We start from the raw sequence: 101532 nt of genomic DNA, 5'->3' as shown, positions 1-101532 counted from the left end.
ATAAATGAAATAAAAGAAGGTAACAAACAAATATTACAAGCAAAAGAACTTGCTCAGCTAGCCAGTAGCCGAAGAGCTCTGAGCTGAACGGTCAATGTTTATTGACGCTTTGCTCACGATCGGCAATTCGATAAACGCGCCGAGAGCCCGGCCATAAGAGAATGGCAAAGAGTGGGCAAAGACCGCTCAAAAGATCAACAAAAATGTGAAAAATTGAAGATCAATTACATGAAGGAAAAAAGATTTACGTGCTTAAAATAGAAAAAAAAATTTTTTAATCAAATGAAATATGTGAATAAATTCATAAAAATCTATAAAATTACTATACTTTAAAAAGGAATAAATTGGCAAAAAATTATAAAATATGAATTAAAAAATATATAGAAGTTTAAATGTAATATATACACTTTAAAAATTGTACTGTAAACAAATAGAAAATATATATGAATTCGTAGTAATATTAAAAAAAAAAAGTACCAAAATTATTATCGAAATTTCATTATGTAAAAAGTCAATAAATGGTAAAGAACTGGCTAAGAGGTCTATAAGAAATAGTTAATTGTTGAAAATTATTGGCAAACTAAAAAAAATCCATAAACAAATTTTAAAAAATATATAAAAATATTAAAATGACATAAAATATTTTATATTAATAAACTTTATTTACAAATAATAATAAACAAATAAATAATAATAAACAAAAAAAATTCTCACTTAAATAGGCTTAAAGGAAAAAAAAATCATATGAAATATGCGACGAATATGTGATGTGCGTAGTAAAAAGTGTTGCTGTGTAGCTTCAATGTGCACTTCAAAATGTTTGCTGTTGCATGGCCTCGGCAAACCAGCTCAACAACAACAGCAGCAACAGCAACAGCAACAACTAATCAACTAACTCGTGTGTGCAACAACAACAACAATAAATGCAATCAAAATGTGCTGCTAGTCAAATTTGGGCTACAATTGTATGAAAATTTATGCAAATCAAAGCCGAGCGATGACTGCGTGGCGAGCAACAACAGCAACTGCCAACAGCAACAGCAGCAACACCAACAGCAACAACTTGACTGCCGCACAGTCGCCGTCGCGCCATTGCCATTTGCATTTAATTGTTGTGATTATCTTGGCCTGCTGCACACGGTGGTAAGTGCGAGTATCTTGTGGATACATAGTGTTAACAGCGAGTATCTTGCGGATGCACACAACCATTCTCAACCCATTCTCCATTCGCATCTATGTAAGTGGCTGTCCGGCCGCATCCATCAACACTGTGGCGCGTATGTAAAGCAAAACTCAAATGTGTAAATGGCCTGTCAACAAATTAACCCAAGCATTACACAAGCGCGGCCTTTTGTAGTAGCTGTTGTTGTTGTTGCTGTTGTCGTTGTCGGAGGCAAGTTAATTAATTAAGCGACAACCACAAAAACAACAACAACAACATCAGCAGCAACAACAGCAATAACATCAGCAGCAGCACTTTATGTTGCTGAGTCAACAGATTAATCAATGCGAGTCTTACACGTCCGTTCGACCCGCCGTCCCCTCCCAAAAACTGTCAGCCATAGGTGTTGGCATAATTAATATTGATCTAGCCATAAAGCCGGCCAGCCAAGCTACCTGCTTAATTGCCTGCAGTTGTTCAGGCTGGAACAATTATGCGAATTTAAAGTTGAACTCAACTCATTGAATTAAGGGAAACTCTCAGGGAACGACCAAAGCTCGGCATATAGAGAAACATTATTTAGTTTTCTGATTGATGATCTTTTATCCGAGCTAGTTGCAAACTAATTTAATGAGATAATATTTTAATTCAATGTTTTACATTTTCATTGTAAATATACTTCATATAATCACACATCGACTTTTAGTATTGGGTATATATACGAATATATTAAATGTATATTTTGGTCTTTTAAGTAGAGCTAATGCACAATTAAAACGTTTTTACTGTAGTCCCTCAAAAATATTTGATTATTTATTTATATTTATTTGTAATCAGCAGCCAAACTTCAGGAACTAATTAGCTGATCGCAATGTTGAGCAGCTAAGTTTCATGATCCAAATCTCAGAATAAATGAATCAAACCATAAAAAAAAAAAAAACAATTTTATTTCGCACTAAATGATTTGTTAATAGGAAATGTTAAATTAACTAATTAAAACACATAGAGTCATACAATATATTTGTGTTAATATTGGTTGGCTAGAATTTATATAAGCTAACAACAACATTATGAGTCGCGCCAAAAAAAAAGTATATTAAGCTTTTATATGTATAATCAATCAAATGGCTTGCATTTATTAAGAAGTAATGAAAGTCAGCTCTATAAGTTGAAGAAGAATAACACAATAATATAAGTTCAATACATTTTAATATAAAGCGTATTAATCATGCTTTATGCGGTACTCTTATAATTTTAGTATTATATTATAATACATCATGAATTGCAGTCAAAGAAAATTTATTAAATTTCTTTAATTATTTTTTTATTTCTCTATATGTATTTTTAAATGATGGCTCTGTGATTCATTAAAATAATTTCAATTATTTTAAACACATTTATTTCATCTATATAAGTCGGAAATTCCTCAGCTTCGGCCGAGTCAGCTCATTGCAGCCATTTAGCTATTTAGCTGGCGCAAAAAAACCAAACAGCAACGAATTCTTAGCCAAAGAGTCTACGCCATTTTGAATGGTTCATGGCCGCTGGACTGGACTGGACATGGTATCCACCCAGAGAACACACAGCCGAATGGCAATTGCCCAGTTGTTTCCAGTTGCTGTTGCTGTTTCTGTTGCAGTTGCAGTTGCAGTTGCAGTTGCTCTGGCTGCTGGGTTTGTTGGCTCAGAGTGTGTGTGTGTGCGCCTCGTCTTCGTCGCAACTGTGGCCAACCTACACAATTGAGTTGATTTCAATTGCAGGGTGGTCCGTGGCACTCAGGGCTTTATAATGCGCCAAGCACTGTCAATCGGTCTCCGACTCCGACGCGTATGCTTATGTGTGTGTGTATGTGTGTGCCAGTGTCTGCTGTGCGCAATCAGGCGAACGAGATGCAATGTCTGTCCAGGTTCCAGGTGCGGCGGACTGGCTGACTGGCTGACTGACTGGTTGCCTCGCCTAGCAGTTGCAGCTTGTTAATCTCGTTGCTGTTGTTGTTGTTGTTGTTGTTATTGTTGCATGGGGTTGTCAACATACTTTTTTGCTTGTTGACAACACAGCAACAACAACAACACCAACAACAACGACAACGAGCAGTTGCAGTCATCTCGAGACTGCAGCAATGCAGCCTGAAGAGCAGCCTGCAATTCGTTCGTCTTCCTCGTAGTTGCAACGTCATAATTGCAGCGCATAATGAGGCACACACACACACACACACACACACTGGCAAGTGGGAAGTGCAACTGCATTTGCAGTCAGAATTGCTGCAATTTTCGTTTGAAATGCAAATGAAGCACACACACACACCCACGCACGACCACGCCCCCAATGATGACAGTGCGCCCCCAAACGTAGTTAAGCAAGTGCAGTGTATAATGTGCAGCAACCGAGTCCTAATTGGATGCACCAAGTACACACACACATACACACACAGGTACTCCTGTATATGTATGTATGTCTATATGCAGGCTGAAGTGTTCTCCGCTGCACCACATGGCGTATGCGCAACACAACAACTTGAGCTGGATTTATTTATGAGTCGCTGCTACTTTGGCAGCCTCAGGTCTGAAATCTCATGTGCACGATATGCAGCTCATTTAATTGCTCGTTAAATTTGTGGCATTTTCTTATCGCTGGGCAGCGCGCGATAACGTCTCGCCTCGATTGGCAGTCAAATGATCTTCGGTTCGACACTTGCCGATCTGCGAGAAAGTTGCCCCCAGCAAACATTTCGATTCTTTGCTGAAATTTACGGCTCATTTACAGCTGCGATACGTTAGATAAAGCAGATGCAGTGTAGCCGATATATGTGTAGCATTGTGGAAGCTAACATATACATACATATATAAAGGCCACACCTAAAGTATAGTAAATGTCATATGGACTTAAACAGGGCAGGAACAATTTTAAATGGAATTGGAAAGAAACTGAGAGACAGAGAGAGAGAAAGATTAAGAGAACGCTTGAAAGCAAGAGAGTGAAAGAGCGAAAAAAAAGAACAAATGATAGAGAAATAAAAGAGATAATAAACTGAAAATAGAACGAAAAATTAAAAGAAATAAATATTTAGTAATTGTAAGTAAATTTTTGTAAATTCTATTATTACTAATTAGACACATTACTTACATATATTATATAACACCTTTCAACATTATCTTTACTTTGACTTCTCATATTAAATAAATATTAATTCTTCTTTTACCAAACACTCTTCGTTGAAGTTTCTCTATCACACATACAAAAAAAGAGATCCACAGCTGATGTAGAGATACTCAGTACTGATATGCTTTAACTAGTTTATCAAGTGTTATAACAATTTTTTGTCGTTTGAAATATTTATAAAAAATACTCTCCAAGACTTTTTATTCAAGATTATAAACATACATAATTACTTTACATTTTATGTGAACAGAAAAGTAATTTAAAAATATTATGTCATACACTTAATAAATTTTATTTATATATCCAAAACTACATAACAAATTTTGTAGTTTTATTCATCTTCATGAATCCAAAAAATAGTCAGAAATGCTAATTGTGAAAAACTGAAAATAAAAATCAATAATCAAATATTATATTTCATGCAGTCATTACATAGTTAAATCAACTCTCTCTCTCTCTCTCTCGTTCTCTCTCCCTCTCTCTCCGTTCCATATATTGATATAAAATCAAAATGCCCCTGCTACAGGAATTTCTCAATGGCTGCAGGGTATAATAAAGTTTCTTGGCAAAATGCATTTTAATTGGTTCCCAGATATGCAATGCAGGGCATCACACAGAGCCATCTGCCAGACGTCTTTCAGATAAAGAATTTAAACTGATGCACATTTTGTTAACAGCTTTATAAAGCGTATGGCTTTTAGTCGTCGTCATCGAGCTGTTGGTGTTGCTTTTGTTGTTGTTGTTGTTGGCATTGCCATTGCTGAGTTTGCCAGTGAATTCAATAAAACTGATAAGGCAACAAAGTCAAGGAACCGACGCTGACTCATGCAGCAGCGTGCAGCCTGGGCAGCAGATCTGCGATCCAATCCAATCCAATCCAATCCGATCCCATCCGATGGGGCGATCCGATGGGGCTGTCTGTCTGGCTTAGCGCGTATTTCACGCGATGCGATAGCAGCGCAATTGATTCGCTTATAAAATTTATCGATCTGTTAGCCGCGGCTTAAAATGTTGCCAGGTTGGTTAATTTGAGTTTAAGGACGATGATGTTGCTTATCAGGCGTGTAAAGTGTTGCCACGATAACCAACAAATAAAGTGAAGCAAACTAAAAGTCTGCCAATAAATGGTGTATATATGTATATGTATATGTATGGATATACTCGACCGCTGGACACAAATTTGTATTTCATTTTCATAATTTAAGTTTCTCACGCTCATGAGCTGAGGCTCCGGACTTCGAAGTTCTATTGAAATGCCATAAAAAGATTGAAATGTGCGGCAAGGCTTTAATAGGCGCCGCCAACCGTCTTGAGCCGAGCCGGGCCGAGCGTTTCGGCCGCAACGTCTGTCAAACGGTAGCCCGTGCATAAATCAAGGATTTTTCGCTGCCTTATGCCCCTCCACAAACTATATCAAATCAGCTAGCTATCTAAGCCAGTTAGGCATAAACATTGTTTCCCACACACAGATACACTAACTCACACATATATATTGGCAGCCAGACTCAAGTCAAGGCAGATAACTTTGCCCCGGTCGAGACGAGACATTCCAGGCAGCCTGGCAGCCTGGCAGCGTGGCTGCCGGAGCCACGGCAACAGCTAGGAATGCTTTTGATCTCGGGCGACTATTCAAATACAGGGTGCCGGTGCTCCACTCTCAGTCAGCCGAGGCATTTCATTTCCATAGCTCAACGATAGCTCCTTCTGTAATTAAACGAATTTTATCAAATTTTTTGAAACGTTTAGGCCAGAAATGCACAAAACAAATTTTTTTTTTTCGCTAGCCAAAAGTGAAAGCTGCCACAACTGGGAAATACTTGGAAATTAGTCAGACGCATAGATTTAAAATGTACCTCTTATAACTGTCTTAATGATGATAAGAATAGAGGAGAATTTTACTACGCCGAGCAGAAATATATAACAATATTAAGTAAGATAAATAAGACCGGTATTTTTATAGCTTGGATAATCTAGAATAATATAGGTGACAGAAAATATAGACATAAAAACAAAAAGCGAATTTTTCTGTGGAAAAGATGTGCTATCAAAAGATAATATTTTATTGATGTGAGGTAGTATATGAGAGCTGTTGAGATTGCAGCGTCAATTACCGTATCTAATTGGTATATCAGCTTAGGGTTATTTGGAGAATAGTGGAACTCTTTAAGAATATGTTTAGCTACATAATATGTGAGTTATTATTCTAACATAAAAAATAAACAAAAATCAACAAGTCAAGAACAAGAGGAAAATAATTTAATATAAAGTGCTACGTTTCTTTTCTTTAAATGACAAATCTTACTACATATGAATGCTATCAATAATACTATGATAACAATGAAAACATAGTTATATGACATAGTATTTCTTTTGTTTAATCCCCATTTATTATTAGAATCTATGAAAACATATTTTAAAGACAAGAATATTTTGCAAAAATATTTTGCATAATTTAAAAATCTTTTCTGCTATAGCAAATAGTGCCAAATAGTACTAAATGAAATCTATGAAATAAATATTACTAAATTATGTATGTAAATAAATTATAAAAAATATATAAAATGATTATTTAATTTATATTTTATATAAATTTTATTATTAAATATTTACTGTCGTCAATTTTTCATATCATAACGCGTTCTTTATGTACTCTAGACAAAAATAGTTTGCAGCAAAAGTAATAATAATAATAATACAAAGAGCAGAGGATTAAATGATGGTATTTTATTCATATGTGCCCACGCAAGGCTTGCACCTCATTAACATGGCTAAACTGTGTTGCAAGAGCGCGTTCTCCATCTGCATTTGCAGCTGCAGCGAGACAACGGCAAATGCATTAAACGGGAAGCAAGTGGAGCACAGGCTCTGCTGTGCTCAGCTGCGTGAATGGCATACCAAATGATGGCAGATCCTCAGATCGCTTGCAGCGTTGCGCTGGGCTACGTGTGTGAAAATGGCACGTTTCAACATTTGAGTATTTTTTACATGCGCTACGTGCTACAATTAATCCACAGCCGCACCGACCCACCCCACCCCCTACAGCTGAGCTGAGTGGCGTGCGCAAGAGGCTACACTCAAGACGCCATCATTGAGCGCATCACGTATACGCCTGGTATGCCTACAGCGACAGCAACAGCAACTGCGCTCTGCGTGTCGCAGATCAACGCGATGCGATGGCGATGCCGATGGATCTTTCGATGAAGTTGTTCAACGTCAACTGGCACTCGCATTCAGTCTTTCTATCTATGTATCTGTGTCTGTATCTATGTCTGTGTGCCTCTGTCGCTGACTGCGTCTCTGTCTCTGTCTTTGTATCTGTGTCAGTATCTGTGGCGCAAGATCAGAACACCTCTCCGCCTGACCTTGAGTGCCATGGCGCGCTTTAAATGAGTTCAATGCGAGCCTCGGCCAGTTGATTCTTGGCCAGGCTTCTGTTGCGTGAGTCATAGACCAAAGTTTTGACTGAAGATTTATGACAACTCTGGAATTTAATTTAGCTACTGTCCGTCAGTCCATCTATTCGCGCTACCAGCTGAGAGCTGAGAGCTTTGCCTTTGCGCGCTCGTTGATTAAATCTGCCACAAAGCCAAATTAAATTTCACATAAACAAATAAAATGAAATTAAATTAAATTTGTTGCCAAGCATTTTTATATTTTATTCACTTAAATTTCGCTTATTTTGATTCATTTTTGTTTTTCTTTTTTTACTTTTTCGTTTGGGGTTTTTTGGCGCTCAAGGTTAATGACGACTTTCGGCTGCGGTCTGCGTGAGCTCGGGCTGTGATTTGTGTTGGCTACGAAATTGAGTTTGGGGCTTGCGTTTGGGTTGGGGCTTTGGCATTTTTGGGGTTGGTTATTGCGATTGCGATTTAATTGCCGGTTGCGGTTGCCATAATCAAATTTCAGCTAGACCAACACGGCAACTGGGCAGATGAAGTCGAGCGTGAGCTCACATATGACCGACATGATTGATATATGCACATGTGTGTGTATTAGGAATAGAGGTAAACTGTCTTGACTTTTGCACTTACAGGTTGTATGGCTTACCCGATGGACGCGCCACTTGCCGCTCGGTGCCTGGCCTAACCAAAGATCAGGTGGAGCTCTGCTACAAGGCGAGTGATGTGACTGCCGCTGCTCTGGAGGGCCTGGACATGGCCATACGCGAATGCCAGATACAGGTAGTTGCCTCAGATAATTTAAAGCAATCGGGTTTTCTTTTAATAAATAATAATTTTAGTCCTATTTATCTTATTTATATAATTACATTATATTTATTTAATTAAATAAATATTTATCGATTAAAACTAAATATATATGTTTTTTATTTTTAAATTCTTATAAATTTACATTATATAAATTTAAATTTATATATATATATATATATATATATATATATATATATAAAATAAAATAAAAAATGTTTTTTTTTATTCTTTACTATTTATTTTTATGTATATCTTTATTTGAATAAATATTATCATCGTATTTAGTATTTGTTCATTGAATTTAGGGAATAACAAAAATGTACATATATTTATTCAATTATAAATTGTATATTTTATTTTTCTCGTAAAGCGAAATGAAAATATTTGCTAAGGCTACTTTTATATGGTTATTTTTCGTTATCTTAAAACGTTTCAGGTGTATTCTAATTGATAAGCATTCCATGAATAAGCAGTCCCAAATTAGTACAACTAATACAACGATCTACCCATAGAATATTCATTTAATTTTAATTTTCAATTCTCTGCTGTTTGGCAATAATTAGCTAATCATTTTATGTGGTTGCAGTTTCAGTGGCATCGCTGGAACTGCTCGTCGCTGAGCACAAAGAGCCGCAATCCGCACGCCTCCAATCTGCTGAAGAAAGGTAAGTGGTGAGGTGAGTCGGAGTTGGAGTTGGAGCTGAGCCCATTCGCCCAGCTGGCCAAGTAGCCAGTGGCCCGGTCCCACCGAAAGCCATTAAGCTGACACTAAAATGCGCCGTAAGTGTGGCTCAGCTTTCACGCAAACAAAATCGCTTTACGACCAGCAAACGACAACGAAAACGACAAACTGTCAACGGGTTTGCGGTTATGCATAGAGCAACGGCCCACACGCAAACCGCTAGGCTGCAGCAAGAGTGCTGCAATCGGGTATGCTCAACGGGCATATACTTCTTGTGTGTTATTCTTTAGCTCTATGTCATTTAACTGCTTCACAATGATTCATTCCGACTGCTTCATTCAATATACCCCTTTCGGTTTCATCGAGTGAATGGAGTCTAATTAAAAGTGCCCAGCAATAGGCCCTGGTCCAGTGTCCGATGCTATTAGCCATCGCATTATTAGACACGCCATGGCACAAAACCACAGCAGGCGAAGCTGGCGCTGTAGCTGGAGCTGGAGCCGAAGCTGGCTCTCTGGCTGTCTAATGCCTCGGCCCAGTTGGTCAGCCGCAGCGCAGCTAGATCATGTTTCTAAGTTCTGCAGCTAGTAAGAGTGTTGCCCGAGGCCTGTTCTGGGCGCACCTTTTGTCACAGCCTAGTGCATCCCAGTAGCGGCAGTGCGAACTTTGACTTTGATATCTTAATCTGTCGGCCAGGCATTATATTTCACACATACGCACACACACACACACTCGGACGGCCACGGCGTGTGCCTTATGATCATGTTGATCATGATGATGTTTAGCTGGCCATCTACAAAGTGTCGCCGCTTTCTTAGCCGCTTTTGTTAGCCAAGTAGCAAATAGCGGTAACCGTATGATCACAAGCGCCGATCTCTAAGCTGCAACTGTATCAGCAACGACTACTGTTATGACTCACAGCGATAGCTTCTCAGGTTCACTTGCCAACCGAAAATACCCTGAAATAAATAATAATTGCACTATATGATTATTGATAAATTGAGCTACCTTTAATTTACAGTTTCGCAGATCTTTAGCAAGTCTCCTCAGACTCCAATAATCCCTAACTAATGACCCAGGGTGGCAATCAGGCTAGTTACTTGGAAAATCCTCTTGCTTGCCTTGAAGGAATGTTTTAACTGCGTTCCCAAGCGCTTCATTAGCTAAATTATGCGTCATACAATTGCTGTAAGCACAGGCCGAGTCCAAGACAATGGGGCGAATGGTCAAAATGGCGGCATGCAATGCAGATGCAAACGATATACTTCCAGTAGCAATACTGCAAAGATTTCTCACAAATTTCAATGCAGCCAAAGCGAAAAAGAAATAAATAAACAAATGCAAAAAACACACTAAAAAAAAAAAAAGTAAGAAACAAGCAATAACAAGAGTGGCCTGGGAGACTGTTGAGTAAAAGGGAAAGGTTCGCGGCCAAGTCGAGTGGAGACGACTCGAGTTGACTCGAGTCCGGCGTAATTTATTTGCATTCATCGTATAAATTATATTGTAAGCAAACCACTTCATTCAATTTCAATTTAAAAAATTGTTATCTCTGTTGACGGATGCTGCCGCGGCCACTGACAACGTACAGCCCAGCGACAGCCAGACATTTCAGCAGAGACAAACGAACGAGCCAGCGAGCCAGCGGACGTGGACGTGAATCTGGATGGGGCTGAGCTGGCTCAGCTCTCGATCTGCATGTGAATTTCGGTAATGGCTAAGGCTGAGCTAAGCAGACGCCAATCGCAGCGAATTATGGGCGATCAATTAGTCTGTATAAGGACTGAGTATAGAATATTATTAGATTTGCTTATGGTTGTGGAAAAGTTGATATAGAGCCGATGGGAATATTGAAAACTTCACTTTTATTTTAAGAGGATTTTTTCTTCAAAAGTGATAGACATATTATTTATGAAGAAAGCGTTTAGTAACAAAAAATGCAGCATTATTTGAAAAATATTTAATTATTTAATTAATTATTGAATAATAAGTAAATGCGTAAAATAAAAATAATTATCTGTAGGAAAATTAGTTAAAGAGTTTGAGAGATAGGCCACAAGAATTATAGATCTGCAGGTATTTAGCAGCGACAAATATTATCAGAATTTATCTATTTTTAGAAAATTTCCTCTTTATACAGAATAACTATATATATTTCAATAATATTATAATATAATATTATAAATTAATCTTGTTAACTTACAAAAAAGAAACAAAACATAATTCCTAAATAGGTTCAGATTTGAAAACTGACGCAAGCCAACCTATAAGCTATCTTTGCTCTAATATATATATTCAAGCATAAGCTATTCAATTCAATTCAATTCAATTCTCAAATGAATAATTTTAAATAAAAAAAAATGCTATTAAAATCCATATCAGAGATTACCGATAAAGAAAAATACATAGGCTAGAATGTTCAATTCTGTGTATAATCAATTTACTGGGTTTAGGTTTGCCTTTAGCTGGTATTGTGGCAATTGTGGATTTAGTAATTCCGACAAAGCCAGAACAATGTCATTACAGCATATCTACATATAATTTGCATTTAGCCATAATCTTGGGACTGGCATCAAGTGCACGCAAGCTTGATCGGGCCAAATACCAAAATGAGTCGGGTTAAAGTTAACAACACTGCCCAATATAACAATGCCGAACCATAAATCTCCAAATGCATGCCACACCAGCAGCAGCAGCAGCGGCAGCAGCAGCAGCAGTTGGAGAAGCCAGAGCAGCACTTCCAAGTAACTCTCGACTAGCCTTCAACGGGGCGCGCAGCGTACGAATATGGTAAACCCAAGCTTATGTCAGTGACATGTCTGCCGATCTGGCCGTCTGTCTGTCCGCTCGTCTGGCTGTCTGTTTGTCAAGCCGCCCGTTCGTGTGTCCATTAAATAAGGAAGGAAACACCGAACTGAACTGCACATAACGAGAGTCAATATTGACAGGCAACAGCAACGCGTGCAACGATTGCGACTGGGAGACTTATAAGGGCAGAGCAGCCACAGTCCAGCCAGTCAGCCACACAGCCAGCCAGCCAGCCAGCCAAGCAAGCAAGCGAGCAACCTGAGCAGCCCCAAAACAGCGAGGGATCGACGACGACGACGATCGGCCAAGTGAAACGAAACAAATCAAGTCGGAGAGGCACAATGACTGACAATCGAACGGCGCACGGACAGGTCAACTATTTTGCATACATCTACTATAACTTATGGAACTGGTCGCTCGTTGATCGTCGTCGCAGATCGCAGATCGCTGCTGCTGCGGCGGCGGCGGCGGCGGCGGCTGCTGCTGCTGCTGCTGCTGCTGCTGCTGCTACTTCGCCATGCATTATTGTCAATCAAGTGAGGCTGGACTTGGGAACTGGGCAGTGGGGCTGGGCTGGGACTATAGCGGCAGCAGGCATGTACAAAAGTAGTAAAAGGATTACGTACGATCGTCGACGACGATCGACCTTTATCTTGGTCTCGGTTCAGCCAAATGCATGTGACAACAAGCGAGCGACGTATGTCGCAAACAATTACTTGGGATTGCAACATAAGAGACAGAGACAGAGGCAGAGCGAGGAGGCAAGGAGCAGGGACAGGTACAGGGACAGGTCGCTGTTGTTGGGGACAGTGGCGAGAGGGAGGGAGGAGGGGAGGTGGAGATCGACTGGTCGCCTGGCTCGATCGGTTGCCAATTTATGCGCAGTAAGAAGCACGTCACTGGCCCCAAGGCATTGTCAAATGTAACTCGCTGGCAATGATGTGATTTGGATTTGCAAATGGCCTGGGGGGAGAAACAAAGCGTGCATAAATCAAGAGCCAATCGACCGAGCCAAACGATCAACGATCAACGATCACCGATCACACAGATCACAGATCGCGAAAAATGCAATCGACGGGCAGCAGGGAGAGAGTGTGAGAGAGCTGCTAGGCTGCTGTGGCTACTGTGCCCATTGATGCATTGATTGATGGCGTCTTAATCGTCAATCAAATGCGCGCTACACTTTTGCATTACACCATTGACATTGGCTGGCTCGCTGGATCGCTGGATCACTGTCGATCGTTCGATCATCCGTTCGATTGCATTGGCTGTAGAACAACGACAACTTGTCACAACATTGACATTTGCATTCGTGCGCATCCTGAGTGACGGACTCTTGACTTTCGTGGCCATCGGACAGCCTGACCATCTCTGACTGATTGTTTGACAGCTTTTGGCCCCTGCCCGGCCAGCTACCAGTTAGCAGTTAGCATCTCCTTGATGCACGCCTGTCACATTGACATATGTACTGTCGCCGGCGCATTGGATTTGCTCTTGGGTTTTTTGCTTGTCTTATGCAAAGTGGCGCTGACAATTTGCATGTCAATCGATTGACAAATGTTGCCAACTTTGGTCCGCTCAATGACGGCCGGTGCATGTCGGTCATGATTAACGTCAGTTTTGACAGCCGTTTGACAGCCGTTGCATAAGCCGTCAACTAGCCGACTGGGTGGGTGTGCTCTGAGACTGTGGGGCTGGCCATTGCTGTGCCCACAATTTTGCATCATTAAAACTTGTGCGGATCGATCGCTGGCATCAGTTGAATCGCCCATGGCTTTGGGTGGCGGCATTTGGGGCTTGGCGGCGGCTGTGCCCGAACGCTTGTCCGGCCCATGTCAAAGCCAAATGCCGCACAATTCCCTTGGCGACCGCAAAGACAGCGACAACAACTGCTTGGGCATTCAGTGTTAAAAATAACGCCGCATAACTTAGTTGGCGATAGTTTGCCCTGACTCCCCAGCGGCACCCAGTCCACTCTCGACTCATTCTTCAATTCCAATTGCCCAGCAGAAGCTGAAAGTTTCATCTGCTTCGCAGGCTATCGGGAGAGCGCATTTGCCTTTGCCATTTCGGCGGCTGGCGTTGCTCATAGTGTGGCGCGCGCCTGCAGCCAAGGACGTCTGATGTCCTGCGGCTGTGATCCGACCATCAATCGCAAGACGCTCAACAAGAATCTGCGCCAGTCCCTCGACAAGGAGAAGAAGCAATTTCTGCAATATCTGGAAACAAACCAGATCCTAACACCCGAGGAGGAGAAGACCTATGAGCGCTCCAAGATCGCGAGTCGCTGGAAATGGGGCGGCTGCTCCCACAACATGGACTTCGGTGTGGAGTACTCCAAGCTGTTTCTCGACTGTCGCGAAAAGGCCGGCGACATACAATCCAAAATCAATCTGCACAACAATCATGCGGGTCGAATGGTAAGCGAGCAGCTGAATCTGAAAACTTTCTCAATATTTCAAAAATAAAATCAAAAATTCCAAATAATTCCGCAACTTTCTTTTCAGGCCGTATCGAATAACATGGAATTTCGCTGCAAGTGCCACGGCATGTCCGGCAGTTGTCAGCTGAAGACGTGCTGGAAATCGGCGCCCGATTTTCACATTGTGGGCAAAGTACTGAAGCATCAGTTCCGCAAGGCCATTCTGGTCGATCAGTCCAATCTGGGCAATGGGGAGCCCATCGTAGTACTGAAGCGTTCGCGCAACAAGAAATCAAATGGCGGCGGCAACAGCGCTGGCAGCTCCACGGATCTGAGTGGCTCCGATGCGTCTGCCACGCGGACGGGCAGCGGCAGCCAAAGCGATCTAGACGCCGAGCAGAGCCCACGCCAGACCAAAGCTGATAAGAACGCGGCGCGCATGGCCCGCAAGCTGGAGACGTCGCTCTTCTACTATCAGCGCTCGCCGAACTTCTGTGAGCGGGATCTGAGCGCAGATATTCAGGGTGAGTACTGGGACAGAAAGTTGAAGCTATTTATGTATATAAATATAGATTAAACTATAGTAAAGCTAATTATAGATCTAATTATACTTTATACACATTCATATATATTATTAGCGTCCCGAGCTATCATTGTATGGGGGAGATATAGATATGGATAGGTTTATTTTTATTAATTCTACTTGAATTCTTATTATAATTTTATAATTTTTGTAAATAACTTTTATTGTATTTGTGATTATTTAATTTTAATTTGTAATTTGAAATATTTTAACAAATGCATATTTACAGAGCCTAACTAATCTAATTAATTTAAATAAAGATTTTCTGTACAACATTTTCAGAATTTTTCAGGTTTTTAAAATTTCAAGAAATATTAAAACCTTAATAAATTATAAAATGATATACACGTTTATTAGAAAAATTGTAGAATTGTTATGATAAAATAGGTCTTTAAAAAGTTCCAATAGTTTTAGAGTCGTTTTAATATAAACATACAATCAAATCTTTTCTCTTCTAATAATAGTACGCATGCTTTCTTATTCATATCAATAAAGTTTTTCTTCAATTCATTTAACAAATTCGATTAATATATTGATAAGAGTAAATACCATTATAAACAGATTGTTCAAAAAAAATAAAATAAATAAGAGAAAAATGTCAAAAATTCGGTCACACTCGGACAACAGGGTACTAATTAAAAATGATTTATTGACATTGCTTTGGCGATAAATTTGATTTGCCTCTAATAAATAAATCACAAATGCAAATTAACAGCAGCAGCGTAACAACAACTGCACAAAAAAAAAAAAAAAAAAAAAAAAAATAGCCATTTATTAACGGAGCTACCAAACATGCCACATAACTCAAAATGCGCCACGACAAAGTCGAGAGCTGCGCATGCGCTCGGCACGTACTCTCAGCCAACAAGCGGCAGCTACAACAATAACAAAAGCCAGGCAGATTTGCATGACTAGCAGATACTCTGGTCGAGGCGATAAGATGACCTAAGTAACTGCTATGGACTGTGGGGTGGACCATACAAGAAATGCAGCAGACTTTATAAAAGGCTTTTAGTTTAGGTTTTGGCTAATCTAATTAAATGAATTTAATTCTTGATTTTTGAAAGACAAGAAATAGTAGTCTAAATTATTAATTCTATATTTAGATATTACTATTATATATATATATAATACATCATAACATTAGTCTGATCATATTTATATTTGATCTTCATGTCTATAAGCTATAAAGTCTCTATCATATTATAAAAATGGGAATACTATTTCCTTCTGACTGATAAGCGAGATTTATGTATACTAATTCAAAGTCCTCTAAAAGAGGAAACAGTTAACACAGCAAGTAGTATACCCCATTGAGCCACTATCAATGGGTATGACTAACTGCCACTTGCAATTTTCGTTAGCCATTTTGTGGTTGCGGCCGTTGTTGTTGTTGTTGTTTCTGTTGCTGCCGTTGACACATTTGCAAATTATCAAAAGCGACGGCGACTGCGGGCCAGTTTAAAGTGTTAATTACGACGCAAATTTATAATTAATCGTTGCGGAGCAGCGGACTGGAGGGATGAGGCGGGCAGTGGAGCCGCGAGGAGCTGTGGAGCTGTTGAGCTTGACTATCGACGTTGATTCGTACCGTTCAGCCCGTAGTCCGCCATGCTCATCGCGGCGCATTCAACAGGCGCTTGATTCATGTGCCGTGTCTGGCCAAATGATGGCAATTAACGTTGGCAATTAACATCTAACAATTATGATACTTTGCTTAGCTGTTGCAGTTAATTGTTTATTTATCGCTTTTTAATGGCCGCCATTTCAACAGTTACACTCGAGCACGAACGACAGTTTAACACTGTGAATAAAGTCCAAACTAGGCAGTGATTAATCGAGTCCTTTGCTTCATGCGATTAACATATTGCAAATTGACATGATCAGATAGACTGAGGCTATTAAGCTGTCGACTAGATCAAGAGCTGAGATGTTCTCTAGAAGAAAAAAAAAAAATTAAGATTTAATGGCTTTAACTCGATGCGAAATACAAATCTAACAGTTTTATTAAATTAATTATTATACAAAAAAATAAGTGAGATTATTATAAAATCCTTTGAAAAAACTTATAACTTATAACTGAAATTCCATTAACATATCTATAAAACAGACGAATTTATTTGTAGATTATTTATTGCGAGTCATTTGGGAAATTTCTAAGCACAGTCTTTAATATTTCAGGTACAATTGGTCGCAAATGCAATCGCAACAGCACGACCAGCGACAGCTGCGCCTCCCTCTGCTGTGGGCGTGGCCACAGTCAAGTGAAGGAACGACGCGCCGAACGCTGCCGCTGTAAATTCCAATGGTGCTGCAGCGTCGAGTGCGACGAGTGCCATGTGGAGGAGTGGATAAGTGTGTGCAATTAAAGGCCATGGCAACTGATAAAAGACTTTTCTTCAATGCAATTAGCCAACAGCAGCAGCTAAAACAATGAAACAAAGAAATTGAAAATGATAACAGTATTAACATACATTTAATTAACAAATATATATATATATATAATACTCCAGATTGAATAGGACAACTATCGAAGGATCCATTGTACGAGTGTGTGTATATTTTATGTTTAGTTTTAGCTGTCCATTTTACTTCACGAATATTTGTAAATACAAATACATAATAAGATGCACGATTAGAAACTGTCAATCCGCTGACTTTTATTCAATACCCAATAATACATATCTCTCCCTCTCTTTCTCTCTCGTTCTCACTGTCAATCTCAATCACCCCATATTATGCACATTCTTATACCCGTTCAGGGTATAAAACGGGAAATCAGGGTATAATAGTTTTATGAAAAGTATGTAACAGGCAGAAAAAATCATCGCAGACCCCAAAAAGGGTATATATTCTTGATCAGGGCGACAAGCTGAGTCGATATAACCATGACCGTCTGTCCGTCCGTCCGCCCGTATGAGCAAAAGGATCTCAGAAGATATAAGAGCTAGAGAGCTGAAATTTTGTATGCATGTGCATATGTGTGTATACCATACGCAGTCTGAGTTTATCATATTTTTACGATAACTTAAGATCGAGAACAATCGATAAATTGATTTCGTTTTTTCAGTCTAATTTAAATACTATTAGACCTTGATATTTCAGATTCATTATGTATATATATTTAATGGAGACGAAGATTTAGTTAGTATAGTGTTGTTATTTCCAAAGCAAGTTGTGTTCAATGCTTAATGGTTCGAAGTTTATGTTGATATATGGTTCAATAACTATATTAATTGTATTTAATTGATTTTGTCTCAGGTCTACGTTAACATAAATATATAAATATGAATACATAGAAATTACAATCAATGGAGATATAATGAATGCATTTAAAAAATATCTTTAATGAAGCATATCGAAACAGAATATATAAACAGTATAAGCCAAATGAATAAATAATTCTTGAATGAAAATGAAATAGTGATTAGAGATTGTAGTCTAGTCTATTTTCTCTACGGATCATCTGCTCAATTTATTTGTCCTTACTTAATATAAAAAATAATAATAATAATAATAATAATAATAAACGTCTTCAATTGCAGGTTTTTATTTGTTTGATTTTGTTTACTCACATATAACTAATATATATATATAACTGTTTTTTTTTTTTTTCAAAATCGCTTGTTTGGGATTACCGTTGTATTCAGAATACCTTCGTCAACCAAAAAATAAAAATCTGTTGACAATTGTTTTCTATGGTGATAAAACCAATCTAGTTTGACAAGATATTCTCCAGTTGGAAACGGAATTCCCAACTTTTCATACGGCATATGAAGTCCGCTAGCAATTAGGGGACCCTTAAATGAATAATTTGTATTATTATATGAGTATGCCAGTATATTTGGATCTCATACTCACCACAGAGGGGCAGGTGTGATTAAAGTTTGTGTAGTTCCGTATAGCTTTTACGAATAGTATAATTACTGGATTAAACGGTTTTTGGAGGAACCGGCAAATGTCTGCGGATGCATTATAAAGCCAGGGCTTATAGCCATTGGCCTTCTTCAGAAGTTGAGCATCCATCCATATTTGATACGCAGGATATAACATGGTAGCATTAAAATTAAATACTGTCCTGTTACGACTTAATGCCTTCAGCCGACAAAGGTTTACTTTGACCCAGCTTGCGTTGTGAACACGGCAGCGCGCATTTGTAAATTTAAGTAGCGCAGCATTCTATAAAAAAGACTTCTTGATTGTCGAATACTTACATAGGATGAATGATGGATGTACTCACATTGGGATGCAATATTAAAACTAGCCACAGTTGGACTACCACATAAATCACAAAAACTTTCCGCATTTCGACTCGTTCGTTTAGCTAATCGAAGCTAAATATCACATATTAAATTCTTGACGGCGGCGATCACGCCTCTGGCCTTTTTAATGTAATACCAGATCCATTTTAAACGGTTCGATACGCTTGATGATCTGGTTAATATGAACAAATTAGTATTTTAATAGCAGTAGATAGGGATCATTTCGATTGGTTTCAACAAATGATTCAATCAATCGAATTTTCATATTACGATTACGAAGTGAAAATTAGACCAAGAGACTTCATATTTACTGTGTTTGAACATTTGATGAATACACAGATTTCTTATTTCTAAAGACTTGTGCTTCGGCATATTTTGATCACGTTCTGAAAGTTTCATAAAGATAGGCCCACTACAAGGGAAATTATTTAACAAATAAATGCTCGTACTCTTGCCCACAAAGCAGCGCAGCCGCTGCTTACTTCGCAGTTAGCAGAGCGCGTGCTCATACGTGCGTATGGATGCATGTGTATGCATGTGTGCATAAAGGAAGTGCGGAATGATTAGCATATCTGCTGGGAGGGTTCAGGGTATCTCCTAGTCGAGCAGTCTCTTACTTGTCTTTAGCTGCACGTGAATGTCGCGCTGCCCGGGCTACTGAGCTACTAATTCAATTAGCTGGCTAAATAGTTGCCCAAGGTGCAACCACTGAAAGGGGGCTGCTCTCTGAATTGGAATTGGAATTGGAATAGGCAATTGGTTAAACGTGGTGCCTTGGTGTCGTTGCGGGGCTTCTTGGTCTCAGTAAAAAGCCGAAGAATCCGTTTGCACAACTTTCAGTTGAGTTTCTGCGGCGCTACGTGCTGCAAGCGTGCGGTCGATTGAGCAAATCCATCTTGGAGCTTGGAGCAAAGGATACTTCCTTCATCAATTGTGGTGTGACACATAGAACTGACTCAAGTGAACAGGTCTGTTTCGTCAAGGACACTCGCGTGCCCGAGCTGCAAAATGTGTTTTAGTCCGCAGCTGTTGAAAAAGTTATCTGTATAATCTAAATGGGGGAGTTTATGATGTAAGATGACCAACCTATAGAGTCCTTGGGCATTGTGTGAATATTTACATCTAAGGATATGGATACCGAGGGAATTCTAGTCAATGATTTCAGCAATCAGTATTTACATCATAGATAAAATAATACAAATTGTATAAGCTCATTGGGAACTTTTGTTGTCTAGTTGAGCTATACACAAATTTGAATGAATTATCCAAAATTTTCCCAATCATTCTGAATCTCTCTTCTCTTCATTTGTCCGCTTATATAACTAGTATTCCACTTGTGGTCAGAAGCCCTTCATGGGCAGTGTTATGCAACATTGAGGGGGTTAATGCAATTGACAGCGCCTAAAACAGGTGGAAGACTTTTCGTAAGTCATTGACTAAACACAGTAAATTCCTCTTCGCAAATGCAGTGTCCAGCGAGTTGCTCGGTTCAAGTAATTCAATATGTATTTACCGTACTCGCAATTGCCGGATCCGACCGACAAATTCGAGATCTACGAGGAGATTGCGCAGGGCGTCAATGCCAAGGTGTTTCGAGCCAAGGAATTGGACAATGATCGCATCGTTGCACTGAAGATACAGCACTATGATGAGGAGCACCAGGTGTCCATTGAGGAGGAGTATCGCACGCTGCGCGACTATTGCGCCCATCCCAATTTGCCCGAATTCTATGGCGTCTACAAGCTATCGAAGCCCAATGGACCCGACGAGATCTGGTTTGTCATGGAGGTTAGTTTCCGCCGGGCTATCCCATAGCCATAGCCAGGCTAACCCTTCAACTCTTTACAGTATTGCGCCGGCGGCACCGCCGTGGACATGGTCAACAAGCTGCTCAAGCTGGACCGTCGCATGCGGGAGGAGCACATTGCGTACATTATCAGGGAAACCTGTCGCGCAGCCATCGAGCTGAATCGCAACCATGTGCTGCACCGCGACATACGTGGCGACAACATTCTATTGACCAAGAACGGACGCATTAAGCTCTGTGACTTTGGGCTATCGCGTCAGGTGGACTCGACGCTGGGCAAGCGGGGCACCTGCATTGGGTCGCCCTGCTGGATGGCACCCGAGGTGGTGAAGGCCATGGAGGCCCGTGAGCCGGACATAACCGTGCGTGCCGATGTCTGGGCCCTGGGCATAACCACCATTGAGCTGGCCGACGGCAAGCCACCGTTTGCCGACATGCATCCTACACGGGCGATGTTCGCAATCGTCCGAAATCCGCCGCCCACCCTGACACGCCCCACCAACTGGTCGCAGCAAATCAATGACTTTATTGCCGAGTGCCTGGAGAAGAATGCCGAGAATCGTCCGATGATGGTGGAGATGGTGGAGCACCCGTTTCTCACCGAGCTTATCGAGAACGAAGACGAAATGCGCTCGGATCTCGCCGAGATGCTGGAGCTGGCAAGCGACGTGAAGACGCTGTACAAGGAGCCCGAACTGTTCGTGGATCGCGGCTATATTAAGCGCTTCGATGAGAAACCGGAACGCATGTATCCCGAGGACCTGGCAGCCATAGACAATCCAACGGACGAGAGCATACTCGACTCGCTGCGCAATCGCATGGAAATGGGCGAGTCCTACAGCTTCATTGGCGACATACTGCTCTCGCTGAACTCGAATGAGCTCAAGCAGGAGTTTAGCAATGATGTGAGTGTTCCAGCGTGTCCCATTTTAGATATATTATAAACATATTCCTCTTTTTCAGTTTCATGCCAAATACAAGTTCAAGTCGCGCTCGGAGAACCAGCCGCATATCTTTTCTGTGGCAGACATCGCCTATCAGGACATGCTGCACCACAAGGAGCCGCAGCACATTATCTTTTCCGGGGAGAGCTACTCGGGCAAGTCGACCAATGCCCGTCTGCTGATCAAGCATTTGTGCTATCTGGGCGACGGGAATCGGGGCGCCACAGGGCGCGTCGAAAGCTCCATTAAGGTCATACTGATGTTGGTGAATGCCGGGACACCGGTTAACAACGACTCCACCCGCTGTGTGCTGCAGTATTGCCTGACCTTCGGCAAGACCGGCAAGATGAGTGGGGCCGTCTTCAACATGTACATGCTGGAGAAGCTGCGCGTGGCCACCACCGATGGCAGCCAGCACAACTTTCATATCTTCTACTATTTCTATGATTACATCAATCAACAGAATCAGCTGAAGGACTACAACCTGAAGGCCGATCGCAACTATCGCTATCTGCGCATACCCCCGGATGTGCCGCCATCGAAGCTCAAGTATCGTCGCGACGATCCCGAGGGCAACGTTGAGCGCTATCAGGAATTTGAGACCATTTTGCGCGACTTGGACTTCAGTCACAAGCAGCTGGAGACGGTGCGAAAGGTGCTCGCCGCCATTCTCAATATCGGCAACATTCGCTTCCGTCAATCGGGCAAATACGCCGAGGTGGAGAACACCGACATTGTCTCCCGCATCGCCGAGCTGTTGCGCGTCGATGAGAAGAAGTTCATGTGGTCGCTGACCAACTTCATAATGGTAAAGGGCGGCATTGCCGAGCGGCGACAGTATACGACGGAGGAGGCACGCGATGCTCGGGATGCTGTCGCCTCCACTCTCTACTCGCGTCTGGTTGACTTTATCATCAATCGGATCAACATGAATATGTCCTTCCCACGCGCCGTCTTGTAAGTATTTTCTCATTGCACAAGTCTCTGATCGTTAATCCGATGGCCCTCCGTACAGTGGTGATACGAATGCCATCATCGTCCACGATATGTTCGGCTTTGAGTGCTTCCACCGCAATGGCCTGGAGCAGCTCATCATCAACACGCTGAACGAGCAAATGCAGTACCACTACAATCAGCGCATCTTCATTAGCGAAATGCTGGAAATGGAGGCCGAGGACATCGATACCATCAATCTGAACTTTTATGACAACAAGACGGCTCTAGACAATCTGCTGACCAAGCCCGATGGACTGTTCTATATCATAGACGATGCATCACGCTCCTGTCAGGATCAGGACTTGATTATGGGTAGACCCGGAGCTTAGTCTGTTGACCCCATATGATATTATTTTCCTACGCCTTACATGTTACAGATAGTGGGTAGATTCAAATCTGAAGCCCTCTGGTATAATTTTCTTATATAATTTTCTCCTACTCTACAGTAGATCAACATCTTATTCTGTTGAATAATTTTACTTTATTTGCTTTTCTTCCTTCGAGTCATTAGTAGACCCCGAGATTCTAGGTGTACTTCTTTCATTTCGCTACGCTTTGGTTCCTTTTACTTTTCTCCCTTCTGCCCTTATGATATAATTTGACTACTCTCGGTCTCCTCTGATTCTTTAAGATCGCGTTTCGGAAAAGCACAGCCAGTTCGTGAAGAAGCACACTGCCACTGAGCTATCCGTGGCCCATTATACGGGCCGCATCATTTACGATACGCGCGCATTCACTGACATCAATCGGGACTTTGTGCCGCCGGAGATGATCGAAACGTTCCGCTCCTCGCTGGACGAGAGCGTCATGCTCATGTTTACCAATCAGTTAACCAAAGCCGGCAATCTGACCATGCCCTTTGAGGCCATACAGCATAAGGACGAGACTGAGCGCAGATCATACGTGAGTTGCATACAATCGTCGACCGTAGACCCTACGTAGACGAAACTCTCATTACACTCATTTGTTGCTCTTTAAGACTCTAAACACGCTCAGCGCTGGCTGCATCTCGCAAGTGAACAATCTGCGCACCATGGCCGCCAACTTCCGTTTCACCTGCCTGACCCTGCTCAAAATGCTCAGCCAAAACGCGAACCTGGGCGTGCACTTTGTGCGCTGCATTCGCGCCGATCTGGAGTACAAGCCGCGTGCCTTCCACTCGGACGTTGTGCAGCAACAGATGAAGGCGCTGGGCATTCTCGACACGGTCGTGGCGCGACAACGTGGCTACTCCACACGCTTGCCCTTCGAGGAGTTCCTCAAACGGTAGGCAGCGGCACGGCTATATCTTCATTCAGTCTGATCGTCTTTCTATCCCACTTCAGATATCAGTTTTTGGCCTTTGACTTTGATGAGACGGTTGAGATGACCAAAGACAATTGTCGTCTGTTGTTCTTGCGCCTCAAGATGGAGGGCTGGGCACTGGGCAAGACCAAGGTCTTTTTGCGCTACTACAACGATGAGTATCTGGCCAGGTGAGCTACGCTGTCGAATCGACAAACTCTAATAAGCAAACTAAACTGTTATCATCATCGCCAGGCAATACGAGCTGCAGGTGAAAAAGGTCATCAAGGTGCAGTCGATGATGCGTGCCCTGCTCGCACGCAAGCGTGTCAAAGGCGGCAAGGTCTTCAAATGTAAGTGGCGCCATCTAAGGCAATGCTAATCTCTGTCCCTCCCTAACTCTGTCTCTGTCTATCACACAGTGGGCAAGAAGGGACCCGGCCAGCACGACGAGGCCGCCAGCAAAATACAAAAAGGTAAAAGAACTCAAGTTGATAAGCTTAAAGATTACGATGAGGAAAATATCGACATAAGTGAGACACCATCGGAGGCCGATGAACTGTTTCTGGAAGCGCGTAAGGACGAGGCTCTCGCCGCCGTGCGCATCTCCAAAATCGAACAGGCCTCGGTCGACGAATAGATCTCGCACTATTTTTACATAACCAATAGCAATGCCCGTGTGGGCGCGTATACTACTAATTCGTGGGGGGTAGCACTACCGATATACCACATACCAAATAATACATACATACTACTGCAACTACAGCATGCATAATAAAATATCAAACTAACCAAGCCGCAAGTTTGCATTAGTGGTTAGGGTCTCTGGCTGGTCGATGTACCCACATACAACCTAAGCCGCTTAGGAGGGTGTCTATCTACATATGTATATATATGTATATCTATCCAGGTGTCCACCCACCTATGGTGATGCAACCAATCGGCTTAGTGGGACGTGGCCTACACAGACAGATGAATTATAAGTGTTGCATAGAAAATAAATGAAAATTTAATTAAATTAAGGTGACTCCCCACAGACTGACCGCAATTCTGACATGCCACTAACCCACTCCCTCTCTCTCCTCTCTCTCTCTCTCTCTCTCTCTCTCTCTCTCTCTCTCTCTTTCTCTCTGTCTCTGTTGTGCTTTCCTTATCAGCTTTTCGTGGTTTCCGAGACCGTGTCCGCTTACCGCCATTGGTGAATGAGAAGTCCGGGCAGCTCAATCAGAATACGGCGGATTTCATTCGACCCTTTGCTAAGAAATGGCGCGAGAAATCCATCTTTCAGGTGCTGCTACACTATCGAGCTGCTCGCTTCCAGGACTTTGTCAATCTATCGCAACAGGTAAACCAACCATCCCTGCTTTCTTCCATCCACCTTCCATCCTTTCATATTGCATTATCACTAATTGAAATGACAACACCTGTACAGGTGCACATTTACAATCAACGCATGGTGGCTGGCCTCAACAAGTGCACGCGAGCGGTGCCCTTCGAGCGAATCAATATGCGTGAGGTGAACTCTTCGCAGCTGGGCCCGTTGCCCGTGCCCATCAAGAAGATGCCGTTCCGCTTGGACCAGATACCGTTTTACGACACCCAATATATGGTGGATCCGGCCAATTCGATCACGCGCCAAACCTTTCCGAATCACCTACTGTTACAGCAGACGGAGGATGACGAGCCCTGGGATAGTCCATTGCAGCGCAATCCCTCAATGACCTCGTGCTTGCTGACCTACAATGCGTATAAGAAGGAGCAGGCCTGCCAGACGAACTGGGATCGCATGGGCGAGAGCGATAACATCTACAATCAAAACTACTTCCGGGATCCACAGCAGCTGAGAAGGTGAGTTCCATTGCGGAAGTGAGTTGCATTGGAGTCCCTTCTCACCTTTAACCCATCAGGAATCAAATGCAAAGGAACATGAATGCCTATAACAATGCTTACAACAATAACTACAACAGCAGCAACTATCAGAACGCCAATTGGGGAGTTTATCGATCCGGATCGCGTCGCAATTCCTTAAAGGGTTATGCGGCGCCGCCGCCGCCGCCACCGATGCCATCCTCGAATCAGTATCGCAATAATCCCAGCCAGCAGCAACGGAACTACCAGCAACGCTCCTCATATCCGCCCTCGGATCCGGTGCGGGAGCTGCAAAATATGGCGCGTCGCAACGATGACGATGTAAGTAACGTCAGATAATACGATTCGGACTCGAACTGATTGCAGCACTTCTCTCCTGGCAGAACTCTGAGGAGCCACCATTTAATTTTAAGGCCATGCTGCGCAAGACTAACTATCCGCGGGGCTCCGAGACGAGCACCTACGACTTCCACAATCGCCCCGGCTGGGACAACAACGACCAGCAGCAGCAGCACACATTCCAGGCACCAAAGCTACGGTCGACGGGTCGACGCTACGACGAAGATGGCCAGAACTCCAACCACAACCAGAACTCCGGCAACTATGGCGTGTCGCGCAATTTCGGCCAGCGGGCCCCGCCGTTGCGCCAGACGCCGGCGAGCGTAGGACGCAGCTTCGAGGACAGCAATGCGCGCTCCTTCGAAGAGGCCGGCTCATACGTTGAGGAGGAGATTGCACCGGGCGTTACGCTCTCGGGCTATGCTGTTGACATTTAAAGTACATTAATTAATGATCTACTCATATTGTGACGTGCGAGATATTCTAATTAATTAATTGTAGCAATAAACTTGAGTTCAGCAAAATATTTGCGATTTATTGAAACGCGAAAAGAGGGGAGATTTAAGACGATATTACATTGCTTTTAAATAATTCACAATCACTTGTAGGCCTAGAACGCAACAACAATACTTTCAGTATTACATAGACACTATGCATAATACATTCTATATACGTATGTATGTATATATCTCAGTATATATAGATTACAGATTATTAATATTAATTGCTTAAGTTGTAGGAATGGAAAGAACCTTGTACCCAGGATTTGATCTAAAGTAGTTTGAAAAGGTTTTCAAAGCTAAAGTAAATATGTATAGGTTTAAATCGCACACTCAAAAAGAGACATGCCGCTATAAATTCTTGAATCTGATAAACTCAAAGATTTCACTCAATGCCTTCCATGTCGACCGCCATCAATCATCCATGCCCGGCTCACGCAGACCATCAGAGTGCATTTGCTTGCCGGCGATTTCAAGCATGGCACGATCTTCCAAATTACCATCCAATACAGAACGTTTCTACAGGAAAAAGCGAAACGCATTTAAAGAAAATGTATGCAAACTTATATTTATGTTATAAAATACTTGCAAGTTTTTACTTTAGGACCTTTCGCTTAATTATATGGAATATTTACCTGATTATCTCCGCCGCCCTCTTCATCATCCTTGACAGGCAAATCGCCTACAGCCCAAACCTCCAAGTTGCGTATTTTGAATTGCTTACGTTTGCTATAAAGAAGAATAGTTTTTGCTATATTGATATATTGATCACCAAAATAATAGAAGGAACGCACCTGAGCTGCACATAGTCGGCATATGTAGTACAGCTCTCGACACTCTGACCCTCGCCAAACATGCAGTCCAACCAGAGACCTATTTATAATACAAATACAATTCTAATCAAATTTCAATTAGAAGTCTATTCAATCGGTCTTACCCCAATAGTCGAACTGTCCACCCATGCCCTGTAGAAAAAAGCATTGTATTGATAATATAATTCGATATACGTCTTTACGCGGCGCAATTACTCACCAGCCCATTAGGCATTGTCTGCTGATTCAAGTTAAGATACTGATAGTGGTCATTGTAGCCAGTGGCGCTGAAGCAGCGCATGGCTGGACTGAGCGTATAGAGCAACGAAGTATCGTTGCCAGCGAATTGGGGCTTAAGTGCCCACGATTCAGGTGCATAGCCGCCAAATATGTATTGATCCTCGTCCTCGATGAAAAACAGCGTCGGTCCCTTGTCCATCATCTTGCCAAGCATTGTGGAGAAGCTCTCGCCATGGATTTTCGACGAGAATAGGAAACGCCATTTATGACGCATCTCGCGCGGCAACTGTGCATTAATATACAGCACATGTGGCAGCTCGATGATTGGCCGGTAGTGGCTATTATGCGGCGCATCTGTGTGTGTGTGTGTAATTAAATGTGATTTACGATTGTCATGATTGAGACACACACAACGCCATTGCACATTACATACCGCATAGCTGGGGCAGAATGGAAATTTCCATCTCTTTGACGATTGTTCGCTTGCTGCCGCCGTGCCGCGTGTAAAGCTGAGCGAACACCTCGCGCCACAACTGTAGAAATTGTGGCGTTACATGGAGCCAACGCTCCAATGCCTCATTGTGCAAAGGGTGCTCCAAGTCTTTGCTTAGGCTGCGCATCAGCCCCTTGGCAAAGCTGCAGAGCGAACGCTCTGTGGTAATAACGCCCAGGTCTTGCCAGTCCTTGATATTGGAACTCTTCAAAGTGCTCTCCAGTTGCACATAGCTCTTAATGACTGAGTGTATATACTGTAAACAGACAGGCCATTAATTAAGAACTAACTAAGTTATCAGGAGATAAGAGCGCACCTGCTCCAGTTTTTTGCTGCTCAAACTGTCGTTGGGGCTGCACTGCAGAGATGACAGCAACATTTGCATTTTCATCTCAATGCTGCCGCGCTCCATAATGTAGTAGGGCTCGCCAAATTTTTTCAATGGTATATTGATGACTTGCTGGCCCGGCTTCGTTGGCATAAACAGATATTGAGCCGTGGCCTCGGCTAGCGAGCGCTCGATTGTCTGGGACCACGCTTCCTGTTTTATGCGGGCAATCCAAAACATACACACACACACACATACACAAAAATAAACAAATTAATGCGATCGTAAGCAAACTCTTTGATTACAGAGCTAGAGGGGACAAGCACACTGTTAATATTTGATGACAATTGCTGTACTCGTCACGTCCATTGTTTATCACAAATTCAATTTCGTACTATACCATAATTACTTTGTGTTGGCCCCCTTGGAATCACGACTAATTCGTTAGCAAGCAAATTAGACGAGGCTAAACAAACAGAAAGTCAGCCGCAAATGCGCCAAGCAAATAAATTCGTCTAGCCAAAGACATGATTGTACAACCGAAAACGTATACAGTTAATGCAAATTGTTATTGATAACGCCGACATAGGCAACGGGTTTTCACGCAGATACGCACATACAATATATATCAGCTATGGAGTCGCATGACACTGTTGCGGCAAACCTTGAACTTGTGACCGGAGCCGCTGGCTGCCAAACATTGATTTGTTGGCTAAAAATTCACAAAAGTGCAACGACCCAATAGCATTCACCTACCACAAGTCGATCTGAGGTTAATTTCTCTAATGCACCGCCAGATGCATTGCGGTATGCCGTTTCTAGAAAGCGCAACTCCTCATTTGTGTACACATTGTCCGATTCTTTTCTGCTACTAGTGTTTCCCATAGTTGTGTGATTGTATTTTATAGAGAGTAAATACGCTACTGATGCTTCGAATTTAAATTGAAAAAGAAAAACACAACAAAGACTTAACACAGCTGTTGGGCAGTGTGACCACAATTTAGCTGCATCAAAATGCTGTTAAGCCCAATTCGCCGCACCGCTGCCGCAGCATGCTCTGCTCATTTTTGCGCTACGCTGAAAATGCTGCAGTGCGCCGCACCGCTTATTATGTACAAAGTCAGAATCTTTGTTGTTTGCCATATTTGTCGGAAGTATGTAATAGCGTTTTATTTTAAAGAAAATATGTTCAAATTATTAATAGCATTTAATGTGACCACAATGAGTGACAAAAAGATCTGTAACACTTAATCCGCAGCACCGCAGTCATAGTCTTTTGCTGTCTGTTAAATCATTATGTTAAGTGTATATCGATTCAGGGTTATCGTGTATGCCTGAAATGGTAACGGATTACTCGACGCATAGCCTAAACTGTCTTACAACAGCTTATTAAAAAAGTCCCTTATTTGCATCTATGCGAAACTTTATCTATATAAATTAAAGAAAAAAAGAGAAAATTTGAAAACGATAAAACCGAGCGGTCACAGAAAAATTATTGAAAGCACCTGTGCATATAAGCATTTGTGCGGGAAAAAACGATCAAACTTTTTGTGGTAAATGTTTATATTAGCTGTCCTATCTATTTGTTCTATGGCTAGTACTAGAAGAATACCTTTCGATCACTTGGGAAATTGTGAATATTTTACATATGTATTTATATTAAAAGCTCTGTCAGCATCATGTCCTCAGTGCTGCCAGAAATTCATTTGTGAGAATTTCTGCGTTGGACCATGGCAGCGAATATATTATTGTGGCTAATAGTATTTAAAAAAAAAAGTTGCTAGATCTAGCAACTAAATTGCTAAACTGGCAGACCTGCATGTCCTTTAGCTTTTCAGCATTAGTCAAGGGTGACCGTACGCAATAAAGTTTCACAATTTCGCCGCACCCCAACCGCATTGGGCGCACTTTTAATAATAGTCGTTTATTTTAAGATAATTTGATTATGTTTTTAATATTGTTTTAGTTGCAATATATCGGTATATATTTAAATACGAAAGCAAGAGTTTCCCCGCATGCCAATATAACATGATAAATTTGTGAACGTTACCCTGGCAACAAATGTTATTTGATCGATTTATTTGTACGAATATGTTGAAATTCCTTTACGTAAACTACACACAAATTTCTGAAAATTTAACTTCATCCACAGCAACAGGCTCCTCACTAATTACTTGTGTATGAAAGGTTGTATATATATATTTGTAAATATTTAAATGTAAATATATATTATATATTGATAGCTTGTGCTCCACAATGATTGGCACCGCCGGGCAGCGTCGTCCGCGAAAGATCCGCGAACAATGTGGCTCCTGTCCGGATCGCTTCGCCAAGGACAAGCGTCAAGTGGCTATGAATGATTCTGATACCACAGAGGAGGAATCGTCAACGGACGAGGAAGAGCGCTGGAAGGATGTGGCGCGAGCTGCCGAAATTCCTGCCGAATATTACAACATCCAGAAACTGGTCAAATACATCAAAGCGGGCAACCAAACAGCCACCATAGTTAGCCTGTGCTGCCTGCAGGACTACGATCTGCGCGTCCAAATCAATCAGTTCGCCATCCAAGATATTGGTGGCCTGGATGTTTTGGTCAACATACTGGAGTGCAACGATACCAAGTGCTGCCTGGGCGCCCTCACAGTGCTCGCCGACATAACCCTCAATATTGACATACGGAAGACGATCGTGGATCTCGATGGCATACCACTGATTGTCGACATTCTGAACTCATCCATGAAGGACTTGAAGACCATGGCCGCCGAGACCTTGGCCAATGTCAGCAAGGTTCGCCTGGCTCGCAAATATGTGCGCCAGTGCGGCGGCATTTCCAAGCTGGTCGATCTGCTGGACATCAAAACGAGGTAGTATTGTGAGGTAGCTATATTCGGGCCCATATCACATCTGTTGTATATATGAACTTTTCGTTTTCGATACGCTGCAGTATATTGCAGACGCCACGCAATCAACTGACCACCGAGGAAATCGAATTCCTGGACATGGCCCGAGCCGGCTCGCGTGCTCTTTGGACTCTAGCCGACTCCAAGCACAACATGGAGCAGATGCGAAAGAGCGGCATTGTGCCTCTGATGGCCAACTTGCTGAAGTCCGTGCACATTGATGTGGTCATTCCGATTATGGGCACCGTGAAGAAATGCTCGTCCGAACCGAAATTCCAGCTGGCCATTACCACAGAAGGCATGATAGCGGATATTGTGACCCATTTGAATTCGGAGAACATCGATCTGAAAGTGGAGTGCAGCACGGCGCTCTACAAATGCGCCTTTGATGCAACCACCAGGGATCTGGTGCGCGAGGCGGGCGGACTGGCGCCGCTCGTCAGCATCCTGAAGGACAAGTCGGTGCGGGACAACAAGCCGTTGATCAGAGGCGCCACTGGCGCCATTTGGATGTGCGCCATGTCCGATGAGAATGTCGAGCAATTGGATGACATGAATGTTGTACACCATCTGGTTGGCCTGCTGTCCGACGAGTGCGATGAGGTCCTAACCAATGTCACCGGCGCTTTGTCCGAATGCGTGCGCTTCAAGCAGAATCGCAAGGCAGTGCTCAATTCGAATGGATTGCCGGCAATGGTGGCATTGCTTAACTCCTCGCACGCGCCGCTGCTCGAGAACTTGGCCACGGCGATCAAGGAGTGCGCCGAGGATCCAGAGAGTATGCGTATTTTAGAGCAATTGGATGCAGTGCGTCTGGTTTGGTCGCTGCTCAAAAATACGAGTCCGCGCGTCCAGGCGAATGCCGCCTACGCCATTTGTCCGTGCGTCCGGAATGCTACGGATTCCGCTGAGCTTGTGCGCAGTCTGGTCGGCGCCATGGAGCTGGTAGTGGGTTTGCTCAAGTCCAAGGAAATCATGGTACTGTCAGCGGTCTGTGCGGCAATCGCCACCATTGCCTTGGACCAGACCAATCTAGCCATTCTAACGGATCTTCGTGTCATATATAAGCTCGCCGACTTGGTCAATACAACGGATGATATGCTGCGCATGAACCTAGCGGCTGCCGTCGCTGCTTGCGCCTGTTTCGGCAACAACACGGAGGAGCTGGGACGCCTGCGCACCGTCACACCCATTGTCACCTACATGACCAGCGAGAATCCCTTGGTGCACCGCACCACGGCCATGGCCCTCGAGAAGCTATCGATGGATCCGCAAAACTGCATCACTATGCACCAGGTCTGTATCCATGTGCCTTGGCTGCTAATCTGTCTAATCACCACTCCCTATTCCCTATTCCCTGTCCACAGAGCGGCGTGGTACCCTTCCTACTGGAGTGCATTGGATCCACCAATAAGGAGCTGCAGCTGGCTGCCGCTGGCTGTCTGCGCAACATACGTGAGCTAGCACTGCGCGCTGAGGAGTATATGCTCAAGATAGACGATGATTAGGCCCGTTGGCCAAGGTCGATAACTGTATTTATGGTTTTACTGTTTAAAATTGTTGCAAGTGCAAATATATGTATGTAGCTCCGATTGAGATTTGGGAGTAGGGGATTGCTACATTGATTAAAGCTGCTCGACTTTGATTCTACTCCAATTGAGATATACCCAGTCGATACCTATCGATAATAGTATACATACATATATACGCATATTATATTCAACATTTAGCTATAGATATATTTGGCGCAACATTTGGACTAACTAAGTGAGTTTCAGTAGCTGGCATTGCTGCCTCTCGTCGAGATGCTCATGCGACGCTCGACGCGATTTGTGTGCGGCATTAGGCAGCCGGGCGGCGGGTAGCGCCAGCGTCGGGGCCTGGACAGCAGGGTGCCATCGGTAGAGGCGCGATTCCGGAACGGTGCGTCGATATTGCTGTGTGAGCTGTCCAGACTGTTGCTGGCTATATCGTCGGTGGATTCGGTGTGATCGGCGCTGTTCTCCTCTTGGCAGGCGCTGCCAATGACCAGGAACGAGCGTCGGGCCACGCCCAGCGGCGTCGCATCGTAGAAGGAGCAGGAGCCGGAATCGGGCGTCAGATTGCCGTCGGCCTCATGCGCCACATCGCTGGTGGAACGTTTGAGCTTTGGAAATTTACTAAATACACGCCAGAAGCGGAACACATCACGGAATACGTTTTGCACCTAAACAGTTGGAAGTGAAACATAACTGAATGCTAACAAATGGAATTCAGTTGAACGCACCTGATCGATGCTTTCTCTCACAGAAATCTCATGGAAACAGGCGCAGGAGAGCTCACGGAAGCGACGTTGTCCCTCCTCCAGACTTACCATGCGATCGCCAGTCTGATCTGTCTTGTTGCCCACCAGTATGACTGGGATGTCCAAGGCGTATTCCTGCAACGGCAAATAGATAGAGACACCCAGATAGAGACGGCCAGTGGCTCGCTCACCTTGCTGGCGGAGCCCAGTTTGCGTCGTCGCTTGTTGTAGTTGATGAGGAACTTGAGGCGGCTGCACTCATCGAAGGAGCACTTGTCTGTGATGGAGTAAACGAGAATGAATGCATCGGCCCAGCGTATATTCGACTCCAGGGTGACGCCGTCCAGTTCCTGCAGGATTTGAATTATCCTTCAGATGATTCTATTGAGAATGTTAGAGTGACAGCACTCACATGCAGCTGCCCGTGGGCATCCAGGATGTCAAACTGTACCGACTCCTTGTCCAGCGTTGTCTGGCAGGTATAGATTTTCTCCAAATTCGGATCGTATTCGCCAATGAAGCGACGCGTTATAAAACGCACGACCATCGCTGCAAATGGAAATCGAGGAGCCGTGAGCACAGTGTGTTTGAGGGCAGCGAGGCGAGGAAGCATGCTCCACCTACCCGTTTTACCAACCCCACTCTGGCCGAGCACCATAACCTTCAGTGTCTTCTGTTTGTTGGTATGCAGACCCAGTTTGACCAGCGACGACTTTGGCGAGGTGGCATTCATTTTGCTGGGTACGTCAGCAGAAAAGCCGTCCCAGAGTCAGCTCGACAAGTCCTGGAGCTGAGGCTAAGACAATGACGTCTGCTCCAGATGATTGAAGTAACCTTTTTGACTGCCCTGCGAATGAGACAATATAAATGGGGTCTATTGAGCAACACAAAATATTTACGATCCGCCTATTACGAAATTCTCTATAAAACTATGTTCGATTAAATAAAATTGTAAAATTTTAATTATTAATTTTTAGGTATAATATATAGGATTTTAATACAAAATAAATAATTTTAATTAAATTAAATCATCAATAAACAAATTCACCCGATATCATACATAAACTCAGATTAGGATATTATAAGATATTAAAACATTTTATATATTAAATATTAACTTCAATATTTTCAATGCCTCATTTCGAAACGTCTGTCAACTGTCAATGCCTGCCGCTTTTACAGGGTATTTATTCACTTGGCTAGGCCTAACTGTGTTTTGCATCTTTCTTGCCTTTATCGCATAGTTTGGCTGGCCGTTATCCATACGCCAGCTGTCCCACCTAAGCCAGACGAGACCAGCCCGCATTTTTTGGCCCAGTTCCAAACATTATTGCATACTTTTCAACAACGGCAACAGCAGCAGCAGCAGCAGCAGAAGGCAGCAAATATTTTATACTATACGCCAAGGGGCACTACAATGGACGTCTGCGTGGGTGTGAGTATATGTTTATAGCTCCCTCTGTTTTGTCTACATGTGTGTATGTGTGTGTGTGAGTGTGTGTGTGTGTGTGTGTGTTTGCCTCTGATAAGGTCAACAATGCCAGCAACAACTATGAAACATTTATTGGACACTTTTTGCGTCGTCGGCTTCATCGTCCAGGGCCAGAGCTCCTGCCAGGGACATGGCCGCAGACTTATGCATCATCATCATTGTCATCATCATTATGATGATAATCGCTCCACGCCCCAACAATTATCAGCAGATTACTGGGAAGCAATACACTTGAAAATAAATACAGTAAAATATCAATTAACACTTGAGCTACGCTCTGCTCCGTTTCCACGGCATTAGGACCAAGTGCATGTGGACATTCGTCTGATGCGAGCAGTCGACCGACTGCTGTTTGCCCAGCCAGCCAGCCATGTAAACAATAGAATTCGAACGAAACGAGACCGAAACTTGAATTCCCTAACGCCACGCGCCCTGATGGATGATTCCCATCGGATGTCGAGTGCGTAATTAAGAGATTAGGCTAATTAGTTTCTGCATAAACACGGATGCGATAATTATTTTAATTTATATTACTACATATTATCATTATTATTTATAAGTGTTGAGACATGCCATTCATTTTTAATATCTTAACAACATAATTGAAAATAATAATATTTTAATATGATATCCATACAATTATAAATAACAATATAATGAAACCAACCCTCTTGTTAATTAGTATAATTTTTGGTATATATACATGAAGTCATAGAGAAATGTTGTTGACTTAAAGACTTTGCTTCAATTGAATTGAGTAGTTCGTGGGAAATACTTATAGTATTTCTTATACTTAGTAATTTTATGGATATTAAGTGGCCATTTACTAGATTCAAAGTGAAGCAATTTTGAAGTAGGCCCTAAGTGTTAAGTGGCTATTTGTAGTACGTCTTTTTATTGTATGCCAAAATTCATCCTCAAGTCAAAATTTATTCTATCCTGCAACGTTTAGATGGAAGGAATGTAAGAAACTTTTAAAGGGAATTAAAGCACAATAAATAAATAGCTTATAAGTTAATCATAAGATAATCTGCATGCTATGGGTAATAAAATTTTAACTTAAGAACTTCTTGAATTCTTCACTTTTAATTAAAAATATTTAAAGTTCCACAGCTGCTTCCGCATACTCGAGTAGAGAGTATTATAATTGCTTCCACTCATGCCCCATACACAGCGGTGTTCGTGTTGCTACATTGCGTATAAGTCTACATCACACACACCGACACACACCGATACACTTTATGTGTGTGTGTGTGTGTGTAAATATGTAAACAAAAGTATTAATGTCTGCTGTGCTGATAAATATTCATCAGGAGAACGCGCCAGCGTCAGTCGAGCAGCAGCCACATGCATGCTGATTATGGCCCGGCTAGTTGAGTACGAGTAGACGGTGCCAGAGGCGACTAGACTTTACCTTTTGCGACTTAAAACACAGCTGCGTAGATTTTAATTAGTTGGATTTGGAGCTCAAACAAACGCAAAGCGAAAGCCGCCATGGAAACACACTGAGTAGCGCGCGTGTCTAATGGACAAATACCGATGACTGGCAACATGGCGTATACGCAACGCATCGAATGGCTCTCATTCTCTACCTTCCTGGAAAGGGCAGTTGGCAGTGCATTAAGTTACTGTTACTGTTGGCATGACTTTAAAGTAACCTAAGAAGTTTGCCTCCACTGACCAGGCAAACAACCAACCGGCCAAGTAGCCAAAAGCCCATTAGGACCGTCTGTGCGTCGTCTGCAATGTGGATGTGAAAAGCGCGTTTGTTTTGATTTCAATTTAATTACGGCGATAGCTTTTCTTCAGGACCCAAACGGTAGCATACGCTTTTTCTCACGATGCCCCCAAAGTGGTTGAGTGGTTGAGTGTCGAACAGGTGGTGCAGTCGAGCAAGGTGTAAACAACGGCAGCAGCAGGAGCAGCAACAGGAGCAGCAGCAGCTTTTATTCACACTAATGAGTTCTAGGAAGCATTATCTAACATCTTTAAGCATTAAGGGTATTCAAGTGTACTGCAATAATAAATATGTTGATATTTTCAATACAATAATAATAATTATTATTATAATACAATATTTATAATAATCGGCATTTACTTGTAACACTCATTGGTAATATTAAATATTTTTTTAATGCTTTTCGCCTCGTGAATACCCCTAGCGATTGCTGGCAACACCTTGGCAAGCGAACAGTTGTTCAGCGCCACCGTCAATGGGACCTTGGCATAGACATTGAATTGGAAAACTTGTCTCCCTGCTGTCTCTTTTGAAAGGATGGCACAATGGATGGGTCTGTGTAATAATTTACGATGCTATCTGGCATTGGGTTGTTGACCTGCTTATGTTTATGAAAACATATTGCGTGCTAGCTGAAAATTGAGCTTAGATTGGGTTACGTCTCGTTGCCTAGCACGTGGCATGCCACTCAAATTCTATTGAAAACAAATCAACCTAACCACTGACCAATAACAAAAATATCAATAGCCAAAACAAGTGCACCGCCAGAGCGGCAATGGCGCTGGGTTGGTTTGGGTTCGGTGGGCTTCGCTGGGTTGGGTTGTCATAGTACCAAAGCAATTCCGTTTCCCGCTTTCTCACTAAGGTCATGGGAAGCGCGGCAGTTGCGGCGCAACTCTCGCACAACTTGTTGATGACTGGTTGGAGTTGCCGCCCACTCAACCCACCGACAGCACCCACAGGTACCCACCCACCCACTGCCCCCTCTGCTCGACAAGCGCATTTGTGCTTGTCATTTCAGTTCATTACCAGCTTCGACAATCGACCACTGAGTTAACATTAACAACAAGCGTGTTCAGCCTTGCGCCTCATTGCCAGACCACATGCTACCCTCTAAAAGTACCCACTACATATGCTGTACGCAGTTATATATATATAAGTATGAGCATATATGTGAGAAGATACCCTACTGAGTTCACTGTTGCAATCCCCTAAATATTTCTTATATACCCGTTCATTCATTCCGTTGCCATTTACAGGGTATATCAGCTGCTCTGCACACAACTGTTGCCATTGACGGCCGCACTTGTTGTTGGCCCTGAAATTGAAAATGCGAAATTGTTAGACTCAGCGTCGCGCCGAAGAGTTGGCGGTCAGCTTCCCGCATCCCCGCCCCACCCAAAACCCTTCCCCACTCAAGTATTTGTTTTGTCGCGCATTTCCATGTGGGAACGAAAAACCTTGAATTGAGTATTAGCCAAAATATACAAAAAATTGAATTTGAATACGGATGCCGAGCGCATAAATATAATCAAAGCCGCATGTCTGCAGAAGCATTGGCTGAATTTTATAATACACTTTAAGCGGGGCCAGTAAGAGTACAAGTATTAAATATGATATTACTTGTATTGTATATACTATATACATATATTAAATATTATATATAAAATGCTTTCTATTTATCAATGCATATTTTAAGCCATTAGAGCAGGTAATATTTTTTTTATATTATTATTTAGAGACTAGAGGTAGGCACGGGCTGGGTTTTTATCGGGTACCCGTGGGCACCCGCGGTTAAAAATTTTTTTTTTGCTTTCGGGTACGGACAAAATTTTGAATTTTTGACCGTGGGCGGATCAGGCCGGGTGCAAAAAAGTCGGCCCGTGCCCACCTCTATTAGAGACTAGTGTAATAAACTAATTTTCAGTTTTTTCCTAGATTTTTGAAAAAAAAAAAATTTCCCCTAATAGAAAAGGTCTTATACACGTTGCTAAAATTAAATATTTATTTCTAAATATTTAATAAATTGAAATAAAAAATAAATACATAAAGAAAAATTAAAATTGTTGATTTATTTTCAATATATTTCTATATAATGTACTATACAATTAAACTACTTATATTATTTGATTTAGTTTGGATTTTTTTATTTAAATCAATTTGAAAATATATTTTAAAAATCATTCAATATATGTATATACAAAAATATTAATATATTAAATTAGAATTTTTTAAATCATTTCATTTTCTAGTATATTCGATTTGCAATATTCAAAGCAACTCCAAATTGAAGAGTACCCTGTTAAATATGTCTTATAAATACAAGTCAAGCATCATAAATGCCATTTGGGGCTGACAGTTATGAACAGCCAAGACAGTGGCAATACCAATGGGGATAGCTGGTGTGCTGCCCACCTAGAGCGGGAGTGAGTGATAAGCGATGCTGACTAAAAATAACTGCAAACGGGGCGAAAGAAAAACTCATATTCATGGTCAGTGAAGAGTGTTGGGGAACAATATGCGGAATATGATACGAAAACCACAAGTACAAACAATATAAACACACAGACACCCACACACACACACACATGTATACCCATGTTAAGTATATGTGTGAGTAGTGCTAAGCTACTGGAATTGGTTTAGTGGGTTAGGTGTTTTGTTTAGTTGCTTACAGCGTAAAATAGCACGTGCTTAAGCCCTGAAGCGGTTCGAGTCTAATAATATGAGAAGGTAAATAAAATTAATGCTAAATGGCTTCATTTGAGACTTTTGTGCATTTGCTTTTTGAGCCGTGCGAAAAGTTTCTATTGAATAATTGATATAAAAATCGTGATTACTGAATGGAGTAATATATTAAGGAATGCCAATCATAGCGACTCATTAACATAACAATTCCCCATGAGCACTTATCATCATTTATAAAGGAGCCTGACTAAATGCTCATATATTGATTTCGAGCTCTCTTTTCGTTTATATCCTCAGGGCTCTTATGGCCATGGCCCAGCATTTAAATACTTTCGTCTGTTATGAATGGCCATAAGTGAGCGTCAACCTCACTCATATGCTGAAACTGAATCAATATCTGTGAATACTTCTTTGCACCATAAAATAACATTGTATCCCATTGATCCATTGCTTGGGCATTTTTGTTTTGATGCGCCGTCATACAGGTCGTATGCGCTATTTACTTTGAATATCAATAACACTTGTAGCTGGCGATGCGTTTACGATCGCAACACTCAATCTCAATGAACAATGAATTATGATATGGCGATTGTCATTCAGCTCCTGACCAAATCCCGATGACAACATCTGCGGTTGCCGGGCAATAAAAACTTAAGCGCTTTTGTGTGCCGCTGTTGCGGGGATCTGCGGATTGTTGTCATTAACTAGTAAGTAGCTTTATAGCAGTGGGTCGATGTCTGGGCTGTTTGCAATTTGCGCCATTATATTGGCGTGTGGCAAACAAACCAAGCACGCACGCACACACACACACACGAGCACAAACACACGCAGCTACATTGACCGCTAAGCTGTGCAACATATTCGCTTTTCACTTTTTTTTTCTTTTTTTTCTTTTTGTTCCGGCCTTGCTGCCAAATTTAAAAGCAAATCTAACAAATCAAATCAACGAATGTTCGCAGCGTAGACATCAACAATTTTGCTCAATTTCATATGTTTCTAATATTTTTCAATGTCAAAGTCGCAAATCATACCGGAAAAACACGAAACTATCGTTTAGCTAATTAAAGTGACTAACAAGAGCATTTATATGCTAGATAAATTATAGAATATACGCTCTCTATATAAAAGCACAAATACTCTCTATGAAAACTAAAAAAAAAAAAAGTTAAATTAAATTAAAATAATGAAAAAAAAAAAAAAAAAAAAAGATATTGTTTTCAACAATTTTTCATTTAATGAGCTCAATTAATTTTTATTAAAAGATGAAAGCTAAATAGTTTTCTAAGCGAACTGCGGTCCAGGTTGTAATCGTTGCAACATATGCTGAATACCTGTTTAAAAACTATTTTACCACAAAAATTATGAGAGGGCACAAACATATCTGGTTAAATGATGTGCACGGCAGCAACCGCAAGTCGAGGTCATTTGCTCTTAACATATAAACAGCAGCGCAGACAGAGGCGTTTCGAAATTGGGAAATATTTATAAAAATATATACAGAAAAATTCACACTGTTTATTGTTAAAAAATTACATTAAAGAATTTTTTAATTATATTCAAAATATGATATAAAAGAACAGCCCTCTCAAGTTAATACTTATGACGTCACTGAGGAGAGAGACTTTTATTTGTTAGAAATTATATGTGAAACAAAATTCACTCTTGCAACCCCCCACAAATGATAGCGACGACGCCACTGCGTCGAGTTTTAATTGTTTACAAATTGAATCCAATAATTTTAAAATTATATATTGTTTATTTATCTCAAGAGTGTGTTATTGTGCCACAATTTGTATACACCTATATGTATATTTATATGTATATATTATTATTTTTATTTATTTTTGTTTTCTATATTTAAACTTTCATTTTTTTATAGCTAACAAAAACTAAGTATACGCACCGTATAATTGCAAGAGGAAATTATTTATTTGTGCACAGACTCGAAATTGTGTTTCCGTTAACTAATTTAATTTTTATTTTTTTATTAATTTTAGTTATGTGATTTATGCGTTCTTTGATTGAGGAACCTTCGCGCTTAAGTTCCTGTCGCGTATTAAGCCACAGTCACACAACAATTATGCTTTTATATTCACATGTTTAAACTGCCCCAAGTCAAGCAGTTGTCGTAGCCGTAGCCGTAGCCGTTGCCGATGCCGTTTGACGTTGCCGATGCCTGCTTATTGCGCCGCGGACTAAGAGGCCATTGTAAAACAGTAATGAAAATCCGCAACAGGCCGACAACAATAGCAACAATAGCAACAGCAACAACAACAACAAGAGCAATAAAGAAAAACACAAAAACAGAATCCAAACCGCGCGGCGACTGCGCGACGTTGTCAACTAACGAGCGTTTGGACAGCTGTAAAGTAAGGGGCACGTCCCCCTTTGGCCCCTCACGCAGTTGTAAAATGCAAAAGAGCTTCGACACGGAAGTGCACAACACGCCCACAACAATGCGTCAACACACACGCACGCAAGAAATTGTTGTATTTTTTTTTTTCCTTTCTTTTTCGCTAAAACGGGAGTTTGACGGCGACGCGCCGAAGCGTCCGTTGCGCTGGCGTTGAAACAGGCGAATAAACAGCGCCAGCAGCAACAAAAACAAACTCAACCAATGCCGGCAGCAACAGCAACAGTAGCAACAGCAGCAGCAGAAGCAGAAGCTCCAACAGCAGCAACAGTTAGCATCGAATTGCTTGGAGAGATGCAAGAAGTTTCGACTTTGTTTACAAATCATAAATACATATAAAAATAAAATTATTTAAATGAAAGAGAACATATTTTTATTTGTTTACTATTTAACTATATTAACAACAAGCCATTAAATACAACTGCATTTAGCTTTTAGCGCTAAACCCGCTAAACGCTGCGCATCTTCAATTTGTTAGCAGCATGTTAAGTGTACGTTGAGCTGTTAACAGAGTCATGTTAAGCGTTTGGTAAGCTTAACAGCACCTGTTACACGTACATATGACGGCGTGTGAAGCTAAATTGTAATATGCATACAAATAAAATATTAAAAAAATACATTTCATATTGAAAAAAAAAAATGGAAATAAAGAGCAAGAAACAAATGCATATATTACCTCGCTCTCGATTTGACCACTGCGGGAGTTGTTTTACGCCGACTGACCTTCAGCTCAAAGTTTGGGGCCACACGTGCTCTATATTATATTTTGGGCAAAACGCAAACATTGTCTATGGCAGCGTTGATACGTATGTATATGACTAATGTTAGTCCAAACACAGACTCTAGCACAAATTACATACACGTGCACCGGCGAGGCACAGCCAGAGGCAGAGGCATTGGCAGACGCACGCGCACGTACAATGTAAATAGCTACGCACATACCGAACATATAGAAGGGCAACCTGTTGACATCGGCAGGTGGCCTGTTTTTACAATACCCTTATTAAGGACATATCTGTTACATAGGTGCATATTGGCCTTAAAGCCTATAACAAATATAGGTTATTGTTGGGTGACATAAGCTTGTTCGATTTAAAATATATTAATTTAATAAAATACCAAAAAAAAAAAAAAAAAAAAAAAAAAAAACAACAAACAAATCTATATAAACATTAAATTGTCTTCTCTCAGCGTAAGTTAGCTGCCTTATAGGGCATTTATTTTTCGACGTTTCGTACATGTCTTCTATATCATTCAATTTTTTCTTCTTCTTTTTTTGCGCTTGGCCATTCATAGGGTACTTGGGCTACTGCATAGTTTATGTGTGTGTTTAATACTTAAGTATATGTACATATTTGTATCTTGTATCTTACTGTTAGAGCAGGAGAAAACCGACCTTAATTATGTTTAATAGATAACTTAAAGCATCAACAAGAAGCAAGCAAGAAGTGCCTGAAGCTGCAGCAAAAGACTAAATTCAAGTATAGTATTCAAAATAAACCAAAAAAAGAAAAATTGTATATTATTAATTTATAAAATGTAGATGTTATTTATTTATTTATTTTGTTTTATTTACTTATTATACATTTAAGTGTTCATATATTTTAAAATTAATTATACTAATATCCAAAATAAGACGTATTCATTATATATTGTTTAATTATGATAATAATTTAAAAAATAAATATTAATATTTTTGTGATATTTAAAAATTGTACTTAAATTATAAAAATATATTTATTAATATCTTTTATTTCAGCTATTATTCTTAGCAACATTAATAGTTTTAATAAACAACAATTATTGAATTTTAAATAAATACAATATCAATAATTGAATTCGTATATAATATAAGACAAATTTCTGCAAGTTCAGAATTTGTAAGGGTACTAAAAGAAATATATACATTTTCTGATATATATTTAAATAATATATTAAATATACAGTATATAAATTTCTATTTAAGCTATTTACTATTCAGTTTGAAGGGTATGTGATACTAGTAACTGTTACGTGAAGTGTTTTTAATCAGCTGTGGGCGTCAGATTTCGCTCACTAATTGCTTTAGACAAGCGCCTGTGCAGCTGAGTCTCAATTGGCAACAAGTTGGGGAATGCCACTGGCTTCGGGTCTGGGTGAGCATTAATTTTGGCAGGCGCTGCGTGTGTGCATTCATTACGGTTGACTGCCCCAGGCAGTTGGGGTCGCCGGCTCGCGCCCAACCCCACGCAACCCCATCGAAACTGTTGACAGTCCAAGCCTGCGTCAGTCGCCTGTGCGTTCTTACCTTTATCCCTCGCAGGTTAAATGCTATCGTCGTCATAGCTGCTGTCACTTTGCATTCATGTTGTTTACGCATCGGCAATAGCCAAAAGGTGTGCACACTCTCCCCCTTACCCTAATGTCCCCATTTTCCGTGCTCCCCCTATATGTATATGAACAACTTTTCATCTATTTTATGGCTTAAGCAACTAATTTGCAAAATTGAGAGCAAACTTTGGACTACACAAACTTATGCGACCTGTTCGCATTTCATAGAGAAATAGTAGTCCGTTAATTTATTAATCATGCACACCATTTCCGTTGTAGTTTCCGCAAGGCCCTTAAGAATGAATGATAGACTCAGATCAAAGTCAAGGTTGCCGTCAGTCACTTTAAACATAACGTTTGCTAATTAAGGCTTCAGCTTGGGGCGTGTTTGCTATATATTACATATTCAACAACGGAGTTGAGAGAAATTAAATTTAATAAATATGAATTTGTTTTTAGTCAAGAATGATTTTTATGGACTTTAGTTATTGATGATTCATAGTTTTCAATTAAATAAAATAATATTATTTATCAAATATTTTTATTCACACTTATTCTATTCTTCGCATTAAGCAGTTTAAGTTTAGAAACAGTTTAAAGAAAGTACTATTTTATATAAAATATTTCTGTGCAATTACATTCCATTTTTCCATTAAGCAATTGTTTTATCTCTCTCTCTCTTTCTCTCACGCACAGAAGATGGGTTTAGCATTCGCTTCTTTAAAGCTTTTATAAGCTTTTTCATGCAAATAAAGAGCAATTGCATTTTATCTCTGTAAAGAGAGTGAAAAAGCTCAAACGATCTCGTTATGAACTAAGAGTTGCTTTTGGGAAAACAATAGCTAGGGGATGCCTAATTCTTTAATGGAGCATATTATGAGTAATAGATGATACTTGAAAATGAAGATAAGATTACGCTTATTGGCAAATATTTATACTGCATCGATATAAAATACATAGTTGCCCATCGACATAGACAGTGCACCAAAAGAAATAAAGGCAGAGAAAGGAAAGGTTTAATATATAGTATGACATAAATGAGAACGAAAAAAACAGTATAAAGCATTTATCTTCATTCAGACAAGTAGTAAACTTGTCAAAAGAATGTTCTATAGACATCCATGATCCTTAATAGCTTAAATATTAAGCTAACTATTAAAGTCTCTCACTAAATTCACTGAACTTTACTCAAGTATACCTAGATATACAGTCTACGATCTCAGCGATCGCTGGCTAAGGTAAAAGGTAAAAAAATATATATCTAATTTTATCAGAAGCTTATATATATATACAAAAAACAAAAAAAAAGTTAAGTCGCAAACATGTTCAACTTCATTATACCCATTTCTGGGTTCAATTACAGGGTATGCAATACCAAAAATATATATACATGTGTAAATATATATTCTGGGGCAATTTTCGCTTAAGCATTTCGATCTCACAGTCAGTACACATTAGCACCTCGTCGAGCACGGAACGCGAATAACGGTAGACAGGCTGGAAAAACTCAGCGGCAAGTGGAAAGCAACGGGATCAAGATCGAGAGATCGGCGCAGAGGCGGAGGCGTTATAATTTGCACGTACTGCAGACTGTGTGTGTGTCGGTTTGAAAAACAATTCAATATTTTGGAGATTTCCAAATAAACAAACCACATAAACAGAGAGACAGCGAGAAAGAGGGAGAGAGAGAGAGAAAGACGAGGCACGCCACTTGGCCGGCCAAAAGAAGCTGCCTCTGGTCTGCTGTCGGCAAGCAGATCAAAAGATTAATTGGAAAATTGCATGAATGAATTGTCGAACGGTTGATGTTAATGCTGTGGCCAGATTGCTTATGGTCAACCAATTAGTTTATTTTGTAGGCCAGCAAAGTGTAAACACATCAACAGAATGGAGAATGTACGCTTCTCCATCATCGTAAGTGCCCCCCGCCCCCGTCCCCAACCAGTCCACCCACCCAACCATTCTCGGCCAGTCTCTCTCGGTATGCAACGTTTGGTTTATTTGTTTTGGCAGGAAAACGATCTGAAATGGCAATCGGAGAGTGACGCGGCCGAGATGCAGATGCTCTTTGATAAGCGCAGCATTTCGAGCGAGGCCAACAGCGACGCCGTCTTCAGCAACGAGGCGCACGAGATTTTCACACGTCAGCAGCAGAGCCAGGTGCTGTGGCAGGCCCAAGAGGTCGAGGAGACGCTCTGCGCGGTACCCAATGGTCGCCAGATCTTGGACCTGGTCAAATCGGGCTGTTTTCTAGGTGCGCAGCCAGTGAAGATCGCTGGGCAATAATTGAATTAACTGTTATTGCTTTGCAGAGCTAATGATCGAACCGAACGACTGCAACCTGGCGCTCATCTGCTGTGCTCTCTACGGCTCCGTCGAGAACATTATTTACCTGCTCACTCACTACGATGCCGATCCAAATACCTCCGATAGTCGAGGCCGCACTCCGCTGCACTTTGCCTGCTGTCGCGCCAATGCGCCCATAGCCAAAGTATTGCTCGATCGAGGCGCCGATCCGAATCGCTGGGAGAACAAGAAGGAGGTGACACCGCTGCACTGCGCTGCCAGGTGATGATAGACTTACATTTATTTACCTGAAAACCGATTCAGTTGACCAGCATTGTAGTATCTCTTTTATGTATAAATTAACCAAATTGCGTCTCCTTCAGTTCGAAGAGCGTTGAGTGCCTGCTGCTGTTGCTCCGGCGTAAGGCGAACATCAATATTGGCATCAACAGACGATCGGCTTTGCATTATGCTATTGACGGGGATGCCGTCGATTGTGTGGAGATTCTATTGAAGTATGGCGCTGATCCGAATACGCCGCAGGTGTACACAGAGACGCCGCTGCATACGGCCTGCGCCTCCGGATTTACCAAGTGCGTGCAGCTGCTGCTGAATCACAATGCCGATGTGCGTTCCCAATTCGGGGAAGGCAAAGTGACGGCATTACATTTGGGTGAGCTTCGCCTCCATTACGCATTCAATTTGAAGACTACAATATTTTTTACAAGCGGCCGAGAACGACTATGCGGAATGTGTGCGTCTGCTTCTGGAACATGGAGCCGATGTCAACTGTCGCAATGCCAGCCAGCAGACGCCACTGCATCTGGCCTGTCTCTCCCAGTCGATCAGCAGCGTTGAGATTCTGCTGAAATATGGCGCCAATGTGAATGCCGTTTATCGGGACGGACGGACCGCACTGCATGCGGCCATCGTGAAGCAGTCACGGTGCCTGGACTGCTGCAATGCGCTGCTGAAGGCCGGCGCCGATGTCAACAAAGCGGACGACTATGGCTACACGCCGCTGCATCTGGCCGCACTGAACGAGTTCAGCAGCTGCGTCTACATCTTCATAGGCGAGTGATGCGGGCTGTGGGAGACGGCTTGCAGCTCTACTAACTTGTGTCATATGTCTAATTGCAGAGCATGGCGCAGATCTAACTGCACGCACGGGCGGACACACCTCGGCGCTGACGTTCATTGTGCGTCGCTGTCCGGAGATTATACCAAAGCTGATGCACAAGCTGGACAACTCGATCAAGGTGAACGATCATGAGATTGGCGACGTAGACTGCCAGATCAAGTTGGACTTTCAACTGCTGGTGCCCAGCTCATCGACAGAGAAGGGCGAGGCGGAGCTGATGCTCAGCCTCATCGAAGTGGGCCAGAAGCGCATTCTAATGCATCCGCTCTGCGAAACGTTTCTGTTCCTCAAGTGGCGTCGCATTCGCAAATTCTTTCTGATGAGCCTCGCCTATCACACCTGCTTTGTGCTGCTCTTCACGCTCTACGTGATCGGCGTCTATGTGCGCAGCTGCAAGGAGGGCGAAACCTGCCAGGCACCCGGCTATGTGTCCACGGTTGGCTACTTTGTGATCGTCCTGAATGTCATGCTGCTCGGCAAAGAGGTCTTTCAGATGGCCCACGGCCTGCACGGCTATGCCAAATACTGGGAGAACTGGCTACAATGGACCATTGTCTTTGGTGTACTCCTATGCGTGGTATGTTCTACTGAAATTTAAATTACATTCTGTTTGCTGTCAAGTTGTTCACGAAATCAATGAAGAAAACATCATCAAGCTTAGATATTTTTAATTGAAACTTGATGATTGATATTTGCCATCTGCTCGCATGCAGTCAGGGAAATATTCGAAGTATTTTATGATCAATTCAAGAGATATTTAAGAGTCATATCAAAACTGTGATTTTAATTTTTTTATAAATATTATTTGTGTTCATTTTAAAAATATTTGCAGGCGCATAAAATCATAAATTTAAATTTATAATTTATAAATATGTATATATATTTTTTCAAATATTTTAATTTTTTTAAATCAACTTAGAATAAAAAATTTTTTTCTTTTTAATATTCATGAGGGTTTCTTCGATATAATGATCTTTATTATATTAATGACAATTTGATTACTTTTCTATAGTATTTTATTCCGCACTGAAATCACATTCAACATTAATTTTATATTATATATCAAAATAAAATTCTCTATTTGCAGACACCAGAAATTTTATGGACTGGCGATCTATTGACGGTGCCCATGTGGCAGCACCATGTGGCAGCTGTGGTCATTCTGTTAGTCTGGTTGGAGCTGATGATGCTGGTCGGAAGATTTCCCATATTTGGCGTCTATGTGCAAATGTTTACCAAGGGTACGTCGTTTCGCTCTTCAATAACAATTGAAATACAACTCAAATTGAAATTCCAAAATAAAGAAATATATTTTATATTTTGTCTCTCAGTGGCTGTTAACTTTGGCAAATTCCTGATGGCCTACATCTGTTTGCTGATTGCGTTTGGCTTGAGTTTCGCGGTGCTCTTCAACGATTATCCGGCATTCGAGAATATAACATGGTCGTTCCTTAAGTCGTTCACCATGATGTCCGGGGAGCTGGAGTTTGAGGATATATTCTATGGCGATTATGCGGTGAAGTTTCCCGTTACTTCACACATCATCTTCTTGGCCTTTGTGCTGCTGGTAACAGTGATATTGACCAATCTGATGCTGGGCCTGGCCGTTAGCGACATACAGGGTCTGCAAGTGTCCGCCACGCTGGATCGGCTGGTGCGTCAGGCGGAGCTGATATCCCGTCTGGAGAGCCTGTTCTTCTCCAGGCTGCTGCGCAATGCACCCCTCGTGGAGTACTGCAGGCGCAAAGCTCTGCTGCGCACTTCGCGCGACCGGCTCCAGTTCACGGTGCGTCCCAACGATCCGCGCGATCGCTCCCAGCTGCCCGAGGACATCAAGCTGAACGTCTATAAGCTGGTTGCGGAGCGGCGTGATCGCAACATGAGCATGCGCAGGCGACAGTTCGAGAAGAACTATCACATGTTCAGTCACAGTCTGCGCCAGCGACAGCAGAACGTCAACTGTGGCGAGTCGAAGGCCCCCCCGCAGCGCGCCCAACAACTGGAGTCCCCCCAAGTGCCCATGCAAACACAATACTTTCAAATGAACGAACTCTTGCGTCCGCGCTCTGCCACAAATGTGCCGCAGCAGCTGCGCAAGGAGCACGAACTGAAGTGCCAACAGGCCGACGAGTGGCGCATAGAGCTGCAGTTGATCAAAGAGCAGTTAGCCCAACTCACAGCCAAGTTTGAAAAGTTCTCAGAGAATGCACTGCGCAAGCTCAACTACAGCGCCAACGAGCTGTGCCGCATGAGGCAGCAGCAGCAACAATCGGCGTCCTCTTCAACAACAACAACTGAGACATTGCGCCATCATCATCGTTGAGACAATTACGTGTATGATATATCATTAAATATTATATATTTATATATGTAAATTAAAAACAAAAATAAATGCATATTTTTTCAAGAGATTTATATATGAAAGTTGGGTCAGTGGTTCTTGAGGTTCCTGATCTGGTTCTTATGATCCTTGGGCTGTGCTGCGAGAACAGCATTTGAAATAAACCCATTATTCCTTGATTTCCCATTTTCATTGAGTTGAAAGTATACAAATGAAATAGTTTAATAATTTAATACAGGAATATTTATATCCAACTTGAGGATTACACTCTGCAATAGAGGAGACTGAGTTCAGTCAATTTTGATTGCTACTTTTTTATTGACAGAAGAATATTAAACACAACTTTATAATATTTTAATGCAAATGAAATATTATACAAGTATTTCTTACTAATTGAGTAAACCAATTATGTCTTTCATAGACAATCGTTGAGTTTGGTCGTGAATCCAGCAACTTTCAATCAAAGACTTATAGTGCTCGCAATATTTTATATTACGAATATCCTGCAGTGGAGGACGCTCACCTGCATGTAATAAATATGATCAAACATATTTCAATTTCAATGTTTGACAAGTACTTACCACTAACGGCCAAATGGATGATGGCCAGTGAATTCATTTGTTCCAGGTGATAGAAGGGCTTCTTGCGTGACAACACCTCCCAAAGCACAATGCCAAAGCTATAAACATCACTCTTGTCTGTATACCATTGGCCCAGCGCAACCTTGATATGAATGTTCAAATTTGAATGAATATATTTACAGTAATTTTAGATGCAACAAACCTCGGGCGCCATATATGCGGGAGTTCCTATGCAATTCGTCATCAAAGTGGCCTGATCCCGAACCGTCCCGAAGTCGGCTATCTTCAAGGTGCGAAATGCATTAACGAGCAACAAATTGTGCGGCTTCAGATCGCGATGAATGACAGGCTTTGGTGTCATGTCGTGCAGGTATGCAACGCCCTACAAAAAAACAAAAGAAATATATATAAATAAACTATTTATATAATCAATATACAATGCACCCACCTTGGCCAGCTGTTGCATCCAATCGAGCACAGTTTTGTGCGTATACTTATGCTTCTTATCGCCATTACAATGCAAATAGTTATTAAGTGAGCCACAGTCGGCATATTCCATGAGAATCAATGTATTGCCATCAACATCTTCTGTAGAGCCGAAGAATTTAATAATATTCTCATGGTTAGCTCGGAATAGCTGCCGCACTTCTCTCTCAATCCATTTGCCATTCTCGGCGCCCTTCTGAATTTTTTTCACCGCCAATTCAATATCAAATAAATTGGCTCGCACGACAACACCGAAGGAGCCTTGTCCCATTACCTACACAATACATATAATTTGATTAAATTCTCAGAGAAATTGACTGTCTGACAGTGGCTTACCTCACCCAATTGCATCTCAGAGACATTTGCGGTTGTCGTTTCCAAATCAAAATCCATATCATAATGCAGTCTGAAAATAAGAAAGTTGTAATAACTCTTTGAAAACTCTAAAAATATTACAATTCATATCCAATTTACCTCCCATAGCACAAACTCTTTAACTTTATTCAATATTTGCTGCTCTCTTTGTTTGCTCTATATATAGCCATACATATTGTTATCTTTAATGCTTTTCATACCCATTACGAATGTGAATTCGGGCTATATTGGTTTTCAGAAAATAAATATAGCAAACAGAAGAAAGCGGGTAAATATTTAACAATTCACAATAACAGATCATTTTATAAATTTATTTATATATAAGTATGTATATCATATTTAAGCTCTGAAAACCAATATACTCTTCCTTTATCTTAACTTTATCTTATTAACTTTGAAATGAAATACCTTGCAATTATGTTGAGGTTCAAGATCACGTCCTCCATAGTGGGTCGCTTGTTCTTGTTATCATCTCGACATCGGGCAATCAAAGAGTTTAACTCGCTGAAACCGGGCATATCAGTGTCCAGAGTTGACATATAGAACAACACTTCCCAGAGCACCACGCCGAAGCTATATACATCATACTGCTCGGTGTAGTAGTGCTCTATGGAATTTAGAAAGTATGTTTGCATACGTATGAGATGAGTTTCATTCAGATAGGCTTGTTTCTTTCTCCGAGTCTCTGGCGGTGCATAATCATTGCAACTCTCTTCAGCTCCGCTGGCCAATTCTCCGATCTTCAGGCAGCGAAGGTTATTCGTCAAAAACAAATTCTGCGGCTTTAAATTACCGTGGTATATGGGTTTTGGCTTCAAAGCATGTAGAAATCCAACACCCTGTGAAATGGGCATATGAATATAGGTTTAATATATTTATTACATTTCTATAGGTACCCTGGCAAACTGCAGCATCCAATTGATTGCATCTCTTGGTACGTAATTCGGTACTCCGGCCCAGTGAATGTGAGTATAGAGCGATGTACCTTCCGCAAATTCCATTAGGACCATTGCTTTGCCCGGTTTCTCGACTGTGCCATAAAATTTGAGAAGATTCTCATGATCGACATTCAATAGCTGCTCATATCTGCTCTTGAACCATTTATAATCAATCAGAATATCGGGATATATTTTTACGGCAATTTCTTTCTTATGCCACTTTGCCTTTCTCACTACGGCGCCATAATCTTTCACGATTTCCTTTAAAGTAGCAAACTCTCACAATTTATTCGTTTATTTTAAAATATTATTTCATTACCTCCATAAAATCGATATCTTGCAATTTCACATCCGCACACATGTTAAATTCAAATATCACTTGTAATTTATTAAGCAGGAATGAAATTATCAATGAGTTTTTCGTACAAAAGAGTGATAAAAGTTCAGAGTCTATATTTCAGATAAGCAGATATTCAATATTGATCCATATATGATAAATTGCTACACTTGTCTTATATTCGACGATTTTCCTCGAACTAACTTATGTGACTGAAACCGTAGCAAATGTCCACTTGAGCTTATATATGCGACTGAATTAACTGATTAAACATGAATGATAAGACTATCGCATTGCATTATAACTTTTTTCTATTGGAGGTCGATAGGCCTCCACTTCCATAGCTGTAGCCTTGGGATAGGCCAAGCCTCGTTATACCCAGTTTTTTCAGTTGCAAAGTGCAAGAAAATTTTAAACCTTTCAAATTTATATACTCGGAGAGAGTAGTTGCAGTCAAATGAATCAAATTTGTTTGTTTATTATATGAACAAATTGTGTTTAATTACCAGCACAAGCTCAAATGTAAGAATGAGCAGTTATGATATAAATCTTAATTGATTTCATGAGGCTCACGAAGTAAAAATATAACAAGCCCCACGGTACAAATTCTTGTTTATATATGAATAACATTTTTTTTTTAATTTCTTTTATGATTTTGTGAATGAATTTTGTTTTTGTTTAGACCATATTTTTTAGCTACGCTTAGAAACCCGTTTTTCTAGTTCTCGCAAATGTGTGCCTATCAAAGAAACTAGAAAAATAAGATATAACAACTTATTTGATTCTCATTTAATAATAAATTGATATATTAGAAAACAAATATTCATTATATATTACATTAGGCTTTCGTTTACTGAATGTATAAAAATTTTATATATACATATTACTCATTTTTACAATTTTGAAAAAATCAATAATAATAATAAAAATATCTTCCATTTAAATTATTTTATGTTAAGCCCTTATTTTTTAATTTATGATTTTAAATTCTAAGAAAGTATGAGTCGCCTCTGAATGAAAATACTCAAGATTAGATAAAATGTGAATGTGAATCAAGCAACAGCAACAATGAATTGCACTCACTAGATTAATTTACGAATCTAATTTAGATATGAATATATAGCATATAATGCAGCTAAAATAATTTTTTTTTTTTTATAAAGTTTCTGTCTCAAGATAAGAAATTTAAGCAACCAATGCAAAACTCGAATAACCTATACCTAATCACTTTTCTGTATCCATAGCTGATTGCAGAACTCTTCTAATTTGAGTATATAGTATATCAGTTTATTGATATTTAGAAATGTGTGCTCTAAAATTCTACAAACAAATATCGTGCGAATAATGTATATAAAAGTGCCTACGAAATTAGCTTGTGAGCTGGTGAATATAATGCTTTATGTATTCTGATAAACAACAGCCAAGAGAATTGCTTCAAGTTAACATCTTTAAGAGCCCGGCCCGTTGGTTAGCCATTTATCGTTGCTCTGATTCCAGATCAAAGTCCCTTCATCCGGCTGTGGATCGTGAGGTGAAATCTTTGTCCAGGTCTGTGTTTTTGGATTATAAGCAAAATTCTTGGAATCGCCCGGCGGCGGCGGTGGCGTTTGGTTCAGCAATGGAGGTCGTGTGATCGGCACAATATTCGGCTTATCGCCTGGGTGTACATTTATATATTCCACTTGTGACTTGGGATTGGAATAGTCAATGGCGAGGGTCTGGTAGCCCAGCAGCAAAACAACTGCAAAGACTTCGATGTGAATACATTTGAAACTGTGAGAATATTTACACTTACGGCTTATGTGAAATAGACCTAGTCGCAGCATTTTGTTTGTTTTTTTTATTATTATTATTTTCTCTTTTTATTTTTTGTTGATCTCTCACTTTGTTGCTCCGCTCAATGGCAACAAACAGGCAAGCGTTTCGGCTGCGACTGCTCAGAATTTATTTTCTACACATTAGTCAAGTCGCTAAAATAGCGCGAGTGAACATTGAAATCTCAGCTTATTAATCTGTGTGTGTGTTATACCCTGTAACCGGTAAGTTGTGTCGAGGGGTATATTCAGCGCGAATATGAACTTGGCAAATTTATTGACTGTTTTTGTTACGATAAATATTCGGTTTTAACTTATGTTATAAGTATGACTCGATTGATTTACTCAATAGGATTTTAGTCTGGATATGTTAATTAAAATAAAAATATATTTAACATATTCATATATATTATTATTAAATGTTATACAAATAATATTTATATAAAAAAAAATTATGTAGTGTATTTTATAAGTAAAGCTGTTCTTTAATATCTTAACTTGTGTCAATATCAATCAAAACCAAATATAAAATCTTGAGATTCTAGAAAGATTGTAATTTTTCCGAGTTTATATAAATATACACATATATACCAAATCATATTCTTGATACCATATAGCAATAGAAATTAACTTGCATTTAATAGTTTTTCCTACACTTTATTAATAATAATTAGTTATGCATTATTATAAGATCTTATTAACTAAATGAGTAACATTCTTGCTTCACTTTTGTATTTATTTTCGTGATACAAGGTAGCAACTGATCCAGTATACTCTCCTCACTCTTAATCGCTTGTTTTTATTAATACAAATCTAAGGTCATTGGTAAAGCATTGAACTATAGATTGTATAGCGGATATTTTCAGTTCAGATATTACAAATCCCCTAAGCAATGCTCTACGTAGTGCTGCAGACGCCCAAGTGTACAGAGCGAACATCTATGAAAAAGAGTTGAATAAGAGTTGAAAGTGAGTTAAAAATGTGTCAAAGAGAATTTAAGCGAATGTTTAAGACAAAGACAACTCACTTTGACCACATCGAATGGCACAGTTGAGTCGTCCCTCGTTGTAGTAGTTAACACCGTCACTGCCACAGATGGGATTGTATTCACTGGTCGCTGGGCAGGTTTGGATGCAGGCCAGCATGCGAGGCGATGCAGTTGTTGGTTGAGCCGTAGTCGATGGCCTAGGCGATGTAACCGGCTGACCACGAATGAAAGTCTGTGTCAGATCCTCATTCCAAAGCGGAAACTGCGGACGGGCTGCTACAACAGCGATCAGCAAACAGAAAACTGCAACCGGAATTCATGAGTTACGTTCTATTTTTTTGTTATAGCTTATGATTACCCACCGAATATATGGGAAATTTCCATTTTTGTGCGAGTGCCACGACTTTGTCCGAACGACTGTGAAACTGAAATACTTCTGAGCCCGTCCAGAGACCCGTTGCGTACTTATAAGCGAAGCCCTGAACAGAGACGTATTTTGGTATTGATTGCTATAAACATCATCAGCTACACGAGCTGGGACGAGTGAATTTCGTATATAGATCGAGGGGATTGCCCTGACTTCATATAGAGCTGAAACTGGTTACAGAGTGTAGAAGACTGAATTACTTCTAAATTAATGATGCAATTCATGAGTCACTCGCTGGGCGACATCATATATTCAGTCTGACGGATATTCACTAAGGATTAACTATTCTGCGCACGATCGACTCTGCATTACCAAGTGTAAGAAACATCCATTGTACATTCTCTGAACGAACTGCATCTCTTAAAGCTACAAATTTTAGAATTTTGATGCACCTTGATCATTGCATAAAGAATAATACTTGTCGTGCAACCATAAAATATTATTTATTTCTATATATTCTCCCCTTCAGATGAGAAGGCGGCATGACGCAGTATAATGTATACAATGTTATAACAATTAACTTGAAGCTCCATTTACGACCTATTATTTTTTTGTACTCGGTTATGTAGATATTTAATGTAAAAATATATAGATACATAGATACATAGATACATAGATACATAGATACATAGATACATAGATACATAGATACATAGATACATAGATACATAGATACATAGATACATAGATACATAGATACATAGATACATAGATACATAGATACATAGATACATAGATACATAGATACATAGATACATAGATACATAGATACATAGATACATAGATACATAGATACATAGATACATAGATACATAGATACATAGATACACAGATATATAGTTATATAGATATATAGATACATAGATACATAGATACATAGATACATAGATACATAGATACATAGATACATAGATACATAGATACATAGATACATAGATACATAGATACATAGATACATAGATACATAGATACATAGATACATAGATACATAGATACATAGGTGTAAGAATTTGCTGTGCTAAAACCAAGAATCAATTTGATTAAAATAACTAGCATATTTTTAGGCTGAGTTTAAATTCAAATGAAAGTGAAATGATATTAGCATGATAATTTTAACTGCAGCACAGTTTACATTTCTTATTATTCAGTAAATTTATAGCTATATATGTATATATACACTTATATACACATGCCTTAGTATCGTCCCACTGTTCCATTTTATGCTCTCAACACTTTTCCTAATTTTACATATACGGATTTTTCTATTTGTGGTGCCCGCTCGCTAGACAAATAAATAGTCGCCGCGCCAAAGAGCCAAGGAAAAGCTCTTTGAAAGCTTAGCAAGCAAAAGAAAAACATTTGGCATAGTTTAGACAATATTTACTAATTGGGCTGAACAAATTGAATTTTCGTTTGCACAGTTTACAAACTTAAGTATTTCAATATTTAAGGCCAAAAATAGCGACGACTAATCAAAGCAATCAAAAGTGAGTGGAAAACATGTTTCGAATGCTTCAGATCAACGGGGGCAATGGAAAAATATATATGTCAAATAGTTAATGAAAGACATGTGTATGTGTATGTGTATGTGATAATATGGCTGAGGCCAGACACTTGTTGACAACGTGAATGTCTCGTGTTTTAATTATATCATATTAGCACTCAACGATTTGTTTATAAAACCTCTAGGGCTACATGACTCAGTGGACTCTCTGGGCGATCGATCAGACAGCATATCCAATGGCAAGTAGAGCTAAATTAATATGGAAAGCAGCTTGTTTGCTTTAGATTAGACACAGGCGTTGACACTGCTCTCCACTAATATGCCTCGATTTATCGCTTATGCAGGCAAATATCGTGAGTAAATAGTTTGACTAGATTTGAGAATCGCGACGACATGAGCATGCGCTTATGGCATGCTTGTGGCACAGATGGCACTCGTGCAGCCTAATCAAAGAGCGGGTAACCATATGGGTCTATAATGCCCAGCTGCGCCTCTTAATTAAAACTGGTTCGATTGCAATACATTAAGATGTCATTTATCTATGATGTTCACAATTTGGCTGATTTTATTTCAAAGAAAATCAAATATTGATCTTATAGTTGCTGTTGAATATATATCGTCAATATGAAATTTCTCATTTTGTTATGCCAAAATAAATATTTTTAATATTATTAAATTATATTATTAGATCAGAAATATCTATATAGTTTCAAATATTCAAAATTCACTTTTCATCAATGAAATTAGAAAGAAAGAAAGAAATTAGTAAATTTATTGATGACTTTTAAGCAATCCTATTTTCACTTTAATTTAAAAAAAAAAAAAGATTTGTTTATCGAAATGAGCGGTGTTTAGAGAGAGGAACAAGATTCTAAGATAAATTTGTATAATTGAAATTTCTGGCACAGCTAGATATAAATTGACTTTAAATAGGAAATTAGAATAAGAAAAGAAAACGATGTGATGGATTCAATTTAGATAAGAAGTTTCTAGTAGATTGAATATAGATAAGATAAAACCACAAATTAGATAATAGAGAATTTATCCCATTTCTAATTTGCATACATTATTTACTCATACATTACAAGCACACAGAAGTTACAATTTTTGAGTTTCTATATTTCTTTACAAAAGGTTTTTATTTAAATAGATTATCTATAGCCTATAGCAAAAATCTCTTCCTTAAGCATTTTTCTTTAATTCAACCCACAATGTTTAACTACTGACTTAAGATCAACCATATGTCTCTTTAGCTTTCTAGCTTCTATGACATGCGCCGTAAATCATTCAACAATCTATTAATCAACCACACATTTTCTTTGAAAATTTCTGAATATGCCTAAAATAAATATATATATGTACATATATACTAAAACAGACATATTAAATAAATTGCTTATATTTTTATGAACTATATTTCTTTGTGCAAATGCTTTGAACAACAAATCAAAAAGAAAAAAAAAAACATTTGCCGTTTTTCTTTATTATTCTTTTTTATACTACGTAAATTTGTTTGACAAAATATTTGTTAATGTTTTATATGTTCAAATAAAAAATAGAAGAATATACATATTAACATGAAGAACATGAAGACTTCTCACAAGTATAGAACTAGAATAGAATAAGCTTTATTAATATCATATTCAAATGCAGCATATTCAGCATATCCTTTATACTAAATAGCCTTGAGCTTTGATGGAATATAAGAAAGACGCCCGTAAAGCATTAAATGACTTGACCGAAATGCACATTGTTTAACGGAATGAACTTGGGGCGCGAGCGCAATGCCCCATTAAATGGATAGCATGCTCCAGCCACGAAGGCGACGCATGATTAAGTGTAGAGCTGAGAACGGCAGAGTGGGGGTGGGTGCATGCGAAACGCTGTCTTTGTTTTTCCAAAGGCAAAGCCAAAGGCAATAACAATGCGTGAGACAGTTTTCAGGAAATGAAATCAGTATAAAAACACAAATCACACAGGGAGCATTCAACAGTCTGCATTTAAGACGAACAGGTGGCGAGCGTTTATCAGAGCTCAGAGATTACTTCTCGCTGCTTATCCAGAATCTCGCATCCGTGAAAGAGAGAATGAGAGAGAGCGTGCGAAAACAAGTTTAGATTACCAGCTGAGCGCGAGATTTTGTTATCAGTGAACGCGTCGCACTATCATCGCGTCCAGAACGACTTAAAAGGCAAACGGCACTATCGCAGCCACTCGCAGTGCACATTGAGACGTTGTCCGGAGAGCATTTAGCATTCAATTCAATTAATTCGAAACTCCAATTCGATTTCAGTGAAACTCTTACACTTACAACTCATTTTGTGCGTCGTGTGCTACGCTGAAATAACAGCTGACATAATGCCAGAGAAACAAATTGCACCAGTTATCAATCGATTAGAAGAGTTCGAAAAGAATTTACCAGGGTAAGTCTAAGCGAATTTAGTGAACATTATCTATATATACGTATATGTATATGTATATATATGACCTTGCCGGCTAGGGGAAATCATGTAATATGTGTTGACGATAAGGCAGATTAGCCTCAGAAAATCGCTACACTGAGAGAAAAATAAATGCATAAAATGGGCAAAATTTAAAAAATATATATATATATTTTGATTTAAAAATATTAATAATTAAAGTATATGATTATTATTTTATATTGATTAATTTTTAACATACAAAACAAACTCTGTGGACTCTATAAAATTGCATTGAAAATTGTTAAAACTTAATTATAGTTAAGAGAAAAAAAAATATTAATAATTATTATTATATTATTATAATAATTTGTTTATTATTTTTAAAAAATTTTAATTTTTTTTTTTTAATAATGAAAGTATGCTTTCAAAATATTTGCTCATTCATTAATAATTATTAAATACTAAGCAATGTATTTATATTATATTATATATTTTTGTTTATATCTTCATTGAATATTATTAGGACTTAGAAATTTTTCTTTGCTCACATATATAAAACAAAAGTATATATATATAATAATTGAAATTAAAGTAAAACTCGAATTATTTCATACATCCTGCAGTTACCTGGACACACACAACAAGCTGGCCATATTGCTGGATTATGATGGCACCTTGGCGCCCATTGCCGACAATCCGAACAAGACCAAAATGCCCGTAGAGCTGGAGGCCATATTGCGTAGGCTGGCCAAGCATCCGCAAATATTTATGGCCGTCATTTCGGGTCGTGCACTGAGGGATGTGCACGCACTTGTCAACATCGATGGGGTTACCTTTGCAGGCAATCATGGACTTGAGATTGAGTACCCGGATGGATCGCGTCACGACTTTGAGCTGCCCGGCGAGATACAGCGAAACTATACGGCCATGGTGGATGAGTTGAAAGAGCGTGTGGAGAAGAATGGCGCCTGGGTGGAGGATAAGCGCGTCTCGCTTACCTTTCACTATCGCGATACACCTGCGCACCTGAAGGATGAACTAAAACAACTGGCGGCGGAGATCTGTCAGCGACATGGCTTCCGTCCCAATCAGGCGCACGAGGCCATCGAGGCGAAGCCGCCAGTTGACTGGAACAAGGGCGAAGCGGCACTTCACATTCTCAAGACCAAATTCGGCCCCAACTGGGCCGATGAGGTGCGCGTGGTGTTCGCGGGCGATGATACCACAGATGAGGATGCCATGCGGGTAAGTTCCCTTAGCTATCATCCAACACTGCATCGATACTAATCATAATAGTTTAATCAGGTGCTGCAGGGCTTGGGCCGATCCTTCCGCATTGCTGCCGATGCTCAGATACAAACCTTTGCGGATTTCCGTTTGCCCAAACAGGATCTCATGACGGATCTGCTCAAATGGATATCCACAGTTTACGTCTGTTAGCCAATTCAAAGAATTTATTTATAACTTTATTTTATCCATAAGAAACTACAATTTGTTGAAACAAAATCACATTTAAATATTGTTAATTTTGCTAAGAAAATTCTTAAACATATATAATTTAATATTTTTTATTACTAAAGGTAGTATTTAACTATTTTAAACAATTTGCAAGAACTTTGAAATTGTTTGTACTCTAAAAAAAAAATATGATTTTTGAATGATGATATACTCTTGTTTTAAAGTTTTATTCATTTTAATTGAAAAAAAAAAAAATGTTTAATAACAGAAAACTACAATAAATATGTTAATATTGACTAACTATAAAATTCACAAAAATTTTGTTAATATTTTCAGATATTTACTTTATGTATCGTGCATTAAATTCTTTATTAAATTATTGAATTTCCTATTCCATATCAGTATGCATATGCATACATATATGATTTCTTTTATGGAAATTAATAACAAGAAAAAGCTGTCACGGCGCTGAAAATTAAAACAAATATACCGTCGGCAGTAACTGACCTAAAAACACTCTTACATATCTAAAACAACAACAAAAATTTCACTTTCGTGAATGAGTATAAAAATGTATAGAATTTAAAATGATTAATTAATATTAATAGCTATTCCAATACTTACTTACCACACTCAAAAAAAGAAGACGAATAGGAACTGCAGCTCTGCACCGGTCGACTGAGAACTGAAGTTGCGCTGCTATGTCTAGCCCTTATATAGGGCACCTACTCACACAAATCCAGTCTCTATTGTTGAGCCTTACTCAGAGTCGGATTTTACACACGAGTATTACTAAGAGGGTATTTCCAGCTGAGCGCACTTATTCATATGCACAGTTTCACTGCTCTTCCATTACCCTCCCTAACTTTATGCCCAACGATTAGTTAGCAAGAATCAGGGTCTCTCTGCAATCAATAGGATCATTCTTAGGTGCTTCCACTTCGATCGCATCGAGCTTTGCTCCGGCTATTTAATGAATTATATATGTCGCACTCCTACATAGACTTATTAATATTATTTATTATTTATTATTTATTATTTATTATTTATTATTTATTATTTATTATTTATTATTTATTATTTATTATTTATTATTTATTTTTTATTATTTATTATTTATTATTTATTATTTATTATTTATTATTTATTATTTATTATTTATTATTTATTATTTATTATTTATTATTTATTTTTTATTATTTATTATTATTATTTATTTATTTATTGACAATGGAGGTCAGTTCAAAACTCTGGCACAGTGCGAGGGAACAAAAAGTAAATTAGATTATCTGACTAAATAAAAAATTTGCACGAAACGGCAGAGGGTCCATCTCTCTAAATGGCGTTACAAATTATGAAGCCCTGCAAATGGTTAAGTCAATCTGTATTGCTTGCAATTAGATTCGATTGTGCTGTACACCGCCTATTTCTTGATTGTGAATTGGTTTCGCTGTGAACTGCAATACATTTTGTTAGTTGCTCTACCGAAGCTGGAAGAATACATACAACATGAAGTTTGCAGCAGTCCTTTGCGTTCTCATCGCTCTCTTTGGCCGCTCTTTGGCCGCCTTGCCTTGTAAGTCTTAGTCACTGATCCCGAGAGACTTGCCTAACTTTTGACACGTCTTCAGACAGATGTACTCGACCGCCAGCAGCAGATGGCTACGGAGGTTATATTTGCTTCCAAACACTTTCCCGCTGGACATACTGCTATAGAGAAAACGTGTGCAAACTCTTTTACTATGGCGGATGCGGCGGTAATGTAAATAATTTCCGAACACTACAGGAGTGCGAAAGAACGTGCGTTCAAAGGGCTGCCGGAAGGAAAAATAGATTAAAGGGAAAACTTAGATAATGATATTCCGATTAGTCTGATGCACTGCTATAATGATATATATATATATATATATATATATATATATATATATATATATATATATATATTAGAATATCGCGACGATCAGGTTGAATGTACATCCATGTCTCTTATACTTTAACAATAATATCAATTCTCTATGCCATTCGCAATAATTGTAGTTATACATTTGAGCACTATATATTATATTATACCCATATAAGCAGATACCTCGTAATGTAAACCATAGAATTACATACACTTGATTATTTATTGGTAAGTGGTTTAGGACCACTTAGGAGCTGTGCATAGTCCGCATTCTAGACTCGAGTATAGACACTATATATAACGGATTGTTTATAAACCAGTGCTTACATCCATAATTTATGGATCCGCTAAGTAAGTAAAAGAAAACACGATCAGCTGTTAGTCAAGATATATGGGTTTTTATGGAATCGTATACCATAAACACTCGATCAATGAATGAAACTCAAGTAAAGTCAAAGGAAGTACAAATGGTAAGAACTGTGTCAATGGAGGCAATTCCAAAACAAAAACGACCTCAGACCTCAAAAACCACTCGCTGTGATCCCACCTCGCTATACAAGCAATCCTATATAATGTAGAAGACAATCTTGTGTGTATAACCAGGCTATATACATTTATATATACATATATATAGACGTGCTTCCATTATATGGTATGTGCTTTTTTTATGCACATCTGCCTCATAAATAACGTGGCTGCGTCGGGGTGACCAGGGTTGTCACACTCATGAGCGCGCATGAGAATTGAGAATTCAGAATTGAGAGAACAAAATTCGGATAGAATTCTCATGCATATAGATTTCTGGCATGGGGCTAGCGCTGCTGCGATTTTGGCATTAGTATTAAGTCGGTCGAGGTACGTCCAGCACGTCGCACAGTTTCCGGTAGATACAGCATCTGATTTATAGATATATATATATATAGATATATACTTAGAGTACTAGCCTAGAGACACAATATGGCTGAACAAAAGAAAGCACCGCTCTTGAAAAAGGAGGAGGACTTCGTCAAGGCTCTGGAAGGGTAAGTACTAAGCAAAAAGATACGCGAGCAGGCTCTCAATGCTCTGTGACCTGTGCTTAGCTTCATCACACCCGAAAAGGATCAGGTGGCCCTGCTGTTGGACTACGATGGCACACTTGCGCCTCTGACGGAGGAGCTGTCGGTGATGCCCAAGGATACGGAGATCAACATCAAGAAACTGGCTGCCAACGATAAGATTTTCATGGTTGTCTTCTCCGGCCGTGAGCTGAGCGAAATCAAGAACCATCTGAAATTCCCCAATGTTACCTATGCCGGCAACCATGGCCTGGAAGTGGAATATCCTTCCGGCAAGAAGTTCAAGATCGAAATGCCCGAAGAGCTGCTCGAGAAGCACAACAAGCTAGTCGCCGAGCTGAAGGAGAAGGTAAAACAAATCGATCACTACCCACTTTAAGATGAATACTTATGAAATTCTGTTCAATTCTCTTTCCGCAGGTCGTTTGCTCCGGCGCCTGGGTGGAGGACAAGAAGATTTCGGTCACCTATCACTACAAGGGCGTCACCGACAAGCTGAAGGCCAAGTTGATTGCCGAGGCCAAGGGTCTGATTCAGTCGCACGGCTTCCAGCTGATTGAAACGCCATACGCTCTGGAGGGCAAGCCACGCGTCAACTGGGACAAAGGTTAGTGCAACTAGCAACTAGTGTGAGATGGCTGACTAACCATAGACTAGACCAGCGATCATTCATTAATATGCATCATCGATATGTCTCGATAATCTTGGCCAACTGTTGCCGCCCATTCGCTGTCGACTTCTACGTCGCGTCGCTGCGCGTCGGCACCTGTTCAAAACAATTCGATTCGAGACGCGACTCTTCGATGATTTAATTATTGCCATATTTTCTATAAACGACGGGTGCAAAAAAAAAAAAAACAAATTATTCTTTTTCCCAGCCCGGGCCATGTGGGCGGCTCTTGTGTGCTGATATTTTTCAAAATGAAAATAACAAAATATATATCTCAAAAATTTATGTGGACAGTCGCCACAGCAGTTGGTTTCTTTTCGCCCCTCTTGACAAAGAAGCGGAGCAAAACCTGATGTCAAAAGCGCGCCACCAAACGATCTTTAAATCTATATATATTTGCTTCTATATACATATATAATTATTTACTTGCCTACTGATAAATTTTAAAAAATTTCGTACAATTTATCATAGAAATTTTCGCTTTCATTTTTCGAATTGTTTTGTTTTTATTTTTCCCGCATTTGACTTGAGTTATATGAAGATTTCTATTTTAAATATCTGTACATAACATATACATATACGCTGTACATAAAAAAAAAATCATTTTTGCGGTCTATATACACTTGTCATTCTGACGAGACACTGAATTGTTTCTATTTGCAGCTAGAGGGTATATAAATTTTGCATGCGAAAATTTGACAAACATGTATATGCATATACTTATATTATTGATCGATATTGACAGTTAATATATCAATAAAGAATATCAATATACATATATAGAATATCTAGAAATGGTATTCTGATTTCTAAGTCATAAAAAATATATATACATATATTTTAAACATTATTCAATTAAAAGCATAAAAAACAAACAAAACATTTTTGTTGCTCCATTTTTTATACTCGTTCATTTTTTTCTTCCCTTAACTACGCGCAACTAATTCGGAAAGATTTTTGCTAATGATGCATTGCTTCAAAAGACCTATAAACTATAAATGTAGATTCACGTCGATATAAACATAAATAATGTATATACATATACATAAATATATATTGCGTGGGTTTCAGCACAAATCCGAATCAGTTTGTATGTGCAAAAATGCTGGCGCTCTTTCCTTAATGAGTTTTTAATGCAAAGCATAAAGGAAACATATTTCCTTAGTTTAAAATAAAAATACCAGCAAAAAATTATTTAATTACTTATATATCTATATATTTAGGAACAGCTACAAAGATACCAAATTACTGAAAATAAAATTAAAAAAAAAAATAATGGTAAAGTATTTATAAATATTTTTTTTCATAACAGCTAAACGAAATTTTAAGTCAAAAAATGTATATTAACTTTTTATTAACTAAATCTCGTAAATATCTCTTACAAATTTTCCACACTTAAATCATATTTTGCTTTTTCAATATTATCAAAATATGCGACTTTAAAATGCCCTTTGATCAAATATTAAAAAGAAAGCAAAAATTGTGCTAGCCATATTTTAGATGTTCCACAAATGAATTCCAAACGGAATTCATAAATATTTTCGAGATGAGATGACAAAAAAAAACGATAAACAAATCCCAGTGCAATTCAGACAACGTTCCAAAAAATATATATACATATATATGTAGAAAAAGATCTTGTCTAGCTGAAAGCAAATAAGACATTTCCAATGAGCTGCGACAAATGTGCATAATTCAAAAGACAACAAAATAAAATTTAATTATATAGCAATAAATTTGTGTAGTGGAAAAATCACACAAAAATATATATACATATAAATATATTTTTTATATACTTATATATTTATATGAAAGCTTGCCGAGCGCAATGGCAACAAAAGATCTCGACTGAATTGTTGGTGCCGTCTGAAAAAAAAGAACAACAACAAAAACAAAAAAACAATTTTGAATGCAATACTTTTTGGGTTCGGGAACCGGCAGGAGACGTTGGCTAATGCGTCATCAATTAAACAAAAATTTCGCGTTAATAGGTGGCAAAACAACAAAAACAACAAAAAATACAAACAAAAACCAAAAAACTCGCACAATTAAAATAATCAAAATGTTGCTCTCTATAGATCATACATAGAGATAAACACATATATATGTACATTATATAGAAAGGAGGAGGAGAGAGAGAGAGAGATAGTGATAAAGAGAGAGGGAGAATGAGATGTGGTTTGCATAGACTTACTTGCCCAAAAACACTTTGCTCACTCCACGCCCACACAAACACCTAAAAATAACGGCTAGAAAATACCAGAAAACTGAAAATTGAAAACTAAAAACTGAATATACATATAGATAAATCTCTAGCTCGTTGTCGCTGCAGGCCCCTCTAGATTTATATATAGCGAGTGAACTTTTCAAAATATTTGGAAAAAAAAACAACAGAACTTGCTTTGTAACAATATGTTGTTGTTGTTTTGTGCTCCAGAAAGAAAATGGAAAAATGTTTAAATATAGCTAAATGGATAAAAAATTTTAAAATAAACATGTATTAGTTTAGCTAAGTAAAAGATTTTCTTTTGAGAAAGGGTAAATTAAATTTCATACGCATTTATATTATGCCAAATTTATTCCAAATTTATGCATAATACTCGTAATTTAAATCATATTTATATGAAGTATATATGTATATAGTAGTCTGATATACATATATAAATACTTTATAATAATATGAAAAATATGTTAGTAGCTTTTTGATATAAATATGTATAACTTTCAGTAATATATAAATAAATATTAGACTCAGAGTATGCAGAACTTCAGATCATTTAAGTTCTCCATATGTATGCAGGAGTACTTGTTTAGTATTTATATTCAAATAAAGCGAAGCTCGAATGCTTGCAGCAGCAGAGAGCGCTCCCATTGGTTACTTAATGTTCGACTGCTACGACTTCCACCTGGCGTCGGGCTCAACATTTGAGCTCTACTTCGTTCGAGTGAGAGACGCCCAATATAAAGGGCATCAGCTGTAGCAATTCTTCAGTCGCCCAGGCCTGGTTGGGGTCAGTCGTGCAGTGCAGTAAAGTGAAGTGAAATGAAATTACTTTTAAGAAATCCTTTGAGGAAAGACTTAGAAGAAATACTTAGAGGAACAAGAGAAACACTGAGAGAGAAAATACATAAAGTCGTACAAGTCATACATGATATATATATATATAGATAAATATATATTTTTATATATGGTATTTATTTTTAATTTGTATTTTATTTAACTTTTTTTTTTTTTTTTTTTTTTTTTTTTTTTGCAGGAGAGGGCGCTAAGATGATTCTGGAGAAGCAATTCGATGCTGATTGGGCCAAGAACTTGAAAATTATCTATGTGGGCGATGATACCACCGATGAGGATGCCATCAAGGTGCTCCATGGCATTGGCAAGACCTTCCGTGTTTCGGAGCTGCCAACGCTGAAGACCTATGCCAACTATCAGATCAAGACCGTCGAGGAGGTTGGCTGGCTGCTGAAAGCCGTTCAGGCTAACTATGAGAAGAAGAAGAAGATATAAGCGTTGCGGCTCGCTGTAGCTTAAGCTAATTCCACACTCACACACACACGCACACACGTACACGTAAACGCACACGCACACAACACACATTTTAGATGTTGTCGTTTTTTTAAATACAATATTTACTTATTTCTCATTATTTTGTATGTATGTATGTAATTCTTACAGATACAGATCCCTTAAAACAAATGTTTCACAAACTATTCTCTGTCTACGATTCGCAATAAAAACGTTCACATAATTTATTAATAAATTTGTTACGAAGCTTCTCCTTGTACTCAGTGATTCCGGGTGCATCTGCTTTATCTGCGCTCCGCTTTCAGAGCTCCGGCTCGGGCTGTGCCCGTTCGACCACCGCGCGCTGCCTGCTTTACAATTGTGGGTGGCACCACAACTGGTGGTGTTGGATTAGGTGGTGGCTGCACAGCGCCAGCTACCACGCCCACGGGCGTTGCGACCGGCGTCTGGACAGCGACCATGCCACCCTGGGCCACAGGTGTTTCGGGCCGCTTGGGCTCGCTCATATTGAGCGCCTCGTTGAAGATCATACAGAATTCGCCAATCTTGAAGACCTCGCCATTTTTGCCCGAATAAAGTGTGAGGCAGTGACGCCAAATGGAGGCATAGCCCTTAGTCAGTCGTATGATGTCGCCCGGCGTTATCAGCTTGCCCGGCTCATCCCAAATGGAGACATTGATGCTGGCTGTGGGATCGCCCACTTTGAAATTGCGCACCTCGCGGTTCTCTTTCGTGACGGTTGCCACGCCCACCTGGTTGCAAGTGCATACAAATGTAAACAAATCGGCCAAAACTGTTTGTTATCGATAACAGATACTGACCTCGAGTACTATGAAAATAACATTGATGTTTTTCAGACCGGGCTTAATATCCTTTATAGCAATGCATTCTGCGTTATACATGACAGTATTCAGAATTTGTATATCTAAATGCTTGCTAACAGTATTTATTATAAGTTTTTCTTTTTTCAGAAGGACGCTGAATGTGAGTGCACACAAATGCCACACACAACAAACGCAGCAAAACAGCTGTTCCGTTATTAGAGATGAGAGTCAGTCGAGTAATTACTATTTTAAACGATTACTTTGTACAACTATCAGACAATTAGGAATGGGGAAACTTTCTATGAATATATAATGTAGAAAATTATGAAAATCAAGAACTAATAATTAAATATGTATGTATTTAACACAGTCTAATCAACGTAGTATTTATCGACAGAATAATCGTTTTAAACTTATCAAGCATATGTGACGTCACAGTCCTACTGACAATGATTATCTAAATGAAATGTGCTATATTCGAAGAAAACCTTTTGTTTTATTTAAATTTTCAGTTTGTTAAAAGCAAAAAATGTTTACAATATTTTTAAATAAGGTTATATACAATTATTTACAAACCTACCCTTGAGTAACCTTCTCAGTTCGTGCCAACGTGACAGCTGTTCGCTCGAAATGCCACCACGAACTAGTTCAGTGCTGAACCTTATAACTCATTTGTTCATTTTGCTGCAAAAATAATACAAACATCAAATTTTCGCAAATTCATGCAGAAAAATTGAACGCATAAAATAATAAGTTAGTGCAGTGCATTCTCATAGCAAAGGAATTGCGCCTAAGTGAAGAAAAGCAGAGGAATCGCCTTGCAAGCGAGCATCCCACAGTTCTATTTACGTTTTGTTTATCAACATGGAATCTGGCAGCAGTTCAAGCTCGACGTCGGGCAGCAGCTCATCAAGTGGCTCATCCAGCTGCACCGATACGGGCAGCTCGTCGGACACCGACTCGAGCAGTTCGGCAGTCGCCGGTCCCGAGGAAAAGCCACAGCCTGCAAAGACACAACCAGCCGCTGTGCGTCGCAAGGCGACAGTGACGCCGGCAGAGAATGAGAAGGCGAAAACGGCGGGCAACCACAGCGCTCTGAGCTCTGCCTCCAGCAAGGTGCGCTCTGTGGTGGCGGCCAGCAATCAGCGCAACGGTGCACTATCCAGCGACGATGATGACGACGACGACGAGCCGCCAGCGAAGAAGAATCCGCGCACCATGAGCAACAACGTAGCATCAGCGGCCGCCCGCCGCAAACCGTCAACAGGAGCGCCGGCCAAGCAGGCAGCGAGCGGAGCAGCCGGTAGCAGCAAAGCGCCGCAGACTGCCAAAGCCACGGCCCAATCGCAGCGCAATGGGGACAACAAGCGACCGTCACTAAGCTCCTCCTCCATGAGCACGGATGACTCGCACAAGGATGCGAAAAACGGACGCAAAGTGCCACTCAAGCTGGCCAGCACTGCGACCGCTGTGCGAGCCAAGCAAATACGCGCCAAGGCGCTGCAGGCCAAAACGAGTAGCGCCAGCAACAGCAACAACAAGAATGGACCGACTGCAGCTGCAGCTGCTGCTGCGGCCAGGCGCGGGAAGAGCCGCAGCAGTGATGGCAGCGATGATTCGGATAGTGGCTCAGGCTCAGAGACCAGCTCCATTAGCGAGTCGGAAGGCACGGACTCAACCAACTCGTACAGCTCTCAGCCGGCGACGGGCAAATCGAATGCCAAGGGCAAGCGTGTTGCTGCTGGGGCTGGCGACAGCGAGGAGGAGCGCAAGGATAAGGCGAATCCCATGCGCAAGCTGACGCGTTCGCTGAGCATGCGCCGGTCCAAGCAGCAGCAGCTGAAGCCGGGCAGCGAGAGCGAATCTGATGCGGATCTCGATCAGGATGACGACAAGCAGCGCGTGCTCTCCAAGAGTCCGGCCAAAAAGCCGCCCACAGCCCACATCGGGCTCAACAGCAAATGCAAGGTGAAGAAGGAGATGAACTCAATGAAGTCGCGACCCGTCTCGCCGGCCGTTCAGCTGGAGAAGAAGTGCCCCATCGAAGGCTGTGATTCGTCTGGCCATTTGAGCGGCAATTTGGATCGCCATTTCCTGCCTGAGGCCTGCCCCATCTTCCACAACATGTCCGCCTCGGAGTGCAAGGAGCGCGCAAACGAACGCAAGCTGCGCAACGAGATGCGCCTCAAGATGCCCATCAACATTGTCAGCGCGCCGGGCAATCAGAATAACAATCTCAAGTCCCTGACGCCCGAGCAGCGTGATTTCCTGGCCAAAATACGCGAATCACGCTCCAACTTCCGGCCCATGAGTAACTCCTTAAACGACAAGGTGAATATATCAATGCCATATGTATAGTTCATTTAATAAAGCATTTCCTACTTTCAGGTGAAGATAGAAAAAGACTGCACGGACGAAGATCGTGAACCGAATCTCGCTGGCCTGGTGCCCGACTACGATTTGCAGCTGTTTCGCGAGGCCCAGGCTCTGGCCTCCGAGCGCATCGAGGACGAGCTCAAAGATTTGCCCGTTGGCAAGGGCATCAAGTGCGTTCGAGTTTACCTTACCTAAAGCTTATATCTAATCAGTTTCCTTGCAGATACATCAGCATGGGCAAATACAAAATGAAGGTGTGGTATCAGTCGCCCTATCCAGATGACGCCGCCCGCCTGCCCAAGATGTACATCTGTGAGTTCTGCCTGCGCTATCAGAAATCCGAGACGGGCATCAAGCGACACGCCCAGAAATGCGTCTGGCGGCATCCGCCCGGCGATGAGATCTATCGCAAGGGTAAACTCCAGGTGTGGCAGGTGGATGGCAAACGATATAAGCAATACTGCCAACACCTGTGTCTGCTGGCCAAGTTCTTCCTCGACCACAAGACGCTCTACTATGACGTGGAGCCGTTTCTCTTTTACATCATGACACTGGCAGATGTCGATGGATGTCACATTGTGGGCTACTTCAGCAAGGTGAGCTATTGACATGACATGGATTAGTTCAGGAATTGTTGGATATATAAGTTTATTTAATTTACAATTTAAATTTCGTTGAATCTTATGTGATTCAATGACGTCTGCTTAACTGACTTGGGCATTTTAATGGGCTTTATATTAGAAACTTTTAATATTGAAATAGACCAATTGATACCTGGTATCTGATAGCCATCTCTGTTCCATGTGTCTATATCACGCCTCGCTTCCGAGTTCTTGGTCCCTGTCTCTGTTCCATATCTGTGTTCCACACCTTTAACCCAAATCTCTTTACTGTGTCACTATTTCAGGACTCTCTTTCACGTCTCTATTCCATCTCCTCCATATCTGTGCTCCATTTAAGCATATGTTTTCCAATACAGTAATAATTCTTTATGAATGTGAATATACTATAATATAAATTTCTAGTTCTGTATAGCATGTATACATATTCTATCTGCCTAGCTTGTACTATGTTAATATGATATAAACACAACATTCTAGATTCCCTTGTCATTCAACTTTTTGTATAGTCAATAACTATAACTGAAATAGAATTTTGAAGCGGGTTGCATTAAATATAAATTAAACTTTTGTTCATTCAGTTTAATGCAACATACTTAACTTTTACTTTACCTTAAAACCTGGCATTACAAAGGTTATTCAATACTTTGCCTAATTTAATAATGCATTTTATGAAATTTTGTTCCTTTCGTGGCCGAAGTAAATTAAAATGCTCTATGCTCCGTTAGTCAAGTCGTCACTTTGACAGGAGTCTAGGAACAGTTATGTTTCGGACGGAAAAACTCAAATCTTTCAACATCAATATTGAGAAGACAATCTTGAAACTCTCTTTAAGACATTCACGACATCAAGCTTGTCCTTATTCTTGAGGGTGGTAGAAATCGTTGAGATCGACAAGGTGAACGTATATAAGTCCTAAATCAACCACACCCAAATCATATTATGTTTTTGAATGATTCTCAGTTTCACATCAATAGATATTATGGTTCTATTGTTTTTCTCTTTCTCTGAATTATTGTTTGTAGGCATTTAGGTACGTAATTTGCAATTTTAATAGAAACAAAATTAAAAATGGAATTACTATTAAATTTACTTGCAATTGCAACAAAAGCTAAACACACCTGATATAACGGTCAATGGGCTGCAATAGAATGGGTATTCGGGATTTCCCCTATATCATTGAAAACATCGAAATTTTGCATACAATAAATGTTTAGAAATTTTTTGTTGGTCGTTATAGTAAATACTATATTAAATGTTTTATTATAACCATTATCTATATAATCTATTGGGCCCCTCTTCAAATCATACCCTACTAAGTTCCCTTTGTGGAATTTACGTATAAGCTAGTTTGTTACTTGCAATTAAATTGAATAATACCATTTCACAGTTTTATGATTCTTTTATGTCTGCAGACAGAGCCGAGTTGAGCTGAGCTGGGCCCAGCCCAGAACCCAGAGCCCAGAGCCCAGAGCACAGAACCGCTGAATATACAGCATCCCGAATCGCATCCAGAATCCATGTAATACATGGGAGATGGATAGTCTCTGCTGCTGCCGCTGCTGCTGCTGCTGCTATGTGCCCAGACAGGCAGCATTCTTGACCATACCCAAAAATTGTTTTGTCAACCGCGTTGGGGCTGGAGTAAATAAGCTGACACCAGCCAAGGGGCGTGTCAGGGCGGCCAGACCAAAGTGTGGAGATTTCCCCAGCAAAACTACAAAAAAAGAGGCATGCAGAGAAGCAGAGGAAAAAAAAAAAAAAAAAGCATAAACACAAAGTATATTGTCTGGCATGTGCGCACGGTTTCTTGACCTCCCCCTGAACATGGCGTCTAGCCGAGCTCTGCAGCTGCAAGATGCCCTCACTGCGCCTCCTCTCCGTCTCCCTCGTCCTCCGCCTCCTGCTCCTCCTGCCATTTGCAGTTGCATACAAGTTTTTTGGGCGCTGCCAGAGACTGGGTTTGTGTTACAAATTGCGCATGTCGCGCCGGGCTGCTGCGCAGGCACACAATCCCAGACCCAGACCCAGTCCTGGTACCGAGCGTAGTTGGTGTTGTATTCTGTATTCCATTCATCCCAAAGCCCGTAGATGCAGCCGAGGCAGCAGCAGAAGCAGCAGCAGCTGGTTACACACTACTCACAATTCGGGTGTTTCTAGTTTACATGGCTCACACTCACAGTTGGTTAATTTTTGGCAATGCTTTGTCTATCTGTGTGTGTGTGCGTGTGTGTGTGTGTTTGTGTTTGGAGTACCTTGGCCCTGCCACCATGCGGCATCATACTGCGCAACTATGCCACCAGACAGCAGCCAGACATGACGGATTGGGGCAGGCAGTTGAACCAGCCAGGGATGCTGCCACGGCTGGGGCGTACACGATTGAGGTCGTGCACCTCGACGGTCGCTGCGCCGAGAGTCGTGCGCCTGCTCCAACTGGTTGGGGTGTTGGCCAGAAAGCCCAGCTGCTGGCCTGGCCGGGCTGGGCCGGGCCGGGACGCGTATGTGCGTTCCCAGACATCATGGCAGACGACGCGGCAAACAAAGAATAAAAATGCAAAGTACATAAATGTATTTCCGAATTGCGAATTGCGAATTGTTGCCTTTTGGAGTTCACACCCAGCCGTTATTTTTTGGCAGCCCCCACATCCCCGCACTCGTCCCCCCGCCTCTGCCAGCATCCGGCGACTGCACAGTCGAAAACTTGGTGGGATCTCTTTGTCGTCTCGCCGCTCTCTATTAGCGCATTCGCCCCTGACGCTTATATGCACATAATACTAGCTATATACCCAAATACATATGTGCTATATACGCTGCGTACGTGTCTGTATGCGTGTGTTTGTGCATATGTCTGTATTTACGCATTGCACGCTGCAGAGCATCGATTCAATTTCTGCGACGCCTGGTCATTGAACTCCCGAAAAAGCTAGAAGCATCAAATGACAGAGAGCCCCCAACCGAAACTGTCTGAGCCCCCAGTCCTATCCAGGGACAGCTCCTTCTATACATATGTCTGGCTGATTGACTTTCCGCTCTGTGGGAGGCAGCCTCAAGCATTTTCCTATCGATTGAATTAACAATTAATTCATAACTTTAATAAATCATCTGGTATTGTTTATTACGAAAGAAAAATCATGTGAAGTCGAGCTTTATTTATTTCATTGAACATTCTTTTATCTTCTTTTACTTTCAGCATATTCCATTTCTGCAGGAGAAGAACTCATTTTATAACGTCTCCTGCATTCTGACACTGCCTCCATATCAGCGCAAGGGCTACGGCAGGTTGCTCATCGATTTCAGTAAGTGCCAATTCATATATCAATTTACTTCTAATAGGAGCAGCTATTATGAAGCAATTGTGATTAACATAATTCTATTAACTGAATGCGGGTAACTTAATCAAAGGCGTTATAGGGAAAAGTGTTATAAAGTACCTATTCATATGAAAGTCCTGTAAGTCTAGCGCAATTCTGTTTTTAGAATTTTTAACTATATATTTTCCATACACTTCCATTCAGCTTAAACGTCAAATGTTTGAACTTGTTTTTCTATCTTTTATTGAGTTACACTTAGGTATCAAAGAAGAAAACATCACTATCAGAAGTCCTTTCTTATAAAGAAAGTATTCCCTTATATTTGTTTCCACTTACAATCTTCTTTGGGTGATTTGTTCACACTTGAACAACTTTGATGCCTACATAATTATATATATATATATATATATATATATATATATATATAATTATATATATATATATGCATAAATAATAATATATTAATATATCTGGTTTATACACTGCATGAATTTCATTATATTCGTCATACATTTAATAGGTTTACGATTATATTAATTTTGTGCAATCTCCGCCTTTCTTTCCGGGCGTCTGCCGAACTGAATATGCCATAAAGTCAATACGTTAGTTACTTCTGTGATTCTCTATAGATCGACTCAAAAAATAAATATTGCAGGTAATGCTAGGTATCCCTATTTAGAATTACCTTCATTTTTCGGGCTTTGAATGAGCTCTGCAAATGTTACTCAGTTTCTAGATTTTTATATTTTTCTTGTATATTTACTACCTTAAACTTATACGACTAAACAAGATATCTTGTAGCATATGTGCCAGCATTAATAACTTCTGTATCCATTATTGGCAATTTTCTTGCCTCACTCAAAGCAATTGATTTATAATCAGATGCTTATCCGGAAATCCTATTATACAAAATAATTCAAAATTTAGTAAAAGAAAGAAAAAAAGAATTGAAAACAATTTAAGAAACTAAAGTAATTAAAAGCGTTCTAATAATTTTTTGAAAATTGTATATTGAGTAGGAATGTGAATATATTAATATATGTATACACTAATATATGTATACACTAAATTATTTTCAAATTTACCTCATTTTCGGAGAAAATTATTTATATTTTTAATGTACCTTTTAGCCTATTTCTTTCTATCTAATTAATAATTTATCACTAATTTATCTTCTTCAAAATACAGTCTCATCAGAAAGTCTCTTAGTTATTTTCAAATCATTTATTACTTTTTTGGAGGCACAAATTGATGTTTGCAGCTTCTAGAACCTCGAAGAGCAGAGCTTAGGAACCAGGCAGGAGAAAATTGAAAATGTTCATTTTGTATTTATTTTTCGCTTGCCATAATGAGCCGGCTATCGATTTAAGTGGTACGTGAGGTGTGCGTGTGACTCATTGGCTTATATGGCGGGCTAGTAGTGCAATATAGTTAATCATGATTGCATGAGAGAAGTCAAGCGACATGCCAGCCATAGACAGTGGCTCCAGTCGAGCTTAGCTTTTCATGCTGCAGAGCGATGCATGCAATTTCTGCATCAATTAGGCGTAGACCAAGCTTTGCAGGTGTGTATGCAGTCACACACACATGCATATATGCAAGTATAAGTAATTTTTTTATCGTTGTTGCCACCAAAATTGTTTAAAATTAATCCGCCTTTGAAATGGACGAAGACAGCGCCAGACAATAAAGAAACAGGCGCAGCAGCAGCAGCAGCAAAGAAAAAAATATTTATATTGCAACAACAAAAAGAATTACCCCTTCCAGCCGCTCTGGCCGAGCACTTGAGTCATACGCGACTTGGATGGGATGAATGGCAACGGCGTCCACGTCGGTCTCTATGTATAAAGCCAGTCGATACATGCAATGCGGGCGTCCACACACGTTCCACTCCAAGCAGCGGGTGAGAGCGAGAGAGATAGTCAAGAGAACGGGGGGCAGAGCATAGTAGAACGAACGAAACGACATTGACCTTACACACACACATACACACACAAGCAAGCGAATGGCCACAGTTGAGAGAGAGCTTAAGCAAAGTGAGTGCGGCGCGAGCGGGACAGCAAGAGCGAGCGTAGTGCGAGTGCAAACAGTTTTCGTCATTATTAACAAACACCCAGAAAATGTGTGGCGTTTCGGCCCTTTGAGTTGGTGGACAGGTGTCCGGCCAAGACATGGGAACGGGCTCAACTAAACTGCTGGGGTTAAGGACAGCGTTAAGTGTCTGGACTGCCTGTCCAAGCGGTGGACGTGTCTGGCTCATTAACAAACGGCCAGGCAGCTGAGCGAGATGGCGATATATATATGTATATAAATACATAAATATATATGTACATATATCTGTATCAAGTACATAATATGGCCAGGTGTAATAACTGCATGCACGCAATATGCAAATGGGCAAACTGAGAGAGAGAGAGAGAGGGACAGGGAGAGCAAGAGAGTGACGGACTACGCTCGCCCTTATCTGCAGGCTAATGTATTAATTAATGAAATCAAGCCCAACCACAAAGCGGCGTTGCAAAAGTTTCAGCCCCAAAAATTTCCAGCGGGCGTTTAAAGCTCGCGCATAAAAATAAAATTAAAACAAGAACAAAATAAATATACAAAAACTTTTGCAGACAGCGACGCAACAGCAACAACAACAACAGCTGCAGCAGCAACAGCAATTGACGGCAGACAACAAAGGTCAGCGCAGGTCACAATGAAAGGGCGTCGTCCTCTGCGTGCTGCGAGTCGAGCAAGCGGCTGCGGCTAGTCAACTAGGCGGGTAGTCGAGTATCGGATACCCGCTAAACGAGCTTTTTTGCTAATTGCACTAACAACAACAGCAGTAGCAGCACCACCAGAAGCAACAGTTATTAGTGCAATGCTAATTGACTAAGATTCTTAAGTTGTTAATTGTTTTTTTTTTTTTTTTTTTTTTTTTGCAACTGCGTAACGTTTGGCACTGTGTTGTCGTTGCCGTTGTTGCATTCATCAGCTGCAAGCCTGCTCTATAGTCGAGGCAACTGCATGCGCCTGTGGGTAGGCAACATTGCGCAGTTCGGCCAACGAATGCGAATCAGCCATGGATCGATAAAGTCGTCTCGACGTTACCGCTCATACTCAGAAGCACACCCATACATGTATAAGAACACAGACAGGACGATGAGCGTCAAAGAGAATGGGGGAGAGAGAGAGAGAGAGAGCGCGACGACAGACGCAAAGAAATCAAAACGCTAGCCCAAGAGCAACTGCATCTCCATATAGGTAGAGCAGAGCTCAAAGCTTTGCGAACAGTGGAACGCATAGCTTTTCTAACGAACAAAAGTGGATTGCTCAGCTTAGCGCTTATTTAACGAGTATTTTATACATTCCAAAATTAAGAACACAAAAGTTAAATACAGAAAGTATTAAAAATATTCAGTTTTACTTCTTAACTTGATAACAAAGTCGTAATTATTCTTAGGTATGTTTGCTTAGAGTAATCATAATTCTTTAATAAGGTCAAAAGGCTTTTCGCTAGCACATATCAGCATGCTTAGCTATAATGTCATTGAAATAAGTTCTTGGCTTTTCCATAAGAATGTGTTTTGATAAGTATATGAGTTATTAAAGTTAATATTTGTGGCACAATGTTTTTCGCTTACATAACTAATGCATAAGCAAGTTACAGGTATATTGAGGCTAGACAACAAACATAATATAGTTGTCTATCACTAGGATTTCTTATTATCACTTTTTTTTTCAACGGGCTACAACTGCAATTTATTCATTTCATCGCATATTCTTGTTGCATCTCCAAAATTAATATGTGCGAATTAGCCTCTTGAAGTTCTTTAGTTAGTTTATTAATTTCAGCTTTGTATTTTTTCTGCGCCAATTGCATGTTGACTTTCAAGCGAATATTTTCCATACGTAGGTCCTTGCTGTAATTGATAAGAGAATTAATGTGAGGCGATTATTTCTAAGTTCACAAAGTATTGTTTCAAATTAAGTAATTCGACGTGCAAAGGATTTCTGAATGGAAAATAAACTTACACTTGATTACTTAGCTCATCAATAACAGCTTCCGAGCTTTCTGTATCCAGCATGTGATCAAATATATTTTGTTCAACTTTAATTTCTGTTTCCTCTGTATCGTCATTGCTTTCCAAGTCAGAGACTTCCCTTTTGCTTTTTAAACTAGCAAAAAGATCGTCCTCTATGCTCTTGCTTTTTGACAGTTTTGTGCTCCTCTTCAAATTCTTCTTCGTTGTTCCACTATTAATGCACGGGACTGCATTTGGGTTTAATCGGCGCATGCCTGTGGGAAAAATTATATCTGTTAGTTTAAATAATGTGCAATTGTTTCCTAATACTATATACCAATATCTTCCGGCCTAAAATGCTCCGAGCAAACATATGTGCCCTTTCTATATTTGAGATTTGGATCGCCACAGAAAGCCAACCATTTTGTTGCTAATTTGTGGTTCATCGGTAATTCGAAGAAACGAATTAGTTTACTCTTCGTTTCGCTTGTATAATTACAATTTGGTACCGAGCAACGCCTCATGTTTGTTTACTGTAAATTACGAATTAGCTCTGACATAAATAAGTTTTGTTTGGTTAATTCTATCGATAAGCAGCTGTGCTGCCAGCAGCGGCACGCATATCGATAGTGATATGCAAAATCATCGCACAGCTGTGAGTGCAAAGATCACTTGCGTACGCAAACTTAGGGCTGGCTGAAATGTACGTGACTCACACACACACATGTTCTGTTCCATTGTACTGAAGAGCAATACAAAACAATAACAACATCTGAAGCTGAGCCGAAGCTTTCGCACGCTGTTTTCTTTTATTCCCTTATTCCCCCGTTATAACTCAACCAGTTGCAGTTGTGTCTGCTATTGAGTGTGTCTAGCGTCTGCGTACGCGTGTGTGAGTGAATGAGTGTATGTGCTTGTGTACATGTGTACGTGTGTACGTATGTATTGTATGTCTGTGGCGTTGGCTTTTTTACCCGAGCCTGCCTCAGTGGGTTTTGTGTTGTGAGGGCACGCCGGGCTCGTCCTCGTTGATTTACTTGCTGCACTCATTGTTGCTGTTGTTGTTATCTAGACTCGAGAATTGTTGCTGCCAGACGACGACGACAACGTCGACGAGCTTTGGGGGTTGAGCTTTTGGGTTGAATGCACGCCAGAACGCTGTTTAAATGCCCGCCGTTCGTCATTCATGTGGCCGGGCCGGCAACCGCCGTCGCCGTCATCGACGTTGTTATTGTTGTTGTTTGTTCCTTGGTTCGTTCGCTCGCTCGTTGCTCCCCGCCACCCACTTGGGACGCACACTTTGTGGAATCCTGTCTAGACACAACACACAACGCTGAGTTGGGTACGCGCTGTAAGGGCTGCGTTGTGGGCGGGGCAAACTTGGTCACCATAAATAATGCGCCGGAACTTGAAAGCTAGTTCTATCTATAGCATACTTATGGGCATGTGTTTAATGTGCTTTTACCAGGCTATCTGCTAACCCGCGTCGAAGGCAAAATTGGTTCGCCGGAGAAGCCACTCTCGGACCTGGGTCTCATATCATATCGCTCATATTGGAAGGATGTGCTTTTGGACTATCTCTGCAATCGTTCCGGCAATACGATATGCATCAAAGATGTTTCTCAGGTGAGCATCGAATAATTTACTGTCTTAGATATACATATAATATATAACAATAATTGTGATCTTCGACCTCGCACAGGAAATGGCCATCTATTCGTATGATATTGTGAGCACACTCCAGGCGCTGGGCATGATGAAGTACTGGAAAGGCAAACATATAGTGCTCAAAAAGCAGGTGAGCTCAGCTGAGTTCCGATCACACACTGAGATATTAATATAATTTAATACATTTTCTAGGATGTGCTGGATGAGTATGAGGAGCGAGTGAAGCGCCGGGGTACGTTTCCCAAAATCGACGACTCCTGCCTGCGCTGGCAGCCCTTTATACCGGCACAGCCGAGCGCCTCACCTTAACCACGTGGTTGGAAGCACGCCCAGGTGTGCTTGGCGGACTCTTCGTAAATCCATAGAGATTCATTATAATTTGTGTATATTGCTTAAGGCCTCAAGTATTGTTGTATTTGTTGGTAGCTAATTAATAATTGCAGATACATACATAGTAAACAAACAAAAAATTCCACACAATACCGATTATGATTTTGACTTAAATATATATGTATATATGTATGTATGTATGTATATTTATATGTAGTCGATGTTGAGCAGCAAAGAAACCAGCCGCCGCCGTCTTGAGATTTATAATTTTTTTTTTTATTTTCTACTTCGTTTTTTATTGTTCACCACTGAGCTCATCACTTCAGGGGCCCCAAGATGAATCATGGAAGCGGGCAAGAAAAGCCAACGCGTTTACATGGCAGTTGTTGTCGGACAGGGCGGGGCTGCGGCTGGGGCGGTCTGTGTAGCAACAGCGCATCGCAAAAAGTGCACACTGTGAGACAGAGGCAGAGGCACAAGCGACGACGACTGCAACAGCAACAGCAGCGGCGCATTGACATTGCCGCCCAGACACTCCTCGGGTAGTGAGTGAGGCAGCGCCACAGACACACACACGCGCGCAGACAGTGGCAATCACCAATACCAAAGCACAGAGAAACAAAGCGTCAGACAGGTAGCGAGCAGAGAGCAGCGAGCAGCAAACAGCGAACAGGGGCTGAAGAGACACAAAAACTGCACAAGCCAAGGGAGCACTCAGTGACTGCGACTGCACGCCACGTTTATGGCTAAAAAGCATATGCAGCAGCAGTCGCAGCAGCAGCAACAGCAACATCATCAGCGACGCCAGCAGCGCGGCAAGCAGGCAGCCAGCCAGCCAGGCAACGACAATTCCGCCCTGCCAGACGCAGACATCAATCCGTCGCACAGTGGTACTCACACCATTGGCAAGCAGTGAAAGCTATTCAATTATAGCTAACGCCCGCCTTCATCAATTTGAGAGTATAGGAATTATTCAATATATATATTTGATTAAAGATAATCACATCAAAAACAAAAAAAGAGAAAAATTTCAAAAACTGATTTAGACTATGTAAAATAATATATTAATTTTTAGTAACAAATCAAAAGGAAGTAACCACGGGAAAATTTAAGTGGCTATACCAGATCTTTTATGTCAGGATATATTAACATAAAAATTTTTCGTCCAGCAAAAACTATATGATTAAATGTTCATCTTAGTGATAGCTTTTCTGATATCAAATTCTCTCGGATTTATTTGAATAACCATATAGATTAACTCATTAGCGAATTGCTCAAATCGTGAAATGCAAATAACGACTTGCTTAATCAGGCCATCATACAACATTTGTACATTATATAATTCTGCTTTTCAACAAGTAAAAACAGCCTAATAATGACAATTAAAAAGTTCAGTGTAATACAGCTGTTGTTTTTCTTTCACTATTTATATTAAACAGCTGTTTCTAAATAGAGGTAGGTAACTTGGAAGTGAGTGCAACACATGTTTTATAAAGTAATATATCAATTACAATTAATTACAGCACAGATGTGTGTATACACATTTCTGTAAAGTGAAGGGATTAAATCTTAGTTATGCCCACTGTGCGTGCTTTTTGTTGCAGTCTGCTGGCTGGTGGTGCCTGCCACTTTTATAACAAAGGAACCCGTGAGTGAGAACTGGGCAAAACGTATATGCAATATATGTATGCTCGTGCGTGTGCGTATGTATTGGTAAGCGGAAAGCGCGGTGTAGGAAGCAGGAAGCGAAAGAAACGGCAACACATACGGCTGCTGCTGTTGCTGGTGCTGCCTTTGCTTTTGCTAATGTGTGTGTGTGTGTGCGTTAGCGTTTGTTGCAGACACACACATTCACATGCACACTCAGCCAGCTGACGACGCTGGCAGAGGCAGTGACTGCGACAGCCGGCAGCGACGTCGACTTTGTGGCAATGCGAAATAAAATTCGCGCATTCGGCTTTTGATTAAGCAGCAACATTGAGCATTTGATCACCAACAGCCGGCGTGCGCGGTTCGCTTCGCTTCGCTTTGCTTTCGCTCAATCGACAGAGAGCTGGCAAAATAGTAGCAAGTAGCAAAAAGCAAAAGGCAAAGTCAAAATCAGAACCAAATAAAATAAAAGGCCAGAGCGCTTCTAGGCGGCCACACAGTCGGCCATTTGCACATCAAGTGGCCGATTGTGTCTCTACTCTCGCTGTGTGTGTGTAATTGTGTGAGTGGGTCTGTGCTTGTGCTTATGCGAGTGTGTGCAATGAGCGATGAACAACGAAAAGAAATTAAAGTTAAACTTTGCAGCGCGCGTGTGTGTGAACAATAATTAAAGCAACAAAGAAAGAAAAAAAAGCTCAGCCAGCCAGGCGGCCAAATAGACGCAATCCAAGTGCAACGGAAGTTTACTGTGAACGAAATATGTATAAGACCAGTTAAAAAAAAAGCAACGGAGAAAAAACGGACACAGAACATATTGTGAAATTCAATGCTTGAGCGGATTGGCAGATTGCCGGATTGGCGGGCGGGTGACAGCGTCATCGACGCGTAATTGCTTCTGGGTTTTTCTGGCAGTCGAGAACGGAATTAACGCAGGTCAAAAGCGACCAAATGCTCGTTATAAAAGAAGACTTGAACAAAATTTGTAGTTGAGGTTGGGTTTATTTTTAGCGTTTTGATATCACAAGGCACCAGCAGCGGCAGCAGCAACAACAACAAACCACACAACAAATTTTCGGTACGCACACAGACAAAACTTTCATGTAGAGAGACGAAGCAATTCTCAACGATTCTCGCCGACAGCAGCGGCGAAAGAGTGACGCAAATAGCTGCAAAATTGTTTGAAGCTACGGACGACCACATGATTCTACACACATTGTAGATTTTACATATTTCCAAATTTCGTTTGGCTACAGAGCACGCACGAAAACCGAGAGACAAAGCTACACCAACATAGAAACACGAACAGCCGCAGAAATTTTTGTCGCCCAAATATTAATTTTAGACAAAAATGTTGCCCAGACCCACGACGACGTTACGTACACACAAACAAATGGTTTAATTTTGTATGCGTGTGTGTGCGTGAGTGTCTGATCACATTTGCAAGATATTTGATGGCAAACTCCAACTCAGGGTTAAGGGCGTGCTCATTTGAAAAGCATGTGCTTGCAAATGAAGAAAGGCAGTGGGAGAGAGAAAGAGAGGCGCAGGCAGCACCCACACACAGACAGATAGACTACTGCACTCGGCAGTCATCGGCGCATTGTTACTATTTGAGGTTAGGAATGCCCCACCCAAGCAAAGCACACAACCACATTTACATAAATATGTATATGCATATATATATATATATGGCATATAAAGCAGTCATGTCTGCTAGCCTGCTGCTTATTTTATATACATACATACATACGTATATAGCCTGGCAGATATGTACATACATATGGCAGCCTCGAAGTCGTCGCCATTGCTATATACACATGTACATACATACATATACAATTAAATGCCTCACTCACACACTAACACATGCTCGGCTGGGCACGACAAAACGACATTCGAACAAAATTTGCAATTATTCACAACGCGCGGCAGTCAAAAGTTGCTCGCGATCGCAGCAGCAGCGGCAACAGCAGCCGCCGTGACACATCACGCACACATACACATACACTCGTACAGGCACGAGCACACGCATACATATACAGAGACTTGAGCGGCAGCAAGTCCAAGTTCATTATACCACAATCTGCGCGAGAGGCTTAAAGTTTATGATCTGTTGTAAAATACAAAAGTGTAGCTGCTAGCAATTCCTTTTTGGCGAACGGTGTGCGAAAGACAAGACGCAGAGAGTGAGAGAAAGAGCGAGAGAGGACAATCAAGAGAAAGAGGCGAAATACTTTGAACGCGTTTGCAAATTCGATTTTATGCCCTCTGTCTCTGCAGTTAGCTGTTAGCGTGTTGGTGTTAGTGCATATACATGCATATGTACGAGAGAATTCGCGAATGTAGTGAGGCACGTGTGTGCCTCGGCTGCGCCACAAAACTTGCCAGGCCGTATGTGCGCGTGTGCGAGAGTGTTTGTCGGTGATCACGCACGTACCGTTGCTGCGCTTAGTAACAGAAAGAGAGCGCGAGAGCAGCGAAACGCCGGTTCTTTTCTGTCGTTTCTCTCTCTATATCGAATTTTTCTTTTCAGCTTTGGTTTTTCTTTACAGCGTTTCAAATATAGAATATCAAGGGTCGGTCCCTGGCTGCGATTATGACAGCGACTAACTGTTGCTGCAAGCGAAAAAAATTTTACTTTCGCATTTTGCCTCCGATGACGTCACATCCGATTCGATGGAGTATGGACTATGTAGCCATAAGTACGTATCGATGTGTGTGTACTTGCGAACGTATGGTCAGGCAGAACGAGGTGTGTAATGAAGAAAAAACATATGACTAATTTCGTACTGTTATTGCATAAATCTGCGTCAAGCAGCAATTTCTCACAGGCTGCCATAAGAATGGCGAGGTTAAAGCGATGTCTGCGGCGCGACAAAGCTTCAGCTCAAAAAGCTTACACATAATAGGCCATACGTACATATGTATATATCTGCATATATACATGTACTCGTTTATGTGCGTGTGAGTTTGGAATGAAGTCATCGGCGTCGTCGCACGAACAGCCACACGTACAGAGAGATCGTTAACCTTAAAGCTCGACATGGACACAGCGCGCAAGGTCGTTTCCTGCGTGGCTTTAGGAGCAGCAGCAACAGCAGCAGCGGCAGCAGTTACTCCGAACCAGTTGGCAACATCTGTTGGCTGGGCTTATCTTGGTCCGCTGCGCCCGTCCGTCTTTTACCGTGCGCGCTAATCAGTGACCGGGGCTGGTTTCGATTATCTCACAGTCAGGTACCTGAAGTAGCGCGCGTGGTGGCTAGACGCATTCAACGCTCTGCTAGCAATTCTAGCATTCTACGCCAGATGGCAATCTACTTGTGTCTCCCCCATGTCTATTGTACTTCATCAGGTGCTCTGGTGTCAGTGGAAACCCGGCACATGTTGAAGTACACTCAATATGCGGTGATTTGCAGTTGCTGTTTCGGCCCGTGGAACCCCTAGAATATTATGTCTAAAAATGTAACTTTTGCAATAAATACTTAAAACAGAACTTGCAACTTGTTTTCCTTCTATCATATGTTTTTGCTACTTGCTGGTGGTACAGGTGGCAGCGCTGCGGTATGGAAATATTGCTTCGGGTTTTTTTTTATAAATACAATTGGTATCGAATTCTCAAGTGAAGTGTTATAAACATTTTGAAAATGAAAATGCAACAAATAGTATAAACAACTGTTAACTGGAAAATGGTTCTGTTAAGTACGCTTATTAAAAAGCATCTTTTCCACTGTAATTTCAGACATCGATAAACAGATGCACATTCATGTGTTTTTTCAATTGTTAAATAAGATTTATGGTGATCAAAATTAAATAAGAGAATAGTTGCTAGTGTCTTAGGAACTTCAAAATCTATATATTATATAGATGTATATAATATAGACGAATACAACAACTGCGTCTTGTCAATTTGTTCATCGATATCGACTGCACTCATGAGGAGCAAATATGTTTAGTGTGGAGTCATAGACATTTGTTAGGAATTCCTTAACAGATTTCTGTAAAATGGGCAGCGCATTTCTGATAAGAGTAAACAATCAATGTTAATCAGACAGCAGGGCTGCGTACAAAATCCAAAACAGAGTCGTCTTAGCAAGTTGTGACCTAGTGGCGTTGAATAAGGTCGGCTGGTGGTTTTGCGTTAAAAATTTTCGACTATAAATTCGACTTGTTTCTTTCCTCTAAATTATTAGAACCTATAGCATACTGCTCGATTCAATACGTTAGTAGCCAATAAGTAGTTTCGCGTTGAAGTTGAAGCGAAAATCAAAAACGTCGGCCCACATCCAATAAGGACAATGCTACGCACTATCGCTGCAACACGAAACGAATTGGGCGCCTTGCGACTCATCTTACTCCGAGCTCGACCGGTGCGATATGGTTCGAACTATGGAGTCCGGGCCTTGAGCACTGCTGGCCATCAGCTGCCAATCAGGTAAAAGGCTGCCTCAACTGTTGGTTGAGGTTAGAAAGTCTGTTGTGTAATATTGCATATGCAGCCCAGTGGGCGGGCTGTGAGGGGCGGCGGGTGCCAATTGCCAATTTCTGTATGTGTGTGCGCGCGCGTGCATCTGTACACATGTGTGCGTGCATCCAGTGCGTGACACTCAAATGAGCGCCGCATGATGATGACCCAAGCTAATCGCCACTGATAAGCACTTACCGTAAATGCTCAAACAACATTTCTGATTGGCATTTGCCAACAGCAAGCAATTGTTTACATTTCGTGTGCCTGTGTGTTATCGATAACAACAATCAGCTGACTGCCAGCTGTCAATCGATTCAAGCGAATTAACCCGAATCTGTCCTCGCCATAGGTCGTCACTGCATAGAAAACCGATCCTCAGTCGAAGCCATCTACTGCCGACATGGAGCTACAACTTTGCCCGCGCCTACGCCGATCTGCCGGATCATATACGCGTGCCGCTGCCAGCACTGTCACCAACCATGGACCGTGGCTCGATAGTGGGCTGGGAAAAGAAAGAAGGCGACAAGCTGAACGAGGGTATGTCGAACAGTTTACCATTATGAGTGATATAGTATTGATGGTATGATTTATATTTATTTATTTATTTTTACATTCATCCAGGTGATCTGCTGTGCGAAATTGAAACAGATAAAGCTACCATGGGTTTCGAGACGCCCGAGGAGGGCTATCTGGCCAAGATTGTGGTGCCTGGTGGGACAAAGGATGTGCCAGTTGGCAAGCTGGTGTGCATCATTGTTCCCGATGAGGGCAGCATTGCTGCTTTCAAGGATTTCGTTGACAGTGGTGGCCCCGCTGCGCCCGCAGCTGCCGCACCAGCACCCCCACCACCACCACCACCACCACCAGCAGCAGCTCCAGCTCCAGCAGCACCAGCCCCAGCCCCAGCCCCAGCTGCCGCACCATCACCACCACCAGCAGCCGCGCCAGCAGCAGCCCCCGCGCCGGCTGCAGCACCAAGCGGCGGTCGTGTCTACGCCAGCCCCATGGCCAAGAAGTTAGCGGAAACAAAACAGCTCCGTCTGCAAGGTTGTACACAATGAACCCAATTTGCCCACTGTGTGCATGCTTGCCTCATGCTCCACTAACCCAATCCAAATCTCTGCTCGTGCTGTTCTGTTCCGTTACTAATCCTGGCCTTTTGTACAGGCAAAGGTACCGGCGTCCATGGCTCACTTAAATCTGGTGATCTTGCAGCCGCACCGCCACCAAAGCCCGCACCCAAACCAGCCCCCAAGTCCGATGCGCGTTTCAAGGACATCCCATTGACGACGATGCGCTCAGTCATTGCCAAGCGACTGCTAGAGTCCAAGCAGAATCTGCCTCACTACTACGTAACCGTTCATTGCCAGGTGGACAAGGTGAGCGAAATACTAACGGTAGCATATACATAGATGTGGATAAGGACATGTGTGTAGGGACTCATTTTATTTTAGCTATTGATATTAAGTTATTTCAATACTTTCTATAGCTCAGTTATGTATGCTAGTCTAGATTGAAGGAGGAAATGAAACAACTAATGTTAGATATTGATTGTATATTTCTGATAGTTTATTTATATATACATTTATTTATATTAGTTAGACAGTATTTTTTTCTTAAATGCTCGTGAGATTTTTCGAATTTTGAATACCGTTCCCGATTTTTATAAAAATAGAGATTTTAGCTTAAAAGTTTGCTTAGCAATTTATAAACTTAATTTTAAAAGTTGATTTCAAAATTGAACCTGTGTTAAACCTGATTTTTAATAAGTTCCTTTCTTAAAAGTTTCATTTAAAACTTTTGTCTTTCAATTCAGTTTGAAGTAAACCTGAATTGTCTTTATTTATTACATTTATAAACTCAACTGCCTTTTAGCTAATTAAATTAAATTTGTTAATTATATTTGTTAGTTCAATTATTATGGCGCCACAGTATGCTTTCTTTGGATATGATCGTCTATTATTTAATTTTGAGTAAAATTCTTAGATTTTTGCTGTGGCACTAAGGCTTCACTAGGCCTATTCCTTTCTGTTTCTCATTGAGATATATTCCTAGAAGAAACCCTTATAAATATTATTTATCACATTTGTAGTTGATGAAGTTCCGCGCACACATAAATAAGAAGTACGAGAAGGAGGGCGCACGCGTCTCCGTCAACGATTTGATAATCAAGGCCGTGGCGACTGCCTGTCGCAAGGTGCCTGAAGCGAACTCCGCTTGGATGGACACGTTCATCCGGCAATACGAAGATGTGGATGTTTCTGTCGCAGTGTCGACCGATAAGGGACTCATCACGCCCATCATCTTTGGCGCTGACCGCAAGGGAGTGCTAGAAATCTCGAAGAATGTCAAGGAACTGGCAGGCAAGGCACGCGACAACAAGCTGCAGCCGCATGAATTCCAGGGCGGCACCATCTCCGTGTCCAATTTGGGCATGTTTGGTAAGCATGTGAATTAAATAAAATACTAAAGACGATATATTATAATGAATTTGTAATTTGCAGGTGTTAATCAATTCTGTGCCGTCATCAACCCTCCTCAATCCTGCATCTTAGCCATTGGCACAACAACGAAACAGCTTGTGTTGGATCCGGACAGCAACAAGGGGTACGTTTTTTGAAATAAATTTGATTATGGATGAGTTGCTAATCTTGTTCCATCTTGTTTCCAGTTTCAAGGAGGTGAACATGCTAACCGTCACGCTGAGCGCCGATCACAGAGTGGTCGATGGCGCTGTAGCCGCCGTTTGGCTCAAACATTTCAGAGATTTCGTGGAGGATCCGGCTGCAATGATAGTGTAAAAGACGCAACAGCTTACGATGTAATCCTACCCCACAGAGTGTGAGGAATAGTTCTGTTGTTCACTGTGTTTCATATTAGATACAAATATACAATATTTGATGTATTGTACAAATTTCAATTGGTTTGCTGCCCACGACCTGCGCTGTGCGTGTTTGGCCTCAAATTGGTACCCACTCAAGTCTTAGCGCTTTTAGAATATATATACATAAATAGTTTGGCCATGTGTAATATCGACATAGTGTTAACTAAATAATATTCTGTACATGATTTTACTCAATCTACAATATACACAAACACTTACACACATACACTTCTACGCTGAAAACATTGAAAATTTCGGTTAAAACAGACATACCCACAGGTCTAATTTTATAATAATTTTCATCTTTTGTTAATCATTAAACAACATTGATAAATCCAAAACTGTTAAATAAACAAAGCACATGTATTTAGACTGCTATTCTGAAATACCAACAAGGCGCTTCAATTTGAATCGAACGATTATATTCTATACGTGCTTTATTTTCGCTCTTTGGCCATGGGAAATGGTCTGTAAAATGCTTTGTCTTTAAAGGCTGTGCTCTATGCTCCTTCAACTGTTTTCTTTCGCGCTCTATATATATTATTTCAATATTTTATAATTGTAATCTATATAACATATAACATACAACATATATTATATTGTTTTCTTATCTCTAGTTAATAATTTGCCTTAAACATTTTGTACTTCTCTCTTAAGCAATTTCTGCTCTTTCTTTTTCATACTAATATATTTGTATATTTGCTTTATGTTTACTCATCTGAACAGTTTTAAAGTCGACAAAGTCATGAACTTGATTCATGATGCAGTTAAAGTTGCTGACATAGGCCCATACATTACGGAGTGTCACAAAAACTATAAGCAAACACACATATACACATATATATATACATATACAAATACATTTATACATAAATGCATATATATATATAAGCATACATTCATCATTTCTAACCATATTTATGGCCATTTTCTTTGACACTTAATATCTTTGAAATTTTGGAATCATAAACTAAATTTAGCTTATAATATTTCTCAGTCAAATTGAAGTTTGAATATTTAAAAATTATGGAAATGTAGGTTTTAAATAACTTTACGACTTCATGCAACTAGCTAGGGGTAGGGCTAGGTCTAGCTTTATCTATGGCAAATACTAGTCTATTCAATGTTGGGGTACACTACGTATTTACTTTTTAATGCTATCTATCTATCTATCTATCTGAACGACTGCTAAATTTACTTAACACAAAACAAGTAAGAGTGCTCTAGTCAAGGGTTAACTCTTTGAAGAACTGATATTCCAATAAGTCTAGACTTCTTTCCTGCATGCACAAGAAACCACACATTAACACACACATACATAAGCACGCGCTCTGCTAGCTGCGCTGATGCAGACTGCGCTCCTTGGGCTATATCAGGGGAACTTACAGACACGCAGACAGATGGAGCTAAATCGGCTCAGCTTGACCTGATCAGGAGTAAATATACGTTATGGGGACTACCTGTGGTAGTCTCCCACGCCTGCTCCTAAGCCTTGAAGACATCGTCTAGATATGAAAACTTGAATAGCTTTGAACCACCATGAACCTATCTTATCTATTTTATTTTTTATATTTTTTAAGACATGCAAACATTGCTGCAAGCACAAAAAGATATTGCTTCTGATTGGATCTATGAATCAAAATAAACTATGTTCGTAAATCATTCATTTAAAATGTGCATTCTTAGCTATGAAAAAATAATGAGCTCTAATAAATTTCAGATACATTTCTCTAATCTAGCTGTATTAGGAATTGTTGATATATTGTTTCATAAATGATTTCAACTTGTGTAAAAATTATTACCTACATTCCGGATCTAAATATTCTTTTAAAAGGGTTTCGACTAGCTTGTAAAATTAGCTCATTTCATGCTACAAAAAAATTAACATCAGATTAAGGTCAACACAGATGTGCCTTAACTCTACACAAGGTAACACTAGACCTATTTTATAGAACCATATTTCAACTCATTTTAATACACATTTGAGACTTGGGGGTTTTGGCATTATGTTAACTAATTTATTGTCAATTGCTAAGAACTAATCAAGAACATATTTATAAGTACAAGGATTAACTAAGGTTTGGACTGGCTGCCCAAGGACTCATAGAGCTCTACCACTGGGCGGGTCCCATCTCGCTCCAGGTGTTGACGTAGTCGGTCTGCTGCTCGAGGGCGGGGAACCAGTCAAGGCCGCCGTAGTCGATGGCTGGCTTGGTGCCCTTGTAGTTGGCTGGAAGCACCGAAGGGTCGAGGAACTTGTGCAGAGATTTCATGTCGCTGCCATGGAAGTGCATCTGAAATTGAAAGGAAAGAGGCAGATTAGTAAAGGTGAGAGATTAGAGAGAGAGAGAGAGAGATTGAGAGAGAGAGAGAGAGAGAGAGAGAGAGAGAGAGAGATTGAGAGAGAGAGGAGACTGCTCAACTTACGCGTTTGTTCAGCTTCTCCTTGATGAAGGGCTTGAAGAGCGTCCAGACCATGTTGAAGATGAAGGGTTGCTTGACAATGTGCACCTCCTTCATGCGCAGCGGCATGGCCTCCTGTATGAAGGTGAGCAGACGCTTGGAGAAGCTGGGCGACAGCGCCTTCACCTGCTTCATGGCCAGGCCATCAAAGTCCATGATGCAGACGACTCCGCGCACCTGTGTCTCCTCCTCCAGCTGGGCGGCAATGTGCACCACGTACAGCATGCGGAACATCTCATCGCTGGGTATCAGATTGGGATCCCAGAGCTTGCCGCAGTTGACGATGAGCACGCGTCGGCCCTTCTGGTCGCAGTTCTTTAGCACATTGATGACGCTGCCCTTGACGAAGCGCTCCTGCACATCCTTCACCTGCAGGCCGTGCACCAGAGCTTTGTTCTCCTTGCGGAAGCTAGCAACGTTTTTCATCTGCAAGAAGAAGAAGAACAACAACAGGTGTCTAATCAATCAAGCTGGCCCGATAGCAAACGTCTTTCGCATTGACCATTGAACGGCCATAAACACCGTGGCTCTGATAAGACGTGGGTGTCGGGCGGTTTACAACGGAATGTAGAGCCTAGCGCCACGTCATGGTCAGCAGCCGCGCATGCATTATGTATGCTAGACCACAAATATATATACATACATACATACATACATACATATGTATATACGCATGTATGTAAAATAGGAATACTTTTTAGCTGCTTATCGCTCGTGTTTAATTTTTTTCTGCTTATGTCAGCGGGTTCAAATCGTATCAATGCGAGAATCAACATAGATGACGTACATTCCAAGAGCTTAGCTTGCATAGCGACAAGTGGAGCAATTCCTTGACTAGGACTCGGGCATAAAGACTTGCTCATGAAATGTGTAACAGAAGGAGCCACATGATATATATGATATGATGTGATACATGACCATAAGTTCATCTACCTATTTTAATTTTTAGGGAATAAACGCTATGTAATCCTTATCTTTAAACAAATTTCCCGACTTTTAGATATATAGGTAAAGCTATCAACTGAGGAGTAAATTCACTATTTATTTAAACACAGGTAAAATTCAATTTTTATGTTAGAAAATATTTAGCCATCTTTTCATCTATCCACTCAGGAATTCACGCTTTATTTTATAGTTTTAAATGTGCATAAATAATTCGAATCGTGTATAAACATATAGTTTGAGAGTTTCGTTCATATTCCATATCTGTGATTAAACAATCCTTATCAGCATCCATATATTTATATATTACATAAGGCTTTAGTCATAAAAACTTGATACACCTAAAAGAGTATTCTCTAATTCTTAGTTAATTTCATTTGATTTTCATTTTCTTTTTTCATTTTTTTTTCGAGTCAGCTAAGGAGCTCAATTTTCGCTCAGATTACACAGAGCTGAGGTTGTAGACCCCGCTTTGTACTCCGAGCTGTCTTATGGCGGGTCAAAAGGTATATCAGCCCAGCCTAGCTCAACACTGATAACGCGATCCTTAGTTGTGTTCTGAGCTCGATTGCTGATGCGAATCGGATGTTGTTAATCATTAACTGATATGTGGGTGGGGTTGGAGTTCAATTTGTGAACTAGATTGATTGTGTAATATGTAGATTGTATTGATTGCACATTTTAAAAAGTATTAATAAATTTATTTTAGAAACTAAGGTTTAGCTGAAGAAATACAAAATAAGAAATTTTTACTATTTTCTATCATATATATTTACTCTATATATGTACTTTATTTAGTTTTATTTGTAATTTTTAAAATTATTTTATAGGATATTTATTAATGTTTGGCGAAGTTTTGAAGTATGGGGGATTCATGGGATTTTTATTTAATTAGAAATTAGTAAAAAAAAATATTTATAATCTATTTATTTAGGAATTTAGTAAATCTGTGGCATTTGTGGGCCTGTTTGATATTAGATATGGGAAGTTTGCATATCATAGCTGAGTCATATGCATTTCAAACGTGAATCGTATATATTTCAGCTGTGGATTATATGTGCACTATGTGTGTATCGCGTGTGGATCATAATTCTATGTATATCAAGTTATTCGCTTGCGAATTATATATAATATACATTACACACATATAATTCGCATGTGATATAAATTTGATACACATATGAAGAGATGATACATATCACTTGGGAACAGAATATGGAGCATACGCATAACATTTGCATAGCATATGCAGATCCTGTTTGGATACTTATTGATACAATTTCTGTGAATTGCAAAAACTTAGAGGATTTGTTGTCAAATATTTTCACATTTAAATTCACACATTATGGAACACACCATTTGACAATTATAAGTAATTTCTATTTGAACACTAAAATGGTCACTGATTCTATGTGGAACTTGGAAACTTAGATCCAATTGGTTTCCATTTCAATTAGGCTTAGAATCTTTTTCTATTTCATTATCATTTCCTGAGCCACTTTTATAATTTGTATAGAAATCCAACTGCTAAATAGTTTCAGAATTGGAATACGCACCTTTTCTAATGCGCTCTCCGGATAGAAATGGCAGACACGCAGGAAGATCAAGAGGAAGGCATCGTCGTCCTTGTAGTTGAGCTCTGGCGTTGCCTTGAGCAATTCGCGCAGTTTCTGAAGTGACTCAGCTCTCAGCTCATCGGTTTCCCGCAGCTCGGCACGAGCGATCTCCATGGTATCCGGCTTCATGTAGCCGATGCGCAGATGGAATGCCTCCTCGCTGATGTCCACGTTGGCCATTTTGAGTGTGTGTGGGTGGAATGTGTATGTGTTGGTTGTTTATTTGCTATCCGGGTAGCCTGCGTGTTTCAAAATGCATTTCAATTAGTTTTGGAGCACGGAACAATTTGCTAACTACACTTTGTATGGTTAATTTAAATAGTGAGCAGAAAAAATTAGCCCAAAACGCAATCCGCGCTTTCGATGTTGACAGTAATTTTCAGTAATAAGTCATGCCTCGTATTTACCTATGGGCGTGAAATATTCAACAACGAACGCGACGTTACTTTTTGTTTTGTTTTGTATTTTACTTTTGTTCTGTTATTGTTGATGTTTTAACGGAATGGAATCGCGTTCTGGTTCTGCTTCCTCGCGACTCGTGTGTTTTATACCAACTGAATTTTGCTTTTGAAAAACCCTTGCGAGTTAACGTTTACTTCTCTATATGTTTCATATGTATGGGTGTGTGTGAGTGTGAGTGTATAGTCATATATAGCTTCGCAGCGACGATCGACACAAGCGGCTATCGCAAATACAAACACAAATACAATTACGAAGACAGCGTCCGATCCGTTGCTGTCGCAGCTGACGTCGTCGTCGCCGCTATAGTTGACTGCGACGTCGACGTCAAAGTCTTGAGCATAACTCGAGGTGCTTCAATTTCAGATTAGGAAAATCTCAATCGAAATTTATTTTATGCAGGGAGATACATATATAAATGTATGTGTATTGGGCTTCGATAGTTAGTCAACCTGCAGCGCTTATCGCGGGCCACACCTCCATGGCAAGCTGTCACTCACGTATTGCTCTCGCCCTCGACAAAGGGCAAACACTTGTCATTTCGCGATCATCGCTGTGGAGCAGTGTGATCATTGACCTGGCTTGGATTTAGCACATGTTGTCAGTCCTGAACTTTAGCCTAGCCCCGCCCCGGCCCGGTCCATCCCTTCCCGCTTCGTTCGAGGTCTCAACTGTGACAAGTTGACCAAAAACAAAGGCCACGCTCGTAGGAGATGCCAACTCGCTGGTCATGGAAACAACATGGATACTTACTGTTTCTCCAGCGAGTAAAGTCCAAGTTAAACACAATGTCTTTAGCTGATAGCACAGCGCCGAAAATTTCAGCTATTATCGCTGTGTTTATTATTTTCATTTTTATGTTCAATTGACAGGCAGCTAGTGCACCCGCGCCGCGCCCGCTTGCATTCTGTCTAGATAGTCCTTATCAATATCGACAAGTGTCTTAGCAGCGACGCCGGCGTCGGTGGCGCTGTTGGCGGCGCAGTCGACTGCTAAGGCGGCAGCCAAAACAACGATAAAAAAAAAAAAAAAAATTGTAGTATCTCCGTATTTCTAATAATACTCTATATTGGGATACAATTGAAATATCATGGAGTTTGTTAGAGCAGATTTGGAGTTCATTCAAGATGTTTTGTTTGTCAATAAATTTTTACTACTGTACCATCTTAAATTATGATAAACTGTTAATAAATTGATATCAAGGAACTTAAACAGCTGAAAGAAATAATCTCATGGGCGAAATATTTTATTTTATAGAGTTCTGACTGATTGGTTACATTTAATTATTAAATACTTAAAATATATTCACAAATTAAAAATTAATACACATTTTGTTTATTATTTTAAATTTAATTATTATTATAGCTAATTGCTGTAATTAAATTAGAAATTACCCACAAAAGTATGTTTGAGCATTGAATAAAAAAATACTAATAATAATATATTGTTTCAATTATTAAATAGATTGTTTGTGATATTTTAATAGTAAGTAGTAATTGTACAAGTATTTTTTTATTTGTATTTTTATTTCCTATACAATTTTTTTTGCTTTTAAAATAAAAAAAGGTTACAAATGCTAAAAATAAATTTTGCAAATAATAAAAATAAATATATACATATTTCCTACAATACTATATTTTGCATATATACAATATTATATATGATATTATTTTTAAAAATATAATATCTCGGCGTAATGTATAATTATTTAAATAACAGAACTTAAACAGCACAACTGTTATGAAGTCAGCATTAGTCGATGTACTTTTGCTTTATTCATAAGCAACCTGAAACGACAGCTATAATTTTTTTAAATTTTATTTTATTTTATTTTTTTGAGATCATAAAAATGACTTTATGGAGAGAATAGGTTCTACAATCTATCTACTACTTGAAGTGAATTGGAGTTGAAATTAAGCAATATGAATACTAAACATCTTTTTAAGGGTACCTCTTCAGGGTATCCCTTTTCCAGTAGCATAAATTTGTTTTCGATTGACATTTTATAAAACAACGAAGCAGCAGAGCCTACTACTACTCACAATTCCACAGGGTAGCTCTTAGGTCAGTTGCATTGAGTTATGGTGACAGCATGCATGCACTTGGACAGAAGATAAACTCCACACAAGTACCAATTGATTTCGTATGATTGCAAATCGCTGGCTGGTTTGCTTCAGCATATCGAATTTATCAGGTACCGTGAAACAGTTGTTCCCTGTTGTCGTCGTTATTGGGGCAATTTCATGCTTTTGAAAACAGCGAAACATTGCCGTTCGTTATCTTTGTTAATTTCTTCGTGCTCTTTTTTATTTTTATTTATTATTTTTTATTGAGCTTGCCAAGCTCGTGGCAACGTGCGCCTTTGTGCTCGGAAACAACTAATACCTAAGGAAACTAAAGATTTCGTTAACCCATGCACACCATATGACATACACAAACATACAATGTATAGTATGTATATAATATAAATGGATTCGCGCATTCTGTTACTGTAGTCATAGGGCAAAGTCTTTGCACTTGATTCGATTTGTTGTCATCGAGTTCGACACTCGCGTCGTTGTAAGCTTTGAAGTTGTTTTTGCTTCTGTCTTTGTTTTATAATATTGCTCAAGTATTTGTTGTTGTTTCTGTTGTTGTATTTTTTGTTTAGTTGCCGAGTGTGTTAAATATATTGTTGTTGCCATTGTTACTGACGCGTTATCGAACTTCTGTTTTTGCGTTTGCTAATGAGCATTTAAACATGTTAAAAGATAACACACATTCAAACAACTCATATTGTATGGGCTCGAATAATATACAGAAATATTTCTATAATATATTATATTTTACTGCATTAATTGCAATCGATTCACGCTTTCAGAACTGACTAAGCTTCGGCTGCTCAGGGCTGCCTTATCTGCGATGCAACTTCGAGGCGCCAAAGTCTAAGTTTCTACATTTATTATATATGTATAAGAAAACAAATCAAATGAAATTAAGAATATAATTATTTTAAATTATTTTTCGTTTATTTTTTTTCCTTTTTTAATATTAATAGTCAATAAATATTACATTTTAAAATACCCTGAAATATCATCAAATAGAAATAAATAAAATCGTTTTTCAGAAATGTTGCATTATAAATATAATAACTATATTTAATAAAAAAAAAAAATAATAATAATAATAGCAAAAAATATGAATATTATTATATAAAATAATTAAAAAATATATATTTCTAAATAAATAATATAATAATATTCATAACAATAAAAAATATTCACAAATTAAATAAAATAAAATTATATTTAATTTACTTATAAATAGTTTCCACATATTTGATATATCTATATATTTTTTGTACACTCAACTAACGCATATAAATGAACGATTTGCAACATTCCAAGAACTAAATAAAAAACAAAAATTGCTAGAGTATTGTGTGTGTCAAGGTTTGGATATATTTGCACAACATAAGTGCTTTAAAATTGATGGCGAGAATGTCAAAGTGTTCGCAGTTCGCAGAGGCTGACTAGGAAGCATAGAATGAATCTATTTTAGTGCGCACTATCAAAAACGGCATATTTTACACAACCTAAGCGGGTGCTCCAATTTAGATAAGCGAGCAAACTATGCCAAGCACAAACGCTGTTCCGCATTACGTGTTCCAGAAAGCGCGCAGCGCCTTAGAAGTATTTGTTGTGGCTTGCACTTTGCACAGCTCGGCGATTTGTTCCATTCATAAAGGGAAACAGTCGCCGGCAATTAAGTTCTTCAGCTTCACAATAAAAAGTATATTTGCGAAATCGTATGATGTACTTTGGATACACATCGCGACTTTCGATTCGATCAAGCGATAATGAGACGGTATAAGAAAGTGTAGAGCATACTTATAAATTACAAATGTAGCGTAAGTACTTGATGACTTGTCAATGTGGAAATTAAAGCAAGTGGACGCTCACCGGGTAAACTTTGACTCATGACGCCATCGAGAATCTTTAAACAAAAGCAAAGTTTTGAATGCTCTGTGACCCAAGCACTGTAAAACTGAACGTCTTGAAATATATTCAACTGGCAACAGGTGCTTAACCACTCAAACCAAGTATAAGTGAGTCATATCTGAGCTGGGCCGAAGGGCTAAAGTTTTTTTTAGGGCATTACTGATTGGGAAATGAATGTATTTGTATTTTGCGAAAGTGTTTGGCTTTGCCAATTGAGATTGAACAATTGATTGACGGAATAAAAGACGGACTGTCTGTTTGCCTGGCGGACTGTAAGGCTGACACGCTGACTGATTGATTGTTTGACTGACTGAAAAAGTGACTAACTGATTTATTAATGATGAAAACGTTTGATTGACTGAAAGAGCATTCTGCTTGATTGATCTATCAATTGATTGACTGACCGATTGATTGATTGTATAGCCAACTGATTGACTGTTAGGCTGTATTATGATTGATTGGCTAGCTGACTTAATGAATATTTAATTAATTGCTTCATTTGCTAGGTGATTGATTGGTTAGCTGGTTGATTGACTGATCGATTGATTGACTGAAAGTGTGAATGACCTCTTGAATGTCTGATTTATTTAGTGACTGATTGTCTGATAGACTTATAATTAACTGAAATACTGACTGATTGATGTCAGAGTTTTAAATTTGCTTTTGATGAAGTTTGTTTGAGTTGCAAATTTCTGCAATTGGATGGCATAATAAGTAGTTTCACGAAATAAAAGTAATACTGTTGTTCACTTTTTAAATAATATATCTACTATGCCAATCAGCGATTGCAAAAAATCCTCTTGGACGTGTGAGCATAAAAATTTCGGAAAATGAATATACATATACGTGCACATATATAGGCAGGAGTATGTACATTTATTTTTGCGTTATCTTCTGCGATACGCTAATCAAGTTACTTACTTGCTTTTTGATAACTGCCAAATAAATAAGC

At 40.2% G+C, this 101532-nt stretch overlaps 17 protein-coding genes across 21 annotated transcripts; 8 read left to right on the top strand and 9 right to left on the bottom strand.

Annotated features, from left to right (window-relative positions):
• Positions 1-702: 702 nt before the first annotated feature.
• LOC6577249 (protein Wnt-10b) lies at positions 703-17673 on the top strand. Its single transcript, XM_032729371.2, has 6 exons — positions 703-1143; positions 8355-8502; positions 9116-9194; positions 14057-14439; positions 14527-14965; positions 17206-17673. The coding sequence occupies exons 1-6, from the start codon at positions 968-970 to the stop codon at positions 17391-17393; spliced, it is 1413 nt and encodes a 470-aa protein (XP_032585262.1). The 5' UTR covers positions 703-967; the 3' UTR covers positions 17394-17673.
• Positions 17674-18582: 909 nt separating this feature from the next.
• LOC26528260 lies at positions 18583-19490 on the bottom strand. Its single transcript, XM_015165575.3, has 3 exons — positions 19265-19490; positions 18886-19203; positions 18583-18824 (listed from the first exon to the last, which is right to left on the bottom strand). Exons 1-3 carry the CDS (start codon positions 19328-19330, stop codon positions 18639-18641), a joined length of 570 nt encoding a protein of 189 aa, XP_015021061.1. The 5' UTR covers positions 19331-19490; the 3' UTR covers positions 18583-18638.
• A 626-nt stretch (positions 19491-20116) lies between these two features.
• Positions 20117-27049, top strand: LOC6577247 (neither inactivation nor afterpotential protein C). The gene is made up of 14 exons (XM_002003178.4): positions 20117-20254; positions 20756-21074; positions 21135-21998; positions 22057-22994; positions 23053-23345; positions 23665-23936; positions 24013-24299; positions 24359-24508; positions 24573-24670; positions 24740-24793; positions 25475-25662; positions 25750-26165; positions 26225-26507; positions 26570-27049. The coding sequence occupies exons 2-14, from the start codon at positions 20790-20792 to the stop codon at positions 26960-26962; spliced, it is 4521 nt and encodes a 1506-aa protein (XP_002003214.1). The 5' UTR covers positions 20117-20254; positions 20756-20789; the 3' UTR covers positions 26963-27049.
• Positions 27035-29895, bottom strand: LOC6577246 (MTOR-associated protein MEAK7). The gene is made up of 8 exons (XM_002003177.4): positions 29655-29895; positions 28887-29111; positions 28511-28826; positions 28058-28431; positions 27963-27990; positions 27820-27898; positions 27661-27754; positions 27035-27544 (listed from the first exon to the last, which is right to left on the bottom strand). Exons 1-8 carry the CDS (start codon positions 29781-29783, stop codon positions 27440-27442), a joined length of 1350 nt encoding a protein of 449 aa, XP_002003213.1. The 5' UTR covers positions 29784-29895; the 3' UTR covers positions 27035-27439.
• Positions 29896-30954: 1059 nt separating this feature from the next.
• Positions 30955-33428, top strand: LOC6577245 (armadillo repeat-containing protein gudu). Its single transcript, XM_002003176.4, has 4 exons — positions 30955-31085; positions 31142-31762; positions 31843-33094; positions 33166-33428. The coding sequence occupies exons 2-4, from the start codon at positions 31155-31157 to the stop codon at positions 33304-33306; spliced, it is 2001 nt and encodes a 666-aa protein (XP_002003212.1). The 5' UTR covers positions 30955-31085; positions 31142-31154; the 3' UTR covers positions 33307-33428.
• Positions 33429-33511: 83 nt separating this feature from the next.
• LOC6577244 (ras-related protein M-Ras) lies at positions 33512-42582 on the bottom strand. Of its 2 annotated transcripts, none has more exons than XM_015165574.3 (6): positions 41904-42582; positions 34707-34929; positions 34495-34631; positions 34274-34432; positions 34065-34217; positions 33512-34004 (listed from the first exon to the last, which is right to left on the bottom strand). In XM_015165574.3, the coding sequence occupies exons 2-6, from the start codon at positions 34813-34815 to the stop codon at positions 33573-33575; spliced, it is 990 nt and encodes a 329-aa protein (XP_015021060.1). In that variant the 5' UTR covers positions 34816-34929; positions 41904-42582; the 3' UTR covers positions 33512-33572. The 2 variants fall into 2 exon arrangements, with proteins under 2 accessions (XP_015021060.1, XP_032584999.1); XM_032729108.2 differs by lacking the exon at positions 41904-42582 and adding an exon at positions 35131-35227.
• Positions 42583-46189: 3607 nt separating this feature from the next.
• On the top strand, positions 46190-50559 carry LOC6577243 (transient receptor potential channel pyrexia). The gene is made up of 8 exons (XM_002003174.4): positions 46190-46637; positions 46737-46977; positions 47036-47291; positions 47393-47682; positions 47738-48082; positions 48150-48727; positions 49238-49391; positions 49482-50559. Exons 1-8 carry the CDS (start codon positions 46611-46613, stop codon positions 50471-50473), a joined length of 2883 nt encoding a protein of 960 aa, XP_002003210.1. The 5' UTR covers positions 46190-46610; the 3' UTR covers positions 50474-50559.
• Positions 50560-50785: 226 nt separating this feature from the next.
• Positions 50786-53443, bottom strand: LOC6577242 (mitogen-activated protein kinase kinase kinase 7). Its single transcript, XM_002003173.4, has 8 exons — positions 53191-53443; positions 52830-53132; positions 52342-52772; positions 51895-51964; positions 51521-51832; positions 51275-51454; positions 51073-51214; positions 50786-51014 (listed from the first exon to the last, which is right to left on the bottom strand). Exons 1-8 carry the CDS (start codon positions 53230-53232, stop codon positions 50881-50883), a joined length of 1614 nt encoding a protein of 537 aa, XP_002003209.2. The 5' UTR covers positions 53233-53443; the 3' UTR covers positions 50786-50880.
• Positions 53444-54473: 1030 nt separating this feature from the next.
• LOC6577241 lies at positions 54474-55397 on the bottom strand. 2 transcript variants are annotated; one of them, XM_015165573.3, is made up of 2 exons: positions 55004-55397; positions 54474-54958 (listed from the first exon to the last, which is right to left on the bottom strand). In XM_015165573.3, exons 1-2 carry the CDS (start codon positions 55032-55034, stop codon positions 54657-54659), a joined length of 333 nt encoding a protein of 110 aa, XP_015021059.1. In that variant the 5' UTR covers positions 55035-55397; the 3' UTR covers positions 54474-54656. The 2 variants fall into 2 exon arrangements, with proteins under 2 accessions (XP_015021059.1, XP_002003208.1); XM_002003172.4 differs by having other exon boundaries at positions 54474-54949; positions 55004-55165.
• A 158-nt stretch (positions 55398-55555) lies between these two features.
• LOC6577240 lies at positions 55556-56476 on the bottom strand. Its single transcript, XM_002003171.4, has 3 exons — positions 56373-56476; positions 56050-56313; positions 55556-55960 (listed from the first exon to the last, which is right to left on the bottom strand). Exons 1-3 carry the CDS (start codon positions 56392-56394, stop codon positions 55920-55922), a joined length of 327 nt encoding a protein of 108 aa, XP_002003207.1. The 5' UTR covers positions 56395-56476; the 3' UTR covers positions 55556-55919.
• A 3443-nt stretch (positions 56477-59919) lies between these two features.
• On the top strand, positions 59920-62218 carry LOC6577239 (probable trehalose-phosphate phosphatase J). Its single transcript, XM_002003170.4, has 3 exons — positions 59920-60364; positions 60988-61609; positions 61670-62218. The coding sequence occupies exons 1-3, from the start codon at positions 60300-60302 to the stop codon at positions 61802-61804; spliced, it is 822 nt and encodes a 273-aa protein (XP_002003206.1). The 5' UTR covers positions 59920-60299; the 3' UTR covers positions 61805-62218.
• Positions 62219-64552: 2334 nt separating this feature from the next.
• LOC6577238 (probable trehalose-phosphate phosphatase C) lies at positions 64553-69217 on the top strand. Its single transcript, XM_015165570.3, has 5 exons — positions 64553-64608; positions 64661-64747; positions 64808-65132; positions 65204-65390; positions 68711-69217. Exons 2-5 carry the CDS (start codon positions 64683-64685, stop codon positions 68962-68964), a joined length of 831 nt encoding a protein of 276 aa, XP_015021056.1. The 5' UTR covers positions 64553-64608; positions 64661-64682; the 3' UTR covers positions 68965-69217.
• On the bottom strand, positions 69061-70032 carry LOC6577237 (SOSS complex subunit B homolog). The gene is made up of 2 exons (XM_002003168.4): positions 69804-70032; positions 69061-69734 (listed from the first exon to the last, which is right to left on the bottom strand). Exons 1-2 carry the CDS (start codon positions 69882-69884, stop codon positions 69267-69269), a joined length of 549 nt encoding a protein of 182 aa, XP_002003204.1. The 5' UTR covers positions 69885-70032; the 3' UTR covers positions 69061-69266.
• Positions 70033-70437: 405 nt separating this feature from the next.
• On the top strand, positions 70438-82271 carry LOC6577236 (histone acetyltransferase KAT7). Of its 2 annotated transcripts, XM_002003167.4 has the most exons (7): positions 70440-72137; positions 72195-72352; positions 72406-72778; positions 75993-76098; positions 81592-81749; positions 81826-81921; positions 81984-82271. In XM_002003167.4, the coding sequence occupies exons 1-7, from the start codon at positions 70671-70673 to the stop codon at positions 82098-82100; spliced, it is 2475 nt and encodes an 824-aa protein (XP_002003203.1). In that variant the 5' UTR covers positions 70440-70670; the 3' UTR covers positions 82101-82271. The 2 variants fall into 2 exon arrangements, with proteins under 2 accessions (XP_043864877.1, XP_002003203.1); XM_044008942.1 differs by lacking the exons at positions 81592-81749; positions 81826-81921; positions 81984-82271 and adding an exon at positions 78732-79514 and having other exon boundaries at positions 70438-72137.
• Positions 79495-81018, bottom strand: LOC26527180. The gene is made up of 3 exons (XM_015165569.3): positions 80461-81018; positions 80134-80398; positions 79495-80021 (listed from the first exon to the last, which is right to left on the bottom strand). The coding sequence occupies exons 1-3, from the start codon at positions 80645-80647 to the stop codon at positions 79865-79867; spliced, it is 609 nt and encodes a 202-aa protein (XP_015021055.1). The 5' UTR covers positions 80648-81018; the 3' UTR covers positions 79495-79864.
• Positions 82272-87800: 5529 nt separating the features above from the next.
• Positions 87801-91486, top strand: LOC6577232 (dihydrolipoyllysine-residue acetyltransferase component of pyruvate dehydrogenase complex, mitochondrial). 2 transcript variants are annotated; one of them, XM_002003165.4, is made up of 8 exons: positions 87801-87890; positions 87962-88203; positions 88586-88773; positions 88858-89283; positions 89404-89615; positions 90329-90677; positions 90741-90843; positions 90908-91486. In XM_002003165.4, the coding sequence occupies exons 2-8, from the start codon at positions 88067-88069 to the stop codon at positions 91035-91037; spliced, it is 1545 nt and encodes a 514-aa protein (XP_002003201.1). In that variant the 5' UTR covers positions 87801-87890; positions 87962-88066; the 3' UTR covers positions 91038-91486. The 2 variants fall into 2 exon arrangements, with proteins under 2 accessions (XP_002003201.1, XP_015021054.1); XM_015165568.3 differs by having other exon boundaries at positions 87851-88203; positions 89452-89615.
• A 1623-nt stretch (positions 91487-93109) lies between these two features.
• On the bottom strand, positions 93110-96703 carry LOC6577231 (alpha-tocopherol transfer protein-like). The gene is made up of 4 exons (XM_002003164.4): positions 96549-96703; positions 96082-96380; positions 93548-94009; positions 93110-93414 (listed from the first exon to the last, which is right to left on the bottom strand). Exons 2-4 carry the CDS (start codon positions 96319-96321, stop codon positions 93232-93234), a joined length of 885 nt encoding a protein of 294 aa, XP_002003200.1. The 5' UTR covers positions 96322-96380; positions 96549-96703; the 3' UTR covers positions 93110-93231.
• Between the last annotated feature and the right edge of the window lie 4829 nt (positions 96704-101532).

Source organism: Drosophila mojavensis, unplaced genomic scaffold, assembly GCF_018153725.1.
Source record: "Drosophila mojavensis isolate 15081-1352.22 unplaced genomic scaffold, ASM1815372v1 contig_36, whole genome shotgun sequence".
NCBI classification, from domain to species: Eukaryota; Metazoa; Arthropoda; class Insecta; order Diptera; family Drosophilidae; genus Drosophila; species Drosophila mojavensis.
Note: the sequence above shows the minus strand (reverse complement) of the source record. Positions and strands in the feature narration are given on the sequence as shown.

Bases quoted from the DNA above. Each gene is read 5' to 3' on its own strand.
- LOC6577249 (XM_032729371.2), top strand. From the start codon at position 968: ATGAAAATTTATGCAAATCAAAGCCGAGCGATGACTGCGTGGCGAGCA. The intron at 8,503-9,115 runs GTAGTTGCCTCA...ATGTGGTTGCAG, and splicing joins TACGCGAATGCCAGATACAG to TTTCAGTGGCATCGCTGGAA. The intron at 9,195-14,056 runs GTAAGTGGTGAG...TCTGCTTCGCAG, and splicing joins CTCCAATCTGCTGAAGAAAG to GCTATCGGGAGAGCGCATTT.
- LOC26528260 (XM_015165575.3), bottom strand. From the start codon at position 19,330: ATGCGGAAAGTTTTTGTGATTTATGTGGTAGTCCAACTGTGGCTAGTT. The intron at 19,204-19,264 runs GTGAGTACATCC...TCTTTTTTATAG, and splicing joins TTTTAATATTGCATCCCAAT to AATGCTGCGCTACTTAAATT. The intron at 18,825-18,885 runs GTGAGTATGAGA...TATTCATTTAAG, and splicing joins ATCACACCTGCCCCTCTGTG to GGTCCCCTAATTGCTAGCGG.
- LOC6577247 (XM_002003178.4), top strand. From the start codon at position 20,790: ATGTATTTACCGTACTCGCAATTGCCGGATCCGACCGACAAATTCGAG. The intron at 24,300-24,358 runs GTAGGCAGCGGC...ATCCCACTTCAG, and splicing joins TTCGAGGAGTTCCTCAAACG to ATATCAGTTTTTGGCCTTTG. The intron at 25,663-25,749 runs GTAAACCAACCA...ACACCTGTACAG, and splicing joins TTGTCAATCTATCGCAACAG to GTGCACATTTACAATCAACG.
- LOC6577246 (XM_002003177.4), bottom strand. From the start codon at position 29,783: ATGGGAAACACTAGTAGCAGAAAAGAATCGGACAATGTGTACACAAAT. The intron at 29,112-29,654 runs GTAGGTGAATGC...CGCATAAAACAG, and splicing joins TAACCTCAGATCGACTTGTG to GAAGCGTGGTCCCAGACAAT. The intron at 28,432-28,510 runs GTATGTAATGTG...ACACACACACAG, and splicing joins CATTCTGCCCCAGCTATGCG to ATGCGCCGCATAATAGCCAC.
- LOC6577245 (XM_002003176.4), top strand. From the start codon at position 31,155: ATGATTGGCACCGCCGGGCAGCGTCGTCCGCGAAAGATCCGCGAACAA. The intron at 31,763-31,842 runs GTAGTATTGTGA...GATACGCTGCAG, and splicing joins CTGCTGGACATCAAAACGAG to TATATTGCAGACGCCACGCA. The intron at 33,095-33,165 runs GTCTGTATCCAT...CCCTGTCCACAG, and splicing joins ACTGCATCACTATGCACCAG to AGCGGCGTGGTACCCTTCCT.
- LOC6577244 (XM_015165574.3), bottom strand. From the start codon at position 34,815: ATGAATGCCACCTCGCCAAAGTCGTCGCTGGTCAAACTGGGTCTGCAT. The intron at 34,433-34,494 runs GTGAGTGCTGTC...CAAATCCTGCAG, and splicing joins ATGCCCACGGGCAGCTGCAT to GAACTGGACGGCGTCACCCT. The intron at 34,005-34,064 runs GTGCGTTCAACT...CCAACTGTTTAG, and splicing joins TGAGAGAAAGCATCGATCAG to GTGCAAAACGTATTCCGTGA.
- LOC6577243 (XM_002003174.4), top strand. From the start codon at position 46,611: ATGGAGAATGTACGCTTCTCCATCATC. The intron at 47,292-47,392 runs GTGATGATAGAC...CGTCTCCTTCAG, and splicing joins CCGCTGCACTGCGCTGCCAG to TTCGAAGAGCGTTGAGTGCC. The intron at 48,728-49,237 runs GTATGTTCTACT...CTCTATTTGCAG, and splicing joins TTGGTGTACTCCTATGCGTG to ACACCAGAAATTTTATGGAC.
- LOC6577242 (XM_002003173.4), bottom strand. From the start codon at position 53,232: ATGTGTGCGGATGTGAAATTGCAAGATATCGATTTTATGGAG. The intron at 51,455-51,520 runs GTGGGTGCATTG...GTTTTTTTGTAG, and splicing joins GGATGCAACAGCTGGCCAAG to GGCGTTGCATACCTGCACGA. The intron at 51,215-51,274 runs GTTTGTTGCATC...ATTCATATCAAG, and splicing joins CCGCATATATGGCGCCCGAG to GTTGCGCTGGGCCAATGGTA.
- LOC6577241 (XM_015165573.3), bottom strand. From the start codon at position 55,034: ATGCTGCGACTAGGTCTATTTCACATAAGCC. The intron at 54,959-55,003 runs GTAAGTGTAAAT...TTCACATCGAAG, and splicing joins AGGTCTATTTCACATAAGCC to TCTTTGCAGTTGTTTTGCTG.
- LOC6577240 (XM_002003171.4), bottom strand. From the start codon at position 56,394: ATGGAAATTTCCCATATATTCG. The intron at 56,314-56,372 runs GTGGGTAATCAT...TTCCGGTTGCAG, and splicing joins GGAAATTTCCCATATATTCG to TTTTCTGTTTGCTGATCGCT. The intron at 55,961-56,049 runs GTGAGTTGTCTT...TCTTTTTCATAG, and splicing joins TGCCATTCGATGTGGTCAAA to ATGTTCGCTCTGTACACTTG.
- LOC6577239 (XM_002003170.4), top strand. From the start codon at position 60,300: ATGCCAGAGAAACAAATTGCACCAGTTATCAATCGATTAGAAGAGTTC. The intron at 60,365-60,987 runs GTAAGTCTAAGC...TACATCCTGCAG, and splicing joins TTCGAAAAGAATTTACCAGG to TTACCTGGACACACACAACA. The intron at 61,610-61,669 runs GTAAGTTCCCTT...TAGTTTAATCAG, and splicing joins CAGATGAGGATGCCATGCGG to GTGCTGCAGGGCTTGGGCCG.
- LOC6577238 (XM_015165570.3), top strand. From the start codon at position 64,683: ATGGCTGAACAAAAGAAAGCACCGCTCTTGAAAAAGGAGGAGGACTTC. The intron at 64,748-64,807 runs GTAAGTACTAAG...ACCTGTGCTTAG, and splicing joins TTCGTCAAGGCTCTGGAAGG to CTTCATCACACCCGAAAAGG. The intron at 65,133-65,203 runs GTAAAACAAATC...CTCTTTCCGCAG, and splicing joins TCGCCGAGCTGAAGGAGAAG to GTCGTTTGCTCCGGCGCCTG.
- LOC6577237 (XM_002003168.4), bottom strand. From the start codon at position 69,884: ATGTATAACGCAGAATGCATTGCTATAAAGGATATTAAGCCCGGTCTG. The intron at 69,735-69,803 runs GTCAGTATCTGT...ACTTGCAACCAG, and splicing joins TTATTTTCATAGTACTCGAG to GTGGGCGTGGCAACCGTCAC.
- LOC6577236 (XM_002003167.4), top strand. From the start codon at position 70,671: ATGGAATCTGGCAGCAGTTCAAGCTCGACGTCGGGCAGCAGCTCATCA. The intron at 72,353-72,405 runs GTGCGTTCGAGT...GTTTCCTTGCAG, and splicing joins CCCGTTGGCAAGGGCATCAA to ATACATCAGCATGGGCAAAT. The intron at 76,099-81,591 runs GTAAGTGCCAAT...TGCTTTTACCAG, and splicing joins CAGGTTGCTCATCGATTTCA to GCTATCTGCTAACCCGCGTC.
- LOC26527180 (XM_015165569.3), bottom strand. From the start codon at position 80,647: ATGAGGCGTTGCTCGGTACCAAATTGTAATTATACAAGCGAAACGAAG. The intron at 80,399-80,460 runs GTATATAGTATT...TTTTTCCCACAG, and splicing joins TTTTAGGCCGGAAGATATTG to GCATGCGCCGATTAAACCCA. The intron at 80,022-80,133 runs GTAAGTTTATTT...TATCAATTACAG, and splicing joins GATGAGCTAAGTAATCAAGT to CAAGGACCTACGTATGGAAA.
- LOC6577232 (XM_002003165.4), top strand. From the start codon at position 88,067: ATGCTACGCACTATCGCTGCAACACGAAACGAATTGGGCGCCTTGCGA. The intron at 89,284-89,403 runs GTTGTACACAAT...CCTTTTGTACAG, and splicing joins AAAACAGCTCCGTCTGCAAG to GCAAAGGTACCGGCGTCCAT. The intron at 89,616-90,328 runs GTGAGCGAAATA...TCACATTTGTAG, and splicing joins TTCATTGCCAGGTGGACAAG to TTGATGAAGTTCCGCGCACA.
- LOC6577231 (XM_002003164.4), bottom strand. From the start codon at position 96,321: ATGGCCAACGTGGACATCAGCGAGGAGGCATTCCATCTGCGCATCGGC. The intron at 94,010-96,081 runs GTGCGTATTCCA...TTCTTCTTGCAG, and splicing joins CGGAGAGCGCATTAGAAAAG to ATGAAAAACGTTGCTAGCTT. The intron at 93,415-93,547 runs GTAAGTTGAGCA...TTTCAATTTCAG, and splicing joins AGGAGAAGCTGAACAAACGC to ATGCACTTCCATGGCAGCGA.